The sequence below is a fragment of the Mesoplodon densirostris genome, chromosome 14 (genome assembly GCF_025265405.1).
Source record: "Mesoplodon densirostris isolate mMesDen1 chromosome 14, mMesDen1 primary haplotype, whole genome shotgun sequence".
NCBI classification, from domain to species: domain Eukaryota; kingdom Metazoa; phylum Chordata; class Mammalia; order Artiodactyla; family Ziphiidae; genus Mesoplodon; species Mesoplodon densirostris.
Genome location: NC_082674.1, coordinates 76,054,041 through 76,177,606, shown reverse-complemented (window position 1 = coordinate 76,177,606; position 123,566 = coordinate 76,054,041). Strand labels below are relative to the sequence as shown.

The following is a 123,566-nucleotide window of genomic DNA, read 5'->3' as shown; positions in this document are numbered from 1 at the left end:
ACGGTGTGCCCAGCCACTGCATCCCAGAGAGCCCACCGTGGGTATCCCATCCTCCCCAGGAACCAGGGAGGTCAGAGGGCTTCACCATCTCTGGAAACTAACCAAGTATCAGCCTGGGGGACCCCTTCTTTTTCCTACAAAACAGAGGGGTGGGTCTGTGCTAAATTAGAAAGTCCTTAAGCCAAAAGAAAACAGGGGCAGAAGTTTCTTCTCACTCTATGTGAAGCTGATCAGAAATTTTCTGGGCAGTATCTTCCATGTTCTATTCCCATTAGGAACGTGGATGAGAAACTGTTTTTAGAATTTCCTTGGACCACACTGTTGTAGAGGAAGGGGACCGGGCCACAGTGTGAAGGGAAGTAGTATGACAAGTGGCAGTGCTCCCTTTCAGGTATGAGATGTCTGGGTCGGGAGGAGAAAGGATGATTAGGAAGGAGGGCACTCAGTAAGGAATCCTGAAAACTCCGCCTCCCATTACGAAATGCTCCTTTATCCCTTCATTAAAGGAAGGTAATGATATTCTAGAGCTGGGACACCAGAACAGGTGTCTCAAAAGCTGGTCACGTTCCAGTGTGGAGGTGTAGGTGCAGAGGCTGGACGACTGCTTGCTAGCGGGCACGCAGAGCTAACATTGAAGCCTCAAGCAGGGGTCTGACTAGTTGACATCTTACTCCCCTTCCAACATGGGGACCCTGTGACTAAACTGGATCTCAGTGGCATCTTCAGGAGCTGTTATCCCAGGGTAATTGTACCAGAAAAGGCCACTTTCACTGAGTCCACTTAAATTTAAGGTAAAATTTTACATTATTAGGAGCAAAAGGTGATTGGGGCTATATCCTGAAAAATACAAGTTAAGAAATGATAGGAAGGTTGTCACGTGTTTAACAATATTTGCTACCAGGTGTTGACTGAGGGAAGGCTATAATTTTTTCATCATGCACCAAGATGCTAACAGAAGCTCATATTCGACCCCATCAAAAAAAAGAAACCAGAGGCTTAGTCGAATTTCCCAAGGGTTTCTCAATGTTTTTTCAGTTATCCTCTTTAAAGGAAATTTGATGTACTCTTTCTCTATTTTCCCTCTTTCAGTTGGGAATTGTCTAATTCTAAACCCTCATTAATCCCAAGCTTTGCAGAAGAGTCTCTGACATGACCTTCTCATTCCTTCTATCCTGAGTCATTTTTATAATTTGCAGTTTCATTGGGCATTTGATTTGCCTCCTCTTGCATTGGGTGTAATAAGCGTGGGCAGCCTCAAAAAATGCCCTCTCCTGGTCCTGTTTTCCTTCACCCAGACCACCCCGCCTCTCCCCACCCCCAGCAGACCCCGGTCCAGTCTCCCGGCTGGTGCATCTCACTGCTCAGTTCCATCTGCATCCAGCTATTTAGGAAGTGTTTGCAGGTACAACTTCTGGCCAGTGGGCAGGCCTCCTTGCTAAGGGCAGTGCTCCCAGGAACCCACGTGGCCTGGGGAAGGGGGCATTTAAGAAACCTGCTGGGCAACAGCAGAAAGGTCCTCAGATCACAGAGACTGGGCGTCAACTGAGCACCTACTGTGTGCTGGGACCATTGGTCCCTCCAGGTGTGGGATGGTGTCTGCCCCCCAAAGCTTCTTGTGGCTGGCATGCCTCAGCTCTGCCTCTGGGTCTTGGGCAAGAGGGAACCTCCTATGGGGCACATCTGGCTGCCACCCCAAGGGCAGGTGGGACATGCCTTAGAGGTTGCCTGCTTGGTGGCCCTGACTTGGACCAAAGGGCAAGTCACACCAACACCCAAATGTGACTGCACAAAGGACCCACATTTGCACTGTGTGACCACCTTGGCTGCCATGTTCAGAGCTCCTGCCTTGGGTCAGGCACTGTGGAAGCACCTCCCATATAGAGAGCCTCCTGTCATCCTCCCAGTGGGCACAGTAGACAGCTATGACTGTCCTTGTACAGGTAAGGAGACAGACTCACTCAGCTGATGAGAACTGGAGCTGGGTCTGGAGCCAACTTGTTCTGTCCCAGAAGCCCTGTGCTCACTCACTGTCCTCAGGTGTCCAGACCTGTCCCCATGAGGTTCTGTTCTCTGGCTGCTTCTCAGGAAGTGACAGTGAGACAAGACCTTGTAGTAGACCTGATACCAGTGGGCAGAGGACATCAGAGGGGTATGAAGCCGGGCATGTGGGACAGACCTGGACCACTAGCAGGGCTTGCAGGAGGCCACATGGCCAAGTCCAGGTCCTGGGCACCACTGTCTTCCTGAAAGGGGCTGGCTGCTCTGAGCTGCAAAGTCATGACCAGGCCCATCCAGGCAGCTGCCGAGCTCCACGCTGCAGCCACGACAAAGCCAAAGGTCCTCCAGGCCAGCTGATGTTTTGTGAAGAAGGGGAATAACTGGGTGTCTCTACGTTCATAGAACAAAGAGCTATGTCCCTCCACGGGCCTGAGAAAGGAGTAAGAAGTCAATGTCTGTATGTGACCAAGAGACAAAGCCTGCAGCACAGAACAAACCATGGTGACTACAAACTTGGGTGAGGGTGTGCATCTCTGGACGGAAAGAAGGAGAGGCAGCCGTGGATCAAATCCCACCAGGATATTCTGGATGCTCCTACCTGTGACTTCAGTGCCTGTGGGCCCCTTGCTCTATGGGGGCTCCGGGGACACATCCTAAGGCCCTTCCCTGTGCAGGGCAGGTGGCCTGGGAGGGGCTTCATCACACGTAGTCCTCTTCCGGGAACCGAGCCCCTACCCCTTGCTGTGCTCCCAGTGGGTCCCACCAGATCTGCCCTTCTCCTGGAGAGGACAAAGTTTAGAGGAGCTGGGCTTCACCGACATGCCCAAACCGAACTCTAGGAAGCACCTCTTAGGGGCTTCCCTGGTGGCGCAGTGGTTGAGAGTCTGCCTGCCAATGCAGGGGACACTAGTTCATGCCCCTGTCCAGGAAGATCCCACATGGTGCGGAGCGGCTGGGCCCGTGAGCCATGGCCGCTGAGCCTGCGCGTCCGGAGCCTGTGCTCCGCAACGGGAGAGGCCACAACAGTGAGAGGCCCGCGTACCGCAAAAAAAAAAAAAAAAAAAAAGTACCTCTTATCAGAGCCCCTGCAGCAGCCCACATGGGGGATTTAAGGCCTCCTCATGCTGACCTTAAAGAGACAGAGGCTTTGCACTGCCAGCCGTGGCCCGTGGGCCGCGGGCCAGTGCAGCCTTCAGGCCCACACAAGGGATTATTGTTCCCGGGATCATTCGGGGCCTGCTCGGGGTCACAATGGGGCCTCTGAGGGGCAAAGTGCCTCTGGCCTGGCCGAGTGTTCCTGCACACATGGGCATCCGCCCAGGGCATTTAGAATAACACGACTTGAGAAGAAGATGTAAAGTGATTTTCCCCACTCTCTGCATGACTCATGGGCTTTGTTCTGCTTCCATCATACGGTCACGGTAGCCTCTAAGAACTGGGGTGCTGGAGGCAGAGGCTGGGGCTCCTAGCTGTGCCCTCTCTCTTCTCTCACAGGTAATCTGGGACCATCCCAGTGCCAGGCTCTAGAGATGGTACCCAGAGAGGTTTGATACATGCAGGGAGTTCAGCTTCCAAGATGTCCTTCAGCCAATGTGTAGTCAGGGAGAGCCTGGTAGGAGGCAGGCGCCCAGGGACATGATGGGAGAAGCCTTGCCAACAACACTGGCTGCCCAGTGCTGCTTAAAGCACTTTACTTATTCACTTAATCCTCATGACCTATGTGGTGGATACTGTTTAGATGAGGCCTCTGAGGTGAAGAGAGGTTAAATGATTTACCCAAGGTCACAGAGCAAGTAGGTGTGACTCGAGTTCCAAGGGTCTGGCTCCTCAGCCCCCAGTGTTACCTGTCATGTGCCGCATCTCATAGGACCAGGGGGCACAGACCTGCCAGGCAAGTCCTTCAAACCCACAACACGGACAGACGATACTGAAGGTTCCAAACTACACACAGCCAAGGAAGTGTGTCTGAGCTGAGAACACCTGCAGGCAGGGAGTCTTCCCTAGGCAGAGCCAGGACAATGATCCAGCCAGGTGGGGTGGGGGAGGGGAGGCCTCCAGAGGTTAGGAGAGTCTGACATGGCCCTGAAGGAGAGTACCTGTTGGCAGGTGCAGCTCTCCAGGTGAGAGATGCTATGGCTGTGGGCAGGAGCAGGGGTGGTGGGGGAAGAGTGGCAGACAGAATGGGCTAGGCAGGTGGGATAGACCTGACCAGGTTTGGTGAACAGAGGTCCCACGGAAGGCAGCAGCTGAGGACACGGACCCTGAGCCTGCACACATGTGTGACCTCTCTCTCAGCCTCAGGGCCCTTGCCTGCAGAAGGGGAATATTCATCCTGCCTCACAGGTTGCTGGGAGGATTCAAGAACTTGGTTTGGGTAAGCACCTAGGACCAAGGAAGGCTGAGGAAGTGTCAGCTGGGCTCACCATCATGGGAATGAAGGAGGGAAAGGTCTAGAATGATCCTAAGTCTCTAACCTGGGCAGATGATGGTTATTGGCATTGTGTTTATTAATTAACCATGTTCCTGACATTGTCAGAAACTTGGACTGACACTTTTGCTTTTCCCCACAGAACTGAACATTTAATCAGCCATGACATACTTTAAAATAGCCCCACCTAGAGAGAGTGGCATAGACATATATACACTGCCAAACGTGAAGTGGATAGCTGGTGGGAAGCAGCCACAAGGCACAGGGAGATCAGCTCGGTGCTTTGTGACCGCCTGGAGGGGTGGGATAGGGAGGGTGGGAGGGAGGGAGACGCAAGAGGGAAGAGATATGGGAACATATGTATATGTATAACTGATTCACTTTGTTATAAAGCAGAAACTAACACACCATTGTAAAGCAATTATACTCCAATAAATATGTTTTAAAAAATAGCCCCACTTAGTTGATGACAGACTGAAATCATACGGAAGTAATCACAGCTCAGGAATACAAAACAGGGCAGGCGGCCATTGAGAATCTTGTCTCAGACACATCCCTGCACCACTGGGAACTTCAACATTTTCTCAACTATATCAAGCCAAGGACACCAGTTGTTTTTAAAACAACATCTGCCAGGTGCAAAATTGTGGTCTCAAGGTTGTTCCCCCTTCTAACTATACAATCATTTCAGACTCCAACTGATCCTTACCTCCTGCCAGCTCCAATTATAATTCTTTGTTTGTTTGTTTGTTTGTTTGTTTGCGATACATGGGCCTCTCACTGTTGTGGCCTCTCCCGTTGCGGAGCACAGGCTCCGGATGCGCAGGCTCAGCGGCCATGGCTCACGGGCCCAGCCGCTCCACGGCATGTGGGATCCTCCCGGACCAGGGCACGAACCCGTGTCCCCTGAATCGGCAGGCGGACTCTCCACCACGGCGCCACCAGGGAAGCCCTCTAATTATAATTCTTGATCAACAACTCGTAACTAACTCTGGCCTTGAGGGTTTTGCCTTTATAAGTGCTCCCCATTTTGTAGTCCAGCAGAACACACTTCAGGTGCTTCTTGAATCAGGCTTTCCTGGCCAGGAGTCCTAAGAAACCCCAAATAAATGCCTCTGTGTTTCCATTAAGTCTTCATTCCCAAAATTTTGATTAACCTAGTAAACCAACTTTCAGTCCCTTGGGAAGGATGCCATTTCTGCCAGAGTCCTCTGACCACCAAGTGCAGGTCACTGTCATGGTCATGGTCATCTGACCAGACCCTTCAGTCCCTTAATTGCCCAGGCATGAGTAGCCAGACCTAACAAGCTTCACTCCTCCCTCCTGGGGGCAGTGCTGGGAGGGGTCTGGGACATTACAGATGAAGAACAGGAGGCTGGAGAGGCCAAGAGACTCACCTGAGCACCCAGTAAGTTAGTGCTGGAGTGGGCACGCAGCCTCAGGGCTCCTGGGCACCCTCCTCTGAAAGCTGCCCCCCCCTTGTCTTCCTGCCCCTGCTGCCCTCCTCTTTTTTTTTTTTTTTTTTTTTTCTTTTTGCGGTATGCGGGCCTCTCACTGTTGTGGCCTCTCCCGTCGCGGAGCACAGGCTCCGGATGCGCAGGCCCAGCGGCCATGGCTCACGGGCCCAGCCGCTCCGCGGCATAGGGGATCCTCCCAGACCGGGGCACGAACCCGTATCCCCTGCATCGGCAGGCGGACTCTCAACCACTGCACCACCAGGGAGGCCCTGCCCTCCTCTTTTTCCCTCCAGTTTTAATAAGATACAATTGTCATATAACATTGTAGAGGTTTAAGGTGTATAACATGATGATTTGATCTATGTATATACTGTGAAATGGTACAACTGGTTTAATTAACATCTATCACCTCACGTAGTTGACACAATGTTTTCTCCTTGGGATGAGAACTTTTAAGATTTACTCTCTTAGCACCTTTCTAATATACAGAAGAGTGTTGTCACCTATTGTCATCATGCTGTACAAACATGCCTGGTACTTATTTATCTCTAACTGGAAGTTTGTACCTTTGACCATTTTCACCCAATTCTCCCACGCCCTAGCCCCACCTTTGGCAACCACAAAACTGATGTGTTTCTATGAGGTAGTTTTGGTTTGTTTCTTTGTTTGATTCCATATGTGAGATCATGCACTTTCTCTGACTGACTTCACTTAGCATAAGGTAATCACTATCCCAGAGAGACACCTGTACCCTCATGTTCACTGCAGCATTGTTTACAGTCGCGAAGACACAGAAACAATCTAAGTGTCCACTGACAGGAACTTGAGGGCATTATGTCTTCCTCTTTCAAGATATCCCACCGCTTTCTGCCACTTGCACTGAGGCAGAACAGAGAGAGGGGCTAAATTAGCAACCTGCACTGACGACAGGGCAGGAGCTCAAAAAGAGCCATCCCTGTGAGCGTGGAGGTTCCGTGCCCGGGCTCTGGGGCCCACCAGCTGCCCTGCGGGCTTCAGTTTCTGGGGTAAGAACGGCTGACAACCTTGCGGATCACAGGACAGCATCCACCAGCGGCTCGGGAGGGGCACGGCCGTCCCTGAGAGCCATGCACAGATCACCCAGCCCACTCTTCGAACACTGTACCACGAACGTCTGTGACGCTGCCGACGCGTCCCCACACCCAGCGTGCTCCCGGTGTCCTGCTCTCCACACTGCCGGCCTGTGCTGCTTAAACCTACACGCACCTCGCCCACCCCCACTTCCCAGGCAGATGCCCTGACTGGTTGCTTCTCTGCAGATGCTCGCCCTACCCACCCCCCAGCAGGATACAGGGAGGCTAGAAGGACCGAGGGGCTCTCAGCAGCTCCCAGGAGGAAGAAGTGAATTGGTCCAGATGCTCGCCCTACCCACCCCCCAGCAGGATACAGGGAGGCTAGAAGGACCGAGGGGCTCTCAGCAGCCCCCAGGAGGAAGAAGTGAATTGGTCCCAAGGGCCCCCCCTGGGACTCATTCCTATCGCCCAGGTTGGGAAGGGATGGCAGGCAGGGCAAGTGCAGGTGGACAGACAGCATATTTCTGCCAAGCCCTCACTTCTGAAAGTGGGGCAGGGGCCTCCAGTCTCGGCCTGTGCCCTGCCTTGGGCAAACAACGCCTGGAATGCACCCCGAGACAGCGTGCCTGGGGAGCGGGCCTCTTCCACCAGATGCTCTGATAGGGCTGCCCGCCCTTCGCCCCACTCTCCTAAGTCAGGTGGATTTCTGGCCTCTGACTCTAACAGGGGAAGGATCCTGGACCCTTTCGGGGGTCTCCCGACAGGGTGTCCTCCGTGGCCCGGCACAGCCCTCAGCGGTAATGGAAGGCGCAGGGGACTCTGGCCTCACCAGGCAGGGAGGTGGGGGAGGGTTAGGGGGAGAGGAAGCTGCCACGTGGTCACCATAGGGCCCCATCCTGCCCCCTCACCACCCGCTCGTCTCTGCTCCCTCCTGGGATCCACACGAGGGCCCCCAGTGGCTGGCGTGCATCCCCAGTGGGACGGAAGCTAACAGCTCCCCACGTGTTCTCTGCCGTCACCTCGCGGCGATCCTACCAGGCAGGTGTGATCACCGTTTCCACGGCGCAGCCTCTGGATCACGCCCCGCGGAGGCCGCTGCTGAGGCTGAGCCCAGCCCTGAAGCAGGCATGCTGAGCGGGCGCCCAGGCAGGGAAGGAGCCATCCCCGAAGAAGCATCGCATTCCCCCACCTTCCCCGGTCCCCTCGAGCACCTGCCTCCCTGGCTCCCCCAGCTCCATACAGGTTCTCAGCTGCCCCCGTTCACCTTCGGGGCTTAAAGGGACTACGGCCCCCGAGGATGTTGCATTTTAGCAGGAGACCCTGAAAATCTGCAAGGAAGGATTTAAGGGTGTTTGGCCACCAGGATCCCATCCTTCCCGGCCCCGAAACCTCTCTCTCAAGGAGACTCTTCTTCCCGCCGGGGTGAGAGAACAGACCCACAGGGAATGGACGCCCCCCTCGCACCCCCAACCCTGAGGAGCAGTAAGGAGCCCCAGCTGGACTCCGCGAGCTCCGGTCTCCTGGGCCCAGAGAAGTCATTTCCCAGAACAGCTGTGAACAGGAACAGACGCGGCTGCAGAAGCCGCCGGGGTCCGGAGTTGGCAGGAGTCAGGGAGAGGTGCCCGGGACAAGGGCACCAAAGCGACATGCAAGACGGCTCTCCTGTCACTTGCCCAGAGGGTGAGCACTAGCGTCACTGGCAAAGCTCATTAACAATTCCTAGTATATAAAAACAGAATCTGAATAATAAAGCCTAATCTCTTTTCCTCTTCTCTTTTCCTTTGTGCTTAGTCTGGTGTTACTTGGTCAAAGGGTGCCTCGTGCAGAGGCCTCGCACCCGGCACTTCAGACAGAGTTCCAACAGCCAGGGGTTGCGCCTGACACCTCAGCTCGGCAGGCCGTGTGCAGACGGCACACAAGACACTCAATCCAACATGGCGGCGGCGGGCGGTGTGCAGAGACATTGCCCCGCCCTTCAGTGTTAAGTGCCGTGAGCAATGCGCCTGCGCTGGACCCGCAGGAGCCCACCCCGCCCTCCAAGGAAGAGAACCTGATTGACCAGCCCGGCCCGTAGCCTTTCGAGGCCGCTCACACCTCTCCATTCTTTTACCAGAGAATAAAACTTCCCTTCGCTTCTGAATGGAACTCCCTCTCGTTCTATTGGCACAAGTGATGCCGGACAGAAGGACCTTTGTTGGGGCCTGAATCCAAAGTGTCGGTAGCATGGCTACTTTTCTTTTCCTTAAAATAATGTTTATTATTTCCCATAGGTTTAATATCTGTGGGGTTTTTTTGTTTTGTGTTTGTTTTTAAAGGGGAGGGATTTATTTTTTTCTATTATCATTAATTCAACCAAAATACTGTAGCAGTTTTCTAAATCTCTCAAGTTGTGAGATGTGTCGGATATTCCCTCAGGTTTTTGGACGTTAGTCTCTCCCAGAGCTTTGCAATCTGAACTGGTTGTCCTGTTGGGACCTTGTGCCCAGCTGTCCCCTCATCATCACCCTGCATGTTCCCTCATCTCCCTGCCACGTTGCTCTCTGGTTTCCTGTGGTCCATATAACCCTTGCCCCTTGTTTGGCTCACTCCTTCATTTGGGGGAGCACATGCTTTAGTTACTTCCTAGGAAATAGTTCAATGGGGACTGAGGTGATTGCTTTTAGACTGCTTGTGTTTGAAGATATTTTATTCTACCTTTGCACTTGATTAATAGTTCAGCAGCGTATACAATTTGGGTTAAAAATAATTTCCCTCCAATCATCAAATAAATAGCTCTGAAATCTTGAATGCAACAGAGCAATGCTTCACATATACATAGCAGATATACATTTGATTATCATTATTCACAATAACTAGCTTCTATAAAGTCACCACAAACACTGGCTTAGTAAATACTGAACTACTGCTCCTAGGATAAATACAGCATTAGGTTCTATAAGCCTATGGTCACTACATTTTCACCAGTTGGCAAATACATCACCTTGTTTTATCTGTTTGTTTAAAGACACCTTATTTAATGTATTTGGTTGATTCATTAACACTGAATTCATGACTAACAGCACTATAATTCATCCCTGAATGCTTATCTAACACAGGTATTTTCCCCATAAGGCACATTACAGCCTTTTTGCGCTTAGGGACACTAGTCAGCACTAACTGTGCTTGAGCACTATTTTAAAAAGTAAAATCACCAACAAAAAGCACAAAAATGCAAAACACATGGCGCTAAACAGACCCTGAAAAGGATACTTGGCTACAGGACGAGGGCTGAAACATGAAAGCAGAGCATCACCTTGTTCAACCTCAGCCAGAATGTGCACATCTGGCAACTCAAATTCCCAAGTACTCTGCACATGTCCACAAATGACCCAGAAGTACCATAAGGATCCACTTCAGGGGTACAAATGAGTATTAGCAAGTTGGGAAATTCACAGTACAGAACAAATAATGAGAAGCAAGTGTACATATTGTCAGAGGGATGCATGACCCAAGTTGGATACAAGTCCTTTGTCAGTTATATGTGTTGTGAATATTTGCTCCCAATCTGTGGCTTGTCTTTTTGTTTTCTTTTTGTGTCTTTTGAGAAGCAGGACATTTATTTTTTATGAAAACGGGTCTACCAATGTATCTTTTTTATGATTTATATTTTTGTGTTCCTAAGATCAGTTATTGCCTACCCTGAGGTCTTCAAGATTATCTTCTAGAAATTTTATTGACTTAACTTTTATATTTAGGTCTATGATCCATTTTGAGTTAACTTTTGTGTGTAGCCTAAAGTAAGGTCAAGCTTTTTCTTTTCCATATGAATATCCAAGGGTTCCAGGCACTAAATGTTGAAAAGACTTCTTTTCCTCCTTGAATTACCTTGGAGTCTGTCAAAAATCAATTGACCATATATGTGGAAGTCTGAAATTGCAGAAAATCAGAGAGTTCCTTGATGGCCTAGTGATTAGGATTCCGGGCTTTCACTGCTGTGGCCCGGGTTCAACCCCTGGTTACAGAACTGACATCCCACAAGCCACATAGCCAAAAAAAAAAGTACCCTCTGAAATTGCAGAAAATCAAAGGTAAAGAAAAGTCTTGAGAGAAGCCAAAGGAAAAAATATCTCACCCAGAGAAGCAAAGATAAGAATTACATCCATCTTCTCCTCAGAAACCATGCAAGTAAGAAGCGAGTGGAATGAAATGTTTAAAGTGTTGAGGGGAAAAAAATCTCACCAACCTTGAATTTTGTATCCTGTAAAATTATCTTTCAAAAGCAAGGGAGAAATAAAGACTTTCTCAGACAAACAACAATTAGGGAATTTGTCAAGTAGACGTGCCTCTCAAGAAATGTTAAAAGAAGCTGTTCAGAAAGATGGGAAATGATACAGGCCAGAAACTCAGGTCTGCCTAAAGACAGGAAGAGCATTAAAGAAGGAGTAAGTGAAGGAAAAATAAAAATGTTTTCTTAGTTATCTAACATATAACAGTTAGTCCAAAATAAAAATAGTCACAGTGTATCATTGGTTATAAATTATGTATAAGTGAAAAGAATGACATTAAGGGACGCGAGGGAGGAATAAGAAATACTTTATTATTATAAGGTACTTGCACTACCCATGAAGTGGTACAGTGTTATTTGAAAGTGGACTTGGATTAGTTGTAAGTTTATATTGGAAACTCTAGGGCAGCCACTAAAAAACAAAAGTATAATGACATGCTGAGAGAGAAAATGAAATCATATAAAATGCTCAATTACAACAACACACACACACAAAGCAGACAGGGGTGGAAGACAACAATAGAAACAGAGAACAAGGGCAACAAGAAAGGGTTCTCAGAACCCTCTGGTTGCAGGAGGCACTTGGAATCTGTCTCCCCATCTAAATAACAACTGTGCTGGCAGAATCTGATGTAACTGTTTTGGAATGGTGGAGTCTATTGAAGGTTTCTGACTTTCAGGGAAATGCATGGGTGGTAAATTGTGGCTAATTTTGGTCAGTTTCGTCACTCAGCACAGTAGCAGCTACCCACCCCTGCTTTAAGCCACGTGGCAGGCAGCTGTGCAAGTGTCCTTGGAGCAGCCTGCACACAGCTTGCTGAAGCCAGGGTGAGCAAAAAGGACCCTGTCCCCCAAATACCAGGGATCTCTGCTCTGATCACTGATTGCTGCCTCTGATCACAGAGGTGTAGACAAAAAGGCTGGTGGCTAATTTTGCTGCACCTCCCACAACTGTTCGAAGTCCCTCCACCTCCAGCTGAAGTGACTCTAAGGGGATTTAAAGGGATAATGCCCTTTTCCCCTTCTCTTCATTTTTCTCTTTTTCACCTTTTGGGGGTCACACATTAAAGAGTAGGAGGTTCAAAAGGACCTGCATATACAAGGAACATTATAAAGTGACCATTCATACCCAGGGAAAGGCACAGACTCAGAAAAGACCTGAGAAGACCTTAAGTTTACATCTTGGCATATTCTTGACATAGAGGCAACCTACAACAATATAAATACATACATACATAAATTTAAAACATTTAAAAACATCAAACCCTGGGGAAGGAGGAGAATCTGATTTCTGGAGTTACCACATTATTAGATTAAAATGTCTACTTTTGAATCTGTCCCTGAGAAAGACCTAATGGCAGATCTAATAGACAAAGACATTAAAACAACTGTCTTAAAGACACTCAAAGAACTAAAGGAAGATGGGGACAAAACCAAAAAAACCAATGTACGAACAAAATGGAAACACCAATAAAGATATCGAACACCTAAAACGAAGCAAACAAAAAAATTCTGTAGCTATATTTTAATAACTGAAATGGAAATTTTTATTAAAGGGATTAAAAGGCAGGTTTGAGCAGGCAAAACAGTCAAATTAACTTAAAGACAGGACAACAGAAATTATCAATCTGAGGAACAGAAAGAAAAAGATTGAAGAAAAATGAACAGCGCTAAGGGACCTGTGGGACAGTATCAAACAGATCAACACGCAAATTGTGGGACTCCCAGGAAAAAGATAAAAGGGGAGAATACAACACTTGAAGAAGTAATGGCTGAAAACTTCCCAAATTTGATGAAAGACATGAATATAAACATCTAAAATATAAACTCCAAGTAAGATAAACTCAAAGGGATCCACACCAAGACACATTATAATCAAATTTTCAAAGGACAAGCACCAAGAGACAATCTTCAGAGGCAAGAAGTAAATCATCACATACAAGGGATCCTCATTAAAACTACCAGCAGATCTCATCAGAAAATTTGGCTACATCATGTTAGGCCAGAAACTGTCATACAGATTTTAAAAGATAACTATTATAAAAAGTAACTTATCCAACCACAACAAGAAGTCAGAAATCAATAACAAAAGGAAAACTTGGAAATGCACAAATTTGTAGATATCAAACAACACACTTTAAACAATCAATAAATCAAAAAAGTAATCACAAAGGGAATTAGAAATACTTAGAGATAGATAAAAAAGAAAATACAACATACCAAAATTTATGGGACACAACAAAGCAGTGCAAAGGGTGAATTTCACAGCTATAAATGCTTACACTGAAGACCAAGAAAGATTTCAAATTGACAACCTAATTTATAAATTAAGGAACTAGAATAAACTAAACCCAAAACTTGCAGAAAGAAGGAAATAATAAAGGTTAGAGCAGAGATAAACAAAATGGAGAATAGAAAAATAACTGAATAACATCAATGAAAGCAAGAGTTGGTTCTTTGAAAAGATCAACAGAATTGACAAACCTTTAGCTCGATGGACTAAGAATAAAAAGAGAGAAGACTCAAATTACTAAAAAATTAGAAATAAAAGTAAGGTTGTTAATACTGATTCTATAGAAATAAAAAGGATTATAAGAGAGTATACTGGACAACTGTACACCAATAAATTGGGTAAGCTAGATGAAATGAACAAATTCATAAAAACACAAAACCTACCAAAACTAAATCATGAAGAAATAGAAAATATGAATAGACCTATAACTACTGAGGAGATTAAGTAGGTAATCAAAAATCTCCTGACAGGGCTTCCCTGGTGGCGCAGTGGTTGAGAGTCCGCCTGCCGATGCAGGGGACATGGGTTCGTGCCCCGGTCCGGGAGGATCCCACATGCTGCGGAGCAGCTGGGCCCGTGAGCCATGGCCGCTGGGCCTGTGCGTCCGGAGCCTGTGCTCCGCAATGGGAGAGAGGCCGCGAAAGTGAGAAGCCCGCATACCACAAAAAAAAAAAAAAAAAAAAAAAAAAAAAATCTCCTGACAAAGAAAACCCCTAGACCTGGTGGCTTCACTGTTGAATTCTATCAAACATATAAAGCTGAATTAATATTAATCTTTCTCAAACTTTCCCCAAAAAATTGAAGAGGGGGAATACTTCCTAACTCATTCTATGAGACTAGCAGTACCCTGATAGAAAAGCCAAAGACACTACAAGAAAACTATAGACCAATATCCCTTATCAAATGGAAATTACAAAAGCAATTTCATTTAAAATGGCATCAAAAAGAATAAAATACTTAGGAATTAATTTAACCAAGGAAGTGAAAGTACAATGAAAACTATAAAACATTGCTAAAAGAAATTAAAGAAGATGTAAATAAGTGAACACATACCCACGTTCATGTAATGGAAGACTTAATATTGTTAAGATGTCAATGCTACCCAAAGTGACCTACAGATTCAGTGCAATCCCTATCAATATCCCACAGATATTTTTTGCAGCAACAGAAATACCCATCCTAAAATTCATATGGAATTTCAAGGGACACCTGACTAGCCAAAACAACCTTGAAAAAGAACAAAACAGAAAGACTCATACTTTCTGATTTCAAAATATCCAACAAAGGTATAGTCACCAAAACAGTGTGGTACCGGCATAAAGACAGACATGTAAACCAATGGAATAGAACAGAGAGCCCAGAAATAAACCTTTGTATATATGGTTGAATGATTTTTGACAAAGGTGCCAAGACCATTCAATGGAGAAAGGACAGTGTTTTCAACAAATGTTGCTGGGAAAACTGGATATCCACATGCAAAAGAATGAAGTTGATCTCTAACACCATACACAAAAACAAACTCAAAAGAAATCAAAGGCCTAAATGTAAGACCCAAAACTATAAAACTCTTAGAAGAAAACATAGGACAAAAGCTTCACGACACTGGATTTAGCAATAATTACTTGTATAGAACGCCAAAGATACAGGCAACAAAAGAAAAACAGACAAATTAGACTTCATGAAAATTTTAAAATTCTGTCTCTCTTCCATCTGGAAGTTCATCTGTATCCTTTATCATATCCTTTTATAATAAACTGGTAGGCAATAAATAAACTGTACTCCTAAGTTCTGTGAGCCACTCTAGCAAATTAATCAAACACAATGAGGGAGTCATGGGAACCTCTGATTTACAGCTGATGAGTCAGAAGCACAGGTGACAACCAGACTTGCAATTGGTGTGAAGTGGAGTGGGGGCGGTCTTATGGGACTGAGCCTTTAACCAGTGGAATTTGATGTTACCTCCAGGTAGACAGTGTCAGAACTGAGTTAAACTGTAGGACATGCAGTTGGTATTGCAGAGGACTGCTTGGTGAGGGGAAACCCCCCACATCTGCTGTCAGAAGTGCTGGGAGTGTGGTAGTACTGTGAGAGTTAAGGAGACACACAGGAGGGGATCTTGGCTTTTCCCCACTCAAAATGACAAAAGGACTCTCGGAATATCAGGAAAGAAGAACGAACGACTGAAAGAGCAAAAACATGGGTAAATAAAATAGGCTGTTTTTTTTCTTCTTTAGTTTTTTATATTAAGTTTCATGGTTGAAGCAAAACTATAATGTTGTCTAATGTGGTTCTCAGTATAGGCAGAGGAAATTTTAAAACAATTATAGAAACAGGTGAGGGTAAAGGGGTTTAAAGGGAAGTAAGATTCCTATACTTCACTCAAACTGGTAAAAAGTCAACACCAGTAGACTGGTGATAAGTGATATAGGTATAACATAATACCTAGAGCAACCACTAAAACATCGATACAAAGAGGTTTACTAAAAAGGAGAATTTCTAGAGTCAAAAAGAACAAAGTTTGCCCATTTTCCTCTACTTTCTAGCTGTGTGACTACAGTCAAGTAACTAGAGCTTGACTGCATATTATTTCTTATTAGGTCAGACTAGAAACCCTGCCTCCCTAATTTGCTAGTTTAAATGAATATTTAAAGTAGTTTTTAACTAAGATATGTATGTAAAGTTCCTATCACAGTAATTGGTATATAGGACGTGCTCAATAAATTAAATCTATAATTATTTGTTATTTGTAAATAAAGAAATGTAAGGTTGGCCTTTCCTTTAAAAAAAAAAAAAAGTGACAATCCAAAGGGTGAGGGGTTGAGTCTTTCCCAGGTGCCCGAAGCAAGAGATGCCAGGCTGAGCCAGGCCAGAGGGAGGCCTAGGTGGCGGCTCTCTTTAAATTTGACCACACAGAGCGCTTCATACCCTGTGCGGCCTTCACTTCTTCCCAGTCCAGTTTGATGTCTGGAACCTCATCTTCCGGCTCCGGATCCTTTCTCAAGGCCCCCTTGGGGGAGGCAACCACGATGGGCAGAGGGCCACATTCCTCCCGGAATTCCACAACATGGAGACACTTCTTATCAGCCAGCTGTTGATGGGTTTCCTGGGCATGACCAAATTGAGAACACGAGGTTAGGTCTGTGAGGTTGGTCTAACATGGTCCACCCCTGATACTTATCTTACATGGCCAAAACTGTTTGGTTGATTAAAATGTAGCAACTCTTGAAAATTCATTAACTGAGGGTGATTATTACAGCAGGAAACATGGCCCAGGTAATATAATATCAAGTTTATTTGCTTACTGAATTATTTAAGAGTGATTAAAAACAAGATTGTACTTTAAAAATAAAACACACAATAAACTTAAGTCTGTAACTTAAAGAGGAGGAACTTGCTGTGGCTAAACTATGGTGACCTGCTGTGGGCAGAATCATCTCAGCCTCATCTCCCCACCCCCATGGGATAAAGGAAGGGCCTTGCCCTCCGGTCTCTTGCCTTCCTAACCCTCCTGATCATGTGCGATACTGTACCCAAAACTGAACCTGAACCTCATCATGTCCCAGCTCTAGCTACCAATTTATAGGACATGCAGGGAGAGAAGATGTTAAGGATCCTCAGATATTTAGCACCAGACTGGGACAAACAACCTGATTTCTTCAACAATAAAAAAATGCAAGGAAAAAAAAGAGGGGAACTTACAGATTATAAGTGACTTAAAAGACAGCAAAGATTTAAAATGTATGGACCTTTTCTGAAACCCAATTCAAACAAATTGTATTTTAAAAAGTTTTTTAGGGCTTCCCTGGTGGTGCAGTGGTTAAGAATCCGCCTGCCGGGTTTCCCTGGTGGCACACTGGTTGAGAGTCCACCTGCCGATGCAGGGGACACGGGTTCGTGCCCCAGTCTGGGAAGATGCCACGGAGCGGCTGGGCCCGTGAGCCATGGCTGCTGAGCCTGAGTGTCAGGAGCCTGTGCTCCGCAACGGGAGAGGCCCGCTTACCGCAAAAAAAAAAAAAAAAAAAAAAAGAATCGCCTGCCAATGCACGGGTCACAGGTTTGAGCCCTGGTCCCAAAAGATCCCACATGCCGCGGAGCAACTAAGCCCGTGCACCACAACTACTGAGCCTGCCCACGTGCCACAACTACTGAAAGCCGCGCGCCTAGAGCCCGTGCTCCGCAACAAGAGAAGCCACCGCAATGAGAAGGCTGTGCACCACAGTGAAAGAGTCAACCCGCTCACCACAACTAGAGAAAACCCGTGCACAGCAACGAAGACCCAAAGCAGCCAAAAATAAATTAATTAAAAAAATTTTTTTTAATCTGACAAATGGATACATTTCTATGAACACTGACTAGATGTTTGATATCTCGTTACTGTTAATTTTTTACGTATGATAGTAGTATTGTCGGGTCCTTTTTAATCCTTATCTTTTAGAGATACATGATAAAATATTTATGAGTGAAATATATTGATATCTGAGATTTGGGTCAAAATGACTAGGGCTGGTTGCGGGTGGTTTAGAGAAACAAAACTGGCCACGAGCTGCTAACTGTTGATGCTGTATAAGAGAGCCATGGGGATTCATAACAGAAGGTAGCCATAAAAGTCAGAAAAAGGCAAATAAACTCAATGGATGGTTTATTGATAGTAATTAAAATACCTAAAATACCATGAGAAATGTACAATCTCATGTTTCCAGACTTTATGCACACCTTGTACTATTCTAATTCTATATACGTTTGAAATTAGAAAAGAGAAGAGCTGATTCATTAAAAAAAAAACATAAAATAATTTAAATTGGAGTGTCTTATAATCAGTGGCATGTTGCTTACACTGGTGTCATTTTTTTTCTTTGAGTAGCACAATGCAACTTTTTATAGCTGATGGCATTTTAGAACAGGTCTATTTGACCATAAATATGACCTATCTAAAACAAATATCTTAGCTACATCAAACAATTAAACCTCTTAACAGTAAGTGTAAATTTAGAAGTGCTTTTGAAGGACGTTTTAGATAGTAGTAACACACACACGTTTTAGACAGTAGTAACACACACACAAACACACACACACGAACACAGCGTTCAAAAAAGGTTTTTTAAGCAAAGCTTTTTCTTTCAATTAATTTTCCTATTTTAAACAGAGACGGCTACAATTATTCCATGGATCCCTTTATTCAGAAACAGCCATCACACTGTCAGGAAGCCTGTCAAAGTCCTCAGCAAATGGAGGTCAGCAAATGTCTCTTGAAGCTGGCTGTCTTTCTGCTCACCCAGCTCTGCTAAGGTCCACCCATCCTTTCAAGGCACAAGCCAGCCCCACCGAGCTGGCAGAGAGGCGGCCCAGAGGCGGGGGGCCCCGTGCAGCGACAGCCCTTCCTCCCTACCGCTGGAGTGATTGTGAGCCTAGCCGAGGCTGAGGGGGTGAGCTGGGCAGGAGCCCAGAGCTCCCATCTATGTGGAGAAATTACCTGAACTACTAATGTTCATGTTCCTACTGACTCAGATGTCCCTCTGAACTACCTATACAGGTGACCTGAAAGCTGACTGTGCTTCAGTTGAAGACGGCTCTCGAGTAGAGGTGCCCGAAGGGCTTCACCCCAGTTCCAAAGGAACAGAGGAAATTAGGAAACAGACTTTCTCTTTTTACTTTACATCTTTATGTTGTTGGAGCTTTAGAACAAGCAGGTATTCTTTCCATAATAAAACAGATTATAATTACTGGCTTTTAAAAATACTTAATTTTAAAACTTCAAAACACCCATGGAGTATTTTTCTACAGGATAATTCTCATGAACTAACTTGTCAGCTGGATTAACTAACCTGATGCAGCCACAGACAACGAAGAATGCCCAGTCCTCAGGTGGCCCAAGAGCAACTCCAGGACAGCCCAGGAGATGGTGGTCTCAGAGCACACAAATGAAATACAAACTAGCCCTTCTGTTTCAGAGCCCAGGGAAGTTACCTGGCGGGAGAGCCCATGGAAGAGGCCCCGGGTCAGGTTGAGCATGTTGATGGAGCCAGAGACCTTGGCATACATGTCTTTGATGCCAATGAGCCGGCAGATGGTGATGATGGCCCGGTGGCAGCGGAGGCCATAGCCTAGAAAGAGGAAGAACAAGTCAAACACCTGCCCACTGCCCACAGTGCAGGCGGCATCACCTGCTGGCTTCGCACAGCTTCCAGCTCTGGGTTTAGGGGACACTCGTTCACATTCCGGCTTCACCACTTCCCAGCTGGGTGACACTTCACAACTTACTTAACTTCCACACTGACATTTATTTAAATGAGATGTTATAAGGATTAAAGAAATAATATATAAGTTTAACATATGGGCAAAAAAAACAGGGCTATTAAGATTAACAGAGATACCTGAAGGTTCTTGGCGCCCCATGTCCATGTTAACTAAGACTCGATGGACACATCTGTTCTCACCCTCCTTGAATGCTCAGTTGCACTGAGCAGAGACATCCACTTCCTCCTGGAAAAACTCTTTTAGCTTCGGTAACACACCCTCTCCCAGATTTCCTCCTAGCTACTGGCCCATCCTTCTCACCTCCTTGCTGGCCTCTAAATCTTGGGTGGTTTCCCCTCCAGCCATTCGCCCTGCTCTTGTCTACCTGTAACCCCTTCCCTAGGGAGAGCTTTAAAAACACAAAGCAAACACATCACTCCCCATTTAAAGCCCTTCACTTCGCACTGTCCCTTGAATTAAAATAAGTACAGTTGACCCTTGAACAGTGTGGAGGTTAGGGGAGCCGACCCTCCACACAGTGGAAAATCTGAGTCTAACTTATAGTCGGTCCTCCATGTCCTCAGTTTCTCCATATCCAAGGTTCCACATCCATGGATTCAACCAGCCACGGACCGTGAAGCACTGCAGTATTTAGAAGAAAAGTCGAGTATAAGTGGACCCGAGCAGTTCAAACCCATGCTGTTCAAGGGTCGACTGTAACAAAGAACTCCACGGCCTTCAAAGCCCTCTGTGACCGACATCTCACCGACTTCATCCAGAGACACCACCCTCCGTGTGCTGGCTTTCCCGCCGCAAGGACTTTGCAGTCAGTGTTTCCCTCAGCCTGCTCTCCCTGCATGACCCCTTCTTACCTTCAATGTCTCACTCAGATACGTCCTCCTCAAAGAGACCTTCCCTGACCACTAGTGAAGGTGGCCTCCTCCCTCCCTCCCCATGCCCTCCCCTGCAAACCAGACCCTGATGGCTGCTTTCAAGCACTCAGCCAAACTTGTTATCCGATGTTTCCCCTCAGCAGGATGCGAGTTCCACGAGAGCCAGGATATTGTTTGCTTACTGCTATATCTCCAGAGCCTAGATCAGCACCTGGCAAATGCAGGTGGGAATGATGTAGAGAAAAGGCCCAAATTTAGACTCTTAACATTCTGATTAACCAGGCATGGACCTCAGCACATGCCTTAAAGGCAGGACTGAAAAATACAGCTTTGATTAGAAGACAGGGAAGATAAAAAGGGTAACTTCTGCAATTAAAATTATAGCAGTCTTTCCAAAATCATTCAGATAAAGATGTATCCAAAGTAACATGTCTAACAAAAACATGACACAAGCCACAAATGTAAGCCATATATATGATTTTAAATTCTCTTGCAGATATGTTTTTTAAAGTTTTTAAAAAAACTTTAAAATTGATTTTAGTAATATATTTTATTAACCCAGTATGTCTAAAACATTATCATTTGAACATGTAATCAATACAGTAATATTTCTGAGATATTTCTTATTCTTTTTTTTTATACTAAGTCTTTGAAATCTGGTGGTATTTGACACTTACAGGGTCTCTCAGAAGCCACATTTCAAGTGCTCCATAGCCACACAGGCTCCAACTACCACATGGGATACACCTTAGCACAGGTCTAAACCTTAATGTCTAAGTGTTCAACTCAATACTTTTTCTAATAATAAGATAAATGGTTTTTATCTGGCATATGAATGATTAATTATGACTTTAAAGCAGAAGGCAAGTTCTGGTGCACTAATACAATTGGTACTGTATTTGATTTTTTTTTCTCTTGGTTTATTTCCATGCCATAGCTCTAGCAAAGTTGTATGAGAAGCTTTGACATGAAAAATTTAAATACTGTTTAATATTTTATCTTCTGATCCAGACCTTGTAAGTATACCTAGAGTTATATGAAATAATTTTTACTGTAGAACCACAAGTGAAACACAAATCAGAATGTTCAAGAATTCTACACCTCGAGACCATTGGGCATGACTGGCATAGCTCCATGACCCTGAACTCTGCCTGCCTGCTCTTTCCAAGACAGGAAGAAGGTCCACCTCTGGAACCTCAGAGCTCAGTGTAGCACCTGGTTCACAGAAGATGTTCAATCAATACTTGATGATGAGAATAACTGAGTGGAACTGAACAAGCTGTAAGAAAAGAACCATCTGGGACTTCCCCGGTGGCACAGTGGTTAAGAATACGCCTGCCAGGGACTTCCCTGGTGGCACAGTGGTTGAGAATCCGCCTGCCAATGCAGGGGATGTGGGTTCGATCCCTGGTCCGGGAAGATCCCACATGCTGTGGAGCAACTAAGCCCGTGAGCCACAACTACTGAGCCCGCGTGCCACAACTACCGAGCCCGCGTGCCACAACTACTGAAGCCCGTACACCTAGAGCCCGTGCTCCGCAACAGCAGAAGCCACTGCAACGAGAAGCCCGCACACTGCAACGAAGAGTAGCCCCTGCTCGCCGCAACTAAAGAAAGCCTGCGTGCAGCAACTAAGACCAAAGGCAGCCAAAATAAATAAACAAATTTATTTTTTTAAAAAAAAGAATCCACCTGCCAATGCAGGGGAAACGGGTTCGATCCCCGGTCTGGGAAGATCCCACATGCCGCAGAGCAACTAAGGCTGTGCGCCACAACTACTGAAGCCCGCGTGCCTAGAGCCCGTGCTCCGCAACAAGAGAAGCCACCACAATAAAGAGTAGCCCCCCGCTCACTGCAACTAGAGAAAGCCCACGCACAGCAACAAAGACCCAACACAGCCAAAAATAAATTAAAAAAAAAAAAAAAAAACCATCTAGTAGCATCAATGAATTGTCTAGGAGTAACCAATGTTCCCACTACAAACCCAACTATTCACTCACTCAGTTATTGTTTCTTATTCATTCAGTGCTCTTCCCACCTACAATCACCCCTGGAAGTGTTTGTAATCATGAGAGCCTGGGTAGGATGACTGCTTTTTATTTCCCCAAAAGCCTCAATCTTCTTAAATCTAACTTAGGCCTTTACATTTTGGTGTTTTCAAAATGAGTTCAGGTAAAGGTGAGCAAAAATAGAGGGCAGGATGAAATTGGTACAGTTTCTCTGCTTTATCTTCAACAAATTATGAGTTTTTTTAGTTACCTCTGGGTTGTTTCTTCATCTTGATATGCGTCCTTTTAAATGTTAAAGAAATATCATGGTATACTGGAGGGTAAAAACATAAACATAAGAAGGGTTAGGGGTATAGCTTTAATGCTCTAGCAAATATCACAAAGCAATCAATACTACCCTAAGCAGCCACCCCGCGTTGGCCAAGGATGAGCAACAAACTCCAATTTCACTCATTACTAACCTTCTCAGGAGAGAAAGTTTGTTTCTACATTTTATATATTTATATGTAAGAATGCAGAAACAAGCAGGGAAACACAGAAACACCCACAGAGATATACTGCCACACATAAATGAAACAAATATAATCCTGCAAATTTTAAAAGAAAAGATTAAAACTCACTTGTATGGTCTTCATATCGTTCTATGTAATGCAAGTAGTGAACTGCCTTGTTCTTTGCCTGAAAGAAAGAAGGAAAATATTTTTCTTAAATCTATTGTTAGAATTTACATTTCTTCAGGGATTTCAAAAAATACCTTTTATAAAATATTTTATTATGGAAAATTTCAAATTTACACAAAAATTTCAGTATATACTTCTAAAAGCTAAGAATTAAAAAAAAACAAAAAAAAAGTAAGTATAACATCACTATCACACCAGAAAAAAAACCCAAAACAATTCCTTAATATCTCTGACAGTGTTCAAACATTCCCTGTTGTCTCGTAATTTTGGTAAGCAATTACAAGTCTGATAGAAATGATGCAAGAATACAGGCACTCCTGAAATTGCTTTTTCTGAGATAAGTAACCTTTGCCAGTATTTGACAGTAAGTAAGTAACCTTCGACAGTAAGTATTTTTTTGTGGTTCCCACAATGTCTAGCACATAGCATATTGGTCTTTTACTGTTAACAAAGGGAAAATGTACATACTTTTCTGAAAGCATCTGCCCGTTCAGTGGCTTTCCCAATGGCAAAACCTTTAAAAGAAAAAGCAAAACTATGAAAAGGGGCATAAATTTGGCACAAAATGTCTTTTACCACATTTCAATTTTCAGTTCCTACATTTCACAGTAGTTCATCTTTCTTCTGCACACAGAAAACCCGCTATCCAAAACAAATGACAAAGCATGAGGCTACAGAGATTTGCTTCTTTGTTTTGGGGCATTTTGGAAACATTACATTTGAACGTACCTAAGAAATTCAAGGTTAGATGCATAACATTACCTTTCATAAATTTCTAGATAGAACTACACTGAATAAAAAAACAAACGAAAAACCCAAAAAATCCCTAACCATGCTAAATTAATAAGGTAAATGGTTTTCACAAATTCTGAAAACAGATTAAAATAACCAGAACAGTTGGGAAAAAAACATACACTGCTATAGAGTAAAACCACGATTTCACTGGAACTTTCAAACGCAATTCAGATTTCAGTTAACCCGGAAATAAAAATCAATGATTCCTGAGTTTGTAAATGCTTAATCCTGTGAAATGAGGTTTACCACACGTTAAGAAAATGTTTGCATTATTTGCTATCACCATTATTTATTGTGAAGAATGTATTTTGTTTTTAAATTATACACAGAAAAGTAACATAATACTGTTCCATGAGATATGCAAGACATCTGAGAAGCTGGGGCAAAAGGGGCTGTGGATTACAATTACTAGTTTAAAAAAACAAATTAAACCATATAAGTCCTTGAGGAATATATGGGTGAACTTACTTGCTATTTAAAGGTGTAAAGCTTCTGTGATTTAAAAACTTTCATGTGGAAAAAATTTAAAACTAAGTCAAAATATATGATAGATAAAGGACTAATGTCCTTAACATACAAAGAGGAAAATCAATGAGGAGAATCATCACCCAATAGAAAGTGGGTGAAACACATGAACTAACAGATCTCAAAAAGGAAATTATAATGGCCAACAGACATGTAAAATGGTGTCCTAACTCTCATAACTAAAGAAATACAGATCAAAACTATGAGTTAAGTTTCATATCGTCGCTTACTTACAATCAGTAAAGTCTGACTCTATCCAGGACTGGCAAGGGTGCGATGGTGCAGATAAACATAAACGGATGCAGCCTTTTGGGAGCGCAATCTGGCAATACTCATTAACGTTTCAAATGTATGTAACTTAGAGGCGGCAATTTCACTGCAAGAAATTTCCCCTATCGGTATGCTTGCAAAAGTACAACATATGACATGTATAAGAAGCTCACTGTTTTTATAAATAGTAAAAAAAAAAAAAAAAAAAGTATAAACAACATAAATATTCAGCAATAGGTAAAAGGTTACAAAAATTACGCTATCCATACACTGGAACACTATGCAATCAATACAAAAAAATGAGGGGGAATCCATTTATGCTAATATATAAATCTCTGGGTATAATACTAAGCAAGAAAAACAAGCTATAAAATTATGGATGTAATATGACCCTTTGTATACATTTTTTAAAAAAGATATATGGTGGGTGGGCCTCCCTGGTGGCGCAAGTGGTTGAGAGTCCGCCTGCCGATGCAGGGGATACGGGTTCGTGCCCCGGTCTGGGAGGATCCCATATGCCGCGGAGCGGCTGGGCCCGTGAGCCATGGCCGCTGAGCCTGCGCGTCCGGAGCCTGTGCGTCCGGAGCCTGTGCTCCGCAACGGGGGAGGCCACAACAGTGAGAGGCCCGCATACCGCAAAAAAAAAAAAAAAAAAAAAAAAAAAAAAAGATATATGGTGATATTCAAACAAAGAATTTCTGAAAAGATATAAAAGTAACTGTTAAGAGTGGTTTCCTTTGGCAACATACTATCTATAGGTATTACTTGTTTTGAGAGTGTCAGTATGGATTTAAATAGGCAGTTTTCCACTTTTCTTTCCCTTTTGAAATGTACTCATGTATACATTTCAAAAACATGTTCACTATGGAAACTTTAGAGAAAAGTATCAAGAAGAAATTTAAATGATTGGCAAACATACTAATTAAACATTTTTAATCTTTTCAGTGTATATCCTTCCAATCCTTCCAGTCTTTTCTTTGCATATAAACATACTTTTAAAAAACTGGGATTATATTACACAGTTCTATATGAAGTGGGTTTTTGTCTGTTCGTTTGACTTACCATTATTTTGTAAGTAATTTTCCATAATTCTTTAAGGCTATAGACTATTATAATGTATAGCTATACTCTTCTTGTAACTGTGTCCCTACTGTGGAACATTTAGTGTTTCCCCCCCACCTTGTTTTTCACTATTATACATAAACAATAGTGTCTTAAGCCTTTTAAAATATTCATTGTCTTCATGGAAAAAGGCAGATGTAGGAAGATCCTTCTTTTGACTCTACGGGATTATATGGGTTTACCACATGGTTTGTGAGCCGCTGAAAGACTTAATTAGTCAAAAAAGCCTGAACCCACTGACTCCACGGCTGAGCCCAGGCCACAGCTGTCCCTCCACCACCAGCTCTTCGTATGTGATCACACCCCCATTTACCTGCAGCTCCTTTGCCATTCCCCACAGCGACCAGGACACGGCATGATCTCTTTCTTCCCTCTTTTGCTGTCATATTGAAAACATTCCTCACCTAAAAGAAAATGTTTCATAAATATTACACCTTAAGAAAATTCTGAAGTAGGGAACTGGAGTGACCTCCTCACACACACACAGGTACACGTGGTGAATACACACATCATCCCTCAATCCCACGAGCACCAAGAGCACACTTTCTCCAATGGGAAACCTCTATCTGGACTGTTTCTTCAGGAGTACAATGGAAGTAAGGCTTTCTCTTCTTATTTCACAGGCTTGTTAGAAAGTTTGACCGAGACAACTTTTAAAGGATCTGGAACTGTAAAACTCGATACACCCTATTTTAATGAACGCACCAAAAGAAAGATAAAAAGGTGCCGATTAAACTCTGACATAGTTTATAACTAACTGATTATAAAAACACATCCTTCGAATTCCCTGGAGGTCCAGTGGTTAGGACTTGGCGCTCTCACTGCTGGGGCCTGGGTTCCATCCCTGGTCAGGGAACTAAGATATAACAAGCTGCGTGGAGCAGCCAAAAATCAATCCATCAGCCAATCAATCACATCCCAATATCAGAGATGTTAAAATATGAAAAAATGTGCATCTTAGAAATGATAAAATGCAGTGTATAGAAATAATTAGCACAGGACCGGATCTCTATGGGTTAGGCTCAACTGAAAATAGAAAATTTGGAAATACCTGCTTATTATGAACTACAAGAAAATCTGCATTTTTGAGCATATTTATAAATTTACCAAGAACTATGAAACGTTAACTAAACTGCTTACATGGCAGCCCCTTTCCCATAAGGTAAGAAAAGGGAGCTCAAGCCCACTCCTGTGGATAATCTTACAGGAAATCACCCACATAGACAAGAGTTCTTCAAAGGAATTAATTTCAAAAGGGTGTAAGCTAGGACCCAAAGACTTAAAATACTTGTAAATATATCTTAAACTCTGTAATGCAATTGATATTGAAGAAACAATATACACATTCAATCACAAACTCAATACGTGATTATTCCATATGGCATTTAACACTAAGTGTGCGGCACTAGCTCAAAGGGAAGTTGACTATTTTAGGAAACACCCTGGAAAGAGTGACTGCAATTTACCTGATACAGGCTTCAGTTTCAAGGGCCTACAAGCAGCCCAGCAGATCATTTCCCCACCAAGAGCTGGACATACACAGCAACTCCAAGCTTTCTACCCTTCCCCATGGCTCCCCTCAATCTCTGCCCACTGAACTGAGTGCCAGATACACCGAATTCAAGGCGAAATTGCTACTGCAACCTTTGCTTTAAGGAGGAAACGTAAATGCAATCTCCAAATTCTGTTATCAACAATACCACTGAAGTTGCTTTGTTTTGAGACCTTAATGGGTGGCCCCCCAAAAGGGCAGCAGGCAGAAAAGCCAATATGATCAAGTAACTGAAATTAAAGTTCCATCATTTCCTTACCCGAAGCAGCTCTGTGGCTCAGAAAAAGTCACTCATCAAAGGCTTTTCCCCACTGTTCCCCTTACCCTCTCCACCCACCCCACTCCATCCATCCCAACTTCTCCCAAGGCTTAACTGGGTATTTAATTCAGCATGCCCACCTCAAGTATCCTGGTATCGAAATCATCATATGTTTCTGTAGGGAGAAAAGAAACAGGTATACAGATAAATGTGTCTATATAATTAGTATATGAACGTTTTTTGTTTGTTTGTTTGTTTTTTGCGGTACACGGGCCCCTCACTGTTGTGGCCTCTCCCGTTGTGGAGCGCAGGCTCCGGACGCGCAGGATCAGCGGCCATGGCTCACGGGCACAGCCGCTCCGCGGCATGTGGGATCCTCCCGGACCGGGGCATGAACCCGTGTCCCCTGCATCGGCAGGCGGACTCTCAACCACTGCGCCACCGGGGAAGCCCCATCACTGACTTTTAACTAAGAAAGAATCTCAGATACTTTGGTGCCACTATCAAAGCAACACCCTGATCCTCCATCATCACCAGAAACTGTTCTACCACTAAATTCATAAACTCAACCACTCAGACCACCCTGACTGCATCCTCCCACCTCTCCAGCTCTCACTCAGTGACTGAAAGGTGATGGTCCTTGGGGCTCCCCAGCACCTCCAGACTCTTGACCACTGTTCCCCTTCCCCATCACCCCTCTGGTCTTCCAGTCTCTCCCAGTCAGTCAAGACACCACAGTCCAACACTTCCACCAGGTCTTGTGAATATCCTCAACTCCGTCGCCTCTTCCCCTCTCCACCACACTATCCAGGATGGAATCAATGCAGCTCTCTGGGCACACCTGACCTGCCAGGTGCTGCTGTAGAGAAATCAAAGCATGGGACACACTTGGGCCACTAAAAACTCATGGTCTCCAACTCAGTCAAGTCCTCCCTGCTGCCTGCTGGCCTTTTCCATCCTTTTAGTTAGGTCTCTCTCCTCTCACCACAGCAGCCATTTCAAACACTCTCTGTGTTATTTTATTTTTAATGACTTCTTACTATAGAAAATTTACATTCATAGGCAACCCCCCCACAAAACAGCAAAACGTGAGCTTATGTACCATTAGCTAGCTTCAACGATTATCAACTCACAGCCAATCTTCTTTCCTCTAAACTCTGTCCAAGTCCCACTCCACTGGATAATTTTGAGGCCCATCCCAGATACCCTACCTTTTCATCAAAATATTCTGGTGGCCATGCTCATCCATGCCCATCTCCTCCTCACAGACTAACTGAAGGCTCACACAGGCCCCGCCCCCTCCTTCCACTACCAACGCAGCTTACCTGACTCTGTCCCCTGCCCTTTCTTCCATCACAAGTTCCTCCATTTATCTACACTCTAAATCTGGGCCCTCCCTAGGGACTTAAGTTTATGGGTTTTTTCTCTCCCTCCCGTATCTTCATTCTCCCAATGCAAGCATTCTGCTCAGTCCTAAGCATGCTGGCCTGAGTCTCTCCACCTCAACCTCTCGTCTCCTCTCTGAGCCAAACTAAAGAAAGCAGCGGAACCCTTGTCTATTTCTTCATCTCCTATTCATTGACAAGAATGACTATTTCAGGTGATTTTTACTTCTTTACGTACTCAGGAAGCAGTGGGAGATGACTTTGTTTTCTAATTTAGTCTGATAAATATTATCAACTTTTATTCCGTGTGTACTTTGATGAGGCTTAATGACAACTATTTGGTTTCTTCTGTTATCAAAATAGCACTCCCAAGCCATGCTGCTCCATACCCCATGACCAATAGCATTTGGGAAACTGCATCCCACAGATGACTTATATAGAGCCATAATGCACACCACCATGTTCAAATGCTCTGAGAAGCCACACAATAAAGACACCAGAACCCAGTGCTTTGCCCCCTATTTGTGGAATACTTCTTGGCTTATAGGCCTCTAGTGCTCCATAAAATACATTTGGGTAATAATGTGAAGTTATTTCAATGATGCTCAAATCCTTTTCAGGAAGAAGGCAATCTAAACAGACGAGTAAATAAAATCATATCAAAGAATTCCAGAGATAGGAGTGCTCTCTCTGTCACAATGTAAGCAAAACCAGGACCCTGCTACCTCCACTGGGACCAGGGTCAGGGGGGCCAAGACTGACGCCTCCCCATGTGTTTCCGCTCCATCCTCGCTCCCGTTTGACTTTCATCTTCCTCTTCCAGTCCCACTCTTCTCTCTGCCGGACCATATCCGCCTCTACCTTCTCCTGCTCTTCCTTGCTTCTTTGGGCAATGGTCTGCACAGCTCCATTTCTCATAAGAGGGACATTCAGACCAGGCCATAGGAAGCCACAACGCCCTGAAGGTTTAAAAACATACATAAATCAGGATTTTTTAAAAGCATTCATTTCTTGAGTATTAAAATGCCAGGCAATGTGTATATAGATAATGATACCGCTGGTGGGAGCTTAAGCTAACATAATCACTCTACAGGCCACTTGGCACTGTTCATTAAAATTTTAAACATACCTACCATAACAGCTAGTAATTCCACTTACTGGTATTGCCTAGAAAAACACTCCCATGCAGGTATGAGGCATATGTGTGCTTGGACAAGGATGTCCACTGAAGTGTTATTTGTAAAGGCAAAAAACAGAAACAATCTAAATGTCCAGCAATATTGGAACAGTAAAATGAACTATGGCATATCCAACCTATGAAATACTCTGTACTAAGTTCAAAGAATAAGGTAGCACTATAGGTTCTGATATAGAACAATTTCCAAGACCTATTACTGAGTGAAAAAAAGGAAATTATAAGACAATAGGTACCATATGACATAATCTAATTATTTTTAGAAGAAAATATATACTCCTTTTAGGGTATTTATATATATAAAAGCATTAGAAAATGTCAGAAGGAAACACATCAAAATGAAATCAGTGGTTTCCTTAGGGGAGGCAACTGGGATTGGGAGAGATAAAAAAGGCATCAAGGGGGACTTTAGGTTTCTATATTTTTTTTAGTTGAGAAAGTATACAGATATGATTGTTTAAAATGTTAAATAAATAAATAAATAAATAAGATATAAGGTAAGTCATGGAGGAAAACATCCAAGGAGACATGCAACAGCTACAAGTGCAGTGAAAGGTGTTTTCTTTACATCCAAAAGGCTATTACTATCAAAGATAATTTGTCAGCAACCACAGTAAAGAATGTTGATTCAAGTATACTATTTTTATTCTTTAAAAAACACAAGTATAAACAATCATGTGTTCCAGAAGTTGGCAAAGTAAGGCCCACAATCCAAATCTACCCCACCCCTTTTTTTTTTTAATAAATTTATTTATTTAGTTAGTTAGTTTTGGCTGCGTTGGGTCTTCGTTGCTGCGCGTGGGCTTCCTCTAGTTGTGGCAAGCAGGGGCTACTCTTCGTTGCGGTGCGTGGGCTTCTTATTCCGGTGGCTTCTCTTGTTGCGGAGCATGGGCTCTAGGCGCGCAGGCTTCAGTAGTTATGGCTCGTGGGCTCTAGGGCACAGGCTCAGTAGTTGTGGCACACACGCTTAGCTGATCTTCCCGGACCGGGGCTCAAACCCGTGTTCCCTGCATTGGCAGGTGGATTCTTAAGCACTGCCCCACCAGGGAAGCCCTAGCCCACCACTTATTTTTGTAAATAAAGTTTTATTGGAACACAGGTATGCCCATTTGTTTATGTATTGTCTATGACTGTTCTTGTGCTACAACAGCAGAGTTGAATAGTTGGAACAGAGACCATGTGGCCCATAAGGCTAAAAAAGTATTTACTACCTGGCCCTTCAGAGAGAAAGTTAAGCCAGTTCTCCAGTTATTCCACCTTCTACCTCTGAATCATAAGTTCTTTGAGGATAGGGACTTTTGCAGCAGATGCCACACAAGGGCACTTAAGGCTTGTTGAATGAATAACTAAATGAATGAATCCCTTTCTATGGGATTTTCCTTTCCCTGAATCATGGGGCATTAAGCCATTTGGCTGGACCCTAAAATCACAGAACCTAATACCCTTCTTGAGAAATGTTTTATGCTTCTAGTTTGTAAAATATCTGTAAAATTTTGGAGAAAAAATCTTAGAAAGCACATTAGCTGTTTTTATAAATAAGTTTACCTTCACCGATGATCTGACCCCTGTTCAAATCCTTTCTTTTCTTTTTCTTAGTTCTTTTGCCTCTTCCTTTTCTTGTTCCGGCACCACTCTCTGCTAAGGCACCTTTCCACAGCTCATCTGCTGTCACTGTAAAGAAATAGGTTTTAAAAAATTTCTTCAAGCAATGATCTACGGTCTATTGATTTATTCCTGTTGAATACAAAAGGCTGGAAGAAGTCGGGTCACATATCATTACGGCAATGAAAGCAAAATTAAAACATTCTTTGCACACATCACATGGTTACATTTGGAAAGCCCAAGAGGAAGCGATTCTACTCCTTTTACAGAATATGGCCTTCCCCCACAAAAGACGACCATATTTCAATCCCTGTTACTTTCCAGTAGATTTGTTTCCCAGACATTTTAACAACTGTGTGACCGGTCTCTTCCCTGCCTTCTTGCCTCCATTATAACTATTGAGATAATCAGTAACTAGACTTCCAAAATACAGATCTCTTAGCCCAAAGTACCAACACTGCAATTTGAACCCCAAAATCTTAATAATTTGGATTGTTTGCTCTATTCTGTAAATGCCCTAAACATCTCTGTATATCCTTCAAAATGAGATGCCCAAATTCACCTTCAATTCTAATTATAGCCTAACCAATACTTGCGAAAGAATGAGTATGTAGCGGTCTGATAGTTAATACCTGCATGTGTATGTGTGTATTTCTTAAATCATCGTTGTTGCCTTTTTCTTTATATATAGACCCTGACACTGCTGAGTTATTTCCATTTGTGAATTTCTAGGGTCCCAGATCTTTTTCTATCATACATTGCAAGCAGTATTTTCCCCTTTGTACTTGTGGAATATTCAGATTCTTTACTTTTGACCACTTCTGAATTTTATTGGTATAGCTATGTCATTTATTAGATTTAAATTGTCTTCACAAGGACTTCTACCTTTCACAGTATCACCAATTGATTTTATGACCACAGATTGTTCCATTACCAATTTAATAAAGAATCAGAGCCATACAAATGTTGTACTAGCCAAAAATCTAAGATACATATATCTATATGCCTGAAATATTAAACATATTCTAGAACTCAAATGAGTATCTTCATTCTCCTCTTCTGAGCCCTTAGGCTTTAAAAATTCTACCATACCGGGGGGAAAGGGGTGGGTGGGTGGGATGAATTGGGAGATTGGGACTGACATATATACACTATATATACACTACTGATACTATGCATAAAACAGATAACTAATAAGAACCTACTGTATAGCTCAGGGAATTCTACTGAATGCTCTATGGGGACCTATATAGAAAGGAAATCCCAAAAAGAGGGGATATATATTATACATATAGCTGATTCATTTTGCTGTACAGTAGAAACTAACACAACATTGTTAATTGTGTTAAAGCAACTATACTCCAATAAAAATTTCAAAAAATAATAAAAATAAAAATGAAAGTTCTACCTGCTAGCTTCCTGAAAGGCCTTATACCTTGATCCTTTGGGTAGATAACATGAAAAGGGAAAAATGCTTTGGATTTATAATATTTTTTAATGCTTTATAGCTATATAGTACCCTGTTTTTAAAAATACAAACATTTATTACAGATGATCTGCATAACTGAAGCTCACAAAAGTAAGCTTCTACATCACATGCTGCTTTGTGTATCCCTGATCAAAGCAAAGGGTTAACTTCAAACTTTAGACTGACACTGATTCTTTTAAAAGAACCACAGGTTTGAAATAAAATTACCAACCTCAAACTAAACTCTCACTAAAGACTGATTTTCTTTCCTAATTGCTTAAAAATGATGGTATCCATAAATGCCATCAAAAACTTGAAAGTTCACAGTGAGAACACTTTTAATGGAGGCATAAGGAGGTCAATCAATTACAGTTTCTCTTAGAATGAGAATAAGCAAATCACTCATTAAGACTAAAAGGGGGCTTCCCTGGTGGCGCAATGGTTGAGAGTCCGCCTGCCGATGCAGGGGACGCGGGTTCGTGCCCTGGTCCGGGAAGATCTCACATGCCGCGGAGCGGCTGGGCCCATGAGCCATGGCCACTGAGCCTGCGCGTCCAGAGCCTGTGCTCCGCAACGGGAGAGGCCACAACAGTGAGAGGCCCGCATACCGCAAAATAAATAAATAAAATTAACTTTTCCTGATTAGTCCTATCTCCTCAACTAAAGTGCAACTGAAAACAGATTTTGAGTATATTCTTTGTGTGAATCTAAATCAGCAGGGATTTGGGCCACAATTCCATCCTGGAATTCCAGGGATTCCACAGGTCCTTTAGACCTCAGGTGCCCCAAGTGAGGGGATTAAAGTAAACTAGTACTCCCAAAAGTGTGTATAGTACAATACAACTGGTAGCATGTGAGATAATTCTAGGAGGTACATGGAGGAACATTTTTATTTTAATAGCACAGGCGTACCTTGGAGACACTGTGGGTTTGGTTCCAGACCACTGCGACGAAGCAAATATCACAATAAAGTGAGTCACACAAATTTTTTCGTTTCCCAGTGCCTATAAAAGTTATGTTTATACTATACTGCAGTCTTAAGCATGCAATAGCATTATGTCTAAAACAACAATATATATACTTTAATTTTAAAAATATTCAAAAATAAATAAATAAAAAATACTCTACTGCTAAAAACTGCTAATCTTCAGCCAGTCATAGTAGCAACATCAAAGACCACGGATCACATACCACCATATCAAATATAATAACTAAAAAGTTTGAGATATTGCAAGAATTACCAAAATATGACACAGAGACAACACACAAATGCTGTTGGAAAAAATGGTGCAGATACATTTGTTCAACACAGGGTTGCCACAAACCTCAAATATGTAAAAAACGCAATATCCACAAAGCACAATAAAGTGAAGTGCAATAAAATGAGGTATGCCTGTACCTCATATATTAATCTCTGAAGTGTTAATTCATTTAAGGAGGAAAAAGAAAAAGAAGAAAAATTAAGATACAAAAGCACCTTTCATTTTCCTGTTTCATGAAATGGGAAGTTTGTGGCCAGTCTACGTACATTTAGTGAAGAAACTATAGAATCTATACTGTTGGCCCATCAAGTTACTGGGAGAAGAAATACAGCACTGTGTCTGTAGCGCACGGGTCAAGCTGATAAGATGACCGTTGTCTCTGATTCCTGGAGATGACAAAGAGCCTGCAGGTAGATGGAATAAAACTTTGTTAGATGCTCCACACCTATGGAGAAACACTGCCAGCACCAAAAAGTAACTGTTACTAATAAAAATAAGTCACTAAAATCCTGAACTTTTAAGAATCATATTTTGAGGACAGTCTTTCTTTAAAAAATAAAACTTCTGGAGGCTGGCTCAGATGACATAGTGAGGTCTCTCTGGACCTATTAGCTTACTTTGTAAATTACTCAATTAAAAGTAAATAGAAAATACTGGCTTTTCATTTTAAATAAATTCAGATCTTCAATAATCATTCTAAATCCCATTATGTTGGACACATTTTAGTTTTTCTTGTAGCCTTCTTAACCTTCAACAAAATATCAAGTGCACATGAATTTATTCTTGTAGTTTAGAACTACAATCCTTGACATACTTTAAGAGTGTAAAAATCACTACCATCAAATTTAGAATTCTTTAATCTTTTTCAAAAGACCAAAATACTATTCACAAATAATCATGTAGTTAGCCTACAAAGGTCCAACTGTCAAAAGTAGAAAGAAATCAACTTCAGAATTCAGAAATAATCTCTTTTAATGTACTGTGGCTACAACTGAGTTTGCTCAAATTGCATTGTGCTTTTTAAACCAGCAGGTGGCAGCAGCTCATGCTAAATCACATTTGAAGTTCAATTACAGATCATCATCCACCAACGATCCATTAACAATTTTGCTCTGATCCTTTGAATGCTTATTAATTTCGGACCATGAAGTCTCCATCGCAGGAATAGCATGGAGTCCACAGAGGGGCAAGCCCAGGAAGCTCCTTTGGGTGGACTTCTTCAAAGACAGAGTCTGCCCTTGAAGGTTTCACTTCAGTGTTTTAACAGTTTTCACCATGAAGAATTTCTTCCTTCTAATTTAAATCTCTTCTATTAAACCAAACTGGTTAATTAGTGATGTGTTTCAGGGATTTTAGAAAAATTATTACTATTTCTGACCCATCTGTTGCAGCCTTTAGGAAAATACTGCAACAGGTACAAAGAATACAAAGCAAAACAAGGCAATTACTAACTCTAGGAAAAAGAAAATGTTGTAGGAGAAAGGAAACGTAATAAGAGAATACAGTTGACCCTTAAACAGCGTGAGGGTGATGGGCACTGACCCCCCCCCCCGCTAGTTAAAAATCCACGTATAACATATAGTTGGCCTTCCCTATCTGCGATTCCACATCCTTGGATTCAACCAACCTCGAATTGCATGGTACTGTAGTACTTATTTCTTGAAAAAAAATCCACATATAATTGGACCTGTGCAGTTCAAATCCGTTCTGGTCGTACAGGGTCAACTGTACTACCTAGATCAGCTGTGAAGAACATAGACATAACTGCCTATAGATTCGACCAAAATTGTGCTTACAACTATGCTCAGAAAAAGCAGGGATGGTGCCTAATTAAATCTTCAATTAGCATAACGATGTTAACAGAGAAAAGAACAAGTATATACACTATCCGTTTAGAAATATAACCAGATGGAAGTTAAAGTGTCACTGGAAGATGAGAAGGCCTAGAAAAGGGAAGTGGTTTTAAGATATACATCTTTTAGTACTCTTCGGAAGTACAATGTTTTAAGATAACAATCTTAAAGTAGGAACTACCATCCTCATTTTATAGAAGAGGAAACTGAGGGTCCAAGCGGTGTCATTAGTTCATGGTTGCACAGGCAGAAAGTGGAGGAGCCGAGAACCGTGCGGTCATTCCACCAGTCAGCACCCTTCCCACCCCTTCTGCAAACACTGTGTTTCCAGAACACATCACAGTATCCGAGACAGCTCAGGACCCAGTCCTGCCATTACTGGCTGTGTGACCTTAAGCAAGTCACTTAGCCTCTCAGAGACTCACTTCAGCATCTGTAAAATGGGAATAACAACTCCCCACAAAAACTGGGGTGAGGATTAACCAAGATAACATACTATAAACCTGACACAGCCATTACTCAATAAATCATGGCTATTATTTTTTAAAGCCTTGAATTATAACAGCTGTAATCATTAAAAATTTGAAAAGTACTCTTTAGAACTTATCCATTTCTATTACAAAGAATGTACTTCATTCCTTTACATTTTAAAAAAACTACATAAAGTACTCTTTTTTTTTTTTTTTTTTTTTTTTTTTTTTTTTTCTGTACGCGGGCCTCTCACTGCTGTGGCCTCTCCCGTTGCGGAGCACAGGCTCCGGACACACAGGCTCCGCGGCCATGGCTCGCGGGCCCAGCCGCTCCGCGGCACGTGGGATCTTCCGGGATCGGGGCACGAACCCGTGTCCCCTGCATCGGCAGGCGGACTCTCAACCACTGCGCCACCAGGGAAGCCCCCATAAAGTACTCTTAACACTAGCTCTTATAAGAAAAGGGAGTTAGATAAATAAATCTCACCATTGCTGGGAACAGTCTTCAATGCCAAAATGGAAGCTGTTGGAAAGCTGTTTAGGTAAAGCTGCCTGGACCATAAATGACCTATAAATTAAAAAAAAAATTAAGATCCATTTCTGCATGAAAAGGAATTTTTTAACACCTAAAGAATAGTATTGTCTATAGAATAAAAGAACCAAGACAAGTAAATGAGTAATTTCTGGGCTCCATGACCACTTGCCCAAGTAAATGAAATCACATCACATTGGCTCCTTCACTCTCACATCTGACCTGTTACCAAGCCCTATAGATTCTCCTCAAAAATCAATCCCCCTCTCAGCTGCACACCCTCCTACAGTCTCACTGCCCCTCTTTGTTCAGGCTCCATCCCTCAGCCACATGGTAAGGACAGTCTCCTGTTGACAGTCTCCTAACAGGTCTCCAGTCTGCCTCCAGTCTCCCTCTAATTCACCATCTGCTGTCAAGCAGGCCCTTCTCTCTCTCTCTCTTTTTTTTTTTTTTTTGCTTATTTGAAACTCCTAATTTACCCCCCTCCCCTTTTCCCTTTGGTAACAGGCAGGCCTTTCTAGAACTACAAGTCTAGTCACCGCACAGCCCTGATATATCATTCTTTGGCTCCCTACTATCTGCAGAACAAATTCAAAACTCTCAGCATCACCTACAGGGCTGCGACTTGGCCCCAACCTTCCACATCAGCCTCATCTCCACCACTCTCCTCTCCATCCCCCTCTGGTCACACCAGACTCGCAGTCAGTCTGCAACACACTCAGCTCTCGAATCCTTTAGTGTGCCTCTGACAGGTTCTCCTGGTTTGCCTGCAACACCACCTCCCGGTGAAGGCTCCCCAATCCCCACAGCACTCTGCTCCCCTCTTTCATCAGGAGCCCCTGCAGCGCCAGGCTGTAAGCGTACAGTGTACCACTTCACACAGTACAGTAAGTTCAGAACAGGCTCTGACAGCATTCACTGGACACTAATTTTTGAAAAGGGCACCAAGAAAAACCAGTGGAGAAAGAATAATCTTTCCAACAAACGATGCGGGGACAACTGAGTATCCACATGCAAAAAGAATGAAGTTGGAGCCCTACTTATACCATACTTAAAACTTAACTCAAAATGGATCAAAGACCTAAAGGTAGGAGCAAACACTATAAAACCTTTAGAGTAAAACATAAGGGTAAATAATTATGACCTTGGATTTTGCAATGGTTTCTTAGATATGACACTAAAAGTACAAGCAACAAAAACCAAAAATAGGTAAATCAGACATTATCCAAATTTAAAACTTTTGTGTTTCAAAGGACACTATCAAGGAAATGAAAAGACAACACACAGATGGGGAGAAAATTTTACAAATCATTTATCTGACAAGGGACTTGTATCTAGAAAATATAAAGAACTCTTACAATTCACTAATAAAAAGACAGCCCAGTTTAAAAATGTATATAGGGCTTCCCTGGTGGCGCAGTGGTTGAGAGTCCGCCTGCCGATTCGGGGGACACGGGTTCGTGCCCCGGTCCAGGAGGATCCCACATGCCGCGGAGCGGCTGGGCCCGTGAGCCATGGCCACTGAGCCTGCGCGTCCGGAGCCTGTGCTCCGCATTGGGAGAGGCCACAGCAGTGAGAGGCCCGCGTACCACAAAAAAAAAAAAAAAAAAAAGGATATAGATTAGAATAGACATTTCCCCAAAGAACATATAGAAATGGACAAGAAGCACAAAAAAAGACGTTCATTAGTCATCAGGGAAATGCAGATCAAAACCACAAATTGGTACCACTTCACACCCACTAGGGTGACTACAGTCAAAAAGACAGAAAATAACAAGTGTTGACAAGGATGTGGAGAAATAAAAATCCTCATGCTGGTGGGAATGTAAAAAGGTGCAGCTACTTTAGACAACAGTCTAGCAGTTCCTCAAAAAGTGAAACATGGAGTCGCCATTTGATCCAGCAATTCCACTCCAAGGTGTATACACATGAGAAATAAAAATATGTGTACATACAAAAACATTGCACACAAATATTTACAGCCACATAAGGCATAATAGCCAAAAGGTACAAACAACCCAAATGCTCAATAGATAAACAAAATGTGGTATATACACACAACAGAATATTATTCAGCCATAAAAGGGAATTAAGTACTGATTTATGCTACAACATGGACAAATCTGGAAAACATTATGCTAAGTGAAAGAAGCCAGTCACAAAAGATCACATATTACTTGATTCCATTTATATGAAATATCTAGAACATGCAAACTATAGAGAAAAAAGTAGATTAGTGGTTGCCCAGGGCTGGGGGCAATGGGGGTCTGGGGGGATGCTAGCTAAAAGAGTACAGGGTTTCTTTCTGGGGTGATGAAAATGTTCTAAAATTGACTGTGGTGATGGTTGCACAGCTCTGTGAATACACTAAAAACCACTGAACTGTATACTTTAAGAAGATGAATCCTGTGGTATGTAAATTACATCCCAATAAAGCCACTACCAAAAAAAGTTTATACACTAGAAAAAGAAAAAAAAAAAGAAGGAAAGAAAGAAAGAGGCTCCGGAGCCAGGTGGTGTGGGTGCAAAAACCTGACATCCTCCCCGTCTAACCTTGAACAAGTTTCTCAACCTCTGTGTGTCTTAATTCCCTCATCTGTAAAATGGGAATAATAAAGGCATCTATCTCATAAAGGCATTGTGAAGATGAAGCAAGGAAAAAAGCATAAAGAGTTTAAGACAGTCCCTGCTACACATAAGAGCTCATGAAAGAAAGCTACACGTGGTAAGTGCTATTTGATCGGGGCTTTGGAAAAGGAGGAGGTGGTCACAACATAAACAAAAGTAAAAAATGCTCAGGTCAGATTTTCCTACAGACGATTGCAGGTCAAGTTTCCCAACAAAATGAATTACTAAAAAGAACTTTTCGATTTTTACAGATCTTTGGATTTCGGAATTACGAGTGCTGGATTGTGGGTTTACAATAAAATAGAGAGAATAGAGATCAAATTAATTACGAAGTGGTTCCTAGAGATAAACATCAAGCTGGAGGATAGCAGATTGCCTTTCCTCGGGCTGCAAACAACCAACTAGGGGTGGGGGAGGACAATAAGAGCAAAAACTATTGACATTCCAAACATCCTTCTTTTTAAGAAAGGGCACTGATCAGCCCGGAATCTAAAATAACTGACACTAATCCTATCCGACCCAAGCTGGAGGACAGCCTATTTCCCTTTCGAGCTTCGCTAGCCGCCATCCACCTCGAACCCCACATCAACATCACCAAATGAACCTGTGAATCACGCCCGCGGGGAAGGCGATGCTTGCCTGCCACTACCCTGCCCCTTTTAACCGAGCATGCACGAGCGGCCTGATGAACTGGAAGAGACTTTGGACCGCGTCCAGTCCACCCTCACTTTACAGACCCGGGCCCTGCGACCCAGAGAGAATGCGGACGCGCGAAAGGTCACACAGCAGGTTCCAGCGGGACAAGAGCCGCGCGTGAGAGGCCGGGCCCGCGGCCTCTCGCTTCTTTCCACCCGGGTGTCTGCAGGCCCCGGGCGAACCCCCACTCCCGCCCCGCTCAGAGACCCTGCTCCCAGCGTCCTGGCTCTCACCCGCCGACGCGCCACACAGCACAGGTAGAATTCCCGCAGCGCGCACCGTCGCCGCCATGGTGGAGACCCATGCGCGCTTCCGTCCGGGCAGCCTTCCCACCGCCTGCCGCGACTGCTCCCCGTCCAACGGCCGCGGACCTCGGCCCGAGACTGAATTTCCGATGCCAGGGGGCTGCGCCGCAGCGCAGGCCCGAGTGAGGGGTTGTCGGGACGGGAAGCAAAGTGGGATGAGTCCGGCGCAGCCTCGGACAGCCCCCGCGGGGGACCTCGCGTTAGGACCCAGGGGCGGGGCTTGGGCTGGCTGCCGGTGTGGGCAGGGCTGGCTCATGGTGTTCTCTCCAGGGACCCGGCGGCACCGTCGGGATCTACAGGGCGGCGGGACCGCGAGCCGGTGACATCCTCCTCCCTCGGAACGGAGCTGATGCTGCGGACTCTTCCCAACCAGAAGTGCGAGGTACAGACGAGCACGGAGAGGGTCTCAGTGAAGGTCCGAGGGGGGAATAAATAGGAAAATAAAAAAGCTATTCATACCCAACTCCAGCAAAGCTCTGGATAGTTGTTTTGGGAGAAGCATTGCGGGCAATGAAGACAAATCCATATCCAGTGTCTGTTCCAGTCAGAACAAATTGCTGCTCCTTCCATGATAGAACTGGCCCGATGTAATCAATCTGCAACCAGATAGGTGGCTAATCCTCGGGAAGTAGTGTCATATTGGAGGACCAGTGCTGGTCTCTGCTGTTGGAATATTGGGCACTAAGCAGTGGCTGGAGCCCGATTGGCCCTGGTGAGTGGAAGTCCATGTTGCTGAGCCCAAACGTAACCTCCATCCCTAGTGCTTTGTTCTCGAGTCCATTTCTGTGGAAGGAGGCTGACTGACATTCACAGGTTGGTGATTCTGTCCACCTCATTAAAATCCTCCTCTGTGGAGATCACCCTTTGGTAAGCATTCATGTGGAACATAATTATCTTAACATTCTGTGCCAAATTAGAGAAATCTGTCGACACACCTCTCCCCAGACTCCTTGTCAGACCTCCTTGAATTTTCTAATCATACTCCTTTCAAGTACCTGACCATCCAGCCAAGCCATTAGCCACAGCGCATGAAAAAGTATAGCTCTGTGCTTCTGATCAGGCAAAATGAACAGTGAGGTGCACTGCTCAAAGTTCTGCCCACTGAGAGGATTTCCCTTCATCGCTGTCCCGCAGAGCCTTCCCAAAGTGAGATGTGCAGCTGTGTCCTTTTAGGTGATGCTTGCATACCATGCAGAACCCAAGAGTTTTCCTCTTCAGGCAACTGGTCAGAGGGAGGTTACCGTGAAGCTGTAGGTAGGGGTTGGAGAGAGAAGATAATGTCGCAAGAGTAGAGGCCATGGTCATGAGGAAATCATACAATTTCTTGTGCCTTCAGGATCTGCTTGAGCCCAGCTTCATATATACCACTTCCATTTGATGATGGCGTGCTGCTGTGTGCCCAGCTTTATGGCTTGGTGGGTCAGATGGCACCCAGTTCATGATGGACAGCTCAGGTCACAAGGGAACTTGCTGGCCCATGGCCAAGCAGTCAAGTTCTGGTTGGCTTGTTTTTTCAAACTTTTCATTTTGAAATAATTACAGACTTATAAGGAGCTGCAAAAATAGGACAGAAAGGTCCCATGCACCCCTCACCCACTTTTTCCCAGTTGTGACGTCTTATACAGTCATCTCTCAGTATCCACAGAAGATTGGCTCCAGGACCTTCCACGGATACCAAAATCCACGGGTGATCAGGTCCCATAGTTGGCCCTCTGAATTCGTAGTGTTGCATCCATGGATTTAACCAATCGCATATCATGTAGTACAGCAGTATTTATGGAAAAAAAGATTGCATATAAGCGGACTCATGCAGTCCAAACCCATGCTGTTCAAGGGTCAACTGTATAACTATAATACAGTATCAAAACCATTGTACACATTGATACAACGCACAGAGTTCATTTGGATTTTATCAGTTTACATGCATTCTTGGGGGTGGTGTGTAGTTCTATACAATTTTTATCACGTGTAGATTTCTATAACCACCACAATCACGATACAGAACCATCATCACAAAGATCCCTTGTGCTTTCTCTTTAGAGTCACATTCTCCCTCTTCTGTCTTCCCCAACCATCCCTAACCCTTGGCAACCACTAGTATGTTCTCCATATCTAAAATGCTGTCATTTTGAGAATGTTATATAAATGGAATTAGAGAGATTGGCTTTTTTCACTCAGCATAATACCGTTGATGTCCATCCAAGTTGTTGAATGCATCAATAGTTTCTTCCTTTTGTTCCACCATTCATCATTGTAGGATATGTAGTTTTTCTCCAATTTTTGGCTGTTCGAAACAAAGCTGCTGTGAATGTTCATGTGCATTTTTTGACATTTAAAAAATTTCAAATTATGCTAAAATATACGTAACATAAAATTTACCATCTTAACTATTTTTAAGTGTGCAGTTCAGAGCACTGAGTCCATTCACATTGTTGTGCAACCATCACTACCATCCATCTCCAGAACTCTTTCCATCTTGCAAAACACAAACTCCCCATTCCTTTCTCTCTCCAGTCTCTGGCAACCACCATTCTATTTTCTGTCTCTATGAATTTGATTAACTATCTCCTATAAGTAGAATCATACAGTGTTTGTCCTTTTGTGATTGGCTTATTTCACTTAACATAATGTCCTCAAGGTTCATCCTTGTGTAGCATGTGTCAGAATTTCCTTCCTTTTTTTTTTTTTTTTTTTTTTTGCGGTATGCGGGCCTCTCACTGTTGTGGCCTCCCCCGTTGCGGAGCACAGGCTCCGGATGCGCAGGCCCAGCGGCCATGGCTCACGGGCCCAGCCGCTCCGCGGCATATGGGATCCTCCCAGACCGGGGCACGAACCCGTATCCCCTGCATCGGCAGGCGGACTCTTAACCACTGCGCCACCAGGGAGGCCCTTTCCTTCCTTTTTAAAGGCTGAATAATATTCCATTGTATGTATATACTGTATTTTGTTTATCTATCCATCTGCCAATGGACAGTTGGGTTGCTTCTACCTTTTTGCTATTGTGAATAAGACTGCTATGAACATGGGGTACAAATAGATTTTCAGGTCCCTGCTTTCAATACTTAGAGGTATATAACCATCATGTACATATTTTTGTATGGGCATAAGCTTTCATTTCTCTGGCATGAATGCCAAGCAGTGAGATTGCATGGTAAAGGTATGTTTTGTTTTTTAAGAATGGCCAAACTCTTTTTCATAGTGGCCATACCATTTTATATTTCCACCAGCAATGTGTGAGAGATCTAGTTCCTCTGATCCTCACTAGCTTTTAGAATTGTCACTTAAAAAACACTTTTTTAAGCTGTTCTAATAGCTGTGTAGTGATAAATCATCATGGTTTTAATTTACATTTCCCTAATAGGTAATGATGTTTGAATGTTTTTTCACGTGCTTGTTTGCCATCTGTATGTCCTCTTTGGTGAAATGTTTGCTCACTCTCTAGTTGGATTGTTTGGTTTCTTTTACTATTGAGTTTTGAGAGTTCTTTGTATATTCCAGATGGGAGTACATTTTGAAATAAGTTGTCTGCAAATATTTTCTCCCAGCCTGTAGCCTGTCTTTTCATCCTGTTAATAGGGTCTTTCACCAAGCAAAAGGTTTCAGTTTTGATGAAGTCCAGTTTATCAGTTTTTTTCTTTTATGGATCATGTATGGAAATATTTTTGATTTTTGTATATTGATCTGATTATATCCAGAAACTTTGCTGAATTCATTTATTCCAATAGGTTCTTAGTGTATTTCTTAGGATTTTCTACATATCAGATCATGTCATCTGTGAAAAGAGAGAGTTTACACTGTCAGCCTGCTAATTAACATCTTATTATGTTATATTCTGTTACTCTCTCCCTCTCACATTTCTGTTCACTACTGCAGCATCCTGAACCCTGCCACACTCCTGCCCCTAACAGAAGGAGAACCTCATGATTGTCTTACCTTAGTTAGGAAACTTTCTGTGCCTTGCTCAGATTTACTAGACTCCAATTAAGCATTCTGAACTAATATTTTTTGTTGATGAAGCATATCTCAAATATGAAACCAAAGGTTATCAAGAAGGATATGGTGTCACTAATGTAAGTTCTCTTTAGAATGTAGTCCTCTACCTGAGTTACAATCAGCCCAGATGGCAGAACTTATTGCACTTACTATATACAGTTAGTCGACTGGCCAAAGACCAGAGGGTAAGCATATACACAGATAGGAGATATGCTTGAGATCAGAACATGACTTTGAGATACTTTGAAACAAAGAAGGTTTCCTAACCTCTCCTAAAATCCCCATCAAAAATGGACAACAAGAACTTATGGATTCACTCCTGTTTCCTAGAGAGGTGGCTATTATAAGGGCTGAGGCTTCTACAAAAGAGATAATATGGAAGTGGAAGGAAATGCACTAGCAGATCATTAGGCCAGACAAGCAGCTTGACCAGGGTGAGGTTCCTAACTAAACCCTCAAAGGATAAATCTCTGGAGGAATTCAGAGAGGCCACTATAGAATATCAATGTTTAGCCCCTGATTCTGAAAAAGAAGAATGTTTAAAAATGTAACCTTCACTCAGATCATCACTGGTGCTCCCAAGATGGCCACTTGGTGTGCCAGATGATTTCAGATGATAGCTAAATTTTTCCATGAAACTACACATCATGATACAAATTGGTTACAATCTTAAATTAACATTGGTAAATAAATTTTAAAAAGAAAACTTTTTAACAGGTTATTTTTAGGTCACGTGTCACCTATAATCATAATCTTGACAAAACTAAAGGTGGGACATGGCCTGGAACCAAAGCCTCCAAGATCCTTGGACACCTTCAGATGGATTTTATCCAGCTCCTACCCTTCATGAAATGGGAATGTGTTTTAGTTTTTAATATGTCTATTTTTATGATGGACTGAAGCATTTAGTTGCTATGAAAAGCTATAGTCCTTACTAAAAGCTGCTTGATTTTGTGTATCCAACCTATCACATCCCATTTTTTATATCAGGTGATCAAAGCACGCACTTTACAGGAATCAATGACATCCTTAACTTAAAATTAGCAAAAATCTCAGAAACCCTTTAGCTCCCTGGCCAAGGGTACTCCCAGAAGCCCTTATGGCCATATGGTTCACTCCCTTGGGGATACATCAGTTATCTAAGAACTGAACCCATTTATTTAGAGATTCCACTTCCAATACTAGACTCTACCCTGCTGCATGCAGACATGGCAAAATATTACAAGGGATTCATGTACTCTACCCAGTCCTATCATCAGCAGGTTAAGGACATCTTCCCACAGCATCTTCCTAAATAGCCTCTTTGTGATCTTCAACCATGAGATTTTTGTCTGAGACATCAGAGAAAAATTGTTCTTGAACCTTATTGGGTACTGTTAACAAATACAGCAGTGAAACTCCAGGGGGTCAATTCTTCAATACATATTTTACAACTAAAGAAGAATTTCCGAAATGACACAACTGGAAGCCTATTCCAGTAGAGGACTTCAAACTGAGGATTCTCCCAGATGCTCTACAAGCAGCTGGTCTTCAGAAGTATACAGCTGACCAAAGACCTTTGGAATAAACAGATGACTTCAGATGACAGATAGCTTCTGCCCAAGATGTCAGACCAAGACCTGTGTCAAAGCCCCGTTTTGTCTAACGCAATACTGTATCAACTATACTTCAAAAAAAGTCTTGGGGCTTCCCTGGTGGCGCAGTGGTTGAGAGTCCGCCTCCCGATGCAGGGGACACGGGTTCGTGCCCCGGTCCAGGAAGATCCCACATGCCGCGGAGCGACTGGGCCCGTGAGCCATGGCCGCTGAGCCTGCGTGTCCGGAGCCTGTGCTCTGCAACAGGAGAGGCCACGTCAGTGAGAGGCCCACGTATCACAAAAAAAACAAAACAAAACAAAAAAAGTCTTGTTTTGTTTTTCATCTGCTTGCTTATAGTTATTCTTCTCATTTCTATTGATTCCTGGTTGTCATCCACCCGTAATGACCCGTTTTCTCTTTCTCTTCCCTCTTCATTATAACTGTTAGGTCAGAGCGTACTCATTCTTTTTTTTAAGTCTTTTATTGAATTTGTTACAATATTGCTTCTGTTTTATGTTTTGGTTTTTTGGCATGTGGGATCTTAGCTTCCCAACCAGGGATTGAACCCGCACCCCCTGCACTGGAAGGCAAAGTCCTAACCACTGGACCGCCAGGGAAGTCCCCAGAGCATACTCATTCTAATGCCATTCTTAGATTATCCTAAATAGTAGCCACTACTCTAAATCTCACCAACTGCTGGATATGCCATCCATTGGCAGACCATCATGATAAATATATATGAACGGTTCTGGTCTCACCAAATGAGACTAGAGAGAATTAAAGCCAGTGGTTTTTCCATTAGCACCTACAGGGACAAATGACCTTAAACAAATCAACCTGTGACTTTGCTAGTGTCCCACTCTCCCAGAAAAAGAGCCAATTATCACAATCTGTTGATCAGAATCCAGGTAATTCTGAATTTGAATTCAACAACCTTCATTAGGGTAGTAGGCCAGTTACTTATCAGCTGGAAGACAGTAAAGGGATCCAAATATATAGCAGAGCTAATGTGAGGCTTTGGTTCCAATCTCATGTCATGAAAGACTTTTTTCCTGGATCTCTATGTGCCCTTACTGGATTCTACTTCCTTTGTAACCAGGTCAACAGGTCTCGTTTTCCTCAGACTAAAACTTCATGCACTTTAGGAATAGCATCCCAAAACTGTATATAGAAATCCTAACTTTATAAATCACCAGTGCTGGAAATTCCAACCCAGGCAAGAGCTCCAAAATGTGGCCACCCTTAATTATTCATGCACTCTGCCTTGGGGAATTGCTGACCCATTGTTTATGTGAACAATCAGAGCAGTATTTCCAATGGTGGGAGACAAAAAAGACTATAAGAGACCTATGACTCACTAACTCTGCCAGAAGTTATGACAGCACCTCTTCCCTAGATTGAAGATCTGTAGTTTTGTCTCAGCTCGTTGGCTCAAGTAGTTATGGGCGATTGCTTTGCACTAAACTTCTTACTGACTAATCATGGGGGCATTGCTATACTTGGCTCAATGAAACAGGCATGGTAGAACAGGCAGTACATCACCTTAAAGAAAACACTACTTGACTCAATGCTTCTGCACAGCTTCTCTCTCATCAGATCTGATTGCCATGATGATACAACAACAAAAAGATCAAAAAGATCTCATGATAAGTTTACTATGGAGACAACCAAACAATCCTCCATAAAGGTCTAGCTCTCCAGCATCTCTGAATTGGTCAGCCTCTCTCAAGCCAGAAAGTGACCAAAAGGGAAAACTGAGGGACTAAATATACCAATGGACAATGGATACACCTTATATGACAATAGAACTCTGTCCCACACCTTTGCAGCAACCAGCCTGGATGCCAGACCACAGCCTCTGCAGCAATCAGCTCAGAACAGCCAGATGACTGCTACTTCCCCCCATTCTTTGCCCTCACTTCCAACTTAGAAACAAACATAGAAAACCAAATATGCTGCCCAAACCAATCACATAAGATATCCTGCTCCGAGTTAGCCCCCCTCCAGTTTTCCCATGCCGACAACTTCCAGTCAGGGCATACCTGAAGCTTTCATTTTTTTTCTGCTCATCGTAAAGCTTTCTTAATCCCTTCACGCCTTTGGGTCTCTGCCAGGTGCAGGTGATAGTGGCTGATCCTTTGCTATGGCAAGCTCTGAATAAACAGCCTGTTTCTTCTCATTTGGGTAGTCTTCATTTATTTCCACAAGTGCAAAGCCCTTCATCTTACAGAGGAGAAGACTGAGACCCAGAGAGGATCATGGATATGATCTCATTCCCAAATGGCTTTGAAGTATTGGGGTCTTCAGGCACAGATTCCTGGTCATTTGTCAATATCCATCCTCCTCTTCTTCCTTAGTAATAGAATCCCCCAATTTTCATTGGCCCCATTGCTGCCCAGGACAAACACTTCCATTTCCAGCCTCCCTTGCCATCAGCCATAGTCCTATGTTCAAGTTCTTGCCAGTGGTCTGCAAGCAGAAGTGGTATATTGCAATTATTTGATGAGGAATGTTTAAAGTACAGTCTTTATGTTTATGACTTATTTGAAAAATAATTGAAGAAGCATTTTTACATTGATTTGAGTGTGTGTTAGGAGGTAACCTCTAAATCCTTGGAACTTCCTGAGTGATAGGATATCTTTGTTATTCATAGTGACCCCCCCCAGGGATAGGATATCTTTGTTATTCATAGTGACCCCCCCAGGGACCATATCTGATAGTTTATGCTAATGAAGTGACTCGTGGTTGGCCCCTAGTTCACTCAAATGAGATGACTCAAGATGGGGACTGGCCATGCCTGACAGATCAACCAAGTGATTAGAGGGTTGGGGCTTTGAGCCACATGGTATCAGCCCAACCTCGGGGTGGAGGGCACTGGAGATGGAATTCAACTGTGTGGTCAATTGATCATGCCAACGTAATGAAACCCAAAAAAAATTCTGGGCAACAAAGCTCAGGTGAGTTTCCTGGCCTGGAAGCACTCTATGTATTGTTGTTACACATCAATATGCCAGAAGGGTAATGTGTTCCTGGGGAAGCCTCACATTTGTGCTGTTCCCAAACCTTACCCTCTGTGTCTCTTCTTTAGGCTGGTTTTGATTTGTATCCTTTTGCTATAATAAAATTATCATAATAAATACAGCACTTTTTTGAGTTCTGAGAGTAGTTATATAGAATTACCAAGTCTGAAAGAGTAGTGGGAACTCCCAAATTTGTAGCCAGATAGTCAGAAGGGTGACTTAGGGACCCCTAATTCATGGCTGGTATCTAAAGTGAGAGCAGTCTTGTGGGTGACTGTTTCCTTAACCTGTGAAGTTTGGCCCACCTTTGGGTAGCTGGAATGAGAAGTCATTGTAGTGCTACAAAATAAAACAGCAGTGAATTTTCATATACGCATACAACAACCCCAAAAGATGGAACAATGCTAATCTATATTTGAAATTGAAAAATAATTACAGGAGCAATGTAGTATTTTTCTAAGAAAATCTTTGATTGGTAGTGTTCTAGAAGGAAAGATTTTCATCTAGTAGAAACTGTGCAGTCAGAGCACTGAGAAAACTTGGGCAATACAAGTTGTTTTTCAAATTAATACATGGTTAGTGAGGACCTACTGGGTGCTCATTTCTGAGAGGAAGTATGAGAAATGACCTGAAGCAGCTGATAATCTGGTTCAGGAGACAAGAAAGTGGCAAGATGATAAACAACCCCGTGACTTAAATAGATCAAGACAGTGATAAGAACTACCCCCATCTATATATTGTTCATTTTAAAATACTTATGGATACAACAAATGCTTTTACAATTGCAAATGAATAAGACCTGACTTCTCATCAGTGTTCAAGAGAATTATTCCCCAAGGAGTGGACCTTTGAACAGGGTTCTGACTGATTATTAGGCTTTAGACAGTGGAGGGGGCATTCCAGGCTGGTGGAACGGCTTGAGCAGAACGGCCCAGGCTGGGAAGTGCAGAGGCATGTCTTAAGTATGGCAGGCAAGCTAGTTTTTCTGAAATAGAGGTTCTTGTCAGGAGCAGCAGGAGATTAGGGCAGACTGAAGAGGGCAGTAAATGCTCAACTGAGAGGCGAGCATTTATCCTGCAGGCAGTACAAAGGCTTTCAGGGGTGCGAATGGGTGCACACTGATGAGAGTGGTTAACGTGGCCGAGATAAAAGAGGAAGGGACAAATGTTAGGCAAAGACCAGCTACAAAGTTGTTGCAGGTATCCAGGTACATAAAGTGACCTGGGCGGGGGCTAGAGAAGGGCACTGGAGGGAAAAGATGTGTGACAGAGCAAACTAAGCTGCTACTAATGTAAAATATGTGCTATTTCTGCTTGTGAACTTTGAACCTCTGGGAAGAATTTCCCATGATTTTCAGGCTCCTAGGCTGGCATCGTGATCTTAGCTGTCCAGATGCCTCCTGTGCCTTCTACCTGCCTACTCCCCCCTGCCAACCTCTTGTACCCCTAGATCCTGCTTATCTGCATGGCCCCACTTTGAGCTGGTTCCCTGAATTCTGGGCTCAGCTACCTCATCTGGACTTTTAAGTGTTTGAACGACTGTCCTTAGTGCAAGTTAATTCCTTTAGTCAAGACTCCTCTGGCCTATGACAGCTCTTGGTCTTGGCTTCTCCACATAGGTTGCAGAGACAACATGCCATGAATTTGAGACCCAGTAAGCTTAGGAATAACCATTACAGAAAATAGAAAGTGATAGCAAAGACACTCAGATGGCTTGAAGTAACAGACGAGATAGGAAAATTGGTTTAGCAATAGTTGGTATGTCTGTATATTTGATTTTTGAAAAACAGTTGAGGTATAATTTACATACCATAAAATTTACATTTCATTTGCACATTTCAGTGAGTTTTAGTAATTTACCAAGTTGTTCAGCCATCACCATAATCCAGTTTTAGGAGAGCCCCACCACCCCAGTGAGATTCCTTGAAATATCGGCAGTCACTCCCAGTTGCCACTCCCAGCCCCAGGCAACCACTGATCTACTTTGTCTCTGAAGATTTGCCTTTTCTGGCCATTTCATATAAAGGGAACCATACACTATGTGGTCCCTGGCATCTCGCTACTCTCACATAGGATAATGTTTTTGAGGTTTTGATTTTAATAATACCCATATTTTAATTGATGTTTAAAATTTTTTTATTTCAAAAATCCCAAATCTAGTAGCGTCAAGATCTATTAAAATTGCTTTTTGCTCACAAAAACTTTAATAAGAGTATTCTACTGCCTCATAAAAGTAACATTACAGAGAAACAAGTGCATGGAGCTTTTGTGCAGGGAAGGCCTTCAGTCTCTCAATCCCCAAACTATAGCCGTGAACCAGGAGGAAAGAAGTCCAGCAGTTAGGTGTATAGCCCAGGGCGTGGCACTCTCCGAACCTCAGATTCCTTAGCTGTAAAGTATGGCTGGGCTAGGTCACTGGTGCCTCCACCTTCCTCAGCCTTCACCCACACAGCACCCCCTCTCCCATCAGTAACAGGATGGGGAGGCAACACAAATGGTTATAAAAACAACCCCCAGCAGGTAGGGAATCACCAGACTAGGTGGTCTCTTAGCTTCCTTTCAGCTCTAGCTTTATGAACCAACTTTCCTCACATTCATTAAGCTCCCAGGGTTTCCCTTTTGGGTGAAGCCTTAATGTATGCTGAGGGTTTTGGATTTGGAAAGGCTTTAGTTAGAGGACACACATTATTACTAGTGGAGTTCATATAAAGGGAACTATACAATATGTGTAGTTCTGGCTTCTGGCTAGTGGGCTTTCCCAGTTTCACAAAATCCAGAGAGTCACTCTAGTACAAATTCTCTGATGTGCAAAAAGGGCAGAACATCCACCAAAGCCTTTCCCACATGCATTACATCCCCAGGGTTTCTAACCAGTGGGGTGAGCTTGCTGATGTTTATAAGGGTAGGAGGTTTGGCTGAAGGCTGTCCCACATTCACCATGTCCACAGGGTTTTTCTCAAGAACGAATTCTCTGATGCTTAATAAGGGATGTGCTGTGATTGAAGGCCTTCCCACATTTACTGCTTTCTCAGCGATTCTCTTTAGTATGTATTCCTGATGCTTAGTAAGGCAAGAAGAGAAGTATTACTGACAGCTTTTACCGTACTTGAGGAGTTTCTCTCCAGTATGGTTACCTGGGGTTTTTATGGAATAAAAACTGAAGGCTGTGCTATACTCATTACACAGATAAGGCTTCTCCCCAGTATAAATTGTCTGATGTTGAATAATGTGTGTCCACTAACTAAAGCCTTTCCAAATCCATTACGTTCACATAGTTTCTTACTAGTTTGAATTCTCTGGTGTTTGATAAGGGAGGAGTTGTGACCAAAGCCCACTCCCCCTCTTGATATTAACAGAGCTTCAGTTTAGTATGTCCTGTCTGATGTTTAACGAGACAGGTCCTCCGACCAGAAGCCTTCCCACATACATTACACTCATATTATATATATATATATATATATATAATTCTCTGAGGTTTAGTGGTGTGTGTACTCCAGCTGAAAGCGTTCCCACATTGTCTGAATTCATAGGGTTTTTTTCCCAGCATGGCTTTTCTGATGTTTAATAAGGGATGCAGTGTGAGCAAAGGCTCTTCCACATTCATTACATTTGTAGGGTTTCTCTCCAGTGTGAAATCTATAATGCTGAGTGAGAGAGGAACTCTGGCTGAAGGCTCTCCCACATCTATTACATTTGTAGGGTTTCTCTCCTGTATGAAATCTGTAATGTACAATGAGAGAGGAACTCTGGCTGAAGGTTCTCCCACATTCTCTGCACTCATAGGGCTTTTCTCCAGTGTGAGTTCTCTGATGTTTAATAAGGGATGAAGTATGACCAAAGGCCCTTCCACATTCATTACATTTGTAGGGTTTCTCTCCAGTATGAAATCTATAATGTAGAACAAGAGATGAACTCTGGCTAAAGGCTCTCCCACATTCGCTGCATTCATAGGGCTTTTCTCCAGTATGAGTTCTCTGATGTTTAATAAGGGATGAAATATGACCAAAGGCTCTTCCACATTCACTGCACTCATAGGGCTTTTCTCCAGTGTGACATCTCTGATGGCGCCTAAGTTCTGACTGGAAATGGAACAACTTCCCACATTCATTGCATTTACAAGATTTCTTCCCTGGATGGGTTCTCTGAGAGTTATTTCTCCCTGAAGTCTCTCTGAAATCTGTATCACATTTATAGTATACTTCTCCCATGAGAACACTGTGTTGGTTAACAGGGACTGATCTTAAACCTAAACTTGTCCCAAATTCACTCCACTCATGATCTCTCCTAAGGGTGGTAGTAGATTTGTGAGTGAATGACATTTCTTTCAGATGTCTCTCCTGCTTTTTTGGATGCATCTCTAACTGGTCATCACAACCACAAGTTGCTTTCAGTTTGGAGGACCAGAGTTCATCTCTAATGTGTTTTTCCACTGATGCTATCTGGAATAATTCTTCTTTGGAAATTCCCTGACTTAGCATTGATTCCTTGGCTTGATGCCTTCTCTCCCAGTCTGGGGAAAAAAAAGAAAGACAGTCTATTATTACCTGTTCCATGTGCCAAGAGGAAGTAAAGTCCTATAATAGACGTAAGATAATTAACCTTTAAAATAATATCTCGGGACTTCCCTGGTGGCACAGTGGTTAAGAATCCACCTGCCAATGCAGAGGACACAGGTTCGATCCCTGGTCCGGGAAGATCCCACATGCCATGGAGCAACTAAGCCCATGCGCCACAACTACTGAGCCTGCACTCTAGAGCCCGCGAGCCACAACTACTGAGCCCACGTGCTACAACTACTGAAGCCCACACACCTAGAGCCCATGCTCCGCAACAAGAGAGGCCACCACGATGAGAAGCCTGCACACCGCAACAAAGAGTAGCCCCCACTCGCCACAACTAGAGAAAGCCCGCACACAGCAACAAAGACCCAATGCAGCCGAAAATAAAATTCTAAAAAAATTTTTAATAAATAAAATAATATCTAAAAGAGGTGCACAGTTTCTTCCAAGAATGGTGTATGTCTGAAGAAAGTTTTGGAGGTGTCAAGAATAAGATAAGCAGGTGACTGGAGATGAGGAAAACCTGAGAGAACAGTGTTTGGACTGCAGGACACAAGATAAGTCCAAAGATTGTAAAGATGAGAGGAGGGTTAGGAAGATGCCCTCCACAAAATCTTCCCTCAACACCTCAGTCCACACCACACATTATTATGTATTATATAATATACATATGCCATGTATTATATTACTGTATGTAATTGTGGTGGGCAGAATAATTACCCACCAAAGATTTCCATGCTCTAATCCCAGGAACATATAAATATGTTACTTTACATGGCAAAAGGGACTTTACAGATGTGATTAAGGGCACAGACCTTGAGATGGGAAGATTATCCTGAATCATTCAGGTGGGCCCAATCTAATCACAAGAGTTCTCAAAATCAGAGAACATTTCCTGGCTGAGTCAGAGAGATGTGGTGTGAGAAGGACTCAGTCCACCATTTCTGGCTTTGAAGGTGGAGGAAGGGCCCCAGGGGCCAAGGAATGTAGCAGTCTCTAGAAGCTAGGAACGCCCCTCAGCTTACAGCCAGTAAGACAATGAGGAGCTCAGTTTTACAACTACAAGGAATTGGTACTGCCAACAACCCAAAGGAATAGGAAACAGATTCTTCCCTAGACACTCCAGAAAGGAACTCGGCCCTGCTGATACCTTGGTTGTAACACTGTGAGACCCATGCTTGATTCTGACCTATGAACTGTGAGATAATAAACATGTTGCTTAAAGCCGCTAAGTTTGTGACAGTTTGTTTCAGCAACAACAGAAAGCTAATACAATAATAGTGACCCTTCTGAAGAGTAAAATGACTGGCAGTGCCTAACCAGGGCTCCCAGAGGCCAGATTCTGAGCCAGTAGGTCTTGTGTGGCTCCTGGGGATATGCATGTTTATCGAGCTCCCCGAGAGAGTCTGAAACACAGCCATGTGTGCAGAACATTGTAAACAGACAGATATTGATGATGAGACTAGATCCAGACGTCAGACCCTTGCCCTCATTCTGGAAGGAAACAAGATCAAGAGAGTACTAAATAGAGGAGATCAGCATCCTCCCTCTCTCTCCTCTCTTTTAGGTTCCCATGACGTGGCCCAGCCTGTGCTGTCAGGATTTGAGCCCTGCTTTCAGGAGCGTTAGCTCTGGCCTGAGGCTGATTCTGCCTCAGAGATGGACACTGACACAGACTGTCACCTCCACTATGCTTGGGCTACACATGAGAGTCAGGAGAGCTTTGTGTCCAGAATTCTACCCTAAGGGGTGGAGCCTACAGGGTACTCTCAGATCACCTAGGAATAAACAGTTTCAAAGAGATTCCATCAACAGCTAGTAAGGAGTCGTCTTTGTTCCCGGAATTACCTGTGTTGCAGCTTAGCTTAACCAAGCGTAAAGTGTCCTCACCTTGATCTTCCTAACTTTATCCATCAGGATGTCCTTGCCAGTAACCCTTTAATTTCTAGGCTACTTAACTGTTCAGTCTGGTCCCTTGCTAACTCTCTTAGCCCTGCTGATATAGGATTGCTGGGCACTTACATCTGTTGATCCTTAGATTCCATCTAATACTGACCGTGTGACATCTAGCGATGATGCACAGCCCCAAGAACCCTGAAGGGTGGGCAGACCTAGGTAACAAGGGAAATATAAACACTAGAGAAGAAAAGGAACATCTCTTCGTTTCCCACCAGAAAACATTACAAAAGCCTACAGGTATTCAAAATACTGGTGTTGAGGGTTCCTGGCGAGTGACCTCACCTTTTCAAACAAAAGCCCCCTGACCAAGGGCTCAGGGGAACCTCCCACTCTCAGTTGGGCCTTATTATCTGCTTTGGTCCAACTCACTCACCTGCGGGGGCACCTGTTGAGATTTCTCTCTCCAACAGACAGGGCTCTCCCCCTTCCTCCAAGCGGCAGATCACATACGGTTTGGGCATTGGAAACCCTGGTGGGAAAGGAAAAGGATCACGACTGTGTATGCCAGAGGTCAAGGCTTGTAGACAGCCTCCAAAGAATAAGCACTGTGAAGTATCAGGAGCAGTCATGAAACCTCTTACTCTGAGTTCAGACGGAGTGGGACTTTTCCTAGGAGCAAGGAGTAGAAATACTGTATCTCTGGGCCCCAAAGAGAACGTAAATGTCTAATTCCAGAATCCCAGGGCAAAAATCAGCCAACAGGCCCAGACACCCCTAGCTTTTAAACACCAAGATGGCATGATGGGCAGGCTTTGGGCTTTGGAGGAGCTGAGCTCACCCAGGGAGGCCAGGTTCTTGAAATTCTCCAGCATCACTTCCCGGTACACGTCCTTCTGAGTAGGGTCCAGCTGCCCCCACTCCCACTGGGTGAATTCCACAGCCACATCCTCAAATGTCATCAGGTCCTGAAACACAGAAGACACTCTTGCACCCTCGGGGAGCACACTCACGGCCCTGGGGAGGAGAGTGGACTGGTGTCTGAGTAGAACCTCAGGATGTACAGGAAGGGATTCCGAGACTTCCTAGCTATCGCAATGCCCCCGTTCTGGGTTTTATCATCTCAAAAATATTTTAAGCTGCTCCAGGGATTGTGTCATCCTTACTACTTGGCATCCCACCCAGTGCCCACATATGTCAACATCAAGCTGCTCAGAAATGTAATCGGGGTCTCAGGAGAATCAGGCCTACAGAGACACTCTGCTTATATGGGAGAGAGAAATACAATCCATTTCCTCAGTTTTCAAAAGGTTTCACTCTCAATTTAGTGACATTTAAATAGAATCAATTAGAAGTAACAAACTCATGCTCTGCATTCTGAAATGCAATGGTATCAGTAGTTTTCTAATTAAGTATTTTTGAAACTTGTGACCTAGGATTTCAATGACAACTGTTGCTAAGGCCAAATAAAATCATTTGGGGCTTAGAATAACTTATCCCCAAAACAGCCTGCCAGCACACAGTTCACTGAAAGTATATCAAGTGGCCTTATAGTGAATCAGTTAAGACTTCTGTGAGTTTGATTAACATAAATCCTCTCCCCCAAAGCCTAATCATTTTTCAGTTCCTGAATGTGCAAAGTTGAGAGTGAGACCCTGGATCTCAGGTCCCCACAAGGTACAACCGTTCTGTGGGTCCCAACCAGAACTATCCTGTCACTATAACAGCAACACTCTCATTTGACTTACACTGTACAATAATCCATCAACTATGAACTATAAAGCAGATAAGTGAAGGTAGTACTGTTACTTTCCCCCCCAAACGTTTAAAAAGTCAAATCCCATTTGGATGCTAAGGTTTCCATAGAATAAGCCAAAGTAACAATTTTTTTTTTTTTTTTTTTTTTTTTTTTGCGGTATGCGGGCCTCTCACTGTTGTGGCCTCCCCCGTTGCGGAGCACAGGCTCCAGACGCGCAGGCTCCGGACGCGCAGGCTCAGCGGCCATGGCTCACGGGCCCAGCCGCTCCGCGGCATATGGGATCCTCCCAGACCGGGGCACGAACCTGTATCCCCTGCATCAGCAGGCGGACTCTCAACCACTTGCGCCACCAGGGAGGCCCCAAAGTAACAATTTTATATTAAGTTAAAGGCAGTCCAGAATAATCAAATGTGGAAAACTCACTACTTTAGTAACCTCTTGTGATAGATTATACTATTTGTTCAAAATAGTCATTGGCCCTCCCTACAAAATAGATCTTCCTATCCCACTGACTCAGGTGTGGCCAAATAATCTGCTTTCGCAGACGGAATGTGAAGGAAGTGACATGAGCTTCTTAATGAGCAAAAGCCTTCAGAGTCAGTGGAGGTTCTGCAATTGCTTCTTTTTCCTCTGCTTTGAGAACAGCACATGATCCCCGAGTGAAGACGTGGGGCAAAACCACAGCTTGTGTGTAATGTGGACAAGAAATAAACCATTGCTGGTGTAAGTCTCTCAGGGTTTGCTGTTGTTATCACAGCATAACTAGCCTGAACTGACTCATTAAAAAAGCTGGTACTCCAAGTAGGGTTCTGCCATGACAAAAAGCCTAAAATACGTGACACTGTCTTCAGGGCCAGGCAGTGAGGAAACTTATTGGCAAGATGGCAACCCATGTAATTTGGTGGTGAACTGTGGGGTAAAGCTGTTGCTGCAGTAACTTGAAAAATGAACAATGCAAGCATGAGCTTGTGATGTTACGAAAAGAGGAGGGAAACATAGGGCTTCCCTGGTGGCGCAGTGGTTGAGAGTCCGCCTGCCAGTGCAGGGGACGTGGGTCCGTGCCCCGGTCCGGGAAGATCCCACATGCCGTGGAGCGGCTGGGCCCGTGAGCCATGGCCGCTGAGCCTGTGCGTCCAGAGCCTGTGCTCCGCGACGGGAGAGGCCACAGCAGTGAGAGGCCCACGTACCACAAAAAAAAAAAAAAGAAAAGAAAAAAAGAGGAGGGAAACAATATCAGTAGTATGAGTTGGTTGTCATTGGCACTGTCATTTGACAGTATTACAGGAAAAAAAAATGAGCTCAAGAGTTTGCTGATTTGCAAAATAAAAATGGAAGGCCAAAGAAAGTGTCCAGAAATTCCAGGACTTGCAGGGTTGGAGATTTAACCAATTCTCATTTCCAGCTGGTCAAAGACAAAATAAATATGGCTTTTGCATGACAAAGGATGATTAAAACTCAGCCTAATGGCAAGGACCAAATCATGGGTGTGATTGTCAAACCTTTTGTTTAAACCTCTTATTAATTTCAGCTGGCTCCCAGTAAATCCTTTCAGTGGGACCAATCTGTTCAGAGTGACTAAAGGTATGGTTTTCCCAAAGAAACCCCAAAAGCTCCACAATTAAGTCTAAAGAGAGGGGCATATTTCAACAAGCACTGTGGGAAAAGCTATTGACACAGGGAGCTAATGGAAGGAGGTACACAAAAAGCTGGTCGAGTTTCTGAGAGTCACACTCAATGTTCATGACTTGAAACAATCCTTGGGCCATCAACCTACCCAGGCAGAATGAAAAAGCTGCTTAGCCCTCAAAAGAGTTTATTCTCCAACATCATCTTCATATGTGACCGAGGGGGATACTGCAAAAGGAAGGAACTGCTGGAGGGCAGAGCCCAGAGCCAAGGGGAACACTGGACTGGGGAGCTGTACCCAGGGAGCAGAACCCCCGCATCTAACCGAAAGACTTCCCCACTCCCAAGGCCAAGGTCCTCACCAAGTCTGCCCAGTGGAATTTTTTTTTCAAAGAGATCTTTATTGGAGTATAACTGCTTCACAATTCTGTGTTAGTTTCTGTTGCACAACAAAGTGAATCAGCCATATGCATACTCTGCCCAGTGGAATTTCATAAGTGTTACAGACCAGGGACTGCTGGGCTCCTCCCATGGTTCCCCTTTCTGAACAGGGGTGTTTACTGTGGTTATCCAGCCCCATTGTTCCACTGTATGTGGGATATATGGATTCAGGCAGCCTGTCTTCTTTCATAGAGCTCCATATCCAGAGGAGAAATATCCAGACCTGATGTCCAAAATATCACACCATCCAGGACTTGAATCCTGATGCTCTGATGGGGCTTTTGGGTTATCTCCCCTGGGGAGAAATTTTGTGTGCAGGAGGGAGGGAAGTGAACATCTGTGAGCAAGAGAACAGACAGTGTAATTGTTCAGAATGTTTACTGCCCCTCCCTCTGGGCCCCTTACTATGGGAGGCTTATACTTCCCACCTCACGCACATTAGGCATGGCCACATGACCTGCTCTGGCCAATGGGTTGTGAGCAGAAGCAGCACGTGCCAGTTCTCAGCAGAAGCCTGGAGAGCTGTCTCCTGAGCCTCACACTGCACCTTCCCCCAGCCACAAGAACGGCACACCCCAGAGGAGGGCTGATCCTTCAGCCTGAATCCCAGAGTGAAGAGGGTATGGAGCAGAGTGACAGCCAGCCCACTACTGACAGGTAACGTACAGAGGAAACACACTTCATTACTGTGGGCCAGTGAGAGCTGGGGGCTGTTGCTCCCACAGCACAACTAGATGAAGCTCTGAATGGTGTACCTCAAGGCCAAAGAGGTTTAAGCTCTTTATTACTCTACTAATTACTTGAGAGAATTCCTTATTGGTGAGGGTTTCCCCTATTGACTAGAAAACTAATTATAAATGTCTATTATCAAGCCAGAATCCCACTAAACCACCATCTTGGATGATAGGAAATGGATAGGAAACGATGCAGGCTGGCGTTCACAGCCCTCCACTTGGTTCTCCCTCCACATCCAGCCTCCTACAGCCAAACCTGAATCCACCTCTACAGTCAGTCACCATTAACCCCTTCATCCCCATCACAACTGAAGCTGACAAGGACTAGGCAACTCCATTTGCCAGAAGACTCCAACAACTACATGAGGTGGATGTATTACTGAGTGGTTGAGTCTGGAGCCAGACAACCCAGATCTGAAACTGGCTCCCCCCATCATTAGCTAGATAACCAGGACCATGTTACTTTATCTCTCTGTGCCTTGGTTTCCTCAGGTTACCTCTCTGTGCCTCAGTTGCCATTCTGCAAAATGGGACTGTTTTAAAGATGAAATTAATTAGTATAAATAAATTGTGTAGACTAGTTCCTGATGCCTATTTGGTTTTCAGCAAATAATAGCTTTTATTATTTTCATCATTATCATCAACATGATTATCATCCTCATTTTACTGTTGGCAAAACCAGGGCACTGAGAGTTTAGGTGATTCATCCAAGGTCACGGAGCCAGAAGCAGTGAAGTTAAGTGCGTTGCCACACTAATCCGGGAAGATAACATTTGCACAGGGGTCCCGCCTCAAATGACCTCCTCACCTGTCCGAACCCTCAGAAACTCCTTGTCCCCACTTCTCCAGGCACCTTCCCCAACCTCTCCAGCACAGGCTGGTTCTCCTTTTCCCAAACTCTGATGGAAAGGCGTGTCTGTGCCATTCCATCTGCCATCAAACCACGCACATCCTTACTGTGATTGGGGCTGCATCCCGGGTCCTCTCCCCTCTGTGGCTGTAACATCTCCTTCAGGGCCAGGGTGCTCTCACATTTCTTGGTACTCACCACAGTGCCCGTTACAGAAATAAACCAAAGGATCTGAGTGAGTGCACCCTGAGCAGAGAGGAGAGGGCCCTGGGCAAGGCGCAAGGAGGCCAGCAAAAGCCTTGATGGGCTTGGCCTCCTGCAGAGCAGGAATTGGGGTCAGTTCCCTCTGGCAAACGAGGAGGCTCCAGAGAAAAGGAGGCAAAACTATCCATAGTTCAGGCAATTGAGGAAAAATTAAGAGAACCCCAACTCACCTGGGGCCTGGTTTTCAGGCATAAGCTGGCTGCTCCCTTTTCTCCTGGGCATCTCTCTGGAGGAAGAGCAGGGTCCTGAGAAGGGAGAACTAGGAAGGTAAAAGGAGCCATAAGGAAGGCTAACCCTCATGAGATTTACAGCTCCCAGACTCCCCAAGTCAGTGTGTCACTTCCATGGTTCTGGGGACAAGGCTGGGCCAAAGGGAGCTGACGCACGGGCTAGAGGCTGCCCTTGTACACAGCTGCGTGAGGTCCCCACCTATCCATAGGCCACAGCAAGCTGTAGGTAGCTGAAGTGTGACCACAGTCTGGCCACTGTATCAGAGAGTTATTTCCTGGGCCTCCAATATGCAGGTCATTTACTAGGCCTTTTGAAAATATAAACGTGAATAAGAACTTCAAGGAATTTTAATGTAACCCGAGGGTATAAGACAAGTTAACAATACAAAATAAGGCCTAGGACGAGGCCACATAGGGATATAGGACTTTGGGGAAGAAGTTACACCTCTCCCCTTATCCCTGGGAAGCAACGCAGAGGCCAGCTCTTCCTGAGAAGCTGTCCTCTATGTTCTAAGCACCGTTAGGTCTCTAGAGTGTATTTTGAGAGCCCCTCTATTATAGGCCTTTGTATCATACTCTTTTTAAAGTCTTCAAACAAACAAAAAACTAACCCCAAACATGCCAGAGAAGTGGCTAAGGCCACCACCAACAAAAGCAGGGAGGTAGGCAGGCAGCATGGTATAGCATAGGTCAGCACTTTTCAAACTTTAATGTGCATATGGATTCCTGAGGATCTTGCTAAACAGACTGGTTCAGGGCATGTGGGGTAGGGCGTGAGAGTCTGCATTTCTAGAGAGCTTGCAGGGGAAGCCTGTGCTGCTGGTCTATAGACCACAAGGCATACAGGAAAAAGGAGCGGGTGAGAGTCCCAGAGATTTAGCTCAGTTCTGTCATTGGCCAGTTTTATGACCCTGAGCATGTGCACTGAAGAACTAAAATGCCCACCCAGGACTTCCCTGGTGGCGCAGTGGTTAAGAACCCACTTGGCAATGCAGGGGACATGGGTTCGAGCCCTGGTCTGGGAAGATCCCACATGCCGCGGAGCAACTAAGCCCATGCACCGCAACTACTGAGCCTGCTCTCTAGAGCCCACGTGCCACAACTACTGAAGCCCGTGCGACTAGAGCCCGTGCTCCACAACAAGAGAAGCCACCGCAATGAGAAGCCCGTGCACCACAACAAAGAGTAGCCCCTGCTCGCTGCAACTAGAGAAAGCCCGCATGCAGCAACGAAGACCCAACGCAGCAAAAATAAAATAAAATGCCCACTTGGTGAAGGACAGGAGATTCTAAACTAAGAAAGGAATGGCTTAAAATCTCCTGGGTCACCTGGATTGCGCTCTCCCCAACACTGGGGCGGACGGTGGTCACAGGAGGTGTCCACCGTGTACACTGCTGACCTGGTACCCAGCTGCTCCGGAAGAACATTACTACTTAATGAAGTAATAAAGGAAGTGGGTGGCAAGGCTCCAAATGGCCCCACTGTCCTCTGATCTCTGGCCAAGGGCCACTCCCTCACAGGTTTATTGCCGTCTCCCTGCCACAGCAGGAAGAGATCCCCTCCTGCTCTCCCCTCTGTCCTTTAGGATAAGTCTCCCATGGCCATGCCCTCCATGGTCTCTGGATGCTGGGACTTAACGCTGCTTAGCCTGGAAGGCACCGCCACAGGGAAGGCGGTTGCTGGCTCTGCCTCTCCAGTGGGATTCCCAGGCCCTTTCCTAGGGCCCTCCTCCTCGACCCAGCACTAACCCCCCAGGAGGGGCCTGGCCCGCAGCACCCTCGAGAGCCAAACCTGATGCTGTGGAGTCCATAGCTGGTGCTAAGGAGCGATGTCCTTTCACTAGGTCCAAATCTCTGTCCTTCGGCCGGGTCCCTGCGGTCCTCCCGGGGTTCAGGGAGCGGGGAGCAAGCTGGGTGACACCAGGCATTCCCACTCCGGCAGCGACGCCCAGGCAACCCGCAGCGCCCAGAGCAGGGCTGTCAAACCCGGGTCCACTTCCCAGCGGCGCGCAGCGGGCGATGCTCTTCTCCCGCTCCCACTCCCAGACCCCTCATGCGCCCGGCCTCCGCCCACGGGCTCCGCTCCGCCGCTCTCCTCCTAGGGACCAGGCTCTGGAACCCAGCTCTCACGCAGAGCACCAGGAAAAACGGCCACAGCCACACCTGCGACCTCGGTGCCCGCTCCTCCACTGCCCGGAGGCAGCAGGGATTCTGGGCAGAGCCTCACAGGGAAACGACCGGCCCCGCAACTATGCGCCCAGCTCCAGGCTTCCTCAGCCCCTCGCAGGCGGGCACACGAAGGGACACTCCCCACTGTGTCACGGGCTCGGGGCGCGGTGCCCAGGTCAGGCCTGCGCGCCAGGAGTCGCTAAACCCACAAAGATCCAAGGGACACCCGGGTTTCAGCCCCAGCCCCACCTCCCGAGACCCATCCTGAGCCTGCGCAGACCGGCCGCCACGCGGTGGGGCGGGGCTGCAGGGCGGGACCCAGCAGCGCCTGCGCCCTGGCAACTGGGGACTCTTGGGTGCTGTGCTCCCGCAGCTGCGGGTGGGGAAAGAGGGCATCAGCTACGTGGATGGAGGTTTCACCCTGCTCCCGGCCACAGGCAGGGAACCGGAAGCAATCCCCATATTGGGAGTGCCTTTAGTACCTGGGCCGGAGAGCCTGGCTTGGGGCTGCTCAACAGAAGTCACTGGAGATTTGTTAAAAAGCCTGGGCCCTACCATTAATCTGCCAAATAAGAATTTCTAGGAGGCTCTCCAGACATGTGTATTTCTTATAAAGTGCCCAGGAGATCTGATGGCCCATGGTGAGGCAGGAGATAGATGGATCCCAGGCTGGAAGGGGCCAAAATAGCAGGAAGGAAGAGAAGCTAAGCCCTGCCCAGATAAGAGACCGCTTACTTCTCATCTCGAGGTCAAGGAGACCTTCCTGACTACACATGCGCAGAAAGGCTCCTTGAAGGTCAAAAAGGGAGGGGCCGCCACCACATAGTAGGGGATGTCAACCTACCCATAGGCCTCTTCGCTAGAATCCACCTTGGCTAAGAGGTGCATGCACACACATGAGAGGACCCTGAGATATACCAAATACAAACTCAGAACCAGGCAAAGCAAGATGATTGGCCAAAGGAAACGTGGAAGAAATGCCCCATAAAAGTGATTCAAACTACCACAGGGGCAGGACCCTCTCTATGAGCTCACCTGTGTGCCTATCCACACTTACCCTTTTTCCTCCTAATAAATACTTTGTTTCACTACTTTCTGACTCTATGTGGAAATTCATTTCTACACAGCTGATGGGCCAGGGCCTTGTCACTGGCCACTGGTCCCTGGTGGTCTAGAGGCTAGGATTCAGCACTCTCACTGCCACGGCCTAACTTCAATCTCTGGCTACAAACCGAAATCCTGCTTCAAGCCGCTGCAGGCCGAGGCCACCTGAGATCAATTGCAGGCTACTAACTGCTATTCTACAGGCTGTTAACATGCCTGTCTGTCTTTCTCCCACTGTCCCCCGGTTTTGGATTCAGCAAAGGGTGAACTCAAAGAAGGGAGGGCTTTGGACTCCCTCCTCTTCTGGAAATGTGTATCATCTAGGACCTAAAAGACATGGTGAAACGGTCTGGATATTAAAACAATGGTTCTCTGGGGGCACTCCTCAATCAGAGAGGGGATTTGTGAGGACTGAGAAGTTGATTTATAGACCCTAATTAGGGGTTCAAGGAAGAATAACCTATTAAATCAGGGCAAAAAGTCCACTCTCCTTTTTTTTTTTTAATAAATTTATTTTTGGCTGTGTTGGGTCTTCGTTGCTGTGCGTGTGGGCTTTCTCTAGTTGCGGCAAGGGGAGCTACTCTTTGTTGTGGTGCGTGGGCTTCTCATTGCAGTGGCTTCTCTTTGTTGCAGAGCACGGGCCCTAGAGTGTGCGGGCTTCAGTAGTTGTGGCATGCGGGCTCAGTGGTTGTGGCTCACGGGTTCTAGAGCACAGGCTCAGTAGTTTTGGTGCATGGGCTTAGTTGCTCCGCGGCATGTGGGATCTTCCCGGACCAGGGCTAGAACCCATGTCCCCTGCATTGGCAGGCGGATTCTTAACCACTGCACCACCAGGGAAGTCCCCATTCTCCTTTCTTGTTCTTTCAATCTGTTTCACTTTTCTGCCAGCACTTCCGGTGGCACAGATGGCCAGGGTTGTGGGAAATGGTCGGCCTTGAGAGCAAGCTGCGGACATGCCAGGCATGCCGCCGCTGCTCAAAGGGACTGTGCCTACTTGTTCCCCTCCTTGTTTCATTCCATGGGAGATAAATCACCAGGGCCCAGAGATCAGAAAGAATGTAAAATGAGACAAGCAAAGCTGTCTCCCCCCTGCACGTGCAGGTTATTTTGGATGATTCTGGGCTTATGGGTTTCCTCCCAGGGAAGTTAACCTTGAAGCTGAGACAGTCTGTAGATGATGTTAACCACCATCTGGCAACCAACCTCCCTTTTTCTAGTCCATATAATCTGCAACTGTAGCATAATAAAATTTGCCTTGCAACCATCAGTTGTCTTGGTCCTTCTGACCCCATTCGTCGGTGCTATTTCAGTTCCTTACCCCTTCCCTTCTGACCCTGGGCGGTGAAATCCTCTTTCTCCGGCTGGTCCGCGGCACAGGGTGGTACAGCAACTGCCCGGCAAGTAAGCCCTCTTTCTCCCAAGCTGAGGAGGTGTGGAAAGGGGGGGCTGCCTGGGAACCATGGCTGGCACAGGAGTTTCTGTTCTCTTCTGTGCTCTGGAACCAAAAAGGGGAGGGTATGGACACATGAGAAAAGAGCGTCATCTCATTGGTGGCTGACATAACTAGAAATGGAACTGCTTCAGATGAACTTGAGGGGTGCTGCCTGCCCCTGATACCTTTTCCTTTAGGCATTGGCCTGCTACTGTGCCTGACATTTCCCACTCTTAAATTCCGTCCTTTGGGACAGACCTTGAACTAGAGGCCCTTGTTACAATGCTCATCTGTTACCCTGGAGAGTTAATCAGTAGCTTAACAGTGATGTCTCTTCCCCGACTCACAGTGCTCTGGTGTGCCATTTGACGCCAAGTGCAGTCAGGGGAGCCCTGGTCCCCAGCAGCCTGATAGGTTTCCCTATTACCCCTGACATTCCCTTTTGCTGCTCCTTTGTACTCAAACACTTCCCCCATCCCAACCCTTTGTGATCACTGCTCTATTCTGTGCTGTAGTTTTCCTTTTCCAGAATACCTTATAAACAAGATTATACAGTATGTAACCTTCTGAGAGTGGCTTCTTTCACTCAGAATAAAGTCCTTGAGATCCTGCCATGTCGTCATGTGTACCAGTCGTTCATTCCTTTTTATTCTGAGTCCAGCTCTCCTTTACGGAAGGTTGTCAGAAGGTGCTGTACAACACATCCACTTACATCCTATTTACCAGAACACACGACCACATCTAGCTACCAGGAAATGTAGTCTTTATTCTTGTGCCTGGCTAAAATTCTATTACCACAGAAAAATAATGGGAAATATCAGATTTTAAGAACAATATTGATAAACTGTAGTTTATCCAGAGGAAAATCAGAGAGCAAGAGCTTCTCTCTAACTCACATTAGCCTGAAGGAGATGGCTTACTCTAGTTTAAAGAGCTAAAGGGGGCTTCCCTGGTGGCGCAGTGGTTGAGAGTCCGCCTGCCGATGCAGGGGATACGGGTTCGTGCCCCGGTCCGGGAAGATCCCACGTGCCGCGGAGTGGCTGGGCCCATGAGCCATGGCCACTGAGCCTGCGCGTCTGGAGCCTGTGCTCCGCAACGGGAGAGGCCACAACAGTGAGAGGCCCGCGTACTGCAAAAAATAATAAAAATAATAAAAAATAAATACAGAGCTAAAGGAATTTTAAGAACTAATTAAAAGAAACAAAAATGTGAAAGACTGGCTGGTGCTTTTGAAAGGCAGAACTGAAGCACAGAGATTTCTGCAGGTCCAGCGTGTGCCCTGGCAGACAGAGCCTCCTTAACTAATGTGGGATGTTAGAGCACCACCATCTGACTTACCTGGGTAAGGAGTGCCACGGTAAAAGCAGGAACCTGTTCACAATTAGGGTTCAGGCATACACAATCATTTAGAGTGGACTAAAAACCCGATGCTATCTATTTTGAAAAAAATATATTAAACAAACAAAGGTATAGAAGTAAGTTACCAATCTGACCTGGAATCAGACCTAGGCATCAGAAGAAGCAATGCTTTTCAGGTATAGTGTAAAAATTGTGCCTGAATATTTCTCTTCCACCTCATCTACCCAGCTTCTGATGATACACATGCACCCCAGGAAAAGACAGGTGATAGTAGAAAATAAAGAATATTACTGCTAAGTAGCCAAATCCCTTTGCTAGGGGACAAACCATCCTCTACCCCATAGACTGAGTGGTAAAACTGAAAACACTTATCACTAAGGGCCCATGCTCTTCTGCTAAGATAACACCTCTTAAAAGCCCACATGATATAAAAGAATGATGTTTTCTCTTGACAGAGAGTTTGGAGAGATGTAGATCTGGATACAGAGTACCAGGCAGTAGCAGCAAAGAGAAGAGACGCTCAGAGAAATAAGGTCAAAGGGTGTCCAAGAAGAGGGGTCTTAGAATTGCAAGAGGGGTCCTGGGAGGAGCAGGGGCTGCTGTTAGAAGCAAACTGCAGCAGTTCAGGAGTCAGCAACACAGCTGAGCAAAACAACGAGACACAGCAAAACTGTCCGCTGAAACAGGGACACTGCAAGGCCACACTCCACCCCCGCCCCACCTGTCTCATAGAGAAACACCCATGAAAGGGGAAGGCTAAAATCCTATGTGGCAGATTCTTTTTTTTTTTTTTTTAATTTTTTTTGCTGTACGCGGGCCTCTCACTGCTGCGGCCTCTCCCGTTGCGGAGCACAGGCTCCGGACACACAGGCTCCGCGGCCATGGCTCGCAGGCCCAGCCGCTCCGCGGCATGTGGGATCCTCCGGGATCGGGGCACGAACCCGCGTCCCCCGCATCGGCAGGCGGACTCTCAACCACTGCGCCACCAGGGAAGCCCCGGATTCTTTTTTAAACGACCACCGTTTCTTTGACATGCCTCCCTTTGAGAGGTGGGCTGTAATGCCCTACCCCTGAATCTGGGCAAGCTTGTGACTGCTTCAGCCAACAGTGTAAAGCAGAAGTGACAATTGATTTTCGAGGCTAGGTCATAAAAGGCCATGCAGCTTCTGTCTTGTTCACTGGGACTCTCTCTCTTGGAGCCCTGAGTTGCCATGTAAGAAGTCTGACCACCCTGAGACCACCACGCTGTGAGGAGGTCCAAGTACAAAGAGGGGCTACGTGTAGGGACTTTGGTCCACAGTCCTGGTGAGCCCAGCCACAGATGCCAGTCCATGTACCAGACACACAAGTGATGAAGACACTTGAGTCCTCCCAATGGAGTCAGTGTGAAGCAGTGACAAGCCACCCTTGCTGTGCCCTGTCCAAGTCTCGGACCCACATAAGTTATTGGCATAATAAACGTTTTAAGGAACTGAGTTTGAAGTGATTTGTTACACAGCAGCAGATAGCCATAACATCTTGCAATTTGGCAGAGTCCCCAGCTGGCAGGCCTTGTTTTATTCTAAACAACGTTGTTTCTTGGCTGTTCAGCATCCATATGCCCTTCCTAACTCTTCTAAGAAAACTGGCTAAAATTCTCTTAATCTTTCCAGCAACATGGCAGATTGGGTTCCCTGAACAACCCTAATTGAAAAAAACTAAAAAACTAAAAATGCTGAAAACTTATAAATCATCTCTCTAAACACACAGGCATGAAAGTAAGGAATTTGCAAAGTTAAAAAAAAAAAGAACGAAAACAAAAAGATACACTCACCTCAATGTTCACAGCAGCATCATTTACAATAGCCAAGATACGGAAGCAACCTGTGTCCAGCAACAGATGAATAAGATGTGGTATAAAATATTCCAGCAAAGAATGGGGGTAGGTTGGGCTGGGTCTCCTTCAATGGGCATCTGCTGCCAAGGAGGACAGTGGACTTGTGTGTGCGTGTATACACACACACACACACACACACACACACACACACACACAATGGAATACTACTCAGCCATAAAAAAGAATGAGACTTTGCCACCTGCAACAACATGGATGGACTTAGAGGGTATTATGCTTAGTGAAATAAGTCAGACAGAGAAAGACAAACACTTTACGATATGACTTATATGCAGAATCTAAAAAATACAACAAACTAGTGAATATAACAAAACGGAAACAGACTCACAGATATAGAGAACAAACTAGTGGTTACCAGTGGGGAGAGGGAAGTGGAGAGGGGCAAGATAGGGATTGGGGATTAAGAGGTACAAACTACTATGTAAAAAATAAATAAGCAATAAGGATATATTGTACAGCACAGGGAATATAGCCAATATTTTATAATAACTATAAATGGAGTATAATCTTTTAAAATTGTGAATCACTATGTTGTACACCTGAGACTAATGTAATATTATAAATCAACTATACCTCAATTTTAAAAAATAAGGAAGTGCGAGCTAGAGCCCTGAGAGGTGAGTGAGCAGCAAGGTGAGTGAGCAGCAAACCCAACTCTCACCCTGCTAAACCTTGGAGAACTTAAGCTCCCACTCTGACAGCAACCTGGGGAGTTAAGGTAGCGATGAAACCCTAAGGCCTGCCCAAGGGTAGGGAACTCTAAGAAACTCACCCAGGACCCCCAAATTTCCACTCTCAGCATAAGGCTAAACGAATAATAAAAACCACCCACAGAAGGGAACAGCAAGAAAATTTGTCTTGGACATCGTAACTTTTCCAAATCCTAATCTTCTTGGAAGGTCCAAACCCCTTGCTATAGCACAAAGTCGCCCTCCATCTGGCTCCAAGTTACAGTTATCAGCCCCTAAACCTTATCCACCAGCCACTCATCTTGCTACTAATTCTTTGCACTTTTATCCTATAGCCTATACCTCTGCAGATGCTGTTCTCTCTGCATATTTTCTAATTACTCTTCTTCAAGTATACCAGTTATAGGAAGCTCTTTCCAACTTTCTCGGCCATAGTTAATTGCTTCCTCAGTTGTACTCCCAATAGTGTCTCCCAATAGTGACATAATTGTAGAACACGCTGCTTTGTGTTGTAACAATTTCACATTCTGATTTGTCCACTGGAACACGAGTTCCTTTGGGGCAGTAACTGTGTCCTATTTGTATTTGTAACAATGCCTTGCCTATGGCAGGCAATTTAGGTTTTCTGAGCGCAAGTGTAGACTTGTTCCTAACTGTAGAACTTCACCACATTCTTTGTATAATCTCAAGTCTTCCCTGAAGCTATGCAGCAGTGATTCTTAGCTTTAGCTGCACATTAGGATCACATGCAGATCTTTTCAAACTCTCACTCCTCATAGTGGGCCCCAGGTATCAATATATCAAAGCTCTTCAGTGATTCCGGTGTGCAGTCAAGGTTGAGAAGCCCTGCGAGACTCCAACGAGGGTCCTTCCAGTAGCACCAAGGAAGAAAAGCTGGTGTGCACTCAAAATATCGGGAGTCGGGCTACCTGCCCTGCTCCTGGGCTCTTCTCTTTTCTGCACAAAAATGTGCACATACCCAGCCCCATCCTCAGAACCAAACTCTGCGTCACTCCTGCCCAAACTTTACAACCAAATTCCTGAAAGTGAACAAGCTGAAGCAGAAACAAGCCCCTTCCGAGGGCCAGAGGACTCGAAGTCGTTCTCAGTAGGGACCGGCCCCCAAAGCTAAAAGAGGCACATTTCCTTAGGACGGCCCTCCCATCGGAGGACTGGAGGGACGTGACATCACACATAGGCAGTACTTCCAGGCTGACCACAAGCCTCCCTAGCATCCACGACGGTTCCCTCTCCGCTCTCAGGCTGCCGCACTGCCGCGTCGGATCCGGTTCGGCACCGCCCACCCCTTCATTAGAAGGGTACGCTTGCTGGCCAAATTAAAGCTGGCCAACCGCTGAGACTTCTGGGAAATGGAGTCTGCGAAAGCCGAGCATTGGTGGGGAGCGCGAACGTCAGAACCTCCTGCGCCGGCGCACTGCTTTCCCGACCTGAAAAGGCGCCGTCTTCCTGGGTCGCGAGCAGTCTGTGCCGGAGGTGAGGGCTGTGGGTGTGTGTCTTGGCGGAGCCGAGTGAGCGCAGCGGCCGAGAGAAGGGGACACTGAGAACTTGGGGGAGGTGCTGTGGGAGTAGAACAGGTGACGCGGGCGGAGCCAACCTGCAGAAGTCTGAGTGTGTGCGTGAGTGTGTGCGTGTGTGTGTGCGTGTGTGTGCGTCGACGTCCCGGCTCGGACAGGTGCGGACGGAAAGTTGACCCCCCAGCCCCCGTGTGTGCGTGTGTTCCGTGGGAAGTTTGGAGCCTTCCTCTGCTCCTCCCGTACCTTCTTCCCGTAATAGGTGCTTAATAAACGTGGGTGGAATTGACACTAAACCTAGGGTGCCGCCCACTTCAGCCCCTCTGTCTTTCCCAGAAACCGCATCAGATTGTCTCGTTTAGCTCCCTACCATAGGCCTCCGCACTAGATCAGGGGACCTTCGTGGAGGAGGTAGAATTTGATGTGAAAAAAATAGGAAAGAAGTAGCGAAGTATTAGGCAGATGTGAGAAGGAAATGCTATGTGTAAGAGTGAAGTATCGAGGAATAGTGGGAGACATGGGTGGGGAAAAGCACAGTGGGGTCAGAGCATAGAGGATCAGGACAAGACACGGTCAGCAGGGTGGATTGTATGGGACGGATCGGGGACTGACACGGCTAAAACTATTTTGGTACAGTTATTCTAGAGGTTCCATCCAGGACTAGAGAGGGGAAGGGACTAGTGCAGGGAACCAGTTAGGAATGCTTGGTAGTGGTAGTAGTCCTGAAGCAAGCTGTTGTGGGCCTGAATTATGATGGTGTCGGTGGTGGGTAAGGATACAAATGACATTGCAAAAGAAGACTCAGAAGGATCTGGTGACTAACTAGATTTGGGAGGAAAGAGAGCTAGGTAGGAGTTTGAATTTGGGGCACCTGGGAGAATAATAGAACATCTGCTAGAAATGTAAGGACAGGCAGAGGAGCTCATGTGGGGACTTGCATAGGGGAAGGTGGTTTTAAGATGCCAACAAAATGCCTAATTCAAAATTCTTAGTCATTTGGAAATGCAGGATGAGTTTGAAAGAGGGACTGGGACTAGGCTCGGGAAGCATTTCTGTAGAGGTGGAAATGGAGCACCAGGTGTGGATGGACTTTCTGCAGGATAGCGAGAAGAATACTGTACACAGTCTGAGCCTTGGGCAGCATCAGAAACTTGTCAAAACAGTCAAAAACCTGCAGAGGAATAAGGAGAAAAGGACTATCGGAATTAGAGCTCAGAAATGCATTGGCAGTTTTCAAGCATGCGGTTTCAGGTGTGTGAGGGTGGCAGGAGCAGAAAAATGGCTTTGAGAAGAGTAGGTGGTGATGATGTGGCGTCAGTAGGTATGTAGAAGTTTGATCATGAAAGGAAAATCTAAATGAGAACTGTTTTGCCAGAGGGAGGCCTTGGGATTCAGTGAAGATAATTTCACATCGAGGAGGATTATATCTGTTTGAAGATATGTGAAGAAGCTACTGAAGCGATGGGAGATGCTGGAGAAAGGAAGAGTGGGTCATGCAGGAAGCAGATTCTGAGAGGAAACAATGGTGGAAAAGAAAGTAGGACACAAATGTAGGACACTAAGGTAAAGTCCTGGAGAAGAGACATTTCCATTTTGCTGGCCTCACACCCAGGCTGCCTAGCACATAACAGGTACTTGGAAATATTGGTTGAATGGGTTGGTTTTGGGCAGTAGAAAGGAAAGAAGCTTCCATTTATTGAACAGACTATAAGATAAGTGCTTTACATTAATTGTCTCATTTACTATTATAACTGCCCTGTGAAATAGGTATTAAAAAACAGGGGATGGGGGGTAAACCGTTAGCTTAAGTAACTTGCCCAAGCCTTCACAGTCAGTAATCCAGGCCTGTGGAATGCTTTCTACCACAGTCCTGCCTTGCTCAGAACTCACTCTTGCGAAGCTTCAGTGTCGTGAAAGACAGTGTTCTGCTGAAATTGAAGGGTAGCCATGGAGGTTTGGAATAGCTGTGTAGCTAAGATGGGAATAGTAAAAGCTTTCTAGGTGAGCACCCTTTGAAGGTGTAGAATAAGAATTTGAAAAGTATTTTCTCCAGAAATACTCTGAGATCCAGAAATAGGGAAAGGAAAAACAGAGGTGACCCTTTGCTGGCAGTGATTCCATGTGAATTTGGTGGATTTGAGGAGTCCTGAGTACCATTGAGAGCTTACCGAAGTGACTGCTGGTGGAGTCTAGACCTGATGGGGAATGAAGTTGGCCTGGCAGGGAGCCCACGGACGATGAGCACCTTGGGAATATTAGCTGGTCGTTTAATGGCTGGGGAGCTTTTATGCTCACCTTCGTTTGTAATTTGGTTAATGCTCAGTGTATTAAAGTTATAATCTAATAAATGAAACTTTGAAAATTGTCTTTAAGCATTTAAACATTGAGCAGTTTCAACCACAATTTCAGATGTAGTTCAAGTGATTGGTTCAAAAAGTTCTAATGCTTTAGACAACGTATACAAATACTTGGATCCCAATATTGTGGCTACACTTACACTTTAACCTACTCTATGAAGTCAGTCAGAAAGAGGAAGACAAGTGCCGTATGCTGACACATATACATGGAATTTAAGGGAAAAAATGTCGTGAAGAACCTAGGGGTAAGACGGGAATAAAGACACAGACCTACTAGAGAATGGACTTGAGGATATGGGGAGGGGGAAGGGTAAGCTGGGACAAAGCGGGAGAGAGGCACGGACATATATACACTACCAAACGTAAGGTAGATAGATAGTGGGAAGCTGCCGCACAGCACAGGGAGATCAGCTCGGTGCTTTGTGACCGCCGGGAGGGGTGGGATAGGGAGGGTGGGAGGGAGACGCAAGAGGGAAGGGATGTGGGAACAGATGTATATGTATGACTGATTCACTTTGTTATAAAGCAGAAACTAATAATAAAAAAACCCACTCTAAAACAGCAGCAACACAGTGTAATTAATATTTTCTTTATTTCTACCTTCCTAGGACTCCTAACACTTACTTAGCATATTATTCTAAATGCCTTACACGTATTATCCTATTTAAGCATCACAATAACTTTATGAGATAATGTACTTTCACTATCACAATTTTACAGATGGGCAAACTGAGAGGTTAAGAAACTTACCTAACGGGCTTCCCTGGTGGCGCAGTGGTTGAGAGTCCGCCTGCCGATGCAGGGGACACGGGTTCGTGCCCCGGTCCGGGAAGATCCCACCTGCCGCGGAGCGGCTGGGCCCATGAGCCACGGCCACTGAGCCTGCGCGTCCGGAGCCTGTGCTCCGCAACGGGAGAGGCCACAGCAGTGAGAGGCCCGCGTACAGCAAAAAAAAAAGAAAAGAAAAGAAAAGAAACTTACCTAAGGTCACACAGGTAGGACAAGGCAGAGCTGGACTTTGATTTCAAACGGTCTGCCAGAGCCTTTACTCCTATACTCTCCTGTATCTCTAAATGCTAATTTTGACATCTCCATAGGACCCAAGGGTAATATTTTGAGACCCTCCTGGGGATGGAGGAATCTTGACAGACCAACAAGGATAAGAATACATATTGCCGCAGACAACACAAGTTGGAGGCTCTGGTTGCCAACTGATGTTGTATATTTGTTTCCATTTGTACAGGTATCCTCTTGGCCTCCTAGCAAGATTCAAACCCCAATCTCTCCTCAGGTTGAGATTCTTTTTTATAGTTACACCAAACTTCTTTTTCCAGTAAGTTTTGTTTCAAGTTTTTGCCTTTCACATAGGTTTTAGTTTTTGCAAACTGTTGTTCACCCTCAAGGCAATATTCTTTTTTTTGGTGGGGCGGGGTACGCGGGCCTCTCACTGTTGTGGCCTCTCCCATTGCGGAGCACAGGCTCCGGACGCGCAGGCTCAGCGGCCATGGCTCACGGGCCCAGCCGCTCCGTGGCGTGTGGGATCTTCCCGGACCGGGGCACGAACCCGTGTCCCCTGCATCAGCAGGCGGACTCTCAACCACTGCGCCACCAGGGAAGCCCAAGGCAATATTCTTTTAAAGTTTGCTAGGCCGGTGTTAACCCGTTGTCTAGTAAGTATATATTGATCTAGTCTTTTGGCATTTTTGAAAACATAACTTACCTTATTAGTATCTTATAATTAATAAGACCAGCTGGAGGGCTCATCTCCTAAGGGAAGAAGGATTAAGTCTGCAGTTACTTTGCCTCTTTAGAACCTGAGGTTGATTCATTGTGAGGAGCCCATGTTCTTTCTACCTGGTCCCATTGCTGGTTAGTCCTTCCTGTTTTGGGTATGGAATTCCTATTTCTGGGATTACTTTGCTTATCCCCTTTTCCTAGGTTTCTTTTTTCATGCTTATATGAATGAATACAACTATATATCTCAGGGTACATCTATACTTTGTGAATAGTCTTACAAATAATAGAAAAAAACAAAGTACTATTATATATAACTAAAGGCTTGAACATTGCCTTCTTTGTATTATAACCATTTTAAAAATACTTTATATTAACTTTTCTGTTTTGAATGAAACTCACAGTTTTTCAAAATTCAAGTGATTTCATTTGGCAATAATAATTTTTACAACTTGGTCAGTGAGAGCCAGAGTCATCTGATTTTTTTCCTATCCAAAGATGTGGGAACCGCTCACATTCTAAATGCCCCACACTGTACTTCTTAACTTTCCCTCCAAAACTACTCTTCTGTCGCTCATCTCTATGAATGGTGCCATTATTCACATGTTACTCAGATCTGTGGCCTGGAGTCATCCTTGCCTCTCCTATCACCTTCAGCCTCCGCTTCCAATCTATGGTCTCTTCTTACTATCTGAACACTAATTCCCCTTCTGTGTCTGCTGTCCAGGTCTTCATCATTCCTTGCTTAGTTCCTTGTCTCCTCACCAGTCTACTCACCTCCTCTGTTCCCATTCTGCCACAGCTACCCACAGTGGTATGGCCGCCTGTATCGGGGGTGCCCGAGATCACCCCTCGTTCAGGGATTTGTTAGAAGGACTCAGGACTCAGCCCACAGTTGTACTCATGGCTAAGACGATGACAGTGATCTCGCAAGGATACACAGCCAGATCATAAGGGGGACAGATAGGCAGAGTCTGGAGGAATCCATGGGAAGTCTTTCTCATGCTCTCTCCCTCCCATGAGGGGTCACACAGAGCACTTCCTCCTCCGACAATGAAAATGCAGCAACATGTGTATGATGTGTCAGCCCAAATAAGTTCTTTAGACTCAGAGCCCAAGCTTTTTAGTGATGGCTAGTCACGTAGGCACCTCCTGCCTGACATATACCAAAATTCCAGGCCCTCTAGCAGGACAGCAGGTGTTCAGCAGAAACCACATTGTTTGCACAAATAGTTTAGGCATAATGGCCCACCCTACCTCTTAGGAGACACTCTTAAAATTGAAGTTCCCAGACTCTAGCCAAGGGCCAACATTGCAGTAGATGTTCGATGTTCCCAAGAATGGCAGTCTCAGGTCTGCTATAACTTTCTGCACACCTCCTTTCCTTCCTTCCTGTTATTTTTCCTGTACACCAGAGTAAACACATAACTCTTGTAAAAAAAAATCAGAATATAAGGAATTGTAAGAAATAAAATAAAAATCACTTGTAATGCCACCACTCAAATTCCATTTACATTTTAATATATATTCTTCCAGTCTTTTTTCTGTACGTGTGTGCATGCTCAATTATGTAATTTTAAGAGTGTGCATTCTTCACTTAATATTATGTGAATTTCTTTGGGTTTTTTTCCCTTTAGATTTTTTTTTAACAAAACATTACAAAGTTGAAGTCTCCTCGGTATCCCTCCCCAATCCTATATCCCTTCTTTCCCAGAGATATTCACAATCTGTTGCTTATTGTCCCATATAGATTTTTGTAGATATCATTTACCTGTTTTTAAATTTTATATAACTACTACATAGTAAGTCATTCTATAACTTTATTTTTGCTCAGTAATTATATTTCTGAAATTTATATTACTAACATGAGGCTCTAGTTCATTCATCTTAATCAAGGTATAATATTCACACACACATACACATATAAAATCACAGTTTATCCTATTGAGGAACATGTAAGTTGTTTGCAGTTTATTACTAGTGATCGTTCCCCCAGTGATTTGTGATGCCACTCCTGTCATGCATCAAGCTTTCCTACCTGCTTGGATATGTTTTGGTATTTTCTAGTCTATTGGTCTGTTATCTGTGTGGCTATCTTTTCATGAAAATAAATCATTACAGCATAGAGGTTAAAAACTGCTGGCCAGGGCTTCCCTGGTGGCGCAGTGGTTGAGAGTCCGCCTGCCGATGCAGGGGACACGGGTTCGTGCCCCGATCCCGGAAGATCCCACATGCCGCGGAGCGGCTGGGCCCGCGAGCCATGGCCGCGGAGCCTGTGTGTCCGGAGCCTGTGCTCCGCAACGGGAGAGGCCACAGCAGTGAGAGGCCCGCGTACAGCAAAAAAAAAAAAACAAAAAAAAAAACTGCTGGCCAGACTGGGGTTCAAATTCTGCCTCAGCCTCTTACAAAGCCTAAATTTCCTAATCTGTGAAACAGTACGTACCTTATTGATTCGTAAGGATGGAATTAAACTATTCTTATAAAGAGTACTTAGTACAGTGCCTGGTAAGTAGCATAAGTTCAATAAATGCTAGTTATTATTAACATGATATTAATTATCATATAAAATAACACTTAAAATATGATAACATTATCATATTCATATGATAATATCAGTGGCATTCCATTGTATGTACGGTCTGGACCATAAATTATTTAATCAAATCTCCTATTTTATTTTTTATTTTATCTTTTTAATAAATTTATTTATTTATTTATTTTTGGCTGCATTGGGTCTTCATTGCTGTGCGCGGGCTTTTTCTAGCTGCAGTGAGCGGGGGCTACTCTTCATTGCAGTGCGTGGGCTTCTCATTGCGGTGGCTTCTCTTGTTACGGAGCACGGGCTCTAGGTGCGTGGGCTTCAGTAGTTGTGCCTCGTGGGCTCTAGAGCGCAGGCTCAGTAGTTGTGGCACACGGGCTTAGTTGCTCTGCAGCATGTGGGATCTTCCCAAACCAGGGCTCGAACCCGTGTCCCCTGCATTAGCAGGGGGATTCTTAACCACTGTGCCACCAGGGAAGCCCTCAAATCTATCTTAGAAACTGAGACTATTTCAATTTTTTGCTGTATTGTAAGGATTAAATGAGATGACACGTGAGTGCCTAGGAGGTTGCCTCTCATGGCACTCAGTAAAGGTTAGTGTTAGTGATGATTAATAAAAAGCTTTGCATGTGTTCTTACTTAGCTCCTTAGGAGAAACTCCAAGGAGAAAATTGCTGGGTCAAAGATACGTGTTTTAAGGCCCTTGATACAAATTTCAAAGATCTTTCTAAAACACAAATCTGGTGGTGACCCTTCCAAGCTTAAATCCTTCTGTGATCCCCATGCCAGTGGGAGTAGGACCACGCAGAGCTCTCCTTGATCTAGCTGGTCTCTGCCTGCTTCTTCAACCCCATGTTCCCCCCCAGCACTGCCCCAACCTAGACATCGCCATTCTAAACTCATTACAGTTGTTAATCCTTTCCCTGTAAAGACCTGCCTCCTTGTTTTTGGAAAACTTGATTTTTTTTGTGCCTAGAATGTTCTAATGCCTCCCCCAAATCAAAACTTACCTTAGGTCCCACTTCTGCCAAGAAACCGGCAGTGTTCCTCCCTGCCTCCCATCTGGGTTAGGCGAGCCTCTGACGTGCTATCTCATCGTTAGCTGTGCACGTCTCTTTAGAGCATCTATTGATCCTGTAGTGAAATATTAACTTGATTACTTGTTTGTCCTGCGTAGTAGTCCATAAGCTTTTGAAAGACAAGGACAGTGTCATACTTCTTTTGCTTTGGTATAAACAGTTGGTGCTGAATAAATGTTGGTTGGATAGATGGATGAACGAATAACAAGGATCAATGAATACATTCCCTTGGCTGCAGGACAGTAGTCACTGAGCCACATACACACCCTTTCCTTCTCCTTCTCAGGACCACACTCTCCCCACACCCGACTCATGAATCCCCAAAATGCTTCATCTGACTATGTCTTAATTAGACTCTTGATTGTGAGAAACTGAGATGTACTCAGTTAATGCAAGTAAAGTTTGGTGATAAAGATTCACACAAAGCCTGAGAGGTTAGAGTCTTATGGAAATCTAAGAATAAATAAGGCTGGTCTGCATGCAAATTGCTGTCTGGGGTGGTGCTAGGTGAATTAGGGCCTTCAAGGCCAGGAATTCTTGGGTCTTTGCTTCAGTGCTTCACCACCAACGTGCCCGCCTGTGTTTAGTCTGTTACAGCCTGTTCTCTACCTCGTGCCTCCCACATGCTCATGGATTCTGCTTCCTGGTACCTTTGGCTCCTTGACCCTCGTGGCTACTTCTGTCCCTCATGGTATCCTTTCAGCTCATCACCCACTCGTTGTCCCAACGTTTCTTAGTTCACGATCCTGAGGATGGATGCCATCTTTTCAAGCCAGACCATACGTCAGTCCACTGATCAGCCTGTGCATTGCCCACCTGTGGCCTAATCAGTGTGGCTCCGGGAGTGAGACACAGGGTCACGTGGAACAAACTGTGGCTGCCCAAGGGCTGCTCCTTTAGCATCGGGTATTGCTGTGAATGGGACATTTTTCCTTTGAAGAGGCTATGGGTATTTCCTTGACAGGACTTGTCCGTATAGCCATTCATAACATTTCTTATGCTTTTTTTTTTTTTTTTTTTGCGGTACACGGGCGTCTCACTGTTGTGGCCTCTCTCGTTGTGGAGCACAGGCTCCAGACGCGCAGGCTCAGCGGCCATGGCTCACAGGCCCAGCCGCTCCGCGGCATGTGGGATCTTCCCAGACCAGGGCACGAACCCGTGTCCCCTGCATCGGCAGGCGGACTCTCAACCACTGCGCCACCAGGGAAGCCCTCTTGTGCTTTTTGTCTACTAATCATTATGAGAAATGTTGAATGTGAATTTATAAAGACGGTATGAGCCTTAATATGTTCTTGACTGCCAGGAACAGAACTTTGCCTCTAAGATTATCGTAAAACAAGCACCACATTGTGTTCTGCATAGCAATATCCATGGCCTTTCGTTCTAATTCTGGGATGGGGTGGGCTTGCTCTTGGCCTTGCTTTACCTTGCCTTCCCTTCTTGTAGGGTATTGAGAATGAAGGTGAGTACATAACTCACTGGTGTGTGGAGATTTCTTGCTTCATGGGTCACAAAACTACAAAACAAGACTGCTCTTATACCCTCTTTCTCATCCCACACCTCTGCCTCATTAGGACTCGACTCTTCTCTGCAAGGAGAGCCCTTGGGAGGGAATGGCTTCTGTGTCTCCAACTGCCAGATTCCAGGTGAGGTGGACTTTTGTGTTTCTGAAATACTCTTATCAGGCTCCAGAGTGTAACCACTTTTCTTTCTCTATCTTGGAGCTTCTTTGATCAAACCCAACCAGGTGGAGGAAGGACTCCTTAGGGAGTGTGTCCTTCCCATTTGATTTGTGATATCGTTCAGTGATGCCTCCTTGCCTTGAACATGTGCCCACTAGCCTGTCACCAGGCACACAGCCCCTGTGGCCTTCACCCTGAGCAATTTTGCCTAAAAACCAATGGTACGCGTCTGATTGGAAGGTTTGGGGAACAGCGGGCTGTTTCTAGTTCTGACTTCCCTTTAGTACATCCACTATGTATGGACTGAAAGTAGGCCCCCACATCCCAGGGAGTTGTTGGGTTAGGCGGAGAACTGACACATACTGTAAAGCACCTCAGTGAGGTTGAAAGAGTCCTGAAGAGAGTTTTGTGTGGGTAGAGACATGTGGTTTACCCCCTTCCTGCCCAAGGGCAGAGAGTCTTGAATTCCATGCTCTGGCTTAGAGCTTCTGCAGACGCCATGGAGACTCCTCTGGATTTCAGGATTGGGGGTAAAGATGCAACCTTACAGAATCACAGAACAGCAGAGTGAAATGAGAGAGATCTTAAAGATGATCTAATCTACACCATTATTTGGAGGATTTGTTAAAACACACACACACACACACACACACACACACAGACAATTGGTGAAATTTGACTAAGGTTGTAGATTAGATAATTATATAATATCACTGCTATCCTGATTTTTACAATCATACTGTGATGATACAAGAGGATATCCTTGTTCTTACAAAATACACATTGAAACGTTTATGAGTGAAGAGACATCATGTTTACAAGTTACTCTAAAGAAGTTCAGGAAGAAGGTAGGTGAATGTGCTGTACTGAGAGAGACAGAAAGATAAAGCCAGGGTGGAAAATGTTAATTAGGGGAAGCTGGGTGAAGGGTACATGGGAATTCTTGGTTCTGTTCTTGCACATTTTCTGTAAGTCTGAAAAAAGAGCCCCTGATATTCAGAGGCTCGGCTAGGAAGGGAGTGTGGGGTTGTGACCAAGAACTTCATGCCTCGGGGGATTATAGCACTTTCCCCAAATGCTTCAAAGCCTTACTTGGTCAGAACCATTTTCTTTCCACTCCCTCTGCATCCTCCAGGCTGTCATCATTATGACAGTTTTGTCTGGTCCATGTAAGGAGAAGGGTTATGAATAAGGAGAACGTAATTGTGTTTCCAGGACCCAGTGACATTCGAGGACGTGGCGGTGGTTTTCACAGATGAAGAGTGGAGGCGTCTGGTCCCTACTCAGAGGGACCTCTACAAGGAGGTGATGCTGGAGAACTATAAGAGCATTGTCTCGTTGGGTAAGGAGAGTTTCCCACCAGGAGTACACTCTGTACTGTGTTGATGTGGGCTTGAGAGGCTAATAAATTGCCACCTCTTCTCCTCCCACCCAAGTCAGAACCCCTGAGAGGCAGGATCGAAGAGCAGAGGGATGTGGCTTAGGTGTACAGCAAGAGTGGGTTTCTTTTTTTTTTTTTTTTTTTTTTGCGGTATGCGGGCCTCTCACTGTTGTGGCCTCCCCCGTTGCGGAGCACAGGCTCCGGACGCGCAGGCTCCGGACGCGCAGGCTCCGCGGCATATGGGATCCTCCCAGACCGGGGCACGAACCCGTATCCCCTGCATCGGCAGGCGGACTCTCAACCACTTGCGCCACCAGGGAGGCCCAAGAGTGGGTTTCTTAATCCTGAACCCCAGCCTGGGACAGCCTTGCTCCCTGAGCTGTAAGCAGACTGGACAACCAAGGGGCCCTTGCTGAGAAGCCTGGCCCTGCAACACGGAGGGCCAGGGCCAGGGCCAGGAGGAGCAGGGCATGTGAGAGCCTGCTGCAGGGAACTGCTCTCCAGAGGGTTGGGGCCAGCAGAAGAGGCCAAGTTACCTATGCCCAGGTCTTCCCTCAGCTCAGCAGTAACTTACTCAGCTCCATCCAGAGTACTAAGGGGGAGTGCAAGGGGCATTCTCGTTGAGGGAAAATTGTTCCTCAGAGAAACAGAGGAGGGGGAAAGAAGTGTTTCCTTTTTAAAAAAAAGGGCAGATGGACAACAGGGTCCTACTCTTTAGCACAGGGAACAATATTCAATGTCCTGGGATAAACCATAATGGAAAAGAATCTATTGATGAAAAAGAATGTGTGTATATATATATATATATATATATATATATATTGCCGAGTCACTTTGCTGTACAGCAGAAATTAATACAACATTGTAAATCAGCTATTCTTCAATTAAAAAAAAAAAGAGGGGGACTTACTTAGCAGTCCAGTGGTTAAGACTCTGCGCTTCCACTGCAGAGGGCGTGGGTTTGATCCCTGGTCAGGAACTAAGATCTTGCATGCCACATGTGCATGCCAAAAAAAAAAAAAAAAGAGGGCATGTAGGGGTGAGATTATAAGGTTGTAGCTCAGAGTAGGTCACTAGAAATGTGTTTGATTTTGAATATTTGTCTTAAGGACATCTTAGATGCCTGCAGAAGGCACTTTGCAATGATAGAGACTTGTGTGACCAAAGGAAAATTAAGAGCTACTGCTGATGTGAGGTATTCGTGAGAGTAAAGTTGGGCTCCTGTAAGGAGAACCTGTCAGGAGCTTCCAGAATAAGAGGCTGAGTGTGTACAGATTTAGAATAGACTTAAAATCAGCAGCAGGTGGCAGTAAAAGGAGTCACATCGCAGATTTCATTCAAGGCAGGTCAAAAAAGCAAGCACAACACCCTGGATAAGCTTAAACAGGCCAAATCTGGAAATAGAAGAGAATGTTTAGGGAACATTAAGGGAGACTGCTGAGCCTTTGTCACTTTGGTGGGAAAAATAGAAATCTAAGGACAGAGACAGGAAGCCATGGGCAGGTGATGGATGTGGCCGTTCTCAGCAGAGAGTCAGCATACAACCAGATCGATGATCCTTGGGCCCAAGAAGAAAGTACCTTTCTTGCCCAAGTCAGGGGTCCCAATGCAGGGGAAGTTTAGACCTCAAGACTATTTCTAGGAAGGGATCTGTTTTTTAAATGTAACCAAAGATGGACAGATGCAATTCTAGAAATTTGTCCTAAGGAAATAATAAGATTAGCAACCTGTGGTGTACACAGATATTCATCATACCATTGTTTGTTTTAACAAAACATTGAAAACAGTCTGGAATGTCTGTCAGCAAGAGATTAATTCAATAAATGACGTTATTCCATACAATGTAATACCATGTAGCCATTAAAATGGTGAGGTAGAGCTGTGCTAATTAAAGTAATATTTTAAATTTATTATTATGTGAAAAAATCAAGTTTAAAAGTTAGCATTATTTCATTATCCAGTTATTTGGGGGTTTTCCTTTTTTTTTTTTTTTTTTTTAATTGAGAGTCTTCTGCCCAAAATGATGTTTTACATGTAAAAGTGCCTGGTGTGACATATATTATATATAGTGAATCATTATGGATTTAGAAATTATCTACTTGTCAATGTCAAAATAAATCAAATAAGAATGATTTTAGTTGGGGTAGTCTTAGTTATTTTCCAAAATCGCTCTCCAGTCGTTTTTTTTTATTTTCAAAAATTGAGATATAATTGTCATTATCCAGTTTTTAACAAAATGTATCTATAGGTATCTTTCAGTATCAAAGTGAATAGAAAGAAAGAAATGAATGCAAAGTACGAAAGGTGATTTTTCTTATTACTTGTACATGCCTCTAGATTTCCTGCAATGAACATGATCCACTTGTTTAAATAAAATCACAATAGTAAAGGGTAAATAAACAAACAAAAATGGGCACCTACATAATACACATTACATATTCTTTTTTTTTTAATAAATGTATTTATTTTTGGCTGTGTGGGGTCTTTGGTGCTGCACATGGGCTTTCTCTAGTTGCAGTGAGCGGGGGCTACTCTTTGTTGTGATGCGTGGGCTTCTCACTATGGTGGCTTCTCTTTGTTGCGGAGCATGGGCTCGAAGGCTCTAGAACGCAGACTCAGTAGTTGTGGCACATGGGCTTAGTTGCCCCGCTGATGTGGGATCTTCCCAGACCAGGGCTCGAACCGGTGTCTTCTGTATTGGCAGGCAGATTCTTAACCACTGCGCCACCAGAGAAGCCCCCACATTACACATTCTTATTCAATGTGACCTTTCTTCATTCTCATCTTCTCTGAGTTAAGGACTCTTCCCCCCATCCTACCAGTGCTAAAGCTAGGATCATCCCATTCACTTTGTGGGGAAGAATAAACACATTAATTCAAATGGAGTCTATCAATTCTCTGACCAAATGCTATTTGTTCCTTTTTAGAACCTCAGTCTTGACCTCCATTCAGAGTTTCCTGAATTCCTTATATGACTTCATACTCTGTATTCCTGGTGTGCACTTTCTGCCTTTTGCATTTGCTCTCTGAAAGACTTAAGAGGTTGGGATTAGCTTTGGAATCATACTGTATATTTAATCACACATGACCACCTGGCTTGTTTCTTTCTCCATGAGCAGGACTTCCAGTTCCTGGACCTGATGTGATTTTTCAGTTGAAGAGAGGGGATGAGCCTTGGATAGTGGAGCTTCATGGATCTGAGGGGAAAGAATGTGCAGAGAATGTCTATCGAGGTAATTGAGTATGAACTGGGCAGGGCAGAGTTTTGTTTTGTTTTGTGGTTGTTATTTAGGTGTATGTGGGACGGAGTATTGGGTATCACCTTTTTCTCAAATTCAAATCTTCTGCTTTATTATTTATTCTCTGTCCCCCACAAGCGTTTTTTTTTCTTTTTCTCTACACCTTTAAAGTTCTGTTCACTATTATTCACCAAATGTTTACTTTCTCAGACCTGTCACATTACCCATTCACGCTTTGATATTCCTATTCCTCACCATCCCCTCCACTTAGCCACCTCTCCTAATTAACCTGGCCATGCTCCCAATGGAAATTCTCCTCTTTTCTGAGATTTCCACTACCAGTTCTATTCCCCGTTTCAGTCCCAAGTCTCGGTTTCTCCCTAGAGTGTAACAGTATTTCTGGGAGCAAGCAATGCGGTGACTGTACATGACTTTTCAGATTTATCATAGCATCTCTCCTCTCTGCTGTAACATTTCCTAGCCCAAGAAAGAAACATGCATCTGTGTTTTCTGTCCATTCCAGACTGGGAGACTAAGCCTGAGATTCAAGGTGCTTCAGAAGAAGAAAAATCAGAAAGAACATTGAGGGAAAAGCTTGGAATGAAAGGTCCTCCATCTCCTAAATTTGAAGTTCATGCAGTGGATGGTGGGTTGGGAACAGAGAAGGAAAGCCCTGCAGTGGAGGCCTGCAAGAAATCCCTTTCTCAGGAGGAAAGGTTGCAGCATGGGGCAACCCCTCCCAAGAAAATTCTCACTAAAGAGAGAGCCCAGGAATGCAGTGACTGTGGGAAGACCTTTTTTGACCACTCCTCCCTTATTCGCCATCAGAGGACTCACACTGGAGAGAAGCCCTATGACTGTCCTGAGTGCGGGAAAGCCTTCAGTCACAGGAGCAGTCTCAGTAGACATCTGATGTCACACACTGGGGAGAGCCCCTACGAGTGCAATGCCTGTGGGAAAGCCTTTTTCGACCGTTCATCCCTAACTGTACATCAGCGAATTCATACTGGAGAGAAGCCCTTTAAATGCAACGAGTGTGGAAAAGCCTTCTTTGACCGCTCGTCCCTTACTCGACACCAGAGAATTCATACCGGAGAAAGTCCTTATGAATGTAATCAGTGTGGGAAAGCCTTTAGCCAGAAAAGTATTCTTACTCGACATCAGCTGATCCATACGGGCAGGAAGCCGTATGAATGTAACGAGTGTGGGAAAGCCTTCTACGGTGTCTCATCACTGAATAGACATCAGAAAGCCCACGCTGGAGAGCCTCGCTATCAGTGCAGCGAGTGCGGGAAAGCTTTCTTTGACCGCTCCTCCCTTACTCAACATCAGAAGATTCACACTGGAGACAAGCCATATGAATGCAGCGAATGTGGGAAAGCCTTTAGCCAGAGGTGCCGGCTTACGCGACACCAGAGGGTTCATACAGGAGAGAAGCCCTTTGAATGCAGCGTGTGCGGGAAGGTTTTCAGTTCCAAATCATCAGTTATTCAGCATCAAAGGCGTTATGCCAAACAGGGAATAGACTGAGTTGAGCAAAAGCTTTAGTTAAAGGACCTCCATGCAAACTCAAGATAGGCCTTCCCCATCTTAAACCCATCTCCCGGTCATTGCACCTATTCTGGCTACTACTCTCCTTACCTGCCTCTGTTACCACAGTGTGTGAAGGAACACCCTCTACCCACTGTGTTATAGAGCTGATGTGGGATGCCAGAAATTAGGATGTGACTCTTTAGAGTCAACATTGTGCAGAGGTTTGTCAGACGATAGGGACAAACGTTAGGAGGCGATCCTCAGACCTCTCGTCCTAGGCCCCAGGTATCACTACACTTTAAATAACTGGAGGCCACAGCAGGAGGGGAAGGCACACTAATGTCAGAGCAATACTGTTGTTTCCAGAACAGTTCTTTCTTTATAGCTGTTAGTCCCTCTCTCTTGGAGATTTTTTGGGCACTGACCTTGTTCTGTTGTGTCCCAGCTTCTAGATCTCTTAATACTACTACTAGTAACTAGCACTTATTGAGCGCTTATTATGGGGCAAGCACTCAGCTGAGAGTTTTGCAAGGAGTAGATTATTTGCTCGTCTCACTAACCCTCTGAAGTAGGTACTGTTACTACCCACATATTACAGATGAGCAAACTGAAGTTTAGAGGGATTAAATAACTTGCCCAATATGACAGCTAGTAAAAGGTGAAGCCAGGTCTTGAATACAGGTCTCCCTTCAAAGTCTGTTGTCTTTACCATAATGCTATAAGGTTTGTTTTATAATTTATTTACATGTATTATCTCCTCAACCAGATTGTAAGCACTCGGAGTTGTGACTTATATGTGTCTGTATCTCACACAGTGCCTTGCAAATAATAGGTGCTCAATAAATAGTTATCTAAATTAATGACTCTTTGACTTACCAAGTTCTATTTAAAACACCTCTTAGATTCACATCCTTTCTCTGAATTTCACAATCCAGCCTGTACCTTTATCATCTCAGGCTCCCATTACTGCAGTAGACACCCCTTGATTTGAATTCTTTCCTCTTCATTATTGAGGAGGGGGATGTTAAGCTATGGGGCAATAAGTGAACCCCAAATAAAGATTCATTTCTCACATAAACTCAGATGTGAGTCTTTCTTCCTTCATCCTCATCATTTAGAACATGTTGCCTCCAAGGTCATCATGGAAGAGAAAGCTGGGGGGTATGCTGGGATATTTTTAAGGGCCATCACTTCTGTTTATATCTCATAAACCAGAACCCAGCACCAAGAGACTTGGAAAGTCAACAGGCACCTCAGCATTTGGTTAATATAAACAGCCTCTGTCACAAGTTACATTTTCCATATTACTGTTAGGCCGGTCTTTCCAAATGATCCCTTCCTGCCCATCATTGCCTTACTCAAGACCTAAAATAGCTCCCTGTTTAATGAAAACGTCTCTGAATATTTAAGGTCTGCCATGAGGTGATCCCACATTGCTAAACTTGAAATCTCGACTCCCAAAACCCTGCTATTCCCTGGGCCCAGTCCTATATTTTTATTTTATTGACAGTCAGGCACCAGGCAGCTTTGACTCTAGGCTCTGCATTCCCTTTCTATTTGCTTAAGGTGAAGCCCAGAAGAGGACTTGATTCTGAAAGGCTGTCTGGAACTTACCTCACCCTGCATGAATCCCAGTGGACCAACATGCATTTCTCCCTGGGAGTAAAAAGTCTGATTCAAGAAGCTGGAATTCCAAACAGACCCTTCCCTAATCTACTCACAACCCTATTGATCCACCTTTCTTAAAGCAGATAAGCGGCAGGAAGACTTTTCACATGTGGGCTTTCAAAGTAACTTGAGGAAAAACAGTGCAGAATCTACAGAAGTGGATAATATTATTTAATAATGTCAAGTACAAAATAAAAGAAACTACTGATAGACTTTTGGCTGATGACTGTCTCTGAGAGTTCTGAATCTTTAATTTATTGCCTTGTTCAAAGTAAACGGAGGACTTCCCTGGTGGCTCAGTGGTTGAGAGTCTGCCTGCCAATGCAGGGGATACGGGTTCATGCCCCGGTCCGGGAAGATCCCACATGCCGCGGAGTGGCTGGGCCCATGAGCCATGGCCACTGAGCCTGCGCGTCCGGAGCCTGTGCTCCGCAACGGGAGAGGCCACAACAGTGAGAGGCCTGCGTTCCGGGAAAAAAAAAAAAAAAAAAAGAATCACTTTGCTCTCATCCCCCTGGCAAGAGGTAGGGATGATGAGAAATGTCATTTTTACTCCAGGCAGCCTTAAGCCTAGCTAAAAGTTGGGGATTCTATTAGAGAAAGGGCAAACAGACGTTGTGGCTTATACCCAAGCAGGGACAGTTAGGTACTTTGATTTTCTTTCTTGGGAACTTGAGCTGGATAGAAAATTGGCCACTTTATTGTGGGAAGGAAGGTGAGAACATGCACCAGCCTGAAGATAACCCCACTCCCAGCTGACGTTTCCTAGAGCTCCTTGGGAGTTTGAAAGACTTTCATGTTCCAGGCACCTTAAGGTCAGCGGTACCAACTATTAACTAATAGCTTCTTGGGGACCGGCCTGAGGTGCTTTCCAGGACTGAGATTCTGCTTTTCAAAATTTCGAAGTGCAGCATGGAATAAACATCCTTGGTTACTTGAGGTAATCTCTGCCCCCCGACAATGGGTCGTGGAGGCGCAGTACAGGGGAAGCGACGTGGTGGGGTGAACATCCTTGGAACGCGGGCGCCTTCCCTCCGAGGGAGCACAGCAGCCAGGGAGGAATCCTGGGTGGGTAGTGGGGCGCCGCCCTCTGCCAGTTACAGTTGGCGGGGAGTGAATTTCCCTCTCGAGGCGGGGTTTGGCGCGGCCGAACACGTCCTCCGGGGTCGGAGCCCAGAGTACACACTGAAGAAGGGGCGGCCCCTGGAGCGTCCAGGAAAGAGCTCTCCGAGGGGCCGAGCTCTCCTATAGACGCAGCACGGCCCCGCGCCATCGCAGAGATGCAGGGCCGGGGGGAGAGGCGGCCCCGCGGGGTCCTCTGGGAAGCGTCCTCCGGTGACGCGCGCCGCGCCCTGCGGAGGATTCTGGGAGTTGTAGTTCATTAGCGAGTTCGGGCTGGCGCGACTCGGCCCGGCCGGCTCATAGATGCCTTTGTCGCTAGCCGGGCCTCCACAGTGTTGTTCGCGAGGTCGAGCTTGGGCTCCAGGATGGCTGAGCGCGTGTCCTTCGGAGTCTGAGTGGCCGGAAGGAGGGCGGTGGAGGACACCGGGCTGCCCAGCTATAGGGTCGCGCGCGTGTTCCCGGGCCTCGGGGTGGACTAGAGCTGTGGACCCCCGGCCCCTAGTGCGTTCGTCGCGCCATTCTCCCACGGTCGTCACTTGCGCCGGCGGGGAGGAAGTCGCCATGGAGCCTAAGGGCAGAGGTGAGAATTTCAGAGGGATGCCGCCTGCTGGAGAGAAAAAAGGAGAAAGGCTGCCCTCTGGCTGGGGCAAGCTCTGGAAGGACAAGCATCACGTCTTCTCTGGGAGAGAGCCCATTCCTACCAGTTGGTCTCACGTTGGGATTTAAAGGGAGCCCGCTACCTCCATTGCCCTGCTGGTCTTTAGGCTGATGTATACCTCCTTTGCGCGCCCCCCCAAATCACCAGATCTGACAATTTGGCTTTTGATAATGACTTTCTTTTGTTCTCACAGGAACCTCGTAAGGCGGTTATGGAGGAAGGAGACTATCAAATAGACCCATTTGGCAGATGGGGAAAGTGAGGATTCGAGAAGTCACAGGATTTGTTTAGAGTACTTGGATTTTTTTCCTCACAGGCCCATTGCTTTTCTGAGAAAGCCAGTTTTGTATCTGAAAAGCCAATGTTCAAAAAGAATTTAACTAGTCTTTCATCCTGTGAGCCTGGACTAGAACAGGAGTGACTCATTGAGGCACGGATTGACACACCGAGACTTTGAGATTATTTTGACTACACTCAGCAGATGAGAAATGGAAATATGTATTTAAGTGTCCAGGATCTCGTAGCAGAGTTCTCCTGGAGTTTAAGGGCAGAGGAGTATAGCCATGGTCATGACTGTCTTGTATAAGAGACGTTGTGGGATTGTCCCTTGGTTCCCTGTGTTGACTTTCCTTAGGTGACAAGTAGTTGTGTGTGGCAGTTTCTGTGAGTGTACTGCAAGCAAGAGTAATCACTTGCTTGGGGCTCCTATGTCCACTTGTAGGGTCACTTTCTGAGAATTCAGACCTTCCCCACGCTGGAAACCCAAAAGAAAATGGCCTGACCACTGTGGTGCTGACCCCTGCATACCAGGTGGGTTTAAATTTCTTCTTTTTTTTTTTTTTTTTCTGTTCTCAGAACATGAATATGGTTTCTAGCATTGTTATGGACTTGCTCAGCCGTGGTTCCTAGACCACTGGCTTCATCCTAATAAAATGATGAGCGGTGAACCTGATAGTAAATGCTCCTCACATGGACAGAACCTTCCCTCCTGGCGTCACTTCTCTATCCGCTTAGTGCTAGATGCACACTTACAAGCTCTTCAGTGCTGTAATTGGCCTCCTGGCGAGATGCAAAGGAATGAAAGCCAGTTGCCTCTGCCTTGTGAAGTTTGCTGAGGAAATAAGATATAGATAAGTAAAATAGTTAAACAGCAAGAAGAAATATGTATATGTATATTTTTTAATAGAGAAATTACTAGTACAGACAAGTCATAAAAGACCTTAGAAGAGGTTTTCCATCCTCTAGAGTATTGGGGGGTAAAATGCTGGGATAAAAGCTGCATTTTGAAAGACAAGAGAGAGTAGGTAGTTGGAAAATAGAATATAGGAATATTCCAAGAGAGAGAACAGCTTTGGCAAAAGTCTCCAAGTGATGAGAGAGTCAGAGGTCTTCAGGGAGAATGTGTGTCACTGTGGAGTGAGCTGGCGTGTGATGAGGGAAGTGTAGGCGTGTTGTAGCCAGACCACAGGAAAACTCCACGCAGGATCTTATTCCAAAGGCAGATGAGGCCCCATGCAAGTGTTTAGAGGCCCAGCAAGACGAAACATGCCGCGAATGACTGGAGAGAGAAGATTAGTCAAGATACTTCTGTAAGGTCTGACCTAGGATACTGGGGGAATGGCAGACCCCGTGGTAAAGGCCTTGGGGCTGCCTGTCAACCTCAGACCTGCCTCGCAGCAGCATCCAGGTGCTGACAGTCCGTGCAAAACGCTAGTAAGCAACACCAGTACTGCTTCTGGTCTGACTGGGTAGATCTCTCTCAGAGGGAAGAGGAGAGAGTCAGTAGCCTCTGCTGGACAGTGGGCGATTGGTCTACCTGTGCCCTCCAGCCCCCCACATACTCACACTGAGCAGCAGCTCCTTAAATGAGTTTGATGGCTGAGGTGTTCTCAGAACTAAAGTCTGAAAGGAACCGCTAGGTAGTCTGTTACTGCTGCGTTGTTTGTAAAGAAAAGAGACTGTACAGATTTCATGGCTTGTGTTGAACGCTCCTGAGGCACGTGGCCTTAAGGGACCATAACTTAAATAAAAAGGGAAGTGATTCCATAGTTCAAGTATTAGAAGAAGATTTAAATTATTTTGAGCAGGGGATTTTCAAAGTAGGTAGTTCTCTTAACTTTATGTCATTATGGGACTTATTTTACCAGTTGGTTTTGGAGGATATGTATACATATATGCGTGTGTGTGTATACATATAACATGTATATATGTATATACATATATATTCAGAGGTTATGGCAAAAGTTGTGTTTCAGGGGCTTCCCTGGTGGCGCAGTGGTTGAGAGTCCGCCTGCCGATGCAGGGGACGCGGGTTCGTGCCCCGGTCCGGGAAGATCCCACATGCCGCGGAGCGGCTGGGCCCGTGAGCCATGGCTGCTGAGCCTGCGTGTCCGGAGCCTGTGCTCCGCAGTGGGAGAGGCCACAGCAGTGAGAGGCCCGCGTACAGCAAAGAAAATAATAAATAAAGTCTATTAATAATACATTTAAAAAAAAAAAAAAAAGTGGTGTTTCAAAGAAAGCCATGACTGGTTCATTTGCTCGCATCCCAGGGACTGGTCTGTTTCCGTGTGACTCCATTACATTGAAGTTGTAGAGAAAAAAATTTTAATAGACTTAGAAAAATTATTAGACATTTGTTTTATCAGCAGTAAACAGATTCAGCTCTAGATTCAAAGGAGCATTACCCACCCTGCTCACTCTCCCTACATTTTAGTAGACGATCTAAACTTTGTGCCTGTCATCTAGGTCAAGGTAAGGTAAAGTAAACACTCCTGTAATGTTTTCAATGTTTGATACACTTCTGTTCCCCTCCCACCTCTGTTCCCAGGCACACTTTTATAGAACACCCCATTTAAGCTTAATTCTTGTTTCTATCAATTCTTGTTCAAGTGTTTCACCTTCTTTTAATTCTTTGACCAATATTCACAGTGTTCCTGCTCTGTGCCAAAGACTAGGGCTGCTTCACTGAGCAAAATTAAACCTGGCCTCTACTCTCTTGGAGGTTAGCTTCTAATGGGACAGACAGACATTAATCACAAAGTCCCCTTGCTGCATGCATAACCCAAGAGGAGGGAAGGGACATGGTGCTACCACCCAGAGAGTCAGGGAAGGCTTCCCTGAGGAGGTAACCCCTGAGCTGAGATCCGAAGTGTGAGTAGGATTAAAATAGCTGAAAGGATGGGGCAAGGGGGGAGCATTCAGGGACAGAAAGCAGTGTGTGTAAAGGGGCAGACGGGAGGGAGTGTGACATACATTTCAGGCAGCCAAAGGGCAGCTGGCAGCTGAAGCGCAGAGGATGCAGGGGAAGCAGTGTATGATGGGGTAGAGAGGAGATGGTGGAGGCGGGGGGAGAGTGGTCAGACTGACTGGGGAGAAATGGCAGGAATGCTTTCGGAACGCTGATAATTTGGGCTTGAAATACTGTTTTACAAATCTATGTACTGTGACATGTGTAGCAAACATCTTAATTTTTAGAAAATATATTGGACTGGTTTTATTCTCAAAGGAAAACGAGAGAGAAAAATAATTCATATTTCTTGAATCTCTTGTATTTTAAAACCATACCATAAAGAAAATACTTAATTCATAATTCCATTTTCTCCACTTTCCCATATCTAAATAGTAAGGATTTCTGTAGTTCTATAATTTAACTTTTCACCACGTAAACTAGTAACTTGGTACCTTCAGATTTTACCCCGCAGGTGTTCTCTCCCACTTGCAGGTTACATGCGATTCTGATGCGTGGAGGTAAGGAGCGAGTCTGTGGCTCCAGATACACCAGAGAACCTTAGTATTGGAAGGGATGGTAGAGGTCGTTTTGTCTAACCTTCCTGTCCTTCCTGTCTTTCTCCTCTTATGCGTCTGTTTGAGTCCTGCCCAGAGGCTTCTGGAAGGATGTCCCTTGGTGAGCACTTGATGTGTTCGGTTTTTCAGGAGTCGATGATCAGGGATATGGCTGAGGCTCTCACCCAGTGGGGGCAGCTGAACACTCCTCAAGGAGATGTGCCTGAGAAGCATAGGAATCTGGTCTTGCTGGGTAAGCATCACCCCGGCCCCCACCCAGTGTGGGAATTTACCCAGTGTGGTACCTTTGCTTCCTCAGTTCCTAGGAGCTCTGACGTTCTTAGATTCAAAGATTCTTAATCCCTGTGTAAGGTCTGATGCAGGCAATTTCTTCTTTTTGTTTCTGGATATAAGTTTAAACCTTCTAGAGTCCGAAGTGGACACCTTTATATCGTAATTGCCTAGGCGGTAGCGTCCTTCCCTACTCCCTGACCAAGGATGTTGAGACAAAGTTCTAATAAAAACACCTCTTAACAGATGGGTGCTTATTCTTTTAATAGGGAGAGGTAAAAACAAGTGATTCAATTACTCTGAACTCAAATAGACCCCATATCAATCTTCCTACCTTCTTCTGAGCGCTGTTGAGGGAGAAATCCAGAACCGACCTTTCTCTCTTATACTGACTGTCTTTTCTAACGACCAAGGAGCTAACACTGAGCTCTTTACCAGACTCCTTTTTCTTTCCCCACAAACAGGGCTTCCAATTTCCAAGCCTGATGTAATCTCTCAGTTAGAGTGTGGGGAGGAGCTGGAGAGAGAAGTCTCAAAAGCAACTAGTCCAGGTGAGTGATTTTTGGAAACAGTGAACGTAAAACCCAGATGGTCAGTGGGAAAAACATCTTTGCAATGCTTGTGGAGGCGCCTTTCCAGATTTCGCTAGACCCATGGAAAGCTTGAAGTGAAGTGCCTTTCTCTTGGGCTGTACTCCAGCTCTGTGGATGCTGATCTGTTATAGAGTCATAATTTTACTTTTTAGAAAGTCAGTACTTTCCACCCTTTCAAACCAATTCTTTTTCCCAAATAAGGTGAAATGAAATCAACATTTTAATGTTTGTTAATAATTTGTTTGGGTGCAAGGCTCTAAACCAGGTTTTTTCATATATGTTATTTTATCTCTGTAGGATAACGTGACTTTTTGTCTCAGAACAATGACTATAAATTGATCTCTGAGTCATCCCTTGCCTTCTTCTCTGTCTAAGTGGAGGTAGCATAGCATAGTGGTTAAGAGTGCAGACTTTGGAACCACTCTTCCTGGGTTCAAAGCCAATCTGAACTACTTACTAGCTCTGTGAGCTTTAACAGATTAATTATTCTTTCTGTGACTCAAATTCCCCAACTGTAAGATGCGGGTAATGATAGCACTTAACTCATAGGGTTGTTGTGAGGATCAAATGAAATAATCCAAGGGAATGCTTAGAACAGTACCTGGCTGTATGCTAAGCAAATGATAGCTAATGATTAATTCCTGCTAACTTTTCTTTTGAAAGATGTCATGGACTTGAGCCTATCACTTTTGTCAAACTGGATACTGCAATAGACTACCAGCTAATTATACTTTCTTTAGCTTTTAATTATACTTTCTTATCCTTGTCTAATTAAGCAGCATAATACTGCCAGATTTCCCACAGTGAGTTGTTTACTCTGCCAGTTCTGTATTCTCTACCTGCCTTCAAGACCAACCTGCCTAGGCATTTTATCTTCTCTGTTCAACTTGAACCCTTAACACGAGACAGGCAAGTCTCTGACTATCCTCCTCTAACCATGCGTTTTCTGCAAATGTTTGGGGCTTCAATTCTTCCACTCCCCTTAGCTAAAAGTCCATTTGCCTTTAAGCTGTTTCTACCTATTTATCCTTAAAATCCTAGCCACTTCCTTGATTATGATACGTCATTGAGAACGTTATATTGTATTGATTTATTTCATGTAGAGTCATGGTTGGAATGGATATTAATGACCATTTAAGCCTAGAATATTTAAACATTTCTAGCAGTGCAGGTTTTCCCCCCAAACTCTTCCTAAGAAGCCTGGAATTTGGGGACAGGTGCCCTGACAGGTTGGGGACCAATCTGAGCATGTGGGGATTTGACCTTCCCCTCCCCACACACTACTTATTTTTTTTTAAAGGTTGGTTCTGTTTTGCTGTTTCCAATTTCTTCGGTGTGGTGCGATGAGAGATGCTCAGTTGCTTTTTAATTACTAATTGAATTTCTAGATTTGGACTACCTTGAATGCTAGCTTCTAGGATTTGTGTCTCACCTTGGGACAGTGGAACCAACAGAGATTTTTGTGTTAGAGGTATGCCTTTAAAAGGTTAGTCTGCTAGCAGTGATTGGGACATATTGGAACAAGAAAAGATTGGTGATAAGATCAGCTAATGATGGACATTCTCAGGGCATGATGCTCTGGTGAGGTGGTGACAGTGGGCAATCCATGGGAGACCATCGTTTTCTGATCCCAGTCCAATCTCCACCAGACCCTGTTTCTTATCTGCTATTTCCCCCATCACCTCTGTTCAGTCTTCTTCTGTTATTCTTTCTCATTTCCTCCCCTTCTGGATACAGGAATGTGGAGCACTGCTTTGCCCAGTCATCTTTCTTTTCTCATGCTCTCTCAAGGTTGCAGGGCTATTTTTGAGAATTTACAAGTTCCTCTGTTCCCTATAAGCATTTTTTGTTTGTTTCATTATTTTCCTACCACAGCAGTTGTTTTTCTCTCAGTGTAGGAAATGATACATTGTATTTTTGTTTCTTTCAGACTGGGATACAGGACTGGAATGCAAGGAGCTAACTCCAGAGCAGGACATTTCTGAAGAAGAATCAGCCCCTGTTAACACCGGGGTGTTAATAGAGAGATTTCCAAAGGAAAGTTCCAGTGAATGTGAGGATTCTTTAGAGAGTCAGCAGGAAAACCATGAGAAACATTTAATACAAGAGGTTGTCCCTCAGAAGAAACCTTCTGGGGAGAGAAGTTACCAGCGTGATGGATTTGGAAGAAATTTTAGTCGGAGGACATTACTTGTTCAGCAGCAAGGAGAGCGACGACACAATTGTGATTCATTTAAAAAGAACTTGAAACAAAATTCAGATCTAATGAAACATGAGAAAATTTGTGCAGAAAAGAAGCCTTGGAAGTGTAATGAGTGTGAAAAGGCCTTTAGTTACTACTCAGCTTTTGTCTTACATCAGAGAATTCACACAGGAGAAAAACCCTACGAATGTAATGAATGTGGTAAAGCCTTTAGTCAGAGCATACACCTTACTCTACACCAGAGAATTCATACGGGAGAGAAACCTTACAAATGTCACGAATGTGGAAAAGCCTTCAGTCACCGCTCAGCCCTTATTCGGCATCATATAATCCATACTGGGGAGAAACCCTATGAATGCAATGCATGTGGGAAGGCCTTTAATCAGAGTTCATACCTCACTCAACATCAGCGAATTCATACTGGAGAGAAACCTTATGAGTGTAATGAATGTGGGAAGGCCTTTAGCCAAAGCACATTCCTTACCCAGCATCAGGTCATTCACACTGGAGAAAAACCCTATAAGTGTAATGAATGTAGGAAAGCTTTTAGTGATCGTTCAGGCCTTATTCAGCACCAGAGAACTCATACTGGGGAGAGGCCTTATGAGTGTAATGAATGTGGGAAAGCCTTTGGCTACTGTTCAGCCCTGACTCAACACCAGAGAACTCACACTGGGGAGAAACCCTACAAATGCAATGATTGTGCCAAAGCCTTCAGTGACCGCTCAGCCCTTATTCGTCATCAGAGAACACACACAGGAGAGAAACCTTACAAGTGTAAGGATTGTGGAAAAGCTTTCAGCCAGAGCTCATCTCTTACAAAGCATCAGAAAACTCACACTGGAGAAAAACCTTATAAGTGTAAGGAATGTGGAAAAGCTTTCAGCCAGAGTTCATCCCTTTCTCAACATCAGAAAACTCATTCTGGAGGGAAAACCAAGGAATATGGAAAAGCCTTTAGTGAGCATTCAGCCTTTGGCCAGCAAAAGAGAATTCATACTGGATAAAGGTCCTGTACATGTGGTATGTTCAGAACATATTTATTGAACAATTACTATACATGCTGTGAGGACTACAAAGAAATTTAAGACTGTGTTACAAAAAAAGATGGAATTGAGAAGTCATTGTTGATATGAGACATAGCTTATTTAGAGTGTGAAAGAAGGGTTTTACATTTTTTAAAGTAACAGAGGATGTTGTGTATTTCCCTGGGGAGAGAGGAAAATTATTTCCAACACCCTAATGTGTATGTAAGCTACCAAATCCTTGCGAGGGAAATAGGTTGTGCCATGATGGAAAGAGGCCATCTTGGCTGGGGTAGGTGGTCTCATAATGCTAAGGAGATGAAGTTTTGAAGGGATAAATGGTCCTTTTAGGCAAATTGCAAGGGTGGAAATAAGAGGTTGGCAGTTCACAATGAACCTGTACAGGGTTGAGAGTGGTGGTGGAAGGGACATTGTCCTTAGTCTTAAATACCAGAGCACTTAGGAGGTGGATAGAAAGATAACTACTCAAATGAGTACCAAGAACCAGGAAAAATATCAGTCAGGCTTGTTAGTTGGTCACAAAGTTTCCATCTTGAAGTCAAGGAATATTGGCCTGGCAAGTCCACTTCTGCACTTTTGGTCTTTTAGACCATGTTCATTGAGAAGTTACCTACTAAGAATCACATTAACTCCAAGGGTCAAGACTGACAACCTAGAAAGGGAGATTACAGAAGGGACCTCTGATGCTTTCAATCTGTTTTAAGCTGAGTTACCTGAGAATGTGCATATTTATAAAAATTTGCCTCAGTTGTATGTAGTTTGTACCCTAGGCTTTTTCATACCATCGTTTAATTTACCTGTAGACCTGAACTGACACTGCATATTAGGTTGTAAACAACTTGAAAACACTAGAAATACTTTTCATCATTTTACTCTTAAATAGAGGCAGGTGACATCTTTATATTTGTTTTTTTCACTGAAACTTTGAAGATTATTTTTGCAAACATTTTGAGTACTGTGTTTTTAGTGGTTACAAGTATGACTGTGATGTCTTAGTGTTCATTTCTTTCAGTTTATCCTGCTTTCTGTGCTTCTTGAGGCTGTAGGTGTGTGTCTTTTGGCAGATTTGAGGGATTCTCCGCCACCATTTCTTTGAATACATTTTCAGCCTCCACCCCGACCCCTTCTAACAAATGTTAGATCTTTAGTCTCACAGGTTCCTGAGACTCTGTTTACTTACTTTTTGGTACGTTTTTATCTTAGTCTGCATGGGTTACCATAGCAAAGTGCCATAGCTTGGGTGACTCAAACAACAGAGATTAATTTCTCACAGTTTTGGAGGCTGGAAGTCCAAGATCAAGGTATCGGCCTTGGTCTCTGATGAGGGCTCTCTTCCTGGCTTGCAGATGGCTGCCTTCTTGCTGTGTCCTCACATGGCCTTTTCTTGGTGCCTGAGCATGGAAGGAGAGAAAGAAAGCACTTGCTCTCTTCCTCTTGTAAAACCACCAGTCCTGTCCGATTAGGAGTCCAGCCTTATGACCTCATGTAGCCTTAATTTACTCTGAAAAACCCTATCTCCAAATACAGTCTCATTGGAAGTTAGCACTTCAACATAGGAATTTTGGTGGGATACAGTTCAGTCCATAGCATTTCCGTCCCTGGTCCCCCAAATTCATGTTCTCACGTGCAAAATACATCCACTCCCTCCCAACAACCCCCAAAGTCTTAACTTATTGCAGCATCAACTCTAAAGTCAAGTTCAAAGTCTCATCTAAATATCACATAAATGAGATACAGATGAGACTTGAAGTATCATTCATCCTGAGGCAAAATTCATGTCCAGCTGTGAACCTGTGACCCCAGATAGGTGATGTGCTTCCAAAATTCGATTGTGGGACAGCATAAGATAGACATTCTTACTCCAAAAGGGAGAAATAGGAAAGAAGGAAGGGGTGATGGATCCCAAGCAAGCCCAAAACCTAGCAAAGCAAACTCCATGAGATCTTCAGGTGAGGATAAACCTCTCTGGCTTGTGTCCCACCTTCGAGACCTGCTCATGCAGCCATCCTGCTGCCAAGCTCTGCTGGGCAGCCCTGCCTCCAAACTGTGGCTGGAGGCTGTCTGGCCTGTTGAAACCAAGGTGATGTCCCCACCCTTTGAAACTGAGGAGGCAGCCTCAAGATCTCTGAGTGGACTTCAGAGTCATTCTTCCCTTTCCTGAAGCACGGCGCACGTTTGCAGCTGAATAAGCTCTATTGGCTGGCCCTATAGGATCTAAGAAGTCCAACAGCCTTCCTTCATTTGTCTGGTTTTTCTATCCCCTTTAGTCCCAGCTGGCTGTGTTTCTGCTGGTATAGTCCCATTTCTGTCCCTGGCTTCTGCTGAGATGGCTGATTAAATCTACGAGTCACACTCATGATCTCCTTATCAAATGGTTGCTCAGCCTCGCCCTTAGTATTCTCTTCAGAACAAGTTTTCTCATGTTTTGCAACATGGATAGAATTTACCAAACCTCCAAGTCCTAGTTCCTTTTGGGTTAACAATTCCTTTTTCATTCATCTCTCTCCTCTCGAATATTTTTTTTCTTGGCTGGGTTGGGTCTTCGTTGTTACGCACAGGCTTTCTCTAGTTGTGGCGAGTGGGGGCTATTCTTCGTTGTGGTGCGTGGGCTACTCATTGTGGTGGCTTCTCTTGTTGCTGAGCATGGGCTCTAGATGCGTGGGCTTCAGTAGTTGTGACACACGGGCTTAGTTGTTCTGTGGCATGTGGGATCTTCCTGGACCAGGGCTCAAACCAGTGTCCCCTGCATTGGCAGGCGGATTCTTAAGCACTGCGCCACCAGGGAAGTCCCTCTCCTCTCAAATTTTGCTCTAATCAGTAAGGAGGACCCAAGCTGTGCCTTCAATACTTGGCTTGGAAATCTCCTCTGTTGAACATCCAGTTTCATTGCTCACACGTTCTACATTCCACAGAACACTGGAACACAGTGCAGTGAAGTTCTTTGCCACTTTACAGCAAGGATTGCCTTTCTTCCCGTTTCCAATGATGTGCTCCTCATTTCTGAGGTCTGAGACCTCACCAGAATGGCCTTTACTACCCATATTTCTAGGAGGCACCTCAAAACTCTTCCAGCCTCTATGCGTAACCCAGTTCCAAAGCTACTTCCACATTCTTAGGTATTTGTTAGAGCAGCATCCCTTTTCTAGGTACCAAAACCTGTCTTAATCTGTTTGGGTTCCAAACCAAAATACAGGCAGACCTCATTTTATTGTGTTTCATTTTATTTGCGCTTTGCAGGTATTGTGGGATTGTTTTTTGTTTTTTGTTTTACAAATGTAAGGTTTGTGGCAACCTAGTGTTGAGCAACTCTATTGGTACCATTTTTCCAACAGCATTTGCTCAGTTCGTATCTCTGTCATATTTTGGTAATTCTCTCAGTATTTCAAACTTTTTCATTATTATTATATGTGTTATGGTGATCGGTGAACAGTGGCCTTTGATGTTACTAGTATGACTCACTGAAAGTTAGCATCTTTTAGCAATAAAGTTTTTTTTTGTTGTTTTTTTGTTTTTTTTAATTTATTTATTTATTTTTGGCTGTGTTGGGTCTTCGTTTCTGTGCGACGGCTTTCTCTAGTTGTGGCAAGCAGGGGCCACTCTTCATTGCGTTGCGGGGGCTTCTCACTGTCGTGGCCTATCTTGTTGCGGAGCACAGGCTCCAGACGCGCAGGCTCAGTAGTTGTGGCTCACGGGCCCAGTTGCTCTGCAGCATGTGGGATCTTCTCAGACCAGGGCTCGAACCCATGTCCCCTGCATTGGCAGGCAGATTCTCAACCACTGCGCCACCAGGGAAGCCCATAGCAATAAAGTATTTTTAAATCAAGGTACGTACTTGTTTTTTAGACATAATACCATTGCACACTCGATAGACTACAGTATAAAGATAACTTTTATATGCACTGGGAAACCAAAAACAGTATGTGACTCACTGTTGCGATAGTCACTTTATTGTGGCTTTCTGGAACTGAACCCACAATATCTCTGAGGTGTGCCTGTACCATAGGCTGGGTGGCTCAAACAGAGATTTAATTCTCACAGCTCTGGAGCTGGGAAGGCTAAGATGATTTGGCTTCAAGGGGCCAGCAGATTTGGTTTCTGGTAGGAGCTCTCTTCCTGGCTTGCAGGTGGCCACCTTCTTGTTGTGTTCTCACGGCCTTCCCTCAGTGCATGGGTGTGGAGAGAGAGAATTCTTTCTCCCTCTTCTTAGAAGTCTACCAGTCTTATCACATTAAGACCCCATACTTATAACCTCATTTAACCTAATTACCTTCTAAAAGCCCCATCTCTAAATACAGTCATATTGGGGGTTAGGGCTTCAACATATAAATTCGGGGGACACAGTTCAGTCCATAGCAATGTTCTCTTTGTTGTTCAGATTGGGTACTTTCTATTCTGTCTTCAAGCTCACTGGTTCCACTGTCCCTTCCATTCTACTATTTGAGCCCCTTATTGGGTTTTACGTCAGTTATTGTATTTTTCACTTGCATTTGATCCTCTAGTATTTCTCTGCTGAGACTTCTATTTTTTAAATTTGTGTCAGGTGTGTTTGTAATTGCTCACCAAGGCATTGTTATAATGACTGTTTTTAAATCCTTGTCAGGTAATTCGCACATCTGTGCCATGTCAGTGTTGGCATCTGTGGATCATCTCCCTCGGGTTGAGATTTTCCTGGTTCTTTGTGTGATGAGTGATTTTCCATTGAACTCTGGACATTTTGAGTATTATGAGGCTCTGACTCTGTTTGGAGCTTCTGTCTGGGCAGCCTCCCTCTGACACTGCTCTGGTGGAAAGGGTTGGGGGGGACACTGCCTTATGATTATAAGTTGGTGTTGGAAGTCCCGGTCTATCACTGGCCTCTGTTGACACGTGGGACAGGGATCCTCAGTACTGCTGGGCTGGGGGTGGGGAGGAGTTCCAGCTCCCCACGTGGCCTCCACTGACACCACACCAGTAAGGAAGGGGAGAGACGTCTTGTCCCTGGGTAGGGTTGGAAGCCTGGTCTCCCCAGAGGATCCCCGGTGACACTGCTGGGGTGGGATGGGGGAGGGGTTGGCTTTGACAATCCTGTCCCCCACTTGACCTTCTCTGACACCACTCAGGGTGGGGATGGGGCATTGAGGGGCCTCATTACAGCCTGTCAGGGTGGATGTGTAGGCTCCCCACTTGGCCTTGGTTGGTTGTGGATAAGAGCACAGTGTTTTTCCATGGTCTCTGGCCAGAGTAGGGTGGTTCTTGTCTAAAAGTTTTCTGTCTTGCTAAGCTGCTCTTTTCCTAGTCCTTTGGCTACAAAGAGCAGACTTTTCTCGGGCTTTTTTTTTTTTTTTTTGGTCTGTGCTTGTTGTTGTTTCTGCGTTGCCTGCTTCTTCAGAACCCAGTCTGGGACAAATGAAGCAAAAAGAAAACCCAAGGAGCCCTGTGTTGTTCTTCAGGTCCAGAGGTCCCCAGCCTGTCTGTATTCTCTCCACCTTTCAGAATCTTATGTTGTTTTCTATAGAACGTGCAGGGGTTTTAGCTATACTTAGAGAAATAGGGGAAATCACCACTCCATCTTTCCCATGACATCCTCCATCTGACACTGAAATGGCAGGTCATGTTGCATCAAAGGTTTGTAGCTTACACCGGGCATTTGTAACCAAGTAAGGACCAAGAGGAATGCTCACTTGTTCCCCAAAGATACATTGCCTAGTTGGAAGGTAGAAACTATCAGGCTGCAAGCGTCATCTAGCTTTGAGGGAACTACAGTTTTTAAGTTGAGGAAATACCAGCATTTAATTGTAGTTTACAAATTCAAGAAGGAAGGATAGATATGACTAAGAATATAAACTATGGGGTTAAACATTTTTATTTGTATCTTTGCTCCAAGAACATGTGAGAACCACTGGAGAATTAGATTCAGAATTTTGTGGGTTTTTCCTACTATGTATTATCTATGTGCGGATATCACAGAGAACCAACAAAATAAAGAAGGAAAATAATTGGGATTTGGGACAAATCACGTCACCCTTTTAAACCTGTTTCCTCATTTATATATATTTTAAAATGTCATACCTCCTTGAGAGTGGCTAGATTAGGTAGATAATGGGTGCAGAGTGATTTGTAAACTATCAAGTGCTGTATGACTATTAGGTATTGGTATAGCTGTTTATATGACCTGTCCATCATGTAACCTTTATGATGGTGTAGCCCAATAAAATGATGATGAATATAACATGTGTCTTTTAATCTTTTATTTTAAAAAAGTTTTTTTAATGAACAGTAGTAAAATCTGCATCTTTTGAGATGATTGTATGGTTAATGTGGTAAATTACATTGATAAATTTTCTAATGTTAAAGAACACTTGCATTCCTGGGATTTATACAACTTAATGATTTTCGCTACCCTTGGAAGAGTTTGTGCTCCTTGAATGTTTAGTTACATTCACCTGTTAAACTGGGATTATTGTTGTATAGTGTGTGTTTTGACTTGTTTTAGGGGATATTCAGATTTTCTATCTCGAATTTCTTTAAGTTAGGCTTTTCTAAAAGTTTATCTTTTTTGCCATTAAGTTGTTCAAATATTTTTATTTTATTTAAAATCCCTGTTTTATCTGTAGTTATGTTCTCTTTTTCATTCCTGGAATTGCTTATTTGTATCCTCTCCTTTTCTCTTGATTGTGTTTCCAGAGGTTTGTCAGTTTTACTACCCCTCCAAAAAAAAAAACCTGGCTTTTGGGCATTTTATAAAATCAACTTTATTAAAGTATACTTTTAGATAAATTCACCCATTTAAAGTGTCCAGTGAGTTTGATAAATATAATACCTGTTTAACCACCAAACTTGTGTGTGTGTGTTTATAGTATGGTTTTTTCCTTTTCTCTTTCTTCCTTTAATCTCATTGACCCAACTAAAATAACCCAACTATTGGTTTCATTGATTTTTTTTCTATTGTTTATCTATTCTCTATTTTATTTAGTTCTGCTCTAATCTTTATTAGTTTCTTCCTTCTGCTAACTTTAGTCTTAGTTCTTTTTTTTTTAAAGATTTTTCTGATGTGGACCATTTTTAAAGTCTTTATTGAATTTGTTACAATATTGCTTCTGTTTTATGTTTTGGTGTTTCTTCTGTTTTTGTTTTTGGTTTTTTATTTGGCCGCAAGGCATGTGGGATCTTACCTCTCCGACCAGGGATCGAACCCACACCCCCTGCATTGGAAGGCGAAGTCTTAACCACTGGACCACCAGGGAAGTCCCTAGTTTGTTCTTCTTTTACTGCTTCCTTGAGGTATAAAGTTAGGTTGTTGATTTGAGTTCTTTTTTAGTGTAGGCATCTACTACTATAAACTTCCCTTTTAGTACTGCTTTTGCTGCAAACCATAAGTTTTAGTATGTTGTGTTTTCATTTTCATTTGTCTCAAGATATTTTTTTTTAATCAAGATATTTTTTAAGTTCCTTGTGATTTCTTCTTTGACCCATTGGTTGTTCAAGAGTGTGTTGTGGGCTTCCCTGGTGGCGCAGTGGTTGAGTCCGCCTGCCGATGCAGGGGACATGGGTTCGTGCCCCGGTCCAGGAAGATCCCACATGCCACGGAGTGGCTGGGCCCGTGAGCCATGGCCGCTGAGCCTGCGCGTCCAGAGCCTGTGCTCCGCAACAGGAGAGGCCACAGCAGTGAGAGGCCCGCGTACCGCAAAAAAAAAAAAAAAAAAAAAAAAAAAAATGAGTGTGTTGTTTAATTTCCACATATGTGTGAATTTTCCAGTTTTCCTTTTGCTATTCATTTCTAGTTTCATTCCACTGTGGTCAAAAAAGACACTTAGTGTGATTTCAATCTTCTTAAAAATTTTAAGACTTGTTTCGTGACCTAAAATGTGATTTATTGTGGAGAATGTTCCATATGCACTTGAGAAGGGAATTTAAATCTCTGAGTTTATCCTTTTCTTTTACCACTTTGCCCAACAACATCAGGAGCAACCAGCCAGCTTTATTCTATTTGTTTGTTTTTGTGTTGTCAGTCTCAGCCTATAATGGTGCTATTGGCTAGAAGTGCCTGAGGTACTCACCTAGGCCCATACACTTGTAGTGAGCCCAGAGCCAATGTTGTGGCTGGACCAGCCCTTGTGTTTCTTGTTATGACTGCAAGATGCACTTCAGCAACAACCATCAGAGTACTTTGAAGAAAAGATTTATTACTCGCAGGTCGTAGAGGGTACCTGGCAGGCCCAAGAGCTATACAGCATGGTCAGGGTAGAAAGAGTGGACCTGGGACTCTGCCTTTATTGGGGTCTGAGGGTTTCACAGTTTTATTCTTTATTTGTGAATTTAAAACATAAGAGCAGGAATTAGTGCAGGGGAAGAGAAAAGCAGGGTCACTGGAGTAGTCAGTTACCTAGGTTGCCTAGGGCTTTCTAAAAGGGGAACATACATCATGGGTGGGGCAGCCCGGTTTCTTATCTAGTTGCTTTACTAGTAGGTGTGTCATACAACTGGAAATGTGTTTATTTGAGATGGATGTCTTTGAAATGGATGTCTTGGCAATCAAAAGCTTAATGTCAGACACACAACAGTTAGTTTTCTAAAAGTGTTCCTCCCAGCTTCTTGCCTTTTTACAAATGGTTGAAATGATTAAGAGTATCCAAGGCAGATATTTTGCATATCTCTGTGGCCAGATCATATCATAGACTATCGGTGCTCTCTTTACTACTGGAAATAGAGTCGTGAGGGTCTTTAAATCTAATCAGATTAGAGAGCCAATTCCAGAACCCCTAGGACCAATTCAGAAAACTCATCTTTAAAGTTTTGATTTTCTAGAACCACTCTTGGTACCAAACTCTGTATTAGTCAGGGTTCTCCAGAAACACAGAACCAATGGGAGATAGATATAGGTATAGATATAGATATAGATATCTATCTATATCTCCAATTGGATAAATAATGATATTTATTGTAAGGAATTGGCTCCTGCATTTATGGAGACTGAGAAGTCCCATGACCTGTTGTTTGCAAGCTGGGGACCCAGAAAAGCTGGTATATAGTTAGAAGGCCTGAGAGCCAGAGAACAATGCTGTCGATTCCATTCCCAGTCTGAAGACCTGAGAACCAGGAGTGCTGAGGGCAGGAGAAGGCCTATGTCCCAGCTCAGCACTCAGGCAGGGAAAACCAGCTCACCTGTCCTCTGCCTTTTTGTTCTATTCATGCCCTCAGCACATTGCATGATGCCCACCCACACTGGGGAGGGCACTCTTCTTTACTCAGTCCACCAATTCAAATGCTAATCCCTTCTGGAAACACCATCACAGACACCATGTTTAACCAGCTATCTGGGCATCCCCAGGCCCAGTCAAATTGATCTATAAAATTGGCCATCACACTAATATTTTTACCATTTAGTCTTGTGCTTTCTTTTTTTTTTTTTTTTTTTTTTGCCTCTCTCCACTTTTCTGTTTTCTTTTGGATTGATTAATAAATTTTATTAAATTTCTTTTTTTCACTTTATGAGTTTGAAACATATACCCTGTTTCTATTCTTTTTAGTGGTTATTGTTAATATTTTAACAAGCTGAGTTAGCTTAAAGCATGTTTAACTGCAACTCTAAAGTTAATTTCATTCCTACAAAGAAATTAGGGACCTCAGAATCCTTTAACTTCAATCACTCCTATATCAGCTGGCTATTGTTGCGTAGCAAACCATTCTAAAATTTAGTGGTTTAAAACAATAACTGTGTCTTATTCTCCATGAATCTCTGGGTCAGCTGGATGGTGCTACAGACCTGATCTCAGCTGGGCTCGGTCATGTGTATGCAGACAGGCTGGCTGGCCGAGGATGGCCTTGGGTGGGATGGCACTGCACTCCTTCTGCCATTCCAGCAGGCTAGCTCAGGCATGCTCTCCTGGTGACAGGGGTCCAAGAGAGTGGAAGCATGCAAGGCTAGAAATTAGCACACCATCTCTTTCATCACATTCCTGGGCCAAAGCAAGTCACAAGGCCAGCCTGGATTCAAGAGGTAGGGAAATAGATTCTATCTCTGTATTAAAGTCATCAGAGACTCCCCTGGTGGTCCAGTGGTAAAGAATCAGCCTTCCAATGCAGGGGATGAGGGTTCGATCCCTGGTCGGAGAACTAAGATCCCACATGCCGCAGGGCAGCTAAGCCCGCATGCCGCAAGCGCCTCAACGAGAGAGCCGGCATGCCGCCAACTACAGAGCCCACACGCCCTGGAGCCCAAGCACCACAACTGGAGAGAAACCTGAGCAGACCTTTCACTGTAAGGAAAAAAAAGATCCCACATACCTCAATGAAGATCCCGAGTGCCGCAACTAAGACCCGACACAGCCAAAAATAAATAAATAAATTTTAAAAAGGAAAATAAATAAAATAAATAAATATTAAAAAAAATAAAGTCACATTACAAAGGCTGTGGACATGGAGGGGTGAAGAATTGGGTCAGTCTTTGCAACTGATATACCACACTCACCCTCCCATCTTAAATATTAGTGTTATAAGTACTGACACTGTCATTGTTTTGTAAAGTCAATGTTCATTTAGATTTGCCCACAGATTTATCTCTATTCCTTCTTGCATTCCAGAAGACCTTCCTTCTGGAATCATCTTTCTTCCTGAAGGATATCGTTTAGAGGTTACTCTTGTGAGGATCTGTTGTAAATTGTCAGTTTTTTGTTGATTGATGTCTTTATTTTTGCCCCAGTTCTTGATGTATATTTTCACTGGGTATAGAGTTCAAGGCTGACTGTTATTTTTCTCTCAGCATTTTTTTTTTTTTTTTTTGGCTTGCGGGACCTTAGTTCCCAGACCAGGGGTTGAACCTGGGTCCTGTCAGTGAAAGCACTGAATCCTAACCACTGGACCGCCAGGGAATTCCCTCCCTCAGCACTTTAAAGATATTGTTCTACTTTTATTCTGGTTTCGTTATTCATGGTTTCATAGTCATGAGTTGTGAGCTTAAATCTTCCTGATCTTTTTTTTTTTTTAGTTATTTTTGATTGTGTATGTTTTTCCTTTGCCAACCTATTTGAAACTAGATTGCTGACATCCAGTTTCAGCCCTGATGTCATATATTTTATAAGAATATGTATCAGCGTGTGAGCAAGTATATTCTCCGACATAACCACAATACCATTATTCAACCCTAAAAATCTAACATTTATGCAATAATATTATCTAACATGTAGCCAGTTTTTTTCTTAAAATATTTATTTATTTTGCTGTGCCAGGTCTTAGTTGCGGCACGTGGGATCTTTAGTTGCAGCATGCAGGATCTAGTTCCCCGACCAGGGATCAAACCTGGGGCCCTGCACTGGGAGTGTGGAGTCTTAACTACTGTTCCACCAGGGAAGTCTTTGGTCAGTTTTAATTTATCCACAGTTATCCCAAAATGTCATTTACAGCTCCACCATCTGTTTCCAATCAATGATGACACATTGCATTTTTTTGGTCCTGCCTCTGTAGTCTGCTTCAATTTAGAACGGTCTTTTAACCTCTTTTTGTCTTTCATGGCATTAACATTTTGAGGAGTCCAGGCCAGTTGTTTTGTGGAATGTCCCACAATCTGTATTTTCTGATTATTTTCTTATGATTAGATCCAGGTTAAGCATTTCTGGCAAGAAAGCTGTATAGCTGTTGTGTAATCCTCAAATCACATCAAGAAACTCAAGATGCCAATTTGTCTGTTGTTCCTAATGCTAAGTTTGATTACTTTGCCTCACATGTTGTCCAAATTCCCTCATTATAATTAATCATCTCTCCTTTTCGACCTAGTAAGCCATCTATGAATATCTTGTTTCGTAACAAACTTTCACACAGTGTTTTTGGACTCCATTGAAGATCCTTGCCGGAATTCATTTTGTAGACATTATTGCTTACAAAATGGTGTTTTTCTAACTCTGTTATTTCTTCTATATTTAGTAGCTGACATTATTATGAAAAAAAAAGAGATTTTCATCTTTACCTCCCACCTATTTTTTTCAGTATCACTATGAATCATGGATTTAAAAAATTATTTTAATTGAGGTTTAACATTCCTAACATATATAAATCTTCAGTATACAGTTTGCTGAATTTTTCCATATGCATAAATCCATGTAACAACAAACCAGCTTTAGGTCAAGATACAGAACATGTCCATTATTCCTGAAGTCTCCCACATCCTCCTTCCAGTCAATGCACCCACCCCACCTCATCTTCCTAACCTCTCACCTCCTTGCCCCCACTAGGTAATCACTGTTTTGGTTTCTATTATCCTCAACTAGTTTTACATATTTTAAATCATAATTGAAATGAAATCATAGGGACTTCCCTGGTGGCACAGTGGTTAAGAATCTGCCTGCCAGTGCAGGGGACGCGGGTTCGATCACTGGTCCAGGAAGATCCCACATGCTGTGGAGCAACTAAGCCCATGAGCCACAACTACTGAGCCTGTGCTCTAGAGCCCGCAAGCCACAACTACTGAAGCCCAGGCGCTTAGAGCCCATGCTCCGCAACAAGAGAAGCCACCACAATGAGAAGCCCGTGCACCGCAACGAAAAATAGCCCCGGCTTGCTGCAACTAGAGAAAGCCCATGCACAGCAACGAAGACCCAACACAGCCAAAAATAAATAAATAAATAAAATTACAAATGAAATCATATAGTATGGACTCTTTTATATCTGGCTTCCTCACTCCATATTTTGTGTGATTCAACCATCTTGGATGTATCAGTAATTTGTTCTTTTCCACTGATGGTGTAGTATTCCATTGTATGAATATACAATAGTTGTTTATCCATTCTACTGTGGATAGATATTTGAATTGTTTAAGTTTGGGGCTATTGTGAACATTCCTGATAGGCCTATGCTTTTCTCTTCAGTATATACCTAGGAGTAGAATTCCTGGGTCATGGAGCAGACATATATTTAGCTTTAGAAGATAATATCAAATGGTTTCCAAATGACTTTTACCAATTTATAATACCTCTATCAGTAAAACATGAGAGTTCCAGTTTGTCAACACTTTGTAATTTTAGTCTTTAAAATTTTAACCATCCAGTTCATGTGTAGTGGTCTCTCATGGTGGTTTTAATTTTCATTTTTCCAATAACTAATGATACTGATCACTTTTTCAAATTCTAATTGGATATTTGGATGTCTGCTTTTTTTTTAAGTGACTATGTTACCCAGTCCAACCTCTGTATTGCTCACCACATGACAGGCCAATAAATCGAGAGATGACTTGTTGGGGCAAGGAATAAAGGCTTTATTCAGAAAGCCAGCAGACTGAGAAGATGGTGGACTAGTGTCCCAAAGAACCATCTTCCCTGAGTTAGATTTCAGGCTTCTTTTATACTAAAAGGGGAAGAGGTAAAGTCCTGATTCTGGCCAGACTTCAGAGGGGATGTGTTAATTTCTTCCTTCCTGCAGCCATTCACAGGCAGGTCTGGTCAGCATGCTTCCTGTGAACTGAACAAAAGGATTTTAGCTTAAAACTCATTACCTGGGAGGCAGGGTTCTCAGAGATGGACCATTATGTATAATTTAAGCTTATAGGTAACATCCCTTTAGTGATTAGCTTGTAATAGAACACAAAGTTTCTTCCCTATTACAACTATTCAAGTCTTTTGTTCATTAAAAAAAAAAGATTCTGTCTTTCTGATTCATTTGTGGAAGTTCTTTGTATATATTCTTGATACAAGTTCTTTGCATATATCTGTATTGGGAATATTATCTCCCATCATTTTGTTATGATGAAATGTGGAAACTGGGAGCCCTTCATGCTGGCTGTTCTGTCCTATTGTCTGACACGGGAGAAGGTTCCAGGCCTACTTTTTTCCTTCCTTATACCAAAGCTGGAATCAGCCATTCTCCAAGGATCCTTGGTTCCTTTTAATGAGAAATGATTTTTTTAAATATTTATTTATTTATTTTGGTTGCACCAGGTCTCAGTTGAGGCTCACCAGCTCCTTAGTTGCAGCATGTGGGCTCCTTAGTTGTGGCATGCGAACTCTTAGTTGAGGCATGTGGGATCTAGTTCCCTGACTAGGGATTGAACCCAGGCCCCCTGCATTACCTACTGCGCCACCAAGGAAGGCCCGATTTATTTATTTATTTATTTTGGTTTTGACGTCTGAAAGTAGTTCTTACATTTCTATGAGCAGACCTATTTTTTTTTAAATGCTGTTTTATTATTTTTTTTAATTTTATTTATTTATTTTTGTCTGCTTTAGGTCTTCGTTGCTGCATGTGGGCTTTCTCTAGTTGCGGAGAGCAGGGGCTACTCTTCATTGCGGTGCGCGGGCTTACTGCAGTGGCTTCTCTTGTTTCGGAGCATGGGTCCTAGGCGTGTGGACTTCAGTAGCTGTGGTGTACGGGCTTAGTTGCTCCGCGGCATGTGGGATCTTCCCGGACCAGGGGTCAAACCCGTGACTCCTGAATTGGCAGGCAGATTCTCAAACTCTGCGCCACCAGGGAAGTCCCACTTATGATGTTTTAATCCAGCATTTCCACCTGTGTGGGGAGTTTTAGAAAGAACATCTGCCTCACTGAATGCTGACATAATAGTTTATATGAACGTTGATTCTCCTTGTTTTGCTGCTCATATAGAATTGGACTTCTCCAAACTTTAGAAATAAAAGGAAACTCATACACTGCTGGTGGGAAGGTAAAAATGCTACTACCACTTTGGAAACTGGTTTAGCAGTTTCTTAGAAAGTTAAACATATACCTACCCATTGACCCAGAACTCTGACCCCTAAATATTTACCCAAGAGAAATGAAAACATTTGTTCACAAAAGCACTTACACAAGATTGTTCCTAGTAGTGTGTTCTTAGTAGCCAAAACTGGAAACAGCCCAAATGTCCGCCAGCAGTGTAATAGAAAACTAAAGGACAACATATTCACACAATGGACTACTGCTCAACAATAAAAAGAATGAGCTACTGATGTATGGACGGATTTAGAAAACATCATGTGAGTGAAAAAAGTCAGAACATACAGTACATGCAATACGATTCCATTTATATGAAAGTCTAGAAAAGACAAAACTGATCTATAGTGATGGAAGGTAGAAGAGTCACTGCTTCTTGAGGGAGCACTGCGTGGGAAGGGGCACAGGGAACTTTCTAGGGTGATGAAAATGTTCCTCCTTTTCTTGATTGGATGTGGATTCTACAAGTGTGTATCTGTTTGTCAAAACTGTACAGTTAAGGTTTATGTATGCATGGTACGTGACATTTTTCTAAAATGCAAATAAATGTATGTGAGTATGTGTGTATGATTCACATCTCCACGTTTAAAAAGAGATAAACAGGGAAGGAAGGAAATTTTTTTTAACATCTTTATTGGAGTATAATTGCTTTACAATGGTGTGTTCGTTTCTGCTGTATAACAAAGTGAATCAGCTATACATGAACATATATCCCCATATCCCCTCCGTCTTGCGACTCCCTCCCTCCCACCCTCCCTATCCCACCCCTCTAGGTGGACACAAAGCCCAGAGCTGATCTCCCTGTGCTATGCGGCTGCTTCCCACTAGCCACTCTCTCACTTCGTCCCAGCTTACCCTTGAAGGAAGGAAATATTAACTGCCTGGCAAAGACTCAGAATTTACTGAGTAGATCACATTAATTTAAGATTAGGCGAAAGGGGGAACTGAGATCTCTGCAGTGTGCTGGATCCCCCGGCACTGCTGTCCAGGAGCTCAGCTTCGGTTTTGCCCTTTTAAGCGGCTTGTTGTCCTTTTAAGAACTGCCCTGTAGTTCCCTTTGGCTTCACCAGGTGGCAGTGTTGTACCAATCAGTCAGGGACGGGGACCAGTCAGAACTCTGGAGATACCTGTGATGTCCAGAGCCGCTAAGGAGAACTGGTTTCCTTTTTGTCATCATTATCATCATCATCCACTTTTGGGCAGATGACATTACTCATCTCAATTACCTATTTAATTTACCAGTCTCAGCTGAAAATGACTCATCTTTTTCCAGCCTGTGGAGGAGTCTGGAAAATGATTTACCTTCACAGAGCCATGCCCCCGCGATTTTCAATTTATTAATGAGCCCCAGGCTCATTATACGGATAATTACCAACATTTACTGAGCGTTTGCCACGCAGCAGGAGCTGTGTAAGTGCTGAATATACATTATATCATTTCTGCTTCCGGAGGGAGGGACTATTCATAAACCAAACTTTCAGGTGAAGAAACAGATGAAAAGGGTCCTGTGATGTCCCAGTGCAGGGCAGAGGGGAGCTGGGCGTGGCCCCAGCAGCGGGCTCCGGGGCCACGGTCAAGGTGAGTGGACCTGGGACTCTCCTGGTCTCGTTGCTGAGCAAAACAATAGGAGACAAGTTTTGCTTGACGTTTCCATAACAGGACTTTGCTTTTCATCCCTTCCAAACTCTGGGGTGGCTTCACCACTTCAGTGCATGTCATTCTTAGGACATCCTGTGGACTTGCCAACAGGATTCTCAGCCTGTCTGCTTCAAAGAGGAATGAGGTGATTGGTCTCTTTGAAGCCTTGTCTATGGAGAAACCACAACAGGAAAATGATTGTCTTTTCTTGTCATTACTGAGCACATCTCTGTACCCAGATCCCTGCCATGGCTCCTGCTAATTTAGGCTGTTCCTTTTATATCTTCAGGAAACAGAGTTGTAGAAATATTCCTCCATCGCCTCATGCTCCCAGCTCCCAGCACGGTGGTGGATACACAGTGGGTACTCAGTGGAAGTTTGTGGACTGAAAGGCCTTTTGAATTCTTGGCAAAACACACCTGAAATTATTTTTAGCTCTCTAATGATAGTTTGCCTCATTATGTGGGATGTCCTGTTCTCTGTTGGACTCATTGTTTTTGAAAGATGCGCGCTTTCTCCGGGGCTGACTTCAAGTCACGTTCGAGGCTTATGGTTTTAGATTTTAGAAGCACACCTTCACCCAGGGTTTCTTTTCTTTTTTTTTTTTTTTTGCGGTACGTGGGCCTCTCACTGTTGTGGCCTCTCCTGTTGCAGAGCACAGGCTCCAAACGCACAGGCTCAGCGGCCATGGCTCACGGGCCCAGCTGCTTCACGGCATGTGGGATCTTCCCGGACCGGGGCATGAACCTGTGTCCCCTGCATCGGCAGGCGGACTCTCAACCACTGTGCCACCAGGGAAGCCCCCAGGGTTTCTTTTAAAGACTCCAAATTCTAGCTCTTTGTTTTAGCTTTTTACAGACACACACACACACACACACACACACACACACACACACAGGTTTTTAATAGTTCTTTTCCTTTTCAATATACACGTTTGCTCAGCTGGGGCTGCTGCTTTGTGCTCCTGCCGCCCCGCAGAACCAACAGCTGACACATGGCTCATCACCCCGTCTCCCACAGAGTCAGGTCTGTAAAGTCATTGCCATGGAGATGACCAGAGGCCTAAGGATGGGGGAGCAGAACATGACCTGCTGTGGGGAGATAGCTCTGACCCCGGCTTCTCGGCCAGGAAGAAGGAGGGCCCCGTGCCTTTGAGTTGGGTTTCCTTCTGACTGTGTGCTGAGGTGAGGCCCAAGACCCCTTGCCCGGAAACATGCCCTTGGGTGGTTCTGGTCCAAGCGAGGCCTTCACACGGAAACCCAGTCCAGCATCCTGGTGAGCCTGCTCCAAATGCTTCTGGTGCTGTAGAGTCATTTCTCAGAAACTTGAGTCAAGTGGAGAGAGGAGCAGAAACAGTTCCACTCTCAGAGCCAAGGTGCAAGACAGGTGCTCGGGCCTCAGCCCCACTGAGCGATGCAGTCAGAGGCTTAGCCTCCAGGAACTTCAGGAGGGCACTTGGGTCGGGACAGCCTGTTGAACAGCAGAGAACTAGAAGCATGAAACACCGGCAGGCTGTGGGCAGAGCAACTTGAGCGTGGCTGTCTGGGGTTGGAGGCGTGTGGCAGAAGTCTCTGGAGATAATGGTTGATTATGAGAAGCCTGACCAGCATATGAAGCCCTGTGGAGAGCGCCTGATCCACGGGGTGTGGGTGGAGGGAATGTATTTAGTTAGGATCGTCTAGGTTACGCTTCAGTAACAGGTGAACGCCAGACCTCAGTGCCTAATCCAACGAGGATTTGTTTTTCACTCTGGTGGCCCAGGGTTGGGGGGCCAGTGTAGTCTGGGGCAGGGGCGGAGGATGTGGGTCTGCCAAGGCCCCGGGATCCAGGCTGGTGGAGGTGCCACTGTCCTGTAACATCCTCATCTTGATGTGCGGCTTCAGGGGCCCGACACAGAGGGAGAGAGTTGTGGGACCTCATACCTGCCCTGCTGTGCCTTGGCCACGGAATAACTCCCTCTACTTCTGCTCACAGCCCGTTCGCCAGGGTTAACCAATCACATGGCCTCAACCCAACTACAAGGGAGGCTGGGAAACGCAGTCTGCCTCGGCCTCTGGGAGAGGAGGCTGAACCGGGGCTGGGGCTGGTGAACGTGGACTCTGTCTCTGCTGCAGCATCTGACCAGCGCTAGGGACGGAACATTATTAGGGGCGTGAGCAGCTCTGAAGTATTTCACGTAGGGGGGTGTTATGACCAGATGGGGTCCCCTGTGGGCCATTCTCCAGGACAGGTAGACGGGAGGTGCAGGGGCTCCACAGGTGCTGCTGAATCGCAAGGATTTTCATCTGCCAGAGAATCAGGGGAAGGGATTCCCGCTGTGCCCACTTCCCCGACCTGAAGCAAAGGCCATTTCTCCCTGAAAGTTTCCAGGTGTTCCTGAGTGCCTTACATTTACCCAAGAGGAGCCATGTTTGGCCCAAGCCTCCTGACGACAACTTGGGTTTGGAGGGACCTGAGTCCTTGAGCTGACCCTGGAGGGCTCCCAGCCGGCTCCAGAGCCGGGGCTTCCTTCTTCCCGCCACCCTGGGCCAGCTTTCCTGCCCTGGCTGCCTGTTGCCTGCTGAGACTTACGCTCACCTGCCTGCCGGTGTCTTGGAATCTGCACTCACCTGGGTCCCACGTGCGTATCTAGCTCCTGCTGTCCTTAGCCTGCTGCTCCCTCTTTTTTGTTTGTTTTTGGCCTCGCAGCCTGACTTGCAGGATCTTAGTTCCCTGACCAGATTGAACCCACGCCCTTGGCAGTGAAAGCGCGGAGCCCTAAACACTGGACCGCCAGGGAATTCCCGTGCTGTTACCCCTCGATGCCAAATTTCTGTCCACCGAAGGTTTGCCACCTCATCGCCTTACGCTGACTCTGATGTGTGTGTCTGGACTCCATACACCCTGCCTGGTCCCCAGTTTAGTCTAGATCCTTGGTCCCAGTGTATTCCCTTAGCTCTTCTTCTCGTTGAGCTATCCTGCTGACACCCACATCCCTGCGTGGTCCCGCCTCCTTTCGAAGGGCCCAGCCTGCTTTGGGGCGCAGTGCCCTCATCCCCAAAGTGTGCTCCTGGCCTGGCCATCCTTGAGCAGTCCCCTTCCCAGCTTGCAGTCGTTCATCCCACGGGTCACCTCGCGGGGCATCAGCCTTCACCCCAGCGGCCCCTCCATCGACGCCCTGATGTTCTCCGTCTCTTGGGTTTGCACCCTCCCTCCCTCTGGGCCAGAAAGACCCCGGCTCTGGCTCAACCCTGGAAACGGGCACCCTTGCCTCTCGTCCCAGGCCTGCCTCCTCTGCGGGAACGATGCTGTCTGGGCCACAGCTCGTCCTGCTGCAATCAGCGGAAGTCAGCGTCACTTTATGGGGATGAGGGGCCAACCTCAGCAATCAGGCAAGACCAAACCTCCCTTTTGCATTTGCGGAAACTGAGGTCCTAAAGGTTAATGAGTCTGAAGTGAGAGGTCGGAACCCAGAGCCAACCTCCCTGAGTGTGACAGACGTGTCCTTGAAATGTCACCTGCTGTGTACACGGAGGGCGCTCATATCCCAGCCTGAACAGAATCCCTTGACGACAGTACCCTCAGGTTACAAGTTGGGGTTTTCAATACCAGGACCTGAGACAGGAGGAAGACTTAAGACAACACGGTGGAGGAAGGGCCTGAGGACGGACAGAGACCCGGAGAAACGTCTCCTGGCGAGAGCTGAGCGGGTTGCTAGGAACGTGAGGACTGACATTTCAGTTTGAGGATTTTTTCCTTCGTCTGCGGCAGTCACCTTCCTTTACCCCCTAGCCATTAGTCAGAGATCTTTACATAATTGTTTTAGTGGTGAGTCAGGAATAAAGAAAAAAGGCCAGCTCCCCAGATGCCAGGTGGTGACTGCTGCAAGGTGAACAGGGGCCCTGAGATAGTCCTCCTTTGCTCCTAGGTCTCCAACAGAGAAGTGACCTTGAAAGGAAGTGGAGGAGGATGATGAGGGGCAGGAGTTGAGCCGTATGACCGGGACAGGAGAGAAGAGGAGGAGCTGGGGACCTCCAGGCAGCAGTCCCTGCTCAGGGGTCCAGTCCCGAGGGTGCAGCTGGCAGGATGGGCCCCAATGCAGGACCTGCAGCTCCCCTGTGCCTTGAAGGTTTTGCCTGGAGCTGTTGTACCTGCCATGCGTGCTGTACCACATTTGAGTACCAGCAGAGTCAAACACGAGTGAAAGGGGAAAGGGAAGACCCGAATGATGTGGCTTGGGTTTGGCAGGCACAGGATCCTGTTCTGATACAATTTAAGGATGAATGTTTATGTTTTCTTCAGTACTATATAATTCGGTCTTAAAATACTTTCACTACTCGGGGACTAGGAGAGTAGAACCTAAACGTATTGGGCCGCTACACGTAACACATTATTCTGCAGGTTAAAGGAAAACACACTTTCTGAACTGTGCTCTGAGAACAAAGGCATCTATAGTCAAATATGCTTGGAGCACCCAGGGTAGCAGTGAAAGCTGGATCTACCCAGTGTCCACACCCCACTTCTTCCTGAGCCACAGAACCCTGGCTTTACTCCAGGCATAGAGCACCCAGCCCAAAGAGCATGTTCCCAACCTCCCTGTAGCTCTGTGTGGCCTTCTGATCAAGCTCTGGTCAATGAAATGTAAATTCAAGGTCTGGGAGTGACATGGGGGCGTGGGTTGTTGGGGGGTAGAGGCTGCTTTAAAGGAAGTTGCCTTAGCCAGGAGGGATATCAGCCCCTCCCAGCTGTTCCCCAGCCTGAAATGTCAATGTGACGACTGGACCTCCAACCCTCATTTTGTTCCAGGAGGCAATCACCAGATTAGAAACTGCCAGAGTAAACAAAAGAGAGGAGCCTGGGTGTTGTTGCTTCGTGGAACTGCCAGGCTAGCCCTGGATGACCAACCTCCAGTCTCACTTTTTGTGAGACTACATTCCTGTTTTGGTTTACACATTGTTATTTTGGATTTTCTGACGTAGTCAGTTGAATCTAATCTTTTTTATTTTTTTTTCTTAAGATGTTGGGGGTAGGAGTTTAGTTATTTATTTATTTATTTTTGCTGTGTTGGGTCTTCGTTTCTGTGCGAGGGCTTTCTCTAGTTGTGGCGAGTGGGGGCCACTCTTCATCGCGGTGCGCGGGCCTCTCACTATCGCGGCCTCTCTTGTTGCGGAGCACAGGCTCCAGACGCGCAGGCTCAGTAGTTGTGGCTCACGGGCCCAGTTGCTCCACGGCATGTGGGATCCTCCCAGACCAGGGCTCGAACCCGTGTCCCCTGCATTAGCAGGCAGATTCTAAGCCACTGCGCCACCAGGGAAGCCCTCTAATCTTAACAGAAACGGCTGGCATAGAAGACTTCCTTTTGGGAGACTCAGAGCTCATATTAGCAAATTAAAGACAAATGAGAAGCTTTACAATAAAGAAACCTATCATACGCAGACGTCTAGACATATCCCCTGAAGATTCCTGTCCCTTGGTTATTCAACAAACACTATTCTGGGCAGTGCTGTGGTGGGATTTTGCAGATGTAATTAAGGTTACTCATCTTCTGGCTTTAAGATAGAAAGCCAGTCCTGGAACATCCAGCTGCGAGTCCCTAATCACAGACTGGGAAGAAGAGTTGGCCAGAGAGATGAGGTAGAAGAGGCAAGAGAAATATGATTGATGGGGAAGTCAGCACGGGAAGGATCGGAGGCACCATCGCCGGCTAAGGGATGTAGGGGCCCACGTACGGGAGCACAGAGCAGCTGCTCGGATCTGCCCGAGGCTGACAGCCCGCCAGGAAGTGGGGGCCCAGCTGGAGGCACTGCTGCCCTCTCCTCTCCGTTTGGAAGCCGATGCTCCCCCTCACCTGCACTGAAAATGAACTGCTCCACTGCCTTTTGTTTTTGTTTTTGTTTTTGCGGTACGCGGGCCTCTCACTGTTGTGGCCTTTCCCGTTGCGGAGCACAGGCTCCGGACGCGCAGGCTCAGCGGCCATGGCTCACGGGCCCCGCCGCTCCGCGGCATGTGGGATCTTCCCAGACCGGGGCACGAACCCGTGTCCCCTGCATCGGCAGGCGGACTCTCAACCACTGCGCTACCAGGGAAGCCCTCCACTGCCTTTTGAAGGGACTGCCCCTTTGCCAACTATTTTGGACGTCATTGCTCCACCATCCTCTGCATCTGGAGGTGGTCCTCCCCTCTCCCCCGTGTGTGGAAGGTGCTGGGCCACACTCTGTGCGTCCGGAGCCTCTGCTCGACGGTCTCTTGTACTAAGACATCCCTGCCACTCTCGTGGCTTCGCTGGGGGTTCTTGCTCCCCTGTCCAGTGCAGTTTGAAGGCAGAGCTGCAATGCCTTCTGCATTTCGAAGGCACTGCCCACTGTTCTACAAATGCAAAGGCGCCGCTCGGCTCTCCACGTCCCTTCATTGCTCTGCCATCTTCTGCGTCTGGGGTCGCTGCTCCACGGTCCTCTGCTGTTGAAGGAATTGCTCCCAAGTTCTCTGCATCCCCAGGGCGCTGTGCCGGTCTCCTTTGTGTTTGGGAGAGACCCCTTCATCCTCCCCTGCATTCAGAGGAGGCACGGCCCCCACTGTCTTCTGCATTTCGAAAACACTGTTCCATTGTCCACTGCACTTGGACATCTTGCCCCCTTGTCGTCTTGATTTCGAGGTCCTTCTCCCACTGTCCTCTGCATCTGAAGGACCAGCTGGAGCGAGGTGGGGACTCCACTGCTTTGGTCACTGACTCATCTGTTTTCCTGCCAGCACAGTAGCCCATCCCTAAGAGCTCACTGTGGCCTCACTGGCCCCCAACAGCGCCCCCCAAGGAACCCCAGAGGCTGCTGGGCCTTGGCAGGGAGGTCTCTGCACCTCCAAACATTCTGGGGGCAGGTGTTACTCCCCAAATCCCGGCTGGTCCACATCTAACTGAAGGCTTCCCAAAAGGTGCTTCTTGGGCTCTTCTGATGACCAAGCTCCTCCCTGCCACCTAGCTGCTTCCTGCCCCTCACGCCCTGAGAGCAGCTGAGGGGCCCAATGTGATCCCCGCTTCTCACATATACTCCCCAGACCTGTATTGATCTGGTCCCTGAAGCCTGGCACCGCGGCACCTTCCTATGGGGGGTGGAGATGGAGATGGCTGCAGGCAGGAATGGAGTCCTGACAGCCCCTCCCCACATCCCCGCAGGAAATCTTCCGAGTGTGTGAGGTGTAGAGACCCCTGCCCTCCAGGACAAGGGCTGCTCGCCTTGGGGGGCAGGGCCGGGACTGCCCATGGCAATGGCTCTCGGTCCACTTGGCCCATCAGGAGCCCCAGGGAGCTCATGAACCTGCATCCACCTGAGCCCCCTCCCCGAGATTCTAATTCAGTGGGATGCTACCCAGATCTCTGCCAGTGATTCTGGTTTGGGCATCTGCAGCCTGATTGAGAGCCCCACACCCCAGCTGTGTGGACGGACAGCCTTCGTCTCTGCTCTTCTTGCTGATGGAGCCCAAGCCTGCTGCTCAGAGGATAGCTCCCTCCCAGCCCTGAAAACACCAGTTCTCCACACTGAAGTTTGAGGCCTTGCATCTTATCAGGAAAAGAAGGTCTCTGGTGAGACTGAATGCTTTTGCCATTGTCCCCATTCCTCAAAAGCTGGCATTTCTCTGGGTGAGAGTATGTGATTCAGAAGCCCCTCCCACAGTTTTATGTGGCCTCCTTACGTTTTAGAGACACAGACTGATGTGTAATTCACACTCTTAGGAGAGTATGTCCACACTTTCTGTTTTGTGGTACCTGTGTACCAATTAGCAGTGATTGTGCGTCGGATAAATGCGTCGGCTAAATGCGTCGGCTAAATGCACAGCATGGTGAGACCCTCACTTTGGATTTGTCCTTCTCTAAAGAAATGGGGGTGAGGGCAGTGCTCTCACTGTAAGTCACCCAGAGAGGAAAGACCTTCCCTTTCAAAAGAGGCTTGGATGGGCTTCCCTGGTGGCCCAGTGGTTGAGAGTCCGCCTGCCGATGCAGGGGACACGGGTTCGTGCCCCGATCT

General features: G+C 44.9%; 4 protein-coding genes across 8 annotated transcripts; 2 read left to right on the top strand and 2 right to left on the bottom strand.

Moving 5' to 3' along the window:
- Nucleotides 1-9,630: 9,630 nt before the first annotated feature.
- Nucleotides 9,631-41,362, bottom strand: MRPS5 (mitochondrial ribosomal protein S5). Of its 2 annotated transcripts, XM_060117205.1 has the most exons (12): nt 41,156-41,362; nt 37,554-37,634; nt 35,010-35,147; nt 31,957-32,082; nt 29,942-30,175; nt 27,972-28,006; nt 26,334-26,424; nt 23,777-23,823; nt 23,249-23,306; nt 22,879-22,941; nt 19,457-19,593; nt 13,313-16,595 (listed from the first exon to the last, which is right to left on the bottom strand). In XM_060117205.1, exons 1-12 carry the CDS (start codon nt 41,211-41,213, stop codon nt 16,371-16,373), a joined length of 1,293 nt encoding a protein of 430 aa, XP_059973188.1. In that variant the 5' UTR covers nt 41,214-41,362; the 3' UTR covers nt 13,313-16,370. The 2 variants fall into 2 exon arrangements, with proteins under 2 accessions (XP_059973189.1, XP_059973188.1); XM_060117206.1 differs by lacking the exons at nt 31,957-32,082; nt 35,010-35,147; nt 37,554-37,634; nt 41,156-41,362 and having other exon boundaries at nt 9,631-16,595; nt 30,021-30,159.
- Nucleotides 41,363-54,229: 12,867 nt separating this feature from the next.
- ZNF514 (zinc finger protein 514) lies at nt 54,230-64,594 on the bottom strand. Its single transcript, XM_060116982.1, has 6 exons — nt 63,967-64,594; nt 62,116-62,204; nt 57,113-57,239; nt 56,708-56,803; nt 56,432-56,486; nt 54,230-54,326 (listed from the first exon to the last, which is right to left on the bottom strand). The coding sequence occupies exons 1-6, from the start codon at nt 64,100-64,102 to the stop codon at nt 54,230-54,232; spliced, it is 600 nt and encodes a 199-aa protein (XP_059972965.1). The 5' UTR covers nt 64,103-64,594.
- Nucleotides 64,595-72,251: 7,657 nt separating this feature from the next.
- On the top strand, nt 72,252-89,719 carry ZNF2 (zinc finger protein 2). 4 transcript variants are annotated; one of them, XM_060117678.1, is made up of 6 exons: nt 72,252-72,315; nt 73,729-73,916; nt 81,637-81,708; nt 82,960-83,086; nt 86,245-86,358; nt 86,888-89,719. In XM_060117678.1, exons 3-6 carry the CDS (start codon nt 81,676-81,678, stop codon nt 87,892-87,894), a joined length of 1,281 nt encoding a protein of 426 aa, XP_059973661.1. In that variant the 5' UTR covers nt 72,252-72,315; nt 73,729-73,916; nt 81,637-81,675; the 3' UTR covers nt 87,895-89,719. The 4 variants fall into 4 exon arrangements, with proteins under 4 accessions (XP_059973661.1, XP_059973660.1, XP_059973659.1 ...); XM_060117677.1 differs by having other exon boundaries at nt 73,729-73,984; XM_060117676.1 differs by lacking the exon at nt 73,729-73,916 and having other exon boundaries at nt 72,277-72,315.
- A 1,529-nt stretch (nt 89,720-91,248) lies between these two features.
- Nucleotides 91,249-100,086, top strand: ZNF892 (zinc finger protein 892). Its single transcript, XM_060116981.1, has 4 exons — nt 91,249-91,267; nt 92,081-92,155; nt 95,884-95,970; nt 97,943-100,086. The coding sequence occupies exons 1-4, from the start codon at nt 91,249-91,251 to the stop codon at nt 99,220-99,222; spliced, it is 1,461 nt and encodes a 486-aa protein (XP_059972964.1). The 3' UTR covers nt 99,223-100,086.
- The last annotated feature ends 23,480 nt before the right edge of the window (nt 100,087-123,566 follow it).

What these genes read in the sequence shown, in the direction of transcription:
- MRPS5 (XM_060117205.1), bottom strand. Translation starts at nt 41,213, where the DNA reads ATGGCGGCGACGGTGCGCGCTGCGGGAATTCTACCTGTGCTGTGTGGC. An exon ending in GCTGTGTGGCGCGTCGGCGG is followed by an intron (nt 37,635 to 41,155) that starts GTGAGAGCCAGG and finishes TTTAATTTATAG; the next exon opens with GTCATTTATGGTCCAGGCAG. An exon ending in TCGATACCAGGATACTTGAG is followed by an intron (nt 26,425 to 27,971) that starts GTGGGCATGCTG and finishes ATTTTCTTTTAG; the next exon opens with GTGAGGAATGTTTTCAATAT.
- ZNF514 (XM_060116982.1), bottom strand. Translation starts at nt 64,102, where the DNA reads ATGCCTGGTGTCACCCAGCTTGCTCCCCGCTCCCTGAACCCCGGGAGG. An exon ending in CAAGAACCTGGCCTCCCTGG is followed by an intron (nt 56,804 to 57,112) that starts GTGAGCTCAGCT and finishes CTTTCCCACCAG; the next exon opens with GGTTTCCAATGCCCAAACCG. An exon ending in TCATCGCTAGATGTCACACG is followed by an intron (nt 54,327 to 56,431) that starts GTCAGTATTAGA and finishes TTTTTTCCCCAG; the next exon opens with ACTGGGAGAGAAGGCATCAA.
- ZNF2 (XM_060117678.1), top strand. Translation starts at nt 81,676, where the DNA reads ATGGCTTCTGTGTCTCCAACTGCCAGATTCCAG. An exon ending in TAAGAGCATTGTCTCGTTGG is followed by an intron (nt 83,087 to 86,244) that starts GTAAGGAGAGTT and finishes CTCCATGAGCAG; the next exon opens with GACTTCCAGTTCCTGGACCT. An exon ending in TGCAGAGAATGTCTATCGAG is followed by an intron (nt 86,359 to 86,887) that starts GTAATTGAGTAT and finishes TGTCCATTCCAG; the next exon opens with ACTGGGAGACTAAGCCTGAG.
- ZNF892 (XM_060116981.1), top strand. An exon ending in TGCTGACCCCTGCATACCAG is followed by an intron (nt 92,156 to 95,883) that starts GTGGGTTTAAAT and finishes CCCCACAAACAG; the next exon opens with GGCTTCCAATTTCCAAGCCT. An exon ending in CTCAAAAGCAACTAGTCCAG is followed by an intron (nt 95,971 to 97,942) that starts GTGAGTGATTTT and finishes TGTTTCTTTCAG; the next exon opens with ACTGGGATACAGGACTGGAA.